Raw genomic sequence first — 144,179 nt, forward strand, 5'->3', positions numbered from 1 at the left:
CAGTAACATTGCAAGTTGCTTTGCATGTGCAAGGCTCCATGCAAGTCCTTTTTCCTAGTACCAGCCTCGCGTATCCAAAGATCTTTGTGTCTGTTTTTGTGTGTATTGAAAGTGCGAAATAACATTAAGTTTGGTAAGCGGGAAACATGATCCGGTTGCCACGCTTTGACACAGAATACTTGAATGCAAGCGTATTCGACGTCACACAAAGTATTAATATAATTTGGTCCAAGTTGAGAGAACAAGAAACTAGCTTAAAAATAGCCAAGTCACTAAAACGTGGATACTACCGCCACTGGCTTAACGAAACAGTCAAATTGAGGCAAAGTAGCCGAACCTGGCAACCCTGCTTAAGGAAACTGCTCTCACGTCTCAGATTTTCCCGCAGTGCACAAGGGCTAGGACTTTTTGTGGATGCCTGCTGTGCAGAAAAAAATGTTTCCTTAATACACCAGCTTGATTGAAAGGCTCTATATCTCCAAAAATAATAATTTCATACGGTGGTATAAAACAGGCGACAAGTTTGCACAATGGGCGCAATTATTTCCACCTTTTCGCCAATGAAAATTTTCAGACCAATATAACACGATCGTCTGATTCAACCAAACTACATTACAGCACAAAACGAAACTATACCAAAAGTGCCGGGGTGACCCTGGATATCATAGCCGTTGTTTATATGAGCTGTGTTAGAAGCACAAGCAGCGTGTTCTGGAGTTGCCAACGCAAAATTATTCGCATTACGATAAGGTTATATAACAGTCTCGGCGATTTTTTCGCTCTTTGACCAATCCTCCTTTGAAGGTATGCACATGTCGGAAAGTTGGGCGAGTTGGTTAAGGCCGTTCCATGTTCTCCCCGCCCAGCCGCAACGCATGTGCCGGCAGACTTGCCGCACCCAAGCGGGGACAAATTAGCGAATCGGCGACGCTCTTTCACCCTCCGCTTGGGTGCGGCAGGGGTCCTGGGACGTGCGTTGCGGCTGGGCGGGTAGCGTGCAGAACGGCCTTTAGGATCAATTAGGTTAAAGTAAAAAGTTTATTTAATACGTCTTGGTTTGAAAACAGCATGCCACGTTGTTTTCCGTCCTTTTGTGGTAGCCTTTTTGCGTCTTTCAAGGAGGCATACACATGTTTTAGTGACTTGAGTCATCATCGTCATGTCCCTCAAGAGACAAAAATCGTACCCACGAACAGGTGGAATTACAATTGTCTAGAGTGCCTGGCCGGCCGCTTAAGCTGCCGTTTTTAGCAAATATACAAACATCGATGCTGTATTGACACCTAGAGGCCCATGCGCTATAATTAAACTATGAACGGAAGCTTTTAAGTATAATGAGGTTGCAGGTGCAACCAAAGACAGCGTCCACAGTCACGTGCTCCGCCACTCCGGAAAAGTGCAATTTCTTTTGTACCGTCAATAATATTCATCCTTGTGGCAGTGATTAAGTGATTAAGATAATTAGTCTGTGCCATTTCTGAGTTCATACGAGGAGCTATGATCATTCAAGAGTAAAGGGTAAATAATTCTAACGACTTTTGTAGGGCAGATGTCTAGACATGTGGACGCACTTTCGGAATTCCGCACGTGAATATCCGCACATATCTTCACCAGCAAATTTTTCTTTTCACCGACTTCTCATTTTGTGTGTGAGCCACACACTGCTGGGCTTATCACCATCGTCGCGATCGCTGCTAATTTCTCGTACGAAAGAAGTGCTTGCGCTACGGACCCTCTTCACGCAACCCGTGTTCTAAGCTCGTGCTGACGACAAGCATCCATTAGCCACCCTATACATTCATCCTTCTCCGGAGTATAAGCGAATTTCGCTTGGTGACAGAAAAAAGAACAAGAAACTAACAAAGCAACATAGAAGCTGGGATTCATTTGAATAAATGCTTTATTATAATTGCATCGATAAACTCTAATAGCACATTGTTCAAAGTTCAGACAATAAGATCCACCGTCTCTTAGTCGATCACCCAGAGTGCGTATGTGCCATTCAGTCAAGGAGCATAATCATCATACTCATCATCAGCATCATATTCACCATCATTAGAACTCCTTCTTGGCCAGTCCGCCGTAGTGGAGAGGCACCAAAAATACAAAGCAAGCAAGTGAGCTCCTTAGCGAGTGGCGCCCTATCATTTTTCCCTTCAAACTACGTTTCTGCACCTACCTGCTATTCCAGGTTCGTGTTCATCGAGCACAATCATTCACTTGGGTCCCTTTTGAGGAGCAGTCTTTGAGGAGGCTAACCGAGCTAAACGCTGGAAGGCGAGGGCTTCGCTGTCGGCCCATGTTTCCAAGGGCTAGCATACAAGTGGCGCTGTCGTGTGCTTACTGCGCGCTGCGCATGTTTTTCCTTTGGCTGACCGACCGAATATTTCCATGGTGCGACCACCCGTCGCTATGCTTCGACTTCACTCGCGAACTCGCCGGCAGCGTGGACTACCGCGTGGACCCGTGCGAGAACTTCTATGACCACGTATGCGGATTCTGGAACTTCACTCATGGCGCCTCCAGAAACCAGTTCGAACTACTCTCGTCACGTACGAGGTACGTGGTGACATATTGCGTCAACAGCGTAATCACTACTGCACGTGTAATGATTGTACCATGAGATTGATGCCATAGGTCCGCTTGTGCAGCCACCAAATTTAACATTACTTCCTCATGAACATTCGCTGCCATGACGCATATACAGGCAGCAACTATACTGTGACTCATAAACTGTATCGCCAACTCACAATTTGCATATGCTTATACCGTCCATGTGGACTGCCCTATTAAGTCCACGTAGTTGGTCAGGTCAGTTTCAAGTCATAGATGAGAGCTTAGTGATGACAGAGACACAAAATCAACACTGTGACGTCCTGAATCTAGAGTTTTTCCATGTTCTATATATAGTTCCAGTTTCGTTTCATGTTTTCATCGGTAACACAAACGCACCACGCTCTCTTAACAAATTTGGCCTAAAGGCGAAGTTATCTAATAAATATAAAGCGTGATCTTTCCTCGGTTAACCGAGGGGCAAACAAGATGATGAAACCATGCTGTCGCACACTCACAGATTGGTTTGTGTTGTCTGATCACCTGCACACCATTTTCAGGTGGAGCGAGGCCTTCCAGGTTGTCACAATATTACAAAACTTAGCGATTTTCAGTTGATAATGATTCACCGCCACACAAATAGCTCATCGAAGTGATCAAGATTGGTCGAAGTGGAATGTATCAATTCATCAGGCTGCATCCAACGTTTTGAAAAGAGACTTGCTATACGCTAGAGATCTTGCTTGCGATTATCGCTGCAGGCACATGTTGCCCCTACGAACACCCATCCAAGCTGAAAATAGGCAAAACAAATCCATTTCCTACGCGTTGCAAGATATCTTCTCCACCGTGGGCAACCTTGTCAAAGTTCTCAGCCCTTGTTATTTTGCACAACCATTTTTCATCACTTCCGTGTTAGTTATTCGGTGATACTGTGATTCGGCCCAATTTGAAATTCTCAAGAAGTTAGAGAACAGCTGTGCGTCGCTCTTTGCCTTGCCCTCTTGCGCACTAAATGACCAAGTACGGACAGTGTTTACTACATCGCAGGCTGCTTTTGTTCGAGGAACTTGAGAAGAGCCCCGCCAGTTTCTCGTTCACGTCCGCCTCGCGGGTAACTGCGGCCTACCAGAGATGCTTGGCCGTCACGGGCGAGAAGCAAGACCATACGCGCACTCTGCACGAGCTGTTTGCAGAGTTCAACCTTGAGTGGCCCACTCTCAGACCTCCACACAAGGAGTTCGATTTCCTCGACTTCCTCGTCGGCCTTGGGCTTCGGTGAGAGCGAAATTCAGGCGCATAGCTCAATAGAACAAAACAGAATAATTGCAACCGGTGCACGATAGCAATCGCAGTATTACGCATAGTTCGTTGAAGTTAATTAGGCTTTATCTGTATTGTTGTTTCGGCATGTCCACTGTTGATGTCATGCTGAAGCATTCGCACAGGTCTGCAATCCCCGAGGATTATATATATATATATATATATATATATATATATATATATATATATATATATATATATATATATATATATATATATTGTTATGGCGTTTATTAGCCGGCACACAGCGAGTCTACACAATGGCGACAGTAACGGCCAAAACACGGGGTCTCCGCGCGAGCGGCGTTCTCTTTGGGCAGACCCACTAGAAAGCACGTAAGAGTTCGACCCACTTCAGTGTTCGGCGGCTTCTGTACAATTAACCCGGGGTCGAAGAGGGAGCCGCCTGGCGACCTAACAGCTTGTCACTACGAGCGGGTCATAGTAAGCCTTCAGACGCTCCACGTTGACTATGTCGCGCCCGCGGCGGCGTATGTCCGAAGATTGTTCAATTGGCTCGATAAGATAGTTGACCGGAGATGTGCGCTCGATCACACGGTAGGGACCTTCATATTTCGGGAGTAGTTTGGAAGAAAGGCCAGCTACAGAGGTTGGGATTGAGAGCCATACAAGGGAACCAGGAAGAAAGGTGGGCTCAGAAGTGGCGGAGCCATCACGAATACTCTTCTGCCGCTCTTGCTCATGCGTCGTGAAAGTCTTGGCAAGCTCGCGACACTCTTCAGCAAGCCTGGCGGTCTCGGAAATAGGTGTACACTCAGATGGATCCGGCGTGTACGGGAGTATCGTGTCGATGGTGTGTGACGGGTGCCTTCCGTACAGCAAAAAGAAAGGTGAAAAACCAGTCGTGCTCTGAGGGGCGGTGTTGTAGGCGTAAGTGACGAAGGGCAGTATGGTATCCCAATTCGTGTGGTTGGCGGCGACGTACATCGACAGCAGGTCGCCGAGGGTGCGGTTAAAGCGTTCGGTCAGACCATTCGTCTGCGGGTGGTAAGCAGTAGTTTTGCGATGGACAGAATGGCACTCAGTGAGAATGGCATCGACGACTTCTGACAAGAAGACACGGCCTCGATCGCTGAGAAGCTCCTGGGGTGGACCGTGGCGCAATATAAATCGATGTAGTAGGAAGGACGCAACATCACGCGCAGTAGCCGCAGGGAGAGCGGTGGTTTCGGCGTATCGCGTTAAATGATCTACGGCGACGATGGCCCAGCGGTTGCCAGTGGACGTCAGAGGAAGTGGTCCGTACAAATCGATACCTATGCGCCCAAACGGACGGTCAGGGCAAGGTAGCGGTTGCAGACCGGCTGGTGACATGTGTGCGGACGGTTTGCGGCGTTGGCAAGCGAGACAGGAGCGAACGAACTGCTGGACGTAGCGGTACATCCCGCGCCAGAAGTAGCGTTGTCTAATGCGATGGTAGGTTTTGAATACCCCAGAGTGCGCGCACTGTGGATCATAATGGAAGGATTCACATATCTCCGACCGCAGACTGCGGGGTATCACGAGTAGCCACTGCCGGCCATCGGCGTCGTAATTGCGTCGGTGTAGGAGGCCGTCACGAATGGCGAAATGGTGAGCTCGACGACGCAAGGCACGCGTGGATGGCGTTGCGGACGGATCAGAGAGCAAGTCGATCAGTTGGGCGATCCAATTATCCTTTCGCTGTTCGGTAGCGATGATGTCAACATCAATGGCAGAAACAACAACCGAGGATACTGAGCAGAGCACGTTAGCTTCAGGCAGAGGGGAGCGCGAGAGGGCGTCGGCGTCAGCATGCTGGCGTCCGTTGCGGTAGAGGACGCGGATGTCGTAGTCTTGTAAGCGAAGAGCCCAACGGGCGAGGCGGCCTGAGGGATCCTTCAATGATGACAGCCAGCATAGTGCATGATGGTCAGTGACGACATCGAATGGGCGACCATACAAATAAGGTCGAAACTTTGTAAGAGCCCAGACGATTGCCAGGCACTCTTTTTCCGTGACGGTGTAGTTTGTCTCGGCTCTTGTGAGCGTACGGCTTGCATATGCCACAACATAATCAGGGAACCCGGGTTTGCGCTGCGCCAGGACAGCGCCGAGGCCTACACCACTGGCGTCCGTGTGCACTTCTGTTGGGGCCGTAGGGTCATAGTTGCGGAGAATGGGAGGAGACGTCAACAAGTGGCGGAGCTTCAAGAACGCGTTGTCGCACTCTGACGACCACGAATTGAGGGGCCCGTTACTTCCGAGGAGCTTCGTCAGCGGTGATATAATCGTGGCGAAGTTTCGTATAAAGCGTCGGAAGTATGAGCACAGGCCCACGAAACTACGCAGTTCTTTGACGGACGCAGGTTTTGGGAATTCGGCCACGGCCCGAAGCTTGGCTGGGTCAGGAAGAATGCCATCCTTGGACACGACGTACCCTAGGATGGTGAGTTGGCGTGCTGCAAAGCGGCACTTCTTCAGATTTAGTTGCAAGCCGGCATTGCTCACACGTGCGAAAACTTCTTTTAGACGTTGGAGATGGGTGGAGAAATCTGGAGCGAAGACAACAACGTCATCGAGGTAACACAAGCACGTGTGCCATTTCAAGTTGCGCAGTACGGTGTCCATCATGCGCTCAAATGTCGCAGGTGCATTACACAGACCAAACGGCATGACGTTGAATTCGTACAAGCCGTCGGGTGTGATGAAGGCAGTCTTCGGTCGAGCGTCATCAGCCAGGGGTACTTGCCAGTACCCCGAGCGCAGATCGAGAGAAGAAAAAAATTGGGCTCCGTGAAGGCTGTCAATTGCGTCGTCGATGCGCGGCAGTGGGTAGACATCCTTGCGAGTGATCTTATTGAGCCGTCTGTAGTCCACACAGAACCGCACAGAACCATCTTTCTTCGCAACAAGAACAACAGGAGACGCCCATGGACTGTCCGAGGGCCGAATGACGTCGCGTCGGAGCATATCGTCAACCTGCTCGTTAATTTGCCGGCGTTCAGCAGGCGACACGCGGTATGGACGTTGCCGTAATGGTGGATGGGCACCAGTGTCAATACGATGCGTAACAGTGGACGCGCGACCGAGAGAACTTCGCCCGACATCGAAAGAAGAACGGTATTCTTGCAACAGGTCTAGAAGCTGGGAACGCTGCACTGACGTAAGGTTGTCATCAATGAATGGGCCAAATACATCAGGAGATGATGGGTCAGAAGTAGAAACAGCACTGACCACAAACTTGTGTACCACAAACTTGTTTGTGGTGTACCACAAACTTGCAACGCCCGCAAGGTAGAACACCAAGTTTGTCAACTTGCCGTCCTCGTCCCATTTGTTGGGGACGCTCACGCGCTCGTAAATGGCGAGACAGTCCTCCACGTCAGTGTCATCGGCGCCCGTGAAGATGGGTGGATCGCGGATCCTGGGGACACCGGGACATGGGGGTGGCATGGGAGGAGGCGTTTGCTGAGAGGCGTCGTGGGACATGGTAGATTGCAGCGTACGTGAGCGTAGTTCCAAGGGCATCGAAGGGGATCGTAGCACTCTCCACCAATTTGTTATGGCGTTTATTAGCCGGCACACAGCGAGTCTACACAATGGCGACAGTAACGGCCAAAACACGGGGTCTCCGCGCGAGCGGCGTTCTCTTTGGGCAGACCCACTAGAAAGCACATAAGAGTTCGACCCACTTCAGTGTTCGGCGGCTTCTGTACAATATATATATATATATATATATATATATATATATATATATATATATATATATATATATATAATGCAACAGGCATGGAACGAGGTTTAGCTAGCCATGCCAATGCGAGTATGTGCCTTGGTGTGAAAGAAGAAGAGGACGGTTGGGGTGCTCGTGCTCTAACGTTCGGTTCGGCTCGACGTCCAGTGCTGCTCCTGTGAACAGACGTTGTGGTCGTTCTGTAATCACGTGACATTTTCTGATGGAGGTGCTTATATATATATATATATATATATATATATATATATATATATATATATATATATATATATATATATATATATATATATATATATATATACTTTCCGTGTTTCGACCTAATAATAATGGGATCTAACAGAAGACAATTATGCCAAAAAATGTAATGTATAGGCGAAGTTTTTATACCCAATTGTAATGTAAACGTGAAAGAAGAAAAGTGGCTGAAAAGATAACTTGCCGTGAGCAGGAACCGAACCTGCGACCTTCGAATAACGCGTTCGATGCTCTACCACTGAGCTACCACGGCGGATATCCTCCCAGCCACTGTATTCGGTTTATTTGTGAATTTAAACGTGGGAGTGTCAGTCAGCGCCACCTGTAGCCATGACGGTGAGTGTGTCACATATCATATCAACCTCCCTAGCCACTCTTTTGAATGCGTAAGTGTTATACTCCTACAATCCACATATCATATCAACCTCCCTAGCCACTCTTTCGAATGCGTAAGTGTGATACTCCTACAATCCGACTTCCATAACACACGGGAGTGCGAACAGCGGGAGTCATTTGTTTCGTTTCCGCTTCAACAACCACAGGGCTCAGGGCACACGTAAATGGCCTCCCCAATTAGCCGTTCTCGAAACATATTGATACGTGTGTGGAACTGTCGCCCCGACACAGCTGAATTGGCACCCAAATGAAGAAGACGACAACGTGGTTGTTGTGGGTTAAACTCTCGAGCTTCTCCCGTCGGCCTGCTTGACTGTGCGCTCTCTAAGCCGTTCGCAAGACCAGCTCTCGGCGAATAAATCTTCCCCGTAACAGTATTAAGCTCCCTGGCGACTCTTTCGAACGCTGAAGTGTCATACGTCTGGGAGCGCGAACAGCGGGAGTCATACTTCACAAAGAAATTCAGATCACTAATTCACGGAATCAACGAAAACCTTGGCGACTGACGTGCCTCCGCGAAGTTTCGTGAAACACAGAGAGTGAGTTGCTCAACTAATTTATTTATACATAAGTGAGGTCGCACACATAGTTTGATTAATCTAGCGAGTGAAAATAAATGAATTAGATGCTACGTGCATCAACCGGTGCGTGTTAGTATTATTAGAATTTATTTTAAGGTAATTGTTATTCTTTTGTTTTGTTTTTGTTTGTTCAACTCTTTAAAAATATCCATTCCTTTATTTTGTGTATGATTGGTTATACACTTTTCTGCAAGAGAGGGCAGATGGGGGGGGGAGGAAAAGGGCATATTTAGCTTTGCATCGTGGCCAATGTTTTTCTAAAGCTGGAGCGGGTCGTATGTTTCTTGTGTGTGTGTGTGTGTGTGTGTGTGTGTGTGTGCGTGCGTGCGTGTGTGTGTGTGTGCGTGCGTGCGTGTGTGTGTGTGTGTGTGTGCGTGCGTGCGTGCGTGTGTGTGTGTGTGTGTGTGTGTGTGTGTGTGTGTGTGTGTGTGTGTGTGTGTGTGTGGCCCGACGCCGCTGGCCAGACGCCGAACCACGTAAACATCATCTCACTTTATCTCGATCCATGCGTGGGTGGAAGTAAGTGGCAATATGTTTCACTTTTTCTCTTTTCCTTGGTCACCTCCTCTAGCGGCGTGTCTTATCTACTCCTAGCTACAATGCATGGATTACCCACCCGCTTCCGGCGGCTCTCCGTCGCTCCTTTCTTCTTCTTCTTCTTGTCTGTCGCTTGCCTAGTTAGCCCGTTTGTTTCGTTTTAAAGACGATAGTCTTTCTTGGAGACCTTCGACGCAAACATTTTGGTCTGTCTGTCTGTACATTTGTATGTTTGTCCACTTTTAATGGCCCCGGGTACTTGAAATGGGTGATCCAATCCGCAGCGCCCATCAATGTTGCTCAAGATTTAGCGGTCATACTTGTGTAATTGTCAATAAAAAAAGCCATTTTCGCGCATGTCTGGGCACCATAACAACACGCATATATTCTGCATGTGCGCCTTTTACTAGAAAATGCATATAAAAGTAGTTTTAAGGACAGTAGCGTTTATCACGCTGTGCTGACCATGCAATGCTTGCACGAAAGGGCGAGTTGATTGATTGATTGAGTGATATGTGGGGTTTTACGTCCCAAAACCCCCATATGATTATGAAAGACGCCGTAGTGGAGGGCTCCGGAAATTTTGACCACCTGGAGTTCTTTACCGTGCACCCAAATCTGAGCACACGTGCCTAAAACATTTCCGCCTCCATCGGAAATGCAGCCGCCGCAGCCGGGATTTGATCCAGCGACCTGTGGGTCAGCAGCACCTTAGCCACTAGAACACCACGGCGAGGCTCGAAAAGGCGAGTGTCTCTGACGCTTTGCTAAGACGAGATGGTGGTGGCACCTTCCCATCGCCTTGCGTTCTACACCTTATCACCTCTGAGACGGGCGCGCACAGCCGTCTCAGAGCCACGCGCATTGTTTTTTAAGAAAACTGCCAGATGGCGCTCATGTCTCACGAGTGATTTGACTTGATGGGCTCGTTCGCCTACGCTGCACGCTCGAGGCACTCTAGCGCAGCGCCTGCAGAATACCATTCACGGAGTTTCTTTCACAGAACATCAAATTAATGTTTTGTTCACTCTCTCCACACGCAAGACTATCAACTTTCGACGACATTTACAAATTAACGTGGAGATACGGGGCCTAGTATTTTTACTGTTTCTTTCTCTTCTTTTTCTTTTCGTTTTGAAGGCCTCTAAACTGTGAGGGTGGTCCTCTGTACGGGAACTTGTATCACTTCGCTTAGATCCTCTGAAGAAGGCTGTAGACCAGCCAAAACTGTTAGGATTAAATAAATAAATTATTGTTTTGTTTCCTCTACTGCACTACTCTCGAAGTTTATAATTTTTATTACGGTAGCCAGAAGAAACTGTGATCATCTATTTTCCACACACACACACACACACACACACACACACACACACACATACACACACACATACATACATACATACATATATATATATATACATATATATATATATATATATATATATATATATATATATATATATATATATATATATATATATATATATATATATATATATATATATTGAGATCTAACAGAGAGTAATACCAAGGGAAGTATCAAGTAATTACGAAGAAAGAAAAGTAACTTGCCGTGGGCACGAACCTGCTTACCGCAAGTTATCAAGCCCTTAAGTTAAACGAGCCCTAAAGTATACACTTCTTTCCCTTATTCATCAACGAGGGTCTCATACTGGCAGACTTGGTGCCTTTGGTTGTATACGAGGGACTATTGGTCAGCTGCCAGCTCGTAATAAGTTCATGTGCTACGTGATGCCAAACAGGCTCATAAAGAGTGTGCTACACTCGCCGCCATGGCTACAGATGGCGCTGACTGACACGGCCGCGCCTAAATTCACATATAAACCCAATAAAGTGGCTGGGGGGATAGCCGCCGTGATAGCTCAGTGGTAGAGCATCGAACGCGTTATTCGAAGGTCGTAGGTTCAGTTTCTCCGCACGGCAATTTATCCTTTCACCCATTTTTCTTTCTCCGTATTTTCATTACAATTCGGTCTAATAACTTCCCCTACACTTCCTTGGCATTATTGTCTGTTAGATCTCATCATTTTTGTTTCAAGGCATAGACAAACAAGCCCTTAAGTGTACACTTCTTTCCGATATATATATATATATATATATATATATATATATATATATATATATATATATATATATATATATATATATATATATATATATATTGTAGCAAATTTATATGAAGTTATTTTTAATGAATCATTGCTTGTTTTTCAATACTTCACCGGAATTTCAGAATTACAACGTTTTCTCGGCCCATCTCTCACCAAATAAACAGCAGTTTACTATTGGATATCTCCAGAATCGACTCATGTATTCCTAAAATAAAATATGGGCCTCTGGGCACGGGCAAGAGGGAATGTGATCACTGGGCGTGGGTCCTTCTGGGCTCGGAAATGGGCTAGATTTCTTCTCAGTATGAAACTGGAATATACTGTTTATAAACTGTTGTTTCTTTCATCATGTCCTATTGAGTGGTACAGTTTACACCTTAAATACTGAAAAAAAAGCGATATAACTGTCTTTCCCCAGCAACAAATCGCTGATCGCGCATCGACTTGCTTTTGATGCCTGAAATATGCATGAAGCACGAAAATAAAGGTGTTTCAGTGCCCTGATATTTTGCATGTGATGGTGCAAAAGTTAGTAAGAAAATGTAAATACGAATGACACTGGAGCAGTCACAACTCATATTGGTAATAATAATAATAATACTAATACTAATAATAATAATAATAATAATAATAATAATAATAATAATAATAATATAGCCCAGATATGGGGTTTACGTCCTGAAACCACGATGTTATTATAAGAAAGGTCGTAGTAGAAGGCTCTGGAAATGTCTACCTGGTGTTTTTTAACGTGAACTGACAGAGTCACGTTTATAGTATCTACACAAGTTTCGGCAGACATGAATTTCACGCATTCACGTCATGGCGGATCGCTGTATCTGAAAGGCACACGGAGTCATTGCCTTGCAAGTTGTTTTTCCTGCGTCTCACCGAACTATTTTCTGAGACTGAAAGCAAATCAGTGCTGCATGGTCGTTTGTGTGCTACTTGCCGCAGGCATGTGCCTCAGACTTTTCCTTCCGAAACAAGAAGTGCTGACGGCTAACTATTGGAGGAAGCTTGAGCTTAGCTTTCAAGGGTAGAACGCGATAGCGTAATGAGCGTAATAGGGCCGCGTGCGCAACGCGCATAGCTAGCCCAGCTTTAATTTCTGCGCATGCTTCAACCATGCCGCGAGGAAACGAACAAATGGTCGCATATTATTGGTCGTTTCAAACAATCTTAAAATGTCTGCTACAAGTAGCGAGAAGTGCCCTGTACGGCATAATTTTTCTTTTGAAAATCAGGGAAGGACCCATACACGTCCGTAAGGCAACTCGCAAACTTACGCTGCTGCTCATTTTGTTGATGCTCTGGCAGCTGATGATAAAGAAATGCGTCTGAAGACTTTGTAATGAGTGGGAATTTTCAATACCCATCCTCTGCGTAGTTCACATGCTTTCAAGTCTGATGTCATTTTACGCTTTTTCCACGCTATACATGATCTGATAAGGAGACTCCTTGCACTACATGACATTCCTATCTTTTCGGAAGCAGTTTGAAGCAATGGCATAGCCTCTGGGGTAGGACCTGTTTGTAACGCAGCATGACTGATTTCAATTCTATGCAGAAACAAAAGTATTATTTTATTTATTTTATCTGCATCATTATAGATTATTCGGTCACGGACAAGATGATGATACTTCGCTCACAACCAGTGACACCGATGCCGTCACCAACACCGGTATTTCTGCAAACTGCGCTATTTATTACTATCACTTTAAAATATCATACACAATACAAAGCACCCAAGAAATTCACCCTCGGACATACAACATGTTTATAACAAAGACCTAGTTTATCAAGGTTCAGAGCAGAAACTTTCCAGCCAACACTTGTGTGTGTCAGCATTGACAACTTAAGCCTTCGGTGGCGGCCTGTCATCTAGTGAGCATTGTTGGAATCATCGGAGAGGCGACCGGAGTGAGCACCTTCAGCGGCGACCGGAGAAGTGTACACTGGTAACACTGGTGTACACGTCAGCGCCGCCGGATAGGGCGTAAGCATAAGAAACTTGCCGATAAGTCCCCTAAAAAAACTAGGACGGAGCTTCACGGGACAATCTTGTAGCCTACTTCTGAAAAAAATAAGGCAAGTAGGCCCTAGTCACGTGTTAGACAAGCGATATTATTAGTTAGCTCGCTTTGATTGCGTCTGCTGCAAGCGCTGTTGAGGACTAATCTTACCCAAGGTGCACCGCGCCCTTATCAGTATGGCATCATAGGCGGTTGGCTAGGCATCGCTAGCGGAATGCCGTGACACTTCCTCTTATAGTTTATATTTAATTCTTTTCATTCCTCTATGCGTTTAATCGCTCCTTCACACGCCGGCGATTGGTCACTCAGTACTAAATCTGGTGATGGAGAGCGCACTGGCTGGGCCATAAATATATGGGTGTGCTTAAGCGCAAGTTCCAGGGTTTATCTAGTCATCCAGTAGAAACAGTCACATAGTGAGCGGTGAAATCTCGACCTAAGTTTCTGCGGAAACGCAGGAGCAAAGGGAGGTCAGATTAGCACGCTCGAGAGAAGCTCACCGAGCACGCAAGCGTGCCAATATCGAGGCTACTACACAGTCATTGCCTGTTTGCATAGTCTTTGCCGGGCAAAGCCAAATTTTTCGCTCGTTAGAAGTAGAGTTAGCAGAATTGGACCTCAATCGTGACCTCCACCCCCCCTCATAGGGGCCCATATAACCGATTGTTTGGTATCCCTCTCGCAGATACGACATCCACCCACTGGTGAAGTTCACGATGGTACCATTCTTGCTCACCGACGAGGGCTACTCACTGATGGTGACTGACACCGATCAACAGATGTGGCGCACTACAACCACCGACATGCATCCGGACTGCCTGCGTGCCTACGGTGTCCCGCTGGACCCGAAGCCTGTGATTGAACGAATGTTACGCGTACGTAACGAACTGTCGGCGCTCGAAGTCATCGCGCGCGCTCAGCACCCGTACTCGCCACGCTACTACGAGATCAGTCAGCTTCCCGCGCTCACCCGCGGCCGTATCAACGAAAGCGCCTGGCTGGATGCCTTCAACAAATATCTCATGCCGGACATGCAGGTATACCTATGGGCTGAAGCCGCGGCAGTGTGCCTCTTGCACTGTACCATGGGAAAAGACGCACTTGCAAAAAGATGCAAAAAGAAGCGTGGGTTATTTAGGTGATCAGTGGTATAACTTTCCAGCCACATTTCTTGATCCGTGGATCACGCGGAATCATGGTTGCAGAGAAATAACGAGAACAACGGCAGCTTTACGGACCCACAGTCTGATGTTAATCAGTGCAATGATGTCAAAATACAACATATGTCAGTTTCGTCCGAGATGTTAAGCACTGATATCGGTAATGAAGCAGCTAACAGCTGTGTAAAGGTTCACAGTTCTATGGTCCTGATATCTTGCAGTAAACATTCATGTACCAATTAAATTTCAAGCATGGTTCTTGCGCGCGCAGAGGCACACACAAATGCACCATATCCGATGACCACCAAAACTGTGACTTTCACCACATTATTTGAACAGCGGAAACCGATGAGGGGGACGGACGCATCGGGCTGAGAGGCTGAGGCTCGCTTTTCTTTCTTTTTTTTGGGGGGGGGGAGGGAGCAACGGAAGCTGCATCACTAAATATGCGCGGAGATTCAGGGCAACACGACTATAGCGACTCGTTCAGCCTTTGGAACAGCCGCATGGCACATTACTTGCAAAACAAGGTGCACGCGACACACTTATTGCAATAGCAGTTAATTGTATGAAAACTCCAGAAGCAATCGTGCCGTCACCAGTGGTGTCAGCGTCCCCTTGATGTTCTTTATAAAGTGAGAAGGCGATAGCATCGCAGCGTGCGATATATATTTTAAATGTGCGGGGGCAGGTAACAATCCCGGCTCAAGCGGAAATGAAACGCACCGGCCGTTCTCTGTCGCCCGAGAGCCTGCATCGCGGAGGTGGGCGGCTATGTGACTCCAGCGGGAACTGCGTACTTGTATCAGTCTGGTGTGGTCGCGCGCACTGGCATCTTGACAGGAATCAGCACATGGTTCATACCTTTGTACGTGTTGCGTTCTTACCGCGCAGTTTGCGTTGAATTGATAGACAGCACAAAGGCCGCTTCGCTTGATGCAGTGGCCACGTTTTCTTAAAATTGTGTTTTGTTTGCTTTAAGCCAAGTCTTACACTAGAGGGATTTTCTATCCTTACTTCGTACAACACTTTATTTTGTCGCTTTTGCATTCATTGCTTCAACCTTTGCGGGGGCACTGACTTTTTATGATGAACACGCCTCTACTTGACACTCCAGCACACTCTGATTGAGATTAAAATTTTGGAGTGGCTCTGAACAAAAACATTATCGTTTCGTTTTTTTCAAAATTTCTGTACCAACTTTGCTCTTTCTTGATGGTGAGTGACAACGGATGTGCGTAGATGCGACTTTTAAGTGTCTTTCATAGTCGAGGTTGTGAAGAGGGGATGTTAATTGAGCTGCTTCTTTACCAACACGAAAACGCTAAACTGGGGACAGCTAGAGTCGGTTCACAAATAATTTCAGGAGCACATTCTCTTGCCTTTTTCTAGTTGTGCCTAAATCAGGAATATATGTTGACGGCAGGTTTTGTTGGCAACAGTTTGGCCTCTTACAGCGAGTGATTAGGTAATTTTTTTTCGTGAACTTAACCCATTCAGCTGCAATATATGTGATAACGACCACTCAACAAAAAGGCAAGATAGCTCTTTATCACCACCCTGTTTCAAACAGGATGCACTATAGAAAACAGCACTAACGAGGGTTACACATACAAAATGCCCGATAAAGTAAATAGTGGAGAAGCTCCCATCTGAAACACTGCTAACTTACAGTGCACCGGATACGTATGTGGAAGTTGTGGGTTTGGCTTTCACCTGTTGCAAGTTATTTTTCGTGCACTTAAATCTTAAGCTGTAGCCACCGCACTTAAATAAATAGGAAATGAAAATAACACTCCCATGCTTTCATTGGCTTGATGTAGCCGTGATTAATGAAGTTGAGCCTTTCAATCCATTCAACGTGCTTCGGCCGATTCGTTCGCGAGAAGCCCAGTAGTTCCCATATGCACTGTTCCCAGCGTAAGCTGCTATCGGGAGAAATGACTGTTCGCACAGAAACACTGCGAATAACTGACCCGCGGAGTCGCCAAAATATCCTGAATTTAATGCGATACGTGCCTGTGAAAGTCGCAACTGCATTTAGACGCATACACGACCTCATTCACTCGAAGATTGCTCCTAATTATGTTTTTCACTCGCCGCTGACCAAAAAACTGCACTTTTTCGCTGAGCATCTCAGGTTTTCAGCCTTTAGCATGACCGTGTTGCATCGCATATCTATTACATCCCCGAAGCAAACTGTGATTTATAGCCAAAATCGTTAAGATGCACACACTTCACTTTAGTCATCCTATACATATAGGCGTGCGTAGGGATCCCCATAAGAAGGGCGTGAGAGCTACGTTTCATCGTACTTAACTAAAACAAAATTAAAACAAAAGCCAACATGCTTCACAATGGACACAAAAAAAGGAAAATAAGCCATGGCATGCTTGACGAATTGGCTTGCCTTTAATCCGCGGATTTCTGGAAGTAAATATGAATAGTTGAACTGCATTATCGGGGGTATCAGCCCACCTTTAACGCGAAAAGCTGACTCGCCTTAACAATGCTCTGTAAACATTGATAGGACAGTTCAGGCTAAGAAAGCATATGGGGCAGATTTTGCGCCCCAACCGCCCTCAGTTGAGGGGGGGGGGAGGCACCCCCCTCTAGCCCCTTCATATGTGTACCTGGGGCCTTGCATGGAATGCGCATTTTGAGCAATAATGCATGAGTGCGCATGGTTAGCCATCACCTGGAACGAACGATGACGGATTCATGTGTGTATGTCTCGAAACTGTCAATCATAGAGTTTCATACAATATTACCTAGAGTAGAATCAGGCGCTAGTGTCTACGCGGGCTCCTTCACTGGCGCTTGTACCCGCATGGGAATGATGGGAAGTACAAGTTTCAGATCTGCTCCGGATGTATCACGTTCATGAGATTCGCGACGCTTCTTTTCCGAGTGTAAAACAAAATGATATGAAGGTATATTAAATTGAAAAACTTGCTTCCTTCTTTTGCACGCAAATTTTATTGCAAAAAAGTTTTGTGAGCATGGCGTATAAGTGAATTATGGACAAATTTAACCATCAGGGTATGCGTTGCTCTGCCATTGCGTTCCAGATTTGGCATAAAGATTTAATAAATTATTTCTTACAACACTTGAAAAGAAAAAAGGCTTTTTTTTCTCTCAAAAGTACGCATTATCTATTTATGCAAATAACAGCACAATAATAAGTGAGAAACACTTATCGTTTCGTCTTCTGCGACGCTCGGCGCGTCTGTCCCAGTGGTCTGCCCCCAATGCACCTCTGGTTTTTTTTTGTGAAGTCGAGTCAGCGAAGCTTGACGGTGCGTTTACCTAGCTTCGTCATCGTTTTGCAGTCGAGTTAAAACGAGTTTAGGCAAAACGCTCTCGTGAAAAACATGAACGCGAGGCAATACCCTGCACTGGCATGAGACTCTACATCTAGGTGCAGTGTTGAGTGGACGACGCTTCGTTTAAACTGTCAAATACGACTTGCAAAGCTCCATCGTCGCAACAAATCAGGAGATCTAGTGGTTGTGAGCCTCTTCCAGCAACAAAGGCACTGCTTCAGCCTGTTTTGCCGCACCCCGCTACCCGCACTCCGCGAAGAACGAAACTGAAACTCTCGCAAAAGGTATGTGGACAGTTCACTAGCTAACCCTATCCAATCCGAAGCCTGTACTTGCCATAATTCCCACAGGGGTACACGATCGGAGCGCCACATTCCTCTCTAGGTATTATTGTATGGAACTCTATGCTATCAACTGCCTGCAGCCGCTATCTTGCCGGTGCCGGTGTGCCCTGGTGCATCCTTGTCTCGCCTTTTTGCTAGAGTGGGGAGTTGGACGTGTTGGTACAGCCACGGCCACGTCTGTGTAGAGCACGCGAGCAGCTTATTGTTTCTCTGCTGGGTGGCACTTTGAGGCAGTTTCGAGCTTTGACGTGCGTGTCAGGATTGTGCCTCATCTATTTTTTTCAGTGCCTGGGTGAACGCTTTTTTCAGGCCGTTGAGCGCGTGCTCTACCTCCGCTTGCCACTGCTGTATGGCAGCGCTGCGTGAGTAGACTACGAGAATCTGGCGCTGAATAGCCGCGCGTATTAGGAAGCTCGCAAGCTCGTGTTTTTATGCGGGTCAATTGCCGTTCGTGCTTCTCTCAGGCTTTTCTGGGTAAGGGGGGGATGAAAAGTAGCGCGAACCTAGCGGTGCTCTGTTTTCACTTGGCTCTGGCCGTAGTGGCAACAAAAATATGTTATTCGGTCTTCGTCATATGTACAACTCTGTCTGTTTATCAATCATTCAAGCTACAATCTCTTATAAATAAATGCCAGACAGAAAAGGAAGCAGGTCCTGCGTTTCTGCATTACTTACCATGCCCACTGTACGTATTACGAAAGCAGTGTGTCAGGCCGGGCTACAGGTTCAATATTTGCGTTCGAGTTTTACAGCAATCGCATTTTGTTTTTTCTTTCAAGCTATCGCAACCTCATGATTTGCTCGCCTCAGTATATAATACTGCTGTGTACCACTTTGAATATCTGACAGAAATAAATCAGACGGTCTTTTTTATTCCTCATTAGTAATAAAACTCGCAGCTGTCCTTAGGGATTCATCTGAGATGACTGAAAGGCGAAAATCATCTTTTTCATTTTATTCCTGTTCAATGCATTGAATATTACCTACTTTCCTTCGGAACATTTCTCCGTCCAACGTAACTTTCATGCCTCAGGGATTCGAGACAAAGCTACCTTTCTGCACCTCAGCTGATTATGCACTGCCCTCGTTATCGGCCCATTTCAACCATGCCAAGATGGAATATGGCGCTGTAAAGTTATTTGACATTCCGATAGGTCAGAAAATTTCATGATCAGTGACATCCTATGAGGAAGTCTTCACGTAATAATGACTTCTTGCATCACTCGTGATGATGCCGCCGACTTGAGAAGACGCCGGACGCCGTCGGAGATAAATTTTCGCTTTTGATGAGGCATTTAAGGCTTTCGCCTTAATGCACTGTACGACTGTTGTTTCGCGAAATCGCCGCGGCCTCTAGTGTTCGGGGGAGAGTGCTTGCAGTATTCAGGCAGGATAATTGATTTAACAATACTTCATAGCACTACACTCGAATATGTAGCCATCATTTACAACCCAAATATTTTTATAGACTGTAAGAAGGGGTGGCTCAAGATTGCCCTTCACGTTTGTAAGCATGACAGTTGGTATCACTAAACGGGACTGCAATGCATCCGAGTAGTCAACAAGTGAATCTATCAGTAGCAACGCTGCCTGGCGATCACTGCCATGTGCAACGCTAACAATACGTCCCGAAGTTGAATAAGGGCCCATGGGCACTGCATGACTATCCGCGAACGACAATTATCATGTACTGTGCCATAATGAATGCATGCTTTTAAGGCTGAACAGGGTGCCCCATGCGACAAAAGCGTCGAGCCATTCGGCCTCTAATCGATACCGAAGAAGCCACAGGGAAGAAAAGAGAAACAGAGCTGAGCAGTCGGATAATAAGGCTACAACAATCCATCCAACTATACACAGACAAGCTCAAGCCACTGACAACAGGCCGCACTTTTTCATGCCGGTCACCTTGGCTCAAGTTGAGAGTCCTCATTAGACTTGACACTTTAACAGCGTCTGTTAAAAACATAGGTCATGATTGCAGGCATTGCGCCGCCGCGTATGAAGCTGGTTTTGTTGGTTGAACGACGATTTCATAGTTTAAGCTCTCGAATGGTGCAATCACTTAGCATAGTTCCCCATTTTCTGCCACTTAATTTTCTCGGTAGCCACACATGTATTACTCAAAAGCTTTGCGAAGGGAACGGATAATCACCTATATTCCTGGAAGCAGTCTAGTGGCATTTTGTCCTATTTAGCGCATGGCCACTAGGCTTTCGTGTAATGTGCTACACCACTAGACAGTAGCAAGCATCAGGGAACATTAGGCACTCAAGCTTTTACTATTACTTCCTGGCAAAGGCTTCTCTCAAAAATCGACTTTCAGTGAGTCAAGAAACTGACTCTCATTTAAGTGAACGTCAACGGTGACAAAACGATCTTCCGTGCATTCCTGGCATGAGCCATCTAGTATAGGCCTAGCAGACGACGTGCGAGAGCCTGGATCAAGTAGTCCCGAACGAAACATGCCTTTGGAATGAGCTGCGTGTCCAGAACAACAAGTGCTTCACGATTCCCGTCTACAAGTTTCCATTATATCTTTAACAATGCGAATACAGCCGAATAACGAACTTTATAGCAGCTTTGAGTGCGGACGTGGCATTTGTTTGCACGAGAGACGACGCGGCCTCATGTCTACTCCAGTGGCGGCGTCTGGCGGCGCAACGCCGCGCTAACACCAACGGCCACTTCCCAGTCAAATCCGCTCCTTCGGCCGAGCACTGAAATAGTGGAGGCGCTGGTCAGGAGCATTCACGCGCTAGTAGTACACTTCTATTACGCTCTCCTAGTGGTCAGGCTGACGACGTTAGAGCCCGAAAGTGCCTCAAGGTGTCGCCCCACAAAGCAAAAACCGGCTGCTCGCATGCTCGGCACTGACGTGACCACGGTTGTGCATAATTTGGAGATACTGCAGCGTAAGAAACAAACCTTACAAAAAAGAGAAAGAAAAACGAAAAAGACGAGCGCTGTACTTGTAACAGCGTTAATTTGGAAAATCGCACCCATTATATATTATCTGACATAGACGCAACCGACTGCACACGCCTAAATACGTCATCACTTTATCTGGACGTTGTACGAATCGCAAGCTTACACACGTTTTCTGAGATAGGAATTCAGTTGTCAGCTTCGACAATTTCTGGAGGGATGCTCGTTTAGTTTGTTCATAGACTACGGTGTTTTCCAGAAAAGCTGAGCAATTAATTCTTGACTTAGAATAAAAGGGCTAGTCAGGAAACCTTAAAAAGTTTTTCTTCCACGTTACTTCTGTTTATGCTTGCATGCTCTCTCTTTTGCATGTTTTGCATGCTCTCTTAAACTATCTGGGCGTCTTGGAATAAACATTTACGCCTATGCATGGGGTGAAAAATCAGAACAAAACGCAATGTACGACCGGTGTTATACAGATACTCCACCCGCGCGTCCTGAATACAAACCGTGTTTGTGTTACAGCCATGGTTCATCGAGTGTTTTGGATGATCGCATAATTTACTAAAACTTTGCTGTATTACTAGGAATATGAGAAGCGCTATATAGCTGGGCAACCGTAAGAGGCACGCACAACACGCAGCATTCCTTATGTCGATGGTGTGTCTCATTAGCACATCGTGATTTTGGCACATAAACTTGCTTTTTATAACGCCCGTTGACCGTTGTCCGATTAGCGCTACTCAAATTCCAAGTGTAGAAGAGCAGCCATAGCACTGATTACTGTCATGACATTTAAACTCCAGCCACGTAAAAAAATTAAAACGATATAGTGTTCAATACGGCTAAATGGAAGATGTTTCTAAAGGCGTTGGCCATGTTCGATGGGGTGGTTTCTTGCAGGTTGGCCCTGAAGATCTCCTCCTGGTCTCCAGCCAGGGCCCGTTCTATTTGCTATGGGGCGTGTTGTCACGCTATGAAAAAAGCATGGCCGACGTGCTGTTGGTCCTAGGCTGGAAGGTTGGTATGGCATGTCACTACATCCTAAAGAAAAACAGCAAATGCACATGCTTCAGTTCTCTACATCTTGTGGCATGCATATGGTTACCTGCATGTTGGCTTTAGCACAGCACTAGCTCAAAATTTATTTCAAAGAATTGAAGAACACTTTGTTAATTCCAAAGTTTGTTCGGCGAGTGGCTGTGCGCATTGAGACGCGGTCAAAATAGACCGTGGTGCATGCGTCCTTTTCTGCATGATTGGACCCACTAGGAACAGTGACGATACGCATTTGAAGCGCGAGTGCTGTGGAGTCAGACGTGACCGACGCGGCTAGGGTCCGTTGCCGCGCCCCGGTGGCCACATGGCACCATGCTGGACACGAAAGAATGGACGGCCATGAGAATAACAGATTAAAGGCTTCCACTTTGATAACACCAAACAATGACATATAATTACTGTGTTGTGTTACTCGTATACGACGCAGGTCATTCATACAATCACGGTCACCCATAGATGGCTTGGATTAGATTGACGTCACTGACACTATCATGTTGTGGCATCGCATGACACATGATGTGTTTATGACGCCGCGTGTTAGTGTTATCAATACATCACTTGCAATTTCTGTTCTTATTGGCTCACCGAGGCCAACAAAATTATGGCCACATTTCTATTGTATCACAACAGCTTAAAGGCACCCTGCAACACCTAATTGATTGATTGATATGTGGGGTTTAACGTCCCAAAACCACCATATCATTATAAGAAACCCCGTAGTAGAGGAATCCAGAAATTTTGACCATCTGGGGTTCTTTAACGTGCACCCAAATCTGAACACACGGGCCTACAACAATTCCGCCTCCATCGGAAATGCAGCCGCCGCCGCCGGGATTCGATCCCGCGACCTACGGGTCAGCAGCCGAGTACCTTAGCCACTAGACCACCACGGCGGGGCACCCTGCAACAGGTAATAAACATGGTCAGAATTGATTGATTTGTGGGGTTTAAAGTCCCAAAGCCACCATTTGATTATGAGAGACGCCGTAGTGGAGGGCTCCGGAAATTTTGACCACCTGGGGTTCTTTAACGTCCACCCGAATCTGAGTACACGGGCCTACAACATTCCCGCCTCCATCGGAAATGCAGCCGCCGCAGCCGGGAATCAAACCCGTGACCTGTGGGTCAGCAGCCGAGTACTTTAGCCACTAGACCACCGCGACGGGGCTAAACATGGTCAGAAAACGGTGCCGATTGGTAGTAGAGGGTCCCGAGAACAAGTGAGCCAAATATTTTAGTGCATTACGCGATCTGTAACTCACAGTAAACGATCAAAGTAGGCTAAAGTTGTTTTCTTTTTTCTCGACAAATTACAGAAGAAGATCAGAAATCACTCGTAGAAGGTAATTTATCGGCCATTGGCTGATTTGAACATGACGCGCTCAGTAGTTACACGGATTGCCGCGGGAAGCTGCTAGTTGCCCACGCGTGTGCCCGCGTTCGCACTGAAAAAGTCGCATATTCCAAGAAACAAAGAAAAAAAGTGCTCAAGGTCATGAGGATTGCATGACGTATTTTGTTCGCCCATTTCATCTCCTGCTTAGCTTCCAGTTTTTTCGTTGGGACGAGAGAAGAGAGAATGCAATTGCAGCGTGCTACAAATTTTTGTAACTGCGTTCGTACTGGATAGAACCTTACAATTTTTGTGGCGTTGAAGTTATGATGCAATAACCTTTCTTTAGTGAATGGATTCCTTGGTTACATCAAAAAGACTTGCAGGGCCCCTTTAAGCGCGATGTGATTATGTTGCCTGTACGTCTTCAAGGCCGCGGTGTCGGTGAAACAGCACGTTATAAAGTTACAACTATAACGTAACGTGCAAGCGATCAACAAACTGAAATCTACTTGCTTTCTGTGGAATTCCAGAGTCTAAAAAAGTTTTTCTTTATGCTTCCAAAATAACGAGGTGGATGTCACAGATGTCGTAAAAAACTGTGTGTATCTCGTGACACCTAAAGAAACGAAAACAAAAACGTGGCTGATCCCTCTTTTTAGGAATCGGTACAAGAAAGGAAAAGGTGTCTTCACCAAGGGAGTTGAGCGCTTATTGGGCATTGTTTCTCCACAATGGCGAAGGAATGAATGCTACAGCAACCAATGGCCATGTGACGCGAAGAACGGGAAGCAGCTCGAAGCTAGCAGCGTGCGCCTCAAGCAGAGAGCGTGAACGCAATGAGCATACACAGGCTGAGCGCGGACTAACGACTGTCACACCTGAACACTAAAGCATGCTGCTCGTAAAGAAAAAAAAATGCGCATGAAATGAACGCACAAGTACAATCAGCCCCAACCGTTTACAGACCACGTGAGTGCGTGGCTAGGAGCCTCTTCTGATATTTACGCCACGTCAGAGACGATCCACAGGAGCACGGTGCATGAGACGCATCTTTGCTGTAATCAATGGCCTGTATATCGAAAACTTTTAGCATCTGCGGCTCCTGTCTCAAAAGCAGTCGTTAAGCCTAACAGTTATCAGTAACAATCTTTCCTGCAAAATGATATCTACCCAATGGTACGCCGTTCGAGGCAAACCATAATATATTTGATTAGGCTATCAAAGTATAAATGTGACAGTCATACTGCAGATAAACTCTTCGTGTGAAAACTGAACTGAAAATACGCAACATGGCAGTAGAAAATTGCTGAGCCAGTGAATGTAACGATAAGACCCATTTCCGGCCCTGCACTGCTGTCGATGGTAGATGGCGTACAACTAGGGGGCATGGACAAGCAGTTTCGCACGTGCTTGCGTAGTCTGTAAACTTTTGTGCTTGACTGTACATATAGGACAAGTGCGAATAACTGTCACATGCAATTCTTCGTGTGTGAGCAGCGGGCTGCTTTCGTAAACGCTAAGTGGTATCGAGCCAAACGACTTTCGCGCTCTCTCTAACCACTCTAACTTCAAAGCAAACTTGCATTGGAAGCACAAGAGGTACAAAGCGTCCAAATTCCGAGATAAGTGCGCCCGAGAATAATGGCGAAAACGCACTGAAATCACTGAGCTGTGAAGACTGCCAACGGTACATGCTACATGTACATATATCCTTCGCCGTTAACAAGCTCGACAACGTATGCTGTGTGGCCGCCGCGCATGCGGCGTGAGGAGAGGTCTACGATTCAATGCGGCACGGCGAAAATTTTTCTCCTCTTCTTTTTGCATTCTTGAATATATATATATATATATATATATATAGATATATATATATATATATAGATATAAATATATATATATATATATATATATATATATATATATATATATATATATATATATATAGGTAGATCCCGGCATAAAACATTTTCGTGTTTAAAAGAAATTCTTGAATAAGGAAGGTCCACTTAAAAAGTTTTTTTTATCTCATTAGACATTCGCTTTTCATTGAACTTGTGGAACCTAATATTCTTTAGCGCCTGCTGAAACCACGTCCCGGAAACTTAGCGCTAGTCTCGGTTTCAAAAAACATGCACGCTCGTAGCAATTGCCGGGCATTCTGATATCCGGTTGAACGGAGTGAGGTTGATGTGAATGTTGGCATTTATTGGCTCTCACAAGTTTTTACAAATAAAAAAACTCAATACCCATGTAAAGAACTTCTATTTTGTATATATGTCTTTTCTTATTTCTTGATTTCGGGAGTTTTAAATAAGTGAAGCGCGGGAAGTGATTGACTTGCGTTCAGCGCTTGCCTGTGCTCCTTCGCACCCTTCACTCAGCGATATTAGAAGTTGGATTCCGCTCAGTTATCTCGCTCGGTTGGTGTGTCAGTTACGAAAAAGATAAAGACAGAAAACTGTGGCGGGCAGAGGACGGAAGCCGCAGCGGGGAAAAAATGTTAAGAAACTTTTATGACCCATTGCCCAACCAGCCAGCGCACCTGAAAAAAGGCATGAGCGCATTCCGCTTGCATGCGAAAAGGGAAAAGAGTGCTTCCGCAAGAACCCTCGTCCTCTCAATTTTTCGCCCATTCTCTCTTTTTCGGGACAGCACCAGTCACGTCATGAAAAAAATTTTCTGTTCATGATTGGTTTCTAGTAGGATACCCGGCAACCGCAGGTGGTAAAATCGGTGCTGCCGCTGCCGAGAGCGAATACAAGGGAGGTATAGGGAGTTTCTACACTCTGGCTATGCGTTACTCAGCTGTTCGATCACGAGTTCAGTCGTGGCCGTGGCGGCCTTAATGGGATTTAAAAATAACGAAATAAGGAAGAAAAAAAAACGTATATACAAAATACAAGTTCTTTGCAGGAATATCGAGTTTTTTTATTTGTAAAAACTTGTGGAAGCCAACAAATGCGAGCATTCACATCAACCTCACTCCTTTCAACAGAATTTTAGGATGCCCGGCAGCCGCTACTGGCGTGCATGTTTTTTGGAACCGAAAATAGCCCTTAGTTTCTTGGGCCTGGCATCCCAACGAATCAACGAATGGAGTGCTTCACTATTCTTGCTATCTCAATTGTATTATTCTTGCGATAGTAACTACATGGACACTCTCAGCTGGTTTGTTTTTGCCGTCTTCGTTGTCATCGCCGTGATGTCCCATATATATATATATATATATATATATATATATATATATATATATATATATATATATATTTATATTTTTATAGGCGACGAAGAAAAATACTTGAAAAATATACTTGGCGACACGTGGCATCAACCACTCGGCCACAGAATCACACGCCATTGAGCATACTAACGGTGAGCTATTTATATGCACAATTTGACGGTGATGGTGTACGCTGACCTAGTGGGTATATCAGTGTGTTTTTCCAATACCACCGAGATGATGCGAAGCACGCTCGGCACCCAGTTCATTGAGATGCGTTGACTCGTCAACCTGTACCTTGCCTTATACGGGAACTATTCGCCCATGCCTGTGCGTGTGCTTATCTTGTTATGCGGCAGTTTGTATGTACAGTCGACCACTAAGTTCGCGGACCACGCAAGCGCGTGCCAAACAGCCTCTCCGTGCCACCGAGTGGTGCGGCTTGTACCGTTGACCGCAGTTGTGGGCCGGAAACAGGTCGTCTTCTTGTTCGCTGGCCTTTCAGTTTTCCACTGCAGCGTGGCGCATTGTTAGTTCGCGGTTTTCACGCGAAGAGCTTATCTGCAGTATGACCACACACATTGCCGTTTTCATAGGAGGATCGAAACTACCACGGGGTGCCTCAAACGACGTTCCGTTGGCTATAGGTGTGACTTTGTGATAAAGATTGCGACTGGTAACAGTTATGCTCACAGACTGCTTTCCAGGCATAAGCTCGTAGACGCAGATGTCAATGGCGCGTCGCGTTGAAAAATATTTGTACCCAGTCGAAAAAGAGACAGGCCATCGATAGGTGACCGGTAAAATAAGCAATCACAGGGTACTGTGGGATACGACTGCTTCCGGTTCGACGCACCACGTGAGCAGCGGCATGCGCGCATTTCTGTACCGCTTCGTTCTAAAAAGCATTTCTCCGTGCCATGCCAGTGCTTTAAAAGTTGGTTTTTTGTTTCTCTTATCCGTCACTGCAACGATGACAAACTGCGAAAGCCATAAACGGTAAGGAAACTTTTTTATCACACCAAAATGACCTGCAATGCCTTTATGCTGCTCGGGGGTACTGCCAGTTTGGCTAGCAGATCAGTCGATACGCAGGACATCTTTCATTGCATGATACGTTACTGCAGATACAAAAAATCACCATTTCAAAGATCTTAGGGGATAGGGTTGACTGTATCAGTGTGCTAAGAGTTTATTTCGGAGTCGCTGCTTCGGCCGACATCGTTGGTCGATCGGCATGAAGCGCAGCGTTTACTGAGCGCGTTGAGATGTCTTTTTTTTCTAGCCTTCAGCGCGCTGTAAGATGCATTTTTAGTCGAAGCCAGATGCTTATGTCAACACTGATCTTGGTCAAGCTGCGTGGCATGGCAGCAAATAACTAATAAAGTCAGACATAGACGGCGCCGAAGAATTGAAACCCTGCGCTTGTTTAACGCACTTCTTCTTTGTGTGCTGTCGTGGCGCAGTTTTACCAAGATAAACGCTTACGATTTCATCCAGCCCTTCGCGTAAACTTACTCTTGAGTGAAGCTTTCGCGTTTTTTGTCATATATGTGGGTGCAATGGCCGGCGCTCATCTCATATGGCAGGTAAATTTTACCTGCGCGTTCCCATAATAGCTTTGCTAGGCGCGCCTGAGCGACAATTTATTTTTCGATATACTATTCGAAGCAAATTTATCCGTAATCTTTTCAATAGTGCGGAATACACGCGTACCTGTGATAAAATGGTCTTCGCACACTCTGGCTCCAACGTTCGGTACCCAAAGGCTACCTGTTGCTGTGGCCTTCTTCACAGCCACGGCCCACCTAATTTTTCTTTCTTCGTTCCATGGGAATCCATGCATGCGTTTGCTTTCTACGCTCGAGTTGGAGCAGCCAACGGATGAACAATGGTTTAGCAGGACAAAAGTAAATGGGTGACCGCGCGCGCGAATCCCGAATATACTGAGGCTTACGGCGAAGTGGTTCGCCGTCGTCTTCTCTCCTCGAAGCGGAAGCCGGCCACAGATGGTGCATTCCGCAATTCCTCGCTGTTTTACTGGACCTATTAGAGGAGGGGTTCTTTTAAGGCGATGCGGTGCTGTCGACCGCCGCTGAAGTAACGGAACTGTCGTGAAGAAGCTTTCGGCCATGCACTCGCATGGTCCGTAAACTTTTGTGGTCGACTTTAAGCCGTGTACTTTCGTCGGAAAGATTGCGTTTAGGTTACAGAGTGTACAAAGGTCATTTCTTTTGCTGCATAGGCCCCGTTTGCGAAAGAAGTGCGCTGTTCAAACACTGTGGAGTAACAACTGTGACACTTGTAGTTTGCGATCGTCCTATGTATACACTCTTGGCAAAAAGGTTGTAGTACTTGCTAACTTTAGGGTAGTTATTGTTTGTCACATATGTTACAACCCTGGTAGTAAGGGCAGTTAGTAACGGTGAAGGTGGTAACAGTTACTACCTTTGCTGTTACAACCAGCATTCAGTAAATGTTACAACCCTAGCCGTTACCACCCATGGGTAGTAACTTTTAAAGGTTTCTAGAAAAAAGTAGTGAAGAATACTACCTTGTTCATTCATTTTGTCATATTTCGTCACTGCTAATGTTGGTCAATCAATGTCTCATTACTAGACAACTTCAGGTAATGAAGCGCGGTGTGCCATGAACGCGAAGAATACATAGACCTAACGAGTTCCCTATTTTTTACAGGTACATGTAGTACGAAGTGAGCGTGGGGTATATATAGCCCGTACTTTGCAGGAGCATCTCTGGCACAGGGGATCACTTGTGTTTCAGGATTAATTATAACAAACTTGAACCTCTGTCACTATATTACACTACCTGATTATGTGTGTTTGGTGACGTAGCACAGGAGTTTTAATCAACCCTATAAATATTATATATCATATTTATACATTATAAAGAGGTCACAAAAAGGCAATATGTACAGTGGCAGGAAAAAAGTACCGAATTCATTCTCACTACATTTGATTGCTTCATACGGCTAATATATCAGCGTTTAAAAGGTAATAATCATTTTTGGGGTTAGACCCGCCAAAACAATGATAATATTTGAAGAGACGCCGCAGTGGATTATATGTGACCGCCTTCGGGACTAATTGTGACCGTCTGGTTATATCGATATGCCGGTCTTGTTAAATTGTGCTGTAATCTGCTGGCCCGCAGGCCGCGGGTTCAAATCCCGGCAGCGGCGCCTGTATTTAAGATGGAGGTGGAAATGTTGTAGGCCCGTGTGCTCAGATTTGGGTGCACGTTAAAGAACTTCAAGTGGTCGAAATTTCCTGAGCCCTCTATTACGGCGTCTCTCATATTCATATGGTGGTTTTGGGACGTTAAACCCCACATATCAACCAACCAACTTGTGCTGTATTTTACTGAGTTTGTTTTAATTGTCTATTACAACTCGTGTGTCACTTGCTCATGGTTCGTTAACTTGTACTTCTCCGTTTCGACAATATCAGAATCACGTTCACATATCTCGGTTGCGTTAATTCAAAAGAAAATGTATTTTATTGATCAATGGATATCTTCTGCTTTATTTTTCCGCTTAATGATAATACGTCAAGACGATTCCTCTCATAGAATCGCAATCACACATTATTTTGGATTAGATATTCAACAGCCGGGTAGCAAAAATGTAGTAACGGGGCAAGAAAGGTATTAACGGCTGCAAATACTATGTCTTTCATTCCACTTGCGAACTGTTTACTAAAGTAGGTGGTAAGCAGGTTAAGAAAATTTAGTAACAGCTGCAGCTGGTAACTGTTTACTAACGTAGGTAGTAAACAGGTAGAATAAGGGTAGTAATGGTCGAAAAATGGTAGTAACCACTGCAGTTACTACCTATTCGATTGCAATTGCTACCTTTTAATTACCATTTCTTCGAAAGTGTACCTGTGACTACGTTTCATATGTGTCTTGCGTTTATCAGCATGCTTGAAATTTTGATTTTGCTTACTATTGTTCACGTGACTATTCAATTTGTTGCTATTGTATTTAGTGCTTCGGCTTTGCGGTGATACTGTGACCTTTTGGCTCCGTGTTGGGTAGTTTAACTACTTGAATACTTATATTTTCAAGTTAATGTCATCGGCAGTATGTGCACAGCCCTAATATTTATATACTAATTCAAATTTTGATGCTTTTCGGCTTTATACCTCGTTGTGTATGGTGCTATAGGTATTAGTTAATTTGAGCATCAGAGAGTCTGTAGGACCCAAACGAAAAAAATGAGTAAAATGTGAAAGAAGAAACCTTTGTAGAAAACAGCCCCTGAACCACTTTATATGCGATTCAAGGTTTGCGAAATTATGCCCTAATCGAGCTTGCGTCTGCTTTCACGTGACTTCGCTGTGCGGCGCTACAAAGAGCATCCATTACCATCAGGACTTTCGTGGCGCCTATACATTACAATAGAGTACACTTGGTCAGCTACAAAGTGAGACAGCTGGAAGTGTGTCCGCCCATAAGTTTATCGCTACATTTGTTCCCTTGTCTCTTGGCCAGTGGCCTGCTTTAGGAGAGACGTGCTGTATAGCATACACTTGTAACTGGGGCTGCGTTCTTCACGATAAGCCGCTACATGAGGTGACCCCCATGGTGCTGAGTTAGCCTTGGTAGTGCAGCGTGACTGTGAGCTTAATTTTCTATAGGTTGCATTTTTGTTACTGCATGCATTGTGGGCAATATTCGCGTCGCAGAAAGTGTATCATGCGTGGTGGTCGGAACATTTATATCGCTTTCGGTTCTCAAGTCAGAGGCTGCGTTTGAGGTGACACGACTAATGTATGAAAACGACCTTCCTCTGCCAGGTCATCATGGACGAGGCGTACGCCTTCTCGGCAACGCTTTCCGAATGCTCCAAGAGGATCAGCCTCCAGGATTCGCCCGTGGTGAGCGCCGACATCTGCGTGAACTCACTGCTGCAGCTGGCCCCGGCCGCCCTGGCCCACCTACTGTTGGGTGCCATTGGACACAAGGGCATGGTGAAGCGCTCGGGCGAGATCACAGAGAACATACGCAACGCGTCGGTTCATTCCTTTGAGAATCTCGCTTGGATGGATGCCAACACTTCCAAAGCTAATGTGGTGCGTTCTGGTTTTTTTTTCGCTCTATTGCCGCTCTTTTAGAGGACCTGTTTGCTCTCTAGGTTGTCCGTATGTAGCGACTTTAGGGCTGTATGTCACACTCACAGGCAGCGGGTGCAACTTCTGTCCATTGAAACTTCGAAGATGCCGATAGAATGTGGACTATATCGGCCGACGGTAACATGCCAGTCCGTGCTGCTATCAGGAGCACGTTGACATTGTCTCAGATTTAGCGGTCAGAGCTCCGTAGTGCCAGAAATCGTGTAATTCAGGCGTTCACTCATGCAGGTTTCGGTATAACGTCGCCACTGCTTGCGACGACGCCTATTATGCAAGCAAGCAGTATTAACCTAGGCGCTCACGATGTGGGTATGCTTATAACGCATAAACGCTCCATCGTATTTCTATGTCAAGCGTGGCATGTGTTTTGACGACATCTCAGTTTTTCTCTTACAGTTGTATGCATCCGTGCTGTGTTCCGCACAGTGTCTTGGTAAAGAAATATCGCATGAAGAGCATTTTGTTCATCAGGTGATACGCTTTCACTGTTCACTGTATGAAAGAAGATGCCACAATTTACTACATTTATTTTAAAGCTGAAGCTGTACACAAGTTCGCCTGTAAAGTGTTTCATAACTGGTATTTATTACGCAGTAGAATTTACTCGCAATTATGCGGCAGGTATTTTTTGTACGTCGGCAATTCTAACAGTATCTTGTCAAAATGACGGCTTCTTTACCATCAGCCCTCCAAGATTCCTCTTGGGGCCAGTTGCATAACCAGGCGAAGGCACACTGAACCTGTGCTCCCCCCCCTCTCTGAACACTTTTTTCGGCATGGCATACAGAGCCATTTTAAAGGGGTGCCCCCCTTCAAAATTAAGAACCTCCCGCCCCTTCCTTCGAAAAACATTTTTGCCTACACGCCTCTGCTTGGGACGTAAAATGGGGGAGACGGCTCATTTTTAGAACTCACTAAAATTGGCTAACGTGACTGGACATAAAGGCGTATAAACAGTCAGCAACTAAATAAACATAGTTTATTAAGCAAAATAAATAAAAATAAATACAGGACTCATAGGATGACTTATGGACCAATATGTTACTGTTGTATTATTAAATTACATTGCACAGCATACACGTAAAAAGAAATATAATTCAAGAACGGTCGCTACCGACACAATAAAGAAGCGAATAATTTCTTAAAAAAGCAAAATCAAAGATGAGCAGTAGTTAACCCGAAAACTGCTGAACCTGAGCCGGCAATAAACCACGAAATATCGCGTGGTAATTGGGCAACGATGACCAATGCAGGTAGTCAATTCGATTATATTGTTGCGATGGGTAAGAGAGAGTCGCCTAAAGTTGCTTTAGCACGAAAGTAGCATGTTCGCTGTTGTTTGTGCAAATCTTTGACCTAAACCAGGGCACATGCTTTTTTTTTAAGTGTGGAGCACTCGAGGGGCCCGGCTTTTCGTCCAGTCTTGCATATCACGTGGCGTGATCACGCTCGCAGTAAAGTGCTCAATACAGGCCATGACAAGGTTACCAGTGCGCAAACCTTCGTTAAAACGAACAAACTATCACAAGTTGACCATTGCGACACGCTGTTTGAGCCCGAAGACACACGAAAACCACAGGTATATAAACAACTGCGCTTCTCAATGTCAACTAACTACAACCAGCTATAGCCCCTACTCTGGCCCTTCTATCTATAAACTAATGTATATACATTCAGCAGAAATACCAAAGAGTAATAGCATGTACATAAAATTCGATAATGTGCTTCGGAAACATAGTGCTGACTCCTACGGGGCGAAAAATAGGGCCCCGCTAGCTCAGTGACGAGCGAATGTCCCTGTATCGGCGCTGCACCGCTACATTGATGTAGCAATGAAGGGAAGGCTAGAGAACTAGAGTGGGCGTCTGCCTACGCCGAAGAATATAGTCCCATAATTGTGTCGGTGTATTTTATTTGGAAAATATTTCTAGGAAACCATTGCTTTATTTTCTACGGGATGCTGTTCATAAAAAGACGCAGGAAGCACAAAGGGGACATTCGTATTCTTTTACTTGATGCAGTGCAAATTCGTGTTTTCGCACGTTTGAAAATGTCACACGTTTTACGTGAACCTCACAGCCAAAATGGCGTATCCGTCTCTAGGTGGAGCGCTCGTCACTCTCCAGCTATTCCGATGACTCGCCGAAGGAGCCTCCGACAAGTTTCACTGACAAATGACTGTCTCAATAGATGTATAGTGACTTGTATACAATGTTGTTATTAGAACATGGCCGTCATTCAAAGCGCGAGCCGAAACGGAGTACTTCACGTAGGAGTACATGTACAGTAGCTCCACCCCGTAGCTTTCTCTTCGTTGCCAAGAAAAGTTGTCCGCGAGTATAGGTGACTACATATAATAAGGGAAACACCCTGATATAACTCGCTAAAGACGACGCCTATTGCAACGGCCCTAACAAGCAAGAAGTTGATCAAGCACTGCAAAAAAGTAGAGCACATGTCGGACACTGAGTATGTGAATCTGCCTAACAAGCTTCTACTCATGCTGGGAAACTCTATTTGCTTACCTGAAACATTGGCGTCATTCACGCAATGAAAAAAAGGGCAGTGGAGGCTCTATTAACGTGAATCTCTAGGTACCCGTGCGACGCACTTCCACAGGTTTCACAGCAGTGCCAGTAAATGAGCTACCATACGTTTTATTTGTCATTTTTTGTGTGCGAGCTAATCAGTATGCTGCAACGGGACCAAAAGCAGCCGCAGTCAGCAAGGTCCGAAAGAATCGGCTTAGGACACTTCGCTTTAACAATTAGCTGATTGAAAACTAGGAGAAACGAGGAGCCCCATTCCCTTCGGAGGCGGAAATTTAAGCCAACATACAATAATGCAAAGGAAAGCATGGCGCAAGTTACATTGTTACAGTTAATGAAAATGTAAAAATGCTAGATTTAAGAGAATTGAAGGTGTACGAAGCAACTTACCCCAGGGGAAATAAAAACGTAACACGTCCTTGTAGTTCAGCTAAACCTCGGTATAACGAACAATGATACAGTGATTTATCAACTATATTGAAATAAATGCAAAGTTTGGTTGCTTACGCTTCGTTTCAAGGGCATTCTTATTTTTAAAATAACGCAGAGCCCATAACACAACAGACACCCTGATATCAGCCGCAACAATATATATATATATATATATATATATGTATATATATATATATATATATATATATATATATATATATATGTATATATATATATATATATATATATATATATATACATATATATATATACATATATATATATATATATATATATATATATATATATATATATATATATATATATATATATATATATATATATATATATATATATATATATATATATCTTGTAACGGGGTTAATTTGCAACGCAGAAAGCGAAGCAGTCAGCAGCGTCCGGCCAAGCGCAGCAAGCACGAGCTTATGCTGATGGCGATGCCCCTGATGCGCCGAGAAACGCCACTGAAGCTCCTCTTCTTCACTACAATCGCCCTCCGCACAAAAAGACGCCATCCTGGCGGATTAAGGAGAAAAAACGACTAATGGGTCGTAATATGGCTTGAGACGAGAGACGTGGACAGTGTCGCGGCCGCGGTAGCGTAGGTCTGTGGATGGGATGATGGGCTCCACGATATAGTTGACGAGTTACGTTTGCTCTACAACGCGGTATGGCCCAATGTATTTGGGAAGAAGTTTTGCGGAGCGGCCAGGCGCGGTAGCAGGTGCCCGAAGCCATACTAATGAACCAGGTGGAAAGTTTGGAGCCGAACGGTCCCCGGTCTGGCGGGATTGCTGCTGCCACTGGTCCTCGGTAGAAAAAGAGCGGGCAAGCTGGCGGCATTCTTCAGCATGTCGGGCAGCTTCGGACAGAGTTGTACTTTCGGACTCATAAGGTTTATAAGGAAGGATAGTGTCTACTGTATTTGAAGGTTCTCGTCCGTACAAAAGAAAGTATGGCGAAAACCAAGTAGTAGCTTGTACGGCAGTATTATACGCGTAGGTGACAAACGGGAGAACTTGGTCCAAATTTGATTGATCAGAGGCGACGTACATCGACAGCATACTGCCAAGAGTACGGTTGAAGCGCTCCGTCATGCCATTTGTTTGAGGGTGGTACGCTGTACTTGTGCGGTGCACGATTCGGCAATCGTTGAGTAATGCCTTCAAGGCGTCAGAAAGGAAGGCACGGCCTCTGTCACTTAAGAGCTCGCGAGGGGCACCATGACGCAGAATGAAACGTTGCAACAGAAACGTTCCAACGTCACGGGCTGTGGCAGTCGGCAGCGCGGCTGTTTCGGCATAGCGTGTCAGATGGTCTATCGCAACAATAATCCAGCGATTACCAGCTAGAGTTGATGGTAGTGGTCCGTAAATGTCAATGCCGACGCGATCAAAAGGTCGACTAGGACAAGGAAGGTCCGGCCAAGCGCAGCAAGCATGAGCTTATGCTGATGGCGATGCCCCTGATGCGCCGAGAAACGCCGCTGAAGCTCCTCTTCTTCACTACAATATATATATATATATATATATATATATATATATATATATATATATATATATCGTTCGCGTGGGGCTCATAACTCAAATGACATCATAAAAACATAATAAAAAAAGCATTCGCAACCACAATTTTCAAAAATTGTTTGAAAAGTGGTGGAACTCTAGATTATTCACTGCTTGAAAGAAAAAAAGAAATAGAAGCTTGAAGAACGCGGATTGAGCTTTGATGAGTAGAACGCGATAGCGTGACCTATAGTCCCTGGCGCATCGCCTTCTCTGTTGCTAGCCCGTCTTCGGTTCTCGGTGCATGTCGCAACCATTCCACAAAGAAACGAAAGACAATGCATGTAACATTGGCCGTTTCAAACGACTGCAGAATATCTACTGCAAGTATAGTTACTAGAGTGCCCGCTGCGCCGTAATTGTTCCTTTTGCGAATCAGGGAAGGGCCCACTGCACGTCCGTATATAGGAATACGCGAACCAATAGAGCTGCTCTCTGTTGATGCTTTTGAAAGTGATGATGATTTAACATATCTGAGCGCTGTGAAATCGGTGGGCCTTTAAAACAGCCATTCGTTGCACAATTCATATTTTGTCACGTCTGGCATGGCTCATCGCTCATGTCACGCAATATTGCATGCTTTAAGGAGATGCTTTCCACTACATGACATTCACATATTTTTTTTCCGCAGCAGTTTGAAGCAGTATCATGGCTTACTTGTGGGACGCCTGCTTGCTATCCCGGCGGCTTTAGTTTGATGCCTAATTGAACCGAAAACTTTTCCTCCAACCGGAAATAACAGTGTTGCTGAATTTGCCTTACTTATTTGATTAATATTTAAATTTCTCGCTTTTATGTCACCGACAAGATGACGATCACTCGTTCACAACCAAAGACCCCGATACGGACGCTGGTGCAGGTATTTTTTCAAAACGATCTATTTAACGCTATCGCGTTAGAAAGTGCATTTCACTGGTTGCGTCCACCTATGAACTTAAGTCTTAAATGCCAGAAATAGACAAGTAAGGATTACCTCATGTATGAGAGCTTGCAAGCCTAGACTTATACGTTTTGTATCTGACATTTTTGCATGACCCAGATCGTCAATTTGTAACAGCTTATTGTTAAACTGTAACAACAAATGTTGAATATAACGAACTAATTCATGGTTGCGGTGCTATTTCGTTATACCGAGATTCCACTGTACACGACATGGCCTCGTGCTCATTTCAGCTAGGGGACCACCGTTAAGTATAATTCCGCAATTACCCTGACCGGGAAAAGGTCGAAGCGGGGTAGGAGCATAAAGGGACACTAAAGTCAACTAATAAATTGACGTTGATTGTTGAAATGGCGGCACGAAATCCTCATAGTGTTACTTTTGTGTCAAAGAGAGGCCTATTTTGAAATAAAACCATATTTTAGTGGCCCGCATTGGTTTGGTGCACTTCAAATTACCCGCCGCAAAAAGCGAGCAGATCGGACCGACTCACGTCACTGTTGCCGTGCGCAACGTTGCCCGACTTTACTGCGCTAGTAGCAGCAGACCGAAAGCAGTGGGAGCCACAGCAGCAACAACGGCCTTGATCAATTTTCCTTCATTGGCTGCGAATTTGCAGACGCTTTTGTTTCAACGGACCCTGCTAGATAGCACCACCTGTCCCGTGTAACCACGCGAAAATTGAATTTTTGAACCACTCGCGCATTTCTCCACCGTGACGTCCGGTGGTTCCTTTTCCATGAATCAAGCGGAAACGAACAAGCAGCATTTTATTGCATCTCTTGATGCACGGAAGATTCTTTATTAGTGCGTTTAGATGAATTACTAGTGATTATTCGTAGGCGGTCCGTCTGATGTCATCAGGATCATTTTTAAAATGTCCTACTGCAGCGCTTGTGTTCTTGTGCCTTTAACATAATTTCTCGGTTAGTCGGGCAATGTTGAAGATAATATTGTCATTCTAGGTGTTGTCGTACACTCAGCTTTCACCCTGACGTAAATTGTTATTGGACTGTAGTGTCCCTTTGAGGGGCCTGAACCTTAGGTGAGCTTATGTTGCCATTTGGAAGGAAGCCTCTCATGTATGGACCACCTCTGTATGGCACTTGGAGTGAGGATCTGAGAAAAACTGTTAGTTCATCGGTCATGTTTAAACAGAGTGTGACCGCATGGGCTGCCTCACGAAACAAACGCTTGAGATCAGTCATGTTTGGGTAGATCACGAACATACTTTTACAAAAAAAACTATGAAATGTAGAGCGCCACGTGTTGTCCAGGACACTATACAGAGAGAAGCTCACGGGCCACATAGGGTCCGTGGCCACGTGTTTAAGACTCTTGGTATACGGGATCGATGCTGAGTTACCGCTGCACCGCTTTTCTGCCAAATTTCTTGAACATTTATGAATGTGTGACAGATATGTAACTCTAGTGTTAATCATTGTTACCATTCACAGCCATGGCTAGGAATGCGCAAATTTGTGTCTATATGTGACGTTCAAGGCTCCATGTTCTTGCGAACGTCTACCTTGTTTGGAATTCCGCGGTAAACAGGAGGCTTCTGCACAATGTACAAACGGGTCCACTGTTAAAGGGAACAGCTGCGTGAGCAGCATGTTTAGATTTCGCTATCTTATAGAATCATATCGGCTTAGATATGCATAAGGCTACTGGTGGTTGAAAGTTCCGACTCCTCTTGACAGACTATTGACTTGCATGAAGATTGTTTCCTAATGCACTTGCTCTTAGAAAGACAGAAATATTGATGGTGTGCGTTGGACAGTTTCCTTTAACAGTGGACCATAGTGTACATGCAGAGTATAAACAAGATGCCAGAAGGAAACGCCTAAATTATTGAAAAATTAAAAATGAGAAAAAAAAGAACTAATCGCACAGGAGCGGATGAAAAGTATTGTGAACGTGGACGGAGTTCCGGCACACTTGATGGACCCGGTGGCGGTGGACAAGGTCTACGACTTTCTTCCCTCCTTCGCACCGGACGACGGGGCCTTCGGGCGGCAACTGCTCGAGGCGCGCAAACACCGCTTCGAGAAACTTCGGCGCATGATGTACCACGACCCGGAGAAAATCAAGCGGCGCAGCGAGATAGCGCTGTCCATCCTGGCTGTGAACGCCTATTACACACCCGTCTTCCACGTCATTGTCATTACCGGCGCCATAATGCAGGCAAGTCTTGCGGCTCTCAGATCTTAATGGTTAGAAACGGGCCCAAGTGGTAGTTTTGCGGATAAACAAGTCTGTGGGTTACAAGTGTATGGAATGAAACTCCTTTTAGAAGGCATTACAGCGTGTGCAATCGAATGCAACTGGAGGCCAGGGTTTAAAAAAGTGGCCAACCGCAAATGAATGGAATCAACTATACACACACCTTGCCGCCATATGTTATTCATTTTACGCGTAAACAGTTATCTTCCTCAGATCAATTATGCAATTTTTTTTGTAGACACTTTAAGTCAAACTGCGTTTCATTGCGTTACATACAGCATTCTAAAATGACCGATCAAATGCATTGCTCCAAAGTATACGCGCTTCGTGGGCACTTTGTTCCGGCGTCTAAAGAAATGCCGCTAAATACGAAATAAATTAATGGAGCTACGCTCATGCAATACCCTATTGCACCACTCTCAACCACGCTTCGAGCGAAAGAATCATCTGCTCTATACCATACGATTTGATTACGAGGCACACCGCAGTAGTCTTACGGATAATATTTAACCATCCAAGGTTCTCAAATGTGCCTAAAAAGTGGAGAACATGGGCGTCTTTTGTATTTCGCCTTCGTTGAAATGCGCTCGCTGTGTCAGAGGATTAAATACGCGCCCTAAATGTTAACAGAGCCGTATCTCCTCTGCTCAGACTCTACAGTTCTTCTGTAAAGTTCAGAGGACGTCTGCTTAATGCTAAGTATTACGTTTAAAAAGGCATGAGGATTGGGCGAGTTGATTTTTACTTCATGTTACAAGAATGTTTGAATACAGAAGACTTCGGGGTGCATCTCACAAGGCGTACGTCAGCAAGAGATTTCTACACACAAAAAATAATAATCTCCCATTTTGCAAGGGAGGGTATTATATAGGTTCTGTTCATGCTGAATAAAGTTCTTATGCAAAAGTAAAAACCGACCACGAAACATTTTCTCTTCATTTTTGTTTCGTTTTAGTTTGCAAGGTTTATTCGTTAAATGGGAATAAGGCCTTCCATAGGGGATTCACACAGATGAATTCGTGACTTAAAGGGCATGCAGCGTCCTTATTACATGTTCTCACGAATTATCTAGCTTGCTGATATACTCTATAGTACAGAAGAAAAGGGAATTACCTGCAATATTAGTTCGTGGAAGAAGATCTCTTACTGACTTTAGAAACAAAAAAATTCCGATTTCAGTCCTATATATATATATATATATATATATATATATATATATATATATGGGATATGGCACAACGGGAGCGTTGTCAACAAGGATAAATATATTTATTTCCCAACAGTTTCGGGAGGGGTCCTCCCTTCATCAGGGGATGAGTTATACTGACATGAGCTTCCAAACTTCGTTGCTGCCGCGTCCCTCTCGCCTTGAAAGATGTTTGCGAGAGTGAGAGGGAACTAAAAAAAGGAAAAAAACAAAAAAGGGGGAGAAAAAAGATGAAAAAAAGAAGGAAAAGTAAGAAAGTAAAAGAGAGGAAGAACCACTGTCAACCACTTCCTCTCTTTTACTTTCTTTCTTTTCTTTCTTTTTTTCGTTTTTTTCTCCCCCTTTTTTGTTTTTTTTCCTTTTTCTAGTTCTTTCTCATTCTCGCAAACATCTTTCAAGGCGAGAGGGACGCGGCAGCAACGAAGTTTGGAAGCTCATGTCAGTATAACACATCCCCTGATGAAGGGAGGACCCCTCCCGAAACTGTTGGGAAATAAATATATTTATCCTTGTTGACAACGCTCCCGTTGTGCCATATCCCATACCTTCACGAAGACTAACTGACTAACTGGCCCATTGAATTATTACTCCCACTATATATATATATATATATATATATATATATATATATATATATATATATATATATATATATATGAAGCTATGATGAATGGGCAACGTGGACTGGCTCATACGCCATGATGTTTATTCTACTCTGACCTCTTCCTGATCTACTTCTAACTCCTGACCATCGCTACCTTCTTACGTTACAGGATTTCCCCGGAAGAAGTCGCGTCAGACACTTAACAAACAACAAAAACGGGTGTTAAAGCGAGCGAAAAACGTCAAAATGCACCGTAGTTCCGCTTCAGAAGGGAGCTCCTTAACTAGCACAAAAAATCCAGAGCAGAGGGAAACAGTCCAGCCATATCTAATAGAATTTGGGTGGACGAGGCTGGCTGTTGCGTCCTGGATGGCATAACCACACCTTGGAGATCTGCACTGTTGATCACATCGGTTGAGTTCTTGTGAGGAACGCGTAAGGTTGGGAGTCCCTGTTGCATTTCAGGTTCGAATGTCGAAGGCGTCGAAATGTGTGTCGTGGTGGGAACAGACGGTGTGCTTCCAGTTTGCGAGTGCGATGGTCGCGGCTGATGGAATGGTGTCTTAGCCTCTGCGTTCCACAGATGATGCCTTTTCGTATCTTTCGTCGTTTTCTGTGGTTTCGGAGCTGTAATTGTAGCCGCAGTCTTGATCTCTTGTGTAAAACGCGTTTGTGGCACCGATACTTTATGCGTATATGCATCACGTCTTGAGTTTGCTTTAAGAGGCTCGCTTTGCGTCGTCGTCCTTGTTGCCGTATTTGTTGGAGTGTCTTGAACCCCGAGACTCGCTTTTGCTGGCATTGCTGTGGTTGTACTGGAACGTGCTGAGGTGGGAGTGCTTCTTGAACATCATGCCGGTTTTCTTTACAAATTGCTGTAGTGTCCAGTCCACAGCTGGTAGTCTGTGGGCTGTTGTAACGCTTTTCAGGCAGTGAAGTTAATAGGACAGATTTGACTGGGAGAACGTCAGAGGCGCCTGCGACAGCATTCATTACGTAGGCTTCTGGCACCTGGTAACCTGTAAGAGGTGCTTCCGAGCCTTCTGTGTTTGAGCTTTCAGATGGCTGTGCTCTCAATGGCAACACCACAATAGGCGTGGTTGGGTCATTCTGGATGGGAATGACTGTCTTTTTGTGCAACGAATGATGCGAGCTCTTCTGGCGCATGAAACTGAACTGTAAGTCCCGGGCTTGACTGAGTATGCTCCGAGCTTCTCTGCTCTATTCCCACCATAGTGAGCATGTCAGACATGAGTTGCGCGTTGTGAGCGACCGAAAATCCACGTAATGGAAATGCAGGAGGTTGGTCAATGCGTGAAGGTTGCTTTTGACTGGGATGGTCGAGTGAGGTTGTCTGTGGATGGTGGGTTATAAGCGAGTCTTCGTCGTAGTCGTCGCTCTATTCTTTGAACCAAACGATCATTTCTTTTTTGATAGTTTCCCATGACTCGTCGTTTTCAAATATGTGGGTGTGGTAGAATTTCAAGGCCTCACTGGAGACGTAGTCGGTAAAGTTGATGATCTTCTCCCGTTCCGACCATGATGCAGCGGTAGCTCGACAGGTCGAACCAGTCTTGTACGGGTCCATCGTCCACTGCTCTGGTTTACCTGGGGATGGGAAGTTCAGAAGATGCTTCTAACATGATGCTGGTTTTCACGCACTGCCATTTTTGCAACCCGGCGTCACGGCAATTAACGGGCGACGTACAACCCCGCTGACCGTGGGAACGGCGGGCGAATGAAAGAGAGCCGGGAAGAGCAGAATGGAGGGTTCTTCGAACGTCGCCGCTGACGTTTGATCCTTTGTACGTACGGTGGCATCTGCAGGGTCGTGGAAGGCCGCGATGTACCCCGAACAAGGTTTAGACTACGGGACGCACCGGCTGAGAGCCAAACAGTCTGACCATTCCCACGGGAAAACTTCTGGTGGCCAAGCCGTATAATAGCACCCCAACAGGTTGTCACTCTGGCTAAGTTGAGGGCCCTCTCCTAATTAAAAAGGGGTGGGGTCAGTTTATTTTTGGGGCAGAGTTTCCCAACATGAAACGCGCATGATTGGACCCATGTAGAAGTCTCTTGTCCCCAAGAAAGAGAGCGAGGGGACACGAGGGGGATTTAAGCGCAGGATTTTGCCCTGCTAGGCAGACTAGTCGCTGACCAACATGGTTTAGAAACAGATACAAGTATCTCTTCTAGAAGTTTTTAGTGTAGTTCTGTATCGGCTGGCCACTTAAACCTAGCCGTACGTCTAGTTGTGATGCGATATTAACATCTGCAACGTAGACATCGGGACTTCGCCTCGGGTTAGCTCAACCTGCCCGAAGTCACCTGCAAGCACTAGCCTCCCGGATCCACCTGCGTTGCAACACCGCCGACATCGCAGTCGTGCCAGAACTCTCTTCGACTTCTCGCAGCCGATCGTCGGAAACGCAAAGCTGCCGGTCAGCACACGTATGCCTTCACCTGTTTATATCTTCTAACTTTCTCCTCCTTAGTTCTATTGTTGTTAGTTTGTGTAGTTTGTAATAGTTCTCTCTCGTAGGTCGATTTATTGTTTTTATATGTAGTTTTTGTTGTATCAAGTGTTGATGTATTTTGTCAGTTGTATTGAAGTGTTGTTCTAGATCCCGTGTGCTGCAATATCACTAGAGTAAAGTTTGTTTTGTTTTCTCACGTCTCTGATCTGTTCACTGTCTCTTCTTGCGTACAGAACGAACTAACCTGCTGTCATTCCCGTCGCCGACTTCGCGCTGGCGACGCTAGAGTGGCAGCTTGTAACAAAACTGGCGTCCGCGACGAGGACGTTCCCTACAAGGGTACAGTGAGGGGTGAACGAGAACCGTGCGGACAGCGTGGCGATAGAGCCACACAGTTAAAGCGGTTGCATCTTGCATATGATTGCGCTGTTTATAGTGGCATTATAGTGACAGTTTGCAGTATGGAGTGTAAAGATTTTGATAAGTGGATCGCGCACGGTAAACAGTTAGGCCTCGAGGGCGCCGAACTGAGACAATGGCTTAAGGAGCAGCAGGAACAGGTGCAGGCGTTAGCCAGAGAAGAGTGGGCACTAGCACGGGAGGAAAAAGAAAAAGAAAGGGAGAGAGAGCGCGAATAAAAGGAGAGAGAGTGCAAAGAAAAGGAGAGATAACGCGAAGAAAGGGAGAAATAACGAGAAGCGGCAAGGGAAGCGGCAAGGGAAGGCGGAGAACGGGAAGTGCAGTTACTGCAATTAAAGATTCGCCTCAGTGAGAGTAGCAGTGTGAGCCGATCTAGCAGTGAGCACGGCGATGCCGGGGAGGAGGCGAGTTTGAGAATACACACAGGTAGACTGCTCGTCACCTTTGACGAAGGAAGGGACGACTTAGATGCGTCTATACGCCGGTTTGAGAGCATCGCTAAAGGGCAAAAGTGGCCTGAAAGCCAGTGGGCGACGGCGCTTTCGACATGTCTTACAGGAGAGGCGCTAAGTGTTTATGACAGGCTACCACCTTCAGATGCAGCGGACTACACCAAGGTTAAAACCGCCCTCCTGAAGGGCTTTCGCTTCACGGCGGATGGGTTCGAGACAAGTTAAATAAGGAGAGGCCAGTAAGGGGTGAAACAGCAACACAGTACGCGGCTCGCTCAAGACAATACTTCGATAGATGGGTTCAGCTGTCCAAACTTCAGACAGAATTCGAGTCCCTCCGCGCATTGTTTAATAGGGAGAGGTTTTTGCATGAATGTGGTTCGAACGTGGCAATATATTTGAAAGAAAGGACGGCGGAATCCCTGGAAGACATGCTTGAGCTGGCAGACCAGTTTTTGGAAGCTCAGGGTGGAGCAAGCCTAGCGAAAACAAAGAAAGATGGTCCCATAACGGACGAGAAGAGGGAATACGAGAAAGGAGGCAAGAGCCACGCACCACTACCACGGTGCTATATTTGCAATCGTGGGAATCACCCACAGCACTTGTGTCGCAACAGACCTGTCACTAATGTAGTCATCGTCTGCTTCAAGTGTGGGAAAAAAGGACATAGGGCAAACGACTGCCGGTCATGAGCAGATAACCCACTCCAGGCGTCCTGCCTCTACGCAGCAAGAAAAACACGTGAAAATCCCATATTCGACGGGTATACCGAGCTTAGGAATGGCGAAAAAGTCCCCGTCGTCAACGCCGTAAGGGTGACACCACCGAAAGATCTGGCTGAGAACCTACAAGTGGCCACAGGGACCCTCCGAGGCACAGACATATCAGTGTTGTGGGATACGGGGTGCAACACAGTAATCGTGCGGAAGAAGTTTGTGAAGGAAGGCGAGCTGACAGGTACAAGCAGACTCGTCTACTTGGTTGACGGAACAGCGAGGATGCTGCCCGAAGCACTGATCAGGGTTGACACCCCCCTCCTTTACTGGCAATCTGACAGCACTATGCCTGCAAGGTCCACTGTATGACCTCATTCTGGGCAATATTGATGGCGTAAGGCCACCTAGTGATCCCAGAAAGGAGACTGAAAACCTGTCTCGACAAAAGGAGTTAAGAGAACAGCCTGTAGCAGCAGCTATCACCAGTTCCCAAGCACATGCACAGCCGGAAAAATTTGCCAAGCTTCGTACACCTGGGACCACGGCGGGATTGCCGGGAGATAACTATGGCTGCGAGCAGAGGGGAGATGCGACACTCAAACAGTGTTTTGAGAAGATCGGCAGGAACCAAACATGCCGAAATGAGAAGGGAAGCGTCGAGTATAAACAAGAACAGGGACTGCTGTACCGACAGTACACAGAGGCCAACGGACGGCTTGTACGCCAATTAGTCGTTCTGCACTGCCACCGAGATGCTGTGCTCAAAACAGCCCACGATGGTATTATGGCAGGACACTTGGGCACGCAGAAAGCAAAGGACCGGATCTCGGAGGAGTTCTTTTGGCCAGGCATCACAGCTGACGTAAAAAGGTTCATCGACTCACGTGACATTTGTCAGCGCACCGTACCAAAGGGCCGTGTACCACATGTTCCACTGAGGAGGGAACCTATAATCGACATCCCGTTCAAGCGAGTGGCGATCGATATAGTGGAACCGATTCACCCGCCCTCAAAGCATGGGAACCGATACATTTTGACTTTTATGGATTATGCCACCCGGTATATCCAGACGCAGTGGCACTCCCGAGTATCGAAACTGAGCGAGTGGCTGAAGCCCTGGTCGAGATGTTCTCCCGATTTGGCGTCCCCCACGAGGTACTGAGCGACCGGGGCATGAACTTCACATCGGACCTGATAAAGGAAGTAGCGCGGCTCCTTTCCATGCGCCAGCTCCACACCACCCCATATCACTCCATGGCGAATGGCTTGGTGGGAAAATTCAACGGCACCTTAAAATTAATGTTGAAGCGCATTTGCGCATCAAAACCGAGATATTGGGACCGCTATCTGGCACCTATCATCTTTGCCTATAGGGAGGTTCCGCAGGCCAGTATGGTGTTTTCACCCTTCGAGCTTCTCTACGGCCGCCATGTGAAGGGACCCTTGGCGATACTGAAGTAGCTGTGGACGAACGCCGACTTGACTGAAGAAGCTAAGACGACGTACCAGCATGTCTTCGACCTTCGGAACCGTTTGGAGGAAACGTGCAGCCTGGCACACCAGTAGTTGGAAAAAGCCGGAGCACGGTACACGAAGCTGTACAATCGAAAGGCGAAGGAGCGGAGTTTCAACCCCGGAGACAAGGTACTGATTTTACTTCCCACCGAAACGAACAAGCTGCTGCTGCATTGGAAAGGCCCTTTTGAAGTCTGGGAAAAGAAAGGTGAAGCTGACTACGTCGTGGACACGGCTGGCGGAAGAAAAATCTTCCTCGCCAACTTGCTGAAAAGATACGAGGAGAGGGACAGCCCCTCCACCAAGGCGTGCAACGTGACATTTGGTGTTGTGGAATCGAGCGAGGACGAGAATATTCCAACACCTGACTGGCTGAAAGTAGAAGGGGAAGAAGACGTGAAGCTCTCCGACAAACTGGACGCTCAGCAGATCGGACAGCTGCAAACAATTGTCAGGGAACACGCTTGTATTTTCTCGGATGTCCCGGGCAAAACTGACTGGGTCCACTGCAACCTGGAACTCACCACGAGTAACCCCGTCCACATGAAGCAATACCCTCTTCCGTTTGCAACGCGAGAGGGTGTAGAGAAAGAGGTGCGGGAGATGCAGAAGCTCGACATCATTGAGAAATCAGAGTCACCTTATAATTCGCCAGTCATTTTGGTAAAGAAACCCGACGGTACAAATCGACTGTGTATCGATTTTCGACGCCTGAACAACGTTCTGGTGGCCGACTCCGAACCTGTGACAAGAACTGACGTGGTGTTTGCTACAGTGGGAAAGAAGAAGTATTTCTCGAAGCTCGACTTCGTGAAGGGCTATTGGCAGATCCCGCTGACCGAAGAGTCTAAAGCGAAGACGGCCTTCTCGATGACATCGGGACTATATCAGTTCCGCTTCATGCCATTCGGCATCAAGACAGCGCCTGCTGTATTTGCTAAGTTGATGCGGAAGGTTGCGGAAGGTATACCCGATGTGGACCATTACTACGATGATGTACTGGTAGCTACGGAGACATGGGAAGAGCACCTGAGGTCTCTGGGACTGCTTTTTAGCGCATACAGAGGGCCGGGCTTACAGTGCGCCCCAGAAAATGCGAACTTGGTGTGGAAGAAATCGACTTCATGGGACACCGAGTTGGCAGGGGCAGATTGCAACCACTGGGGAAAACACTCGACAAGATCGAAGCTGCACCACGTCCTTCAACCAAGCGACAAAACCCGCGCCTTCCTCGGTTTGACTGGGTACTATCAGGAATTTATCCCGAATTACGCAGAAGTCAGCGCCCTCCTTACAGATTTAACCCGGAAGGGTGAAGCTAACTCGGTGAAATGGACAGCAGCCCACGAGGAGGCTTTTCGAAGTCTTAGTATGTCTCTACGGAGCCGATACTACGGCTACCAAATTTGCACCAACCATTCGTACTTCGAACGGACGCATCGGACACAAGTCTTGAAGCAGTACTCATGCAGGCCCACGAAGGCAAGCTCCACCCCACAGCTTATGCCAGCCGAAAGCTGCTTCCACGGGAGGCTTCCTATAGTACCATCGAACGCGAATGTCTCGCGTTGGTATGGGGAATTCAGAAATTCTCCATGTACTTATATGGAGTACCTTTTTGTGTCCAGACAGACCACCAGCCTCTGAGTTATATCCAACAGGCAAAACAGCTGAACGCTCGAGTACTTCGATGGAGTTTACTACTCCGAGTACCAGTTCGCCATTACGCATATTAAGGGTAGCGAAAACGTGGGAGCCGATTACTTGAGCCGGATATAGTTCTTGAGGTCTGGGGAGCATGTTATTTTTTTATTCCTTTCGTCGTTTGTTTTCTGTTTGTATGTGCGTATTTCATTGTATAAGAAGTGTATTTTGACTTATTTTCTTTTTTCTTGGTGCATTGGTTATTTTTTATGTTGTAATGCACATAGAAGAATTTCACTACAGTGGAGGAGCGCACCTGTTCCGTTTTGTTTCGTAGTATACATTCGTGCAGTGTATTCTGTATTGATGGCTGCCGTACACGGCTATTTCTTGTTCTTGTTTGAGGGCTAATTGATATTGTTGCGTGTAACTGAAGCTGCTACTCTAGCAATTGTTTTTTCCCTTTTGTTGTTACTTTGATGCCCTCTGCCCATCTCAACCCCTCTGCCCAACTCAACCCATCTATCGAAGTAATGTCTTCAGCGAGCCGCGTACTGTGTTGCTGTTTCACCCCCTACTGGCCTCTCCTTATTAAACTTGTCTCGGAACCCATCCGCCGTGAAGCGAAAGTGCTTCAGGAGGGCGGTTTCAACCTTGGTGTAGTCCGCTGCATATGTAGGTGGTAGCCTGCTATAAACACTTACCGCCTCTCCTGTAAGACATGTCGAAAGCGCCGTCACCCATTGGCTTTCAGGCCACTTTTGCCCTCTGGCGATGCTCTCAAATTGGCGTATAAACGCGTTTAAGTCGTCCCTTCCTTCGTCAAAGGTGACGAGCAGTCTACCTGTGTGTCTTCTCAAACTCGCCTCCTCCCCGGCATCGCCGTGCTCACTGCTGGATCGGCTCACACTGCTACTCTCACTGAGGCGAATGTTTAATTGCATTAACTGGACTTCCCGTTCTCCGGCTTCCCTAGCCGCTTGCCTTGTCGCTTCTCGTTCTTTCTTCCTTTCTTCGCGTTCTCTCTCCTTTTCTTCGCGTTCTCTCGTTTTCTTCGCGTTCTCCCTCCCTTTCTTTTTCTTTTTCCTCCCGGGCCAGTGCCCGCTCTTCTCTGGCTAACGCCTGCACCTTTTCCTGCTGCTCCTTAACCCATTGTCTCAGTTCGGCGCCCTCGAGGCCTAACTGTTTACCGTGCGCGATCCACTTATCAAAATCCATACACTCCATACTGCAACTGTCACTATAATGCCACTATAAAAAACAGTGCAATCATATTCAGGATGCAACTTTTTCAACTGTGCGGCTCTATGACCACGATGTCCGCACGGTTCTCGCTCACCCCTCACTGTCTTACTCTTGTACGGAACGTTCCTGTTGCGGACGCCAGTTTTGTTACAAGCTGCCACTCTAGCGTCGCCACCGCAAAGTCGGCGACGGGAATGACAGCAGGTTAGTTCGTTCCGTTCGCAAGCAGAGACAGTGAAGAGAACAGAGACGGGAGAAAACAAAATAAGCTTTACTCTAGTGTTATTCAAGCACACGGGATCTAGTACAACACTTCAATACAACTAGCAAAATACATCAACACTTGATACAACAAAAAATACATATAAAGAAACAATAAATCAGCTTACGAGAAAGAACTATTACGAACTACACAAACTAACAACAATAAGAGTACGGAGGAGAAAGTTCGAAGATATAAACAGGTGAAGGCATACGTGTGCTGACCGGCAGCGTTGCGTCCCCGATGATCGGATGCGAGAAGTCGAAGAGAGTTCTGGCACGACTGCGATGTCGGCGGTGTTGCAACGCTGGTGGCTCCGGGAGGCTAGTGCCTGCAGGTGACTTCGGGCAGATTGAGCTAACCCGAGGCGAAGTCCCGATGTCTACGTTGCAGACGTTAATATCGCGTCCCAACTAGACGTACGGCTAGGTTTAAGTGGCCAGCCGATACAGAGCCACACTAAAAACTTCTAGAAGAGATACTTGTATCTGTTTCAACACCATGTTGGTCAGTGACTAGTCTGCATAGCAGGGCAAAATTCTGCGCCTAAATCCCCTTCGTGTCTCCTCGCTCTCTTCCTTGGGGACAAGAGACCTCTACATCGGTCCAATGATGCACGTTTCGTGGTTGGAAACTCCGCCTAAAAAATTTACTGACCCAACCCCTTTTTAATTAGGAGAGGGCCCTCAACTTAGCGAGAGTGACTACCTGTTGGGGTGTTGTCATACGACTTGGCCACCAGAGGTTTTCCCACGGTTTCCCCCGTGGAAACGGTCAGACTGTTTGGCTCTCAGCCGGTGTGTCCTGTAGTATAATCCTTGTTCGGGGTACATCGCGGCCTTCCACGACCCTGCAGACGACGCCGCAGTTACAAAAGTGTCAAACGTCGGCTTCGACGTTCGAAGAAGAGCACCCCATTCTGCACTTCTCGGCTCTCGTTCATGCGCCCGCCGTTCCAACGGTCAGTGGGGAAGTACGGCGCTTGTTAATTGCCATGACGCGGGGTCGCCAAAATTGGCCTTCCGTGACAGCGCTGTTCTGAAACAAATGACCCGAGACAACTCGACACACAGGGAGGCAGCCGAAGAAGTCCGGCGTCGGCGTCCAGTTCGGCATCTTCGAAAGTCTTCAAAGAAGGCACATTCCCGAAATGCTAGTTCCAACTCTCTAGCGGTTCCACTCAGTAGTTCCGCGAAAGGACCCAACACTTCTACGAAAAAAAGCGGAGAAGCCTCCTTCTCTGGAGGAATGGCCCACGCTCCCAACTTGCTCTTCTGCCAAGAAATCTCAGCAGGTTGTGGCCACATCAGAGCCGTCTCCAGCCATAGAATATTTGCCTAAAACAGATCGTTAAGTGATCCCGGTGTTGCGTTCTTTCGTGAATGCCATCCGAGTGATATAGTCGACATGAAGACAGAATCTGCTCGAAGCACACTTGGAGTATTGGATGCCATAAGCCCAGTGCTTGAATCTCTCAACTAGGAAGATGGCTACACACACCTCATCATTTCGTACAGAAGCCAAAGCTGCATCAACCATGCAATGGAACGCCAGAAGACTAAAATCACGCCTTCAGATTTTAGTCAGTTTGTGTATATTAACGTGTTTCCACTCATCGTCATTTGTGAACCAATTTGTCGAAACCAATAAGACATTCTAGGTACGAAGCTGTCATATTTCCAACAAACGGTGCGTGCAGCAAAATCATCGTCTTTGTTCGTCGTGAACTGACGTATGTTGTGCAGCCAATTGCGCCTAACGATCACAAGCAGTATGTTTGCATCACCGTGAAAAAGAACAAGCTCATGTTTACTCTTATAGCGTTTATATAGCGCCTTCGAATAATCTTTATCCCAGGATATTTTGAGAGTGTGTCCTGTACCATGGGCCATCATAGGTGATTTCAATGCGCACCGTCACGCATGGGGAGTTCGCGGACAAATGCAAGAGGACGAAACATCGCCTACAACTACGGCTTTACTCTCCTGAAAACATCGCCTACAACTACGGCTTTACTCTCCTGAACGATGGTAGCCCCACTTTTCTTCGAGGAGTGACGTACGACAGCTGTCTCGACCTTGCGTTTGTCTCCAACTCCCTCGCGAGATACGTCAAGTGGTTTCCAGATGTTGACAGATGAGGAAGTGATCATATTTTAATTTACCTTAACATCAAAGGCTTGCCTAGTCGTGGTCCACGGACGACAATTGAAGCAGTTCAATGGACCAACTTCAAATCTGACATGGAAGATGCTTGTAGCGATGGCCTACAATCTGGGTTAGAGCAAACAATTAGAGCACAATGCAAAACGCCTCTTGCATGGTGACAATATCTTCCGCACGAAACGACTTTGACATAGAGTTGGAGCGACTCCGAGCACTTTGAGGCCGGGAGGAGCGTCGGTATCAGCGCACAAAATCAATTCACGATGTTAGGGTAGCCAGGAAGATGCAAAAAAAGATACGGCGTCGCATAGATAGATTAGCCTCGAAACAATGGACAATGGTTTGCCAGTCACTAGACCCTCGAAAGCCACTCTCACACATTTGGAAAGCGGGGCAAGGTCTGCGTCACCCTGCGAAACAGCGTGTTCCATTCAATGTGCACGCGCTCATTCAAGGGTGGCAAGACATCAAAGTCGCAGAAGATTTCTGTGCGCAGATCGCCAACCAAGCCACCCGTCCATATTTTCAAGTGAAAGGTGACGTACCCCGTTCCAGTGACAACCACGTATGGACCCCCCTTTTACAACGGAGGAGCTCGAGGGGGCACTAGCTCTCTGTAGGTGTTTATTTCTCTGGGTCCAGATGGTATTTCGTACCGAGCCTTGTTCAACCTTGGGGAAGGTGCAAGGAGAGAACTGTTGAGCCTTTACAATATCTTGTGGCAAGATGGCAATGTTCTTGACGACTGTAAAGTAAGCCACTTGGTGCCCATCTTGAAGCCGGGTGAATCCCCACTCGAACTCGCGTCTAACCGCCCAATAGCATTGGCCAGCTGCGTAGGAAAGATAATGGAAAGGATGATACTAGGCCTCTTGGATTAGTATCTTAAATACTACAAAATTTATCTAAACTCTATGGCCGGTTTTCGACGCGACCACTCTTCGATTGACAATGTCGTTGATCTAGTTTCGTACGTTCAGCACGAAAGCTCCCGTAAACGACATCTACAGCTTTGTTTCTAGATGTGAAAACTGCGTATGATAATGTACTACATGAAGCCATTTTGGGTGCTCTTGAGGTGGTTGGCCGTGGTGGTCGAGTCTTTCGGTGGATTTTGAGTTACCTAGCTGGAAGGTCATTCTTTGTGTTAACAGAAGATGGCTCAACTACGTGACGCTATACTTCCAGGGGTGTTCCTCAAAGTGCAGTTCTTAGCTGCACGCTATTCAATCTTGCACTAATTGACCTTGCTGAATACGTGCCAAGTACCATTAAGATCTCACTATACGCAGACGACATCTGTGTCTTGACTTCAGCAGTCCATGTCCTCAGATACGTTCCCGGCTTCGAAGAGCAGCAACTATGTTTGCCAACTACTTGTTAAAACAAGGTCTCAGCATATTGTCACGTAAGAGTGAGGGTAGCCCGAAGACAGGAGACCGGGAGGTTAGTAGAATTAGAAGGAGATTCGTTTATTTGGCGGACTTGCGCCCACTAAAGGAAAACAGACACACCGGCTTAGCGGGTGGCGAACAGCGCGATCGACCGCCGTCAGGGAACAGAATGTCCCACTGGAACGCAAGGCGCGTTCGCCATCCGAGATACAGTCGCCGTAGCGTCTCGCGCTATCTCGTTATCAACGAATGGTCGACGTGCGGGCCATGATCTTCGCAGATGAATCGCGGTGCATCCTGGACCACGATAAGGCCGCGTGCCGACGGTATCGGCATGCGCAACACTATCCGCAATACGCCTCGCGGCATTGCTCCCCTCCCTAACGTAAGCATCGACCCGATGCTTTGTTTAAAATAAAATCAAAACAAAAGGACAGCCTGTGCGAAATAAATGCCAAATAAGCCCGAATCACGCACACATAAATAAAACAAGAGAGGCAAACAGGGAGCCTCCTTTAGCGCGCATGATAGGGCTTCAAACAGGCGACGTGTACCACTTCTTCTCGTGCGCGGCGTCGTTGGGATGAGCTAGCCCCATCAGGGACCACTTCATAGTCCACTTCACCCACTTGACGGATGACTTTGTATGGGCCGAAATAACGGCGCATGAGTTTTTCGCTTAATCCTCGGCGGCGGACGGGCGTCCAAACCCAGACTTTGTAACCTGGCCTGTATGTTAAATCGCGTCTCCGCAGGTTGTAGCGCCTTGCGTCATTTCGCTGTTGGTCTTTTATGCGCAGACGAGCAAGCTGCCGGGCTTCTTCTGCGCGCTAAAGGTAGGCGGCCACGTCTAGGTTGTTTTCATCGGTGGCATTAGGCAGCATGACGTCCAGGGTAGTAACAGCATCCCTCCAATGGACGAGATTAAATGGTGTCATTTTAGTGGTCTCCTGCACCACGGTGTTGTAGGCGAAGACCACGTAAGGCAGAATTAAGTCCCAGGTCTTGTGTTCTGTGTCCACGTACATAGCGAGCATATCGGCAATGGTCTTGTTCAAGCGTTCCGTGAGACCATTTGTCTGCGGATGGTACGCAGTTGTTCTTCGGTGATCTGTATTCCTGTAATGTAAGATTGCCTGAGTAAGATCAGCCGTAAACGCCGTTCCCCTGTCTGTTATTAGTACCTCAGGTGCGCCATGACGGAGGAGAATTGATTCGACAAAAAATTTGGCAACGTCTATGGCTGTGCTTTTCGGGAGGGCCTTAGCTTCAGCGTATCGGGTAAGGTAATCAGTGGCCACTATGATCCACTTGTTACCGGATGTTGACGTGGGGAAAGGTCCAAGCAGGTCCATACCAATCTGTTGGAATGGTCTCGACGGTTGTTCAATTGGGTTGAGAAATCCAGCTGGTTTTGTTGGAGGTCTCTTCCGGCGCTGACATTCACGGCAACTCTTGACGTACCGCGCAACATCTGAGGAGAGGCGGGGCCAGTAGTATCGTTGTTAAGTTCTGTGGAGTGTGCGTGTAAAACCGAGGTGGCCTGCAGTGGGTTCGTCATGTAACGCTTGTAAAATTTCTTCTCTGAGGCTGCTTGGGACGACAAGAAGGTAAGCTGCCTTATTCGGTGCGAAGTTCTTTTTAACTACCACCCCGTTTTGCACACAGAAGGAGGATATCCCACGCTTGAACAGTGCAGGCGGTATGGAGGCCTTTCCTTCGATGTAGTTGATCAACTGTTGTAGGATCGGGTCTGAGCGCTACTGTAATGCAAAGGTGCTGCTGCTGATAGGCCCAAGAAAGGCGTCGTCGTTTTCATGACTTGGTGGGGCGCCGACAAGGGCTCTTGAGAGACAGTCTGCATCGGAGTGCTTACAACCAGATGTGTAGACTACCTTCACGTCAAACTCCTGAAGCCGTAGGCTCCATCGAGCGAGGCGGCCAGAAGGGTCTTTCAAACTGGCCAACCAGCACAACGCATGATGGTCCGTTACGACCTTCAAGGGTCTGCCATACAAGTATGGGCGGAATTTCGAGGTGGCCCATACTATCGCAAGACACTCCTTCTCAGACGTGGAATAGTTCACTTCCGCTTTCGACAGTGAGCGGCTTGCATACGCGAGGACGCGCTCGCAGCCCTTGTGCTTCTGAACGAGAACGGCACCTAAGCTGATGCTGCTGGCGTTTGTATGTATCTCAGTTTCGGCATTTTCATCATAGTGACCCAGCACAGGCGGCGACTGTAAACGTTGTTGAAGTTCTTTGAATGCCTCAAGTTGCTCAGCTTTCCATTCGAAAGGGGTGTCCGACTTGGTGAGCTGCGTCAAAGGGTCAGCAATGTGTGAGAAGTTCTTGACAAAGCGCCGGTAATAGGCGCACAGTCCTAAGAATAGGCGCACTGCTCTCTTATCTTGCGGCTGAGGAAACTGTGCGATAGCGGCTGTCTTCTCGGGATCTGGTCTTAATCCATCTTTACTTATGTAATGGCCAAGGAACTGTAGTTCTTCATAGGCAAAATGGCATTTCTCTTGCTTCAGTGTCAGCCCTGATGACTTAATTGCGTCCAGTACCGTCGGGAGCCTTTTCAAGTGGTCGCTAAAGTTGGAGGCGAAGACGACCACATCGTTCAGGTATACGAGACATATTTGCCACTTGAGACCTGCCAGCACTGTGTCCATTAGACGCTGGAAGGTTGCTGGAGCGGAACGAAGTCCAAATGGCATCACTTTGAACTCATACAATCCATCCAGCGTGATGAAGGCGGTCTTTTCTCGGTCTCTTTCATCAACCTGAATTTGCCAATACCCTGTCTTCAGATCAATAGACGAGAAGTACCTTGCATCACTAAGACGATCTAGGGTATCGTCGATCCTTGGTAAAGGGTACACGTCCTTCTTGATTACACTATTCAACCGTCGGTAATCGACACAAACCCGAAGACTTCCGTCTTTCTTTTTGACAAGGACGACTGGTGCCGCCCATGGGCTTTTCAATGGCTGAATTACATCGTCGTGTAACATTTCCTCAACTTGCGCTCGGATGGCCGGACGTTCACGTGCCGACACACGATAAGGGATTTGATGGAGAGGGCGGATGTCTTCTTGTGTTACGATTCGATGCTTTGCCAGAGAAGTGTGTCGGACCTGTGGAGAAGTGGCGAAACAGTCGTCATAACGTCGAAGGAGGTTCTGGAGCAGTTGCTGCTTGCATTGAGGCAAGTAAGGGTTAATGCCGAATGACAGCTGCGAGTTGTGGATCTGTGGGGTGATGGTCGCTGGATTCGAAAGGGCGAGGGTGTCACTGACTTCCGCGATTTCATCGAGAAAGGCAATGGTCGTGCCTTTGGCCAGGTGACGGTGTTCTTGGCTGAAATTTGTTAGCAGCACTGGGCTCTGTCCATTCCGGAAGTCCGCAATGCCTCTTGCGATTGCGATATCACGGCCAAGCAAAAGCTGTATGTTACCTTCGACGACGCCAAGAGCATTTTCGGCAGTACCAGTGGTTACGGGGATTAGGGTCATTGATCGGGGTGGGACGCTCACGTCATTCTCGAGCACACGGAGGGCTGCGCGATTATGTGGTGCCGAGTATGAATTTATGGCTTCATCCGAGGAAAGTTTGATGGATCTGGACGCCAGGTCAATAACCGCGTGTTGTTGAGTCAAGAAGTCCATGTCGAGAATGACGTCACGGGAGCACTGTGGGAGCACCAAGAAAGTGGCAAGGTATGTGTGACCATCGAATGTCACCCTTGCAGTACATCGCCCCGATGGGGTGAGGAGGTGGCCTCCCGCTGTGCGGATCTGCGGGCCGTCCCAAGCCGTCTTAACCTTCTTCAGTTGTGCTGTCAATGGCCCGCTGATGACCGAGTAGTCAGCTCCTGTGTCAATCAAGGCAGTTACCGGGTGGCCGTCGATAGATACTTCAAAATCGGTGGCACGTGGGCTGGAGTTGCGCGTTGGTTTTGGGTTCGGGTCACGGCTTCGTCTTGTTGCTTCGTTTTGCTTCGTCTCGTGGCTTGGGTTGTTGTGCGTTGTCGTCGTCGTAGATGATGTGCTGTCGTCGTATATGGTCGTCGGTGGAGGGTCTTCGGCTTTTCCTCTTGAAGCAACCTCACCTCCAAAGGTTGCTGGATTTAGTTTCCCCTACGGGGGGTTGGGGACCTTCTTCGTTCGTTGTTGCTGCGGTTCGGTGACGTGAAGCGTGGGGATGGCGGTGATGGAGAACGGCTGGACAAGTACTCTGTATGGCGCAAGTAGTCTTCAATTGCCGGAGGTCGTTGTCCAGGGCGTGGCCGTGGTGCCTGAGATAAGAAGCCATGCAGTCCCATCCGCCTGTAGGGGCAGTGTCGAAAAATGTGGCCGGCCTCACCGCAGTGAAAGCATAGGGGACGGTCGTCGGGAGTTCTCCAGGTGTCGCATTTTCTTTGGCTCGGGCGTCTCTCGTATGTAGGGTGGGCGGGTAAGGGCGGACGGCTACTTGGGGCTGCAGCGTACCATCGAGGACTGGGCTCGTTTCGTCGGGGTGGCCTAGTGTTCACTGCAGCGGCGTAAGTCATTGCTTCGGCCTCTGTTCGAGTCGTCGCTGATGAAGAGCCAAGCGCCTGCTGGATTTCATCACGCACTATGTCCAAGAGAGATGCTCCATGGGGGGGCTGAGGAGTAGGAGGTAGCAATCGGCATAGTTCTTCTTTAACCACTTCTCGAATAGCTTCCCGCGGATCGTTGGTGGTTAGCCCACCTCGAATCGGTTCCGAGTAGAGCGAGCTGAGCTGAAACGGGCAGTTGTATTGCCGAGTCCGGGCGTCCAGGGTCCTTTCTATGGTGTGCGCTTTTTTTGAGTAAATTCGGCGACTGTTTTAGGAGGGTTCCTTATGAGACCGGCGAAAAGTGACTCCTTCATCCCTCGCATTAGGTATCCGACCTTTTTGTCTTCGGTCATGTCTTGGTCCGCTCGCCTAAAAAGACGTTTCATTTCTTCGACGTACACATTTAGGGTCTCATTGGGCTGTTGGGTCCTCGATTCTAGCAGCAGCTGGGCCCTTTCTTTTTGCATGATGCTGGTGAAGGTCCTGAGCAACTCATTCTTCAGAAATTCCCAGGTGGTCAGAGTGGTCTCTTGGTTTTCATACCACGTTTTGGCGGGGCCGTCCAGGGAAAAGTAAACGTATCGCAGCCTCATTTCTTCATCCCACCTGTTTATGGTAGCCACGCGCTCGAATTGGTCGAGCCATTCTTCTGGGTCTTCAGCGGCATAACCATGGAAAGTTGGGGGCAGCCGCGGCTGCTGCAGCATGACAGAGGTAGGTGATTTCGGGGTGCTCATGGTGGCTGTGGAAGCGTCCTTTTGTGGTCGCGTGGGGTCCGGTAGCGGTCCCAGCTCAGGTGGCAGGTTTCGGAGGCGGCGACTGCTTCGAGTATCTGTGTCTTCAGCGTCCTCGTTCTCTGCAGTGGCTGTTTTAAGGTGGTTTTTGTGCATACCCCGCACCTCCACCAGATGTCACGTAAGAGTGAGGGTAGCCCGAAGACAGGAGACCGGGAGGTTAGTAGAAATAGAAGGAGATCCGTTTATTTGGCGGACTTGCGCCCACTAAAGGAAAACAGACACACCGGCTTAGTGGGGGGCGAACAGCGCGTTCGACGGCCGTCGGGGAACAGAATGTCCCACTGGAACGCAAGGCGCGTTCACCATCTGAGATACAGTCGCAGTAGCGTTTGGCGCTATCTCGTTATCAACGAATGGTCGACGTGCGGGCCATGATCTTCGCAGATGAATCGCGGTGCATCCTGGACCACGATAAGGCCGCGTGCTGGCGGTATCGACATGCGCAACACTATCCGCAATACGCCTCGCGGCAATATCACCAGAAAAATGCCCGCTGGTGGCCTTTACTCGCAAATCAATGACACCTTATGTCGTTTCAATCTGCGGGCAACCCATTTCTTAGGCCAGAACGCACCGGTTTCTGGACATCAATATTGATAGAGACCTCTGTTGGAGTCCACATGTGGCCTATATGAAGAAGCACTGGACCACTATTTCACAATTGTTCAAGTTCCTGGCAGGGAAGACGGGGGATGTCGATAGACGCAATGATGGAACCCTACAGAGCCCCGTTTCTCAGTTTCCTGGGATACAGCTTGCCCGTGATTAACAATACCTGCAAGACCAATGTTCGTGTTCTACACGCACTACAAGCCCAAGTACTGAGAGTGTGCCTTGGTCTGCCCAGATGTACGTCAACAGAGGCAACAATTGCAACTGCTGGCGACTCAATACAAACTCACATTGCTGTAGATGTCCTGAGAATGCACATCCGACACTTTGCACGTGCTCCCTCTTATCACCTTGCACTGTTGCCTACAGAGAGGCGCCAAGCATCGTTCGCTAAAATGATTGTGAAGTACAACGACAACCTTCCCTTGGGCTTCACTCCTGCATCTAAATCATTCATACCCCCTTGGGGTCTTATTCGACCCACAGTGCATCTTAGTGTACCGGGGATCCAGAGAAAATCTGAGCTTTCATCTCCTGTGCTGAAACAACTGTCCCTTCTTCTTTTACACGAGAAATATTCAGACAGTGTACATATATATACCGATGGCTTCACGAACCACCTGTGTTCGTCAGGTGCAGTAGTTCTTCCAGCAAGAAGTGTTACTATCAGCTTTAGGACTGACAACTCCATGGCATCTACAGCAGCGAAACTAGCTGCTTTGTGTGTTGCACTTTGTGTGGTTAATTGGGAACCACCACAACAATGTTCGATTTTCAGCGACTCAAGGGCTGCCCTACAACGGTGCTCTCAGCACTCCGTCGCGGGCCATACTAACACCTTGTTTTAGAAATTCGCTGCCTTAACCACACTTCACCAGAGAAAGGACATGATGTGACATTTCAGTGGCTGCCAAGTCACTGCGGTGTCATAGAGAAAGAACATGCCGATACTGCCGCGAGGGCAGCTCTTGAAGTAACACGAGATGAAGCCATGCCACTTTCGCGCACCGATGCTGCCAGTAATCTTCGGCGACTTGCGCGTGAAATCACATTTTAACAATGGTGCCCGCCAAGCAATGAGACGAATCGTCAACACCACTTGTCCTCTTTGATGACTCTCTGCATGCCCACTGGGCTCGACCGAAGAGAAGCCACCCTTCTTCATGGCGTATGGCTAGGGGTGGCATTTACAGAATCTTATTAATTTGTTATAGGAATCGCTGACAACGCTCTCTGCGATGCCGGTAGTTGCGAAGAGACGCTACACCACGTCTTCTGCGACTGTTTATTGTATGGCATCCAGATACAGTCACTGGCGTCCGTTCTTGTGCGCTTCGACAACAGCCAATTGTCTGTGGACACTCTTCTTTAAAGCCCGACAGAAGAGATTGCAACAGAAGGCGACAAAGGCACTGTTGAAATTCCTATGCGATACAGACTTGAACAACCGGCTGTAACAGCAATGTCACACAGCACGAAAGACAAGACTGGACTATGACTGAGTGTGTGCGCGTGTGTTGCCTAACGTGCTGTGTTTATCTCTCTATCTCTCTGCCCACTATCCTCTCTATCTTTCATCTCCCCCAACGCCCTCCCATGCACAGGGTAGCAAACCGGCTGCCTATAAACTGGTTAACATCCCTGCCTTTCCTTTCCTCCTATGTTCCTTCCTTTTGTTCTGCATCACAACTGCATGTCGTTTGCAAGCGTTTGCACCATAACGCAATCGACCACCTTGCTGACCTCTAATGCTATCATGCGAGGCTGCTATTTTTGCTCCCCGTCTAAGCAGACCCAAGCACGTCTTCAGACCGTCTCTCGCAGGCCTCCGCGCTTCATAAACGTAGCGTTTTAGCAGTCAATAAATACACTGACTGAACGTGTTTTTTCAATGCGAATATTTTTTTTCAGAAAACTGCACGCAATTCGAGCGTTTCTATCTATCTATCTATCTATCTATCTATCTATCTATCTATCTATCTATCTATCTATCTATCTATCTATCTATCTATCTATCTATCTATCTATCTATCTATCTATCCGCCTATGTCGGGGTCCTCTCCTGATTGCCTCCTTAAATGGGTGTAGACCAAAATTAGTAGGGGAGGGTAAGACAGGTAGCAGAATATTATTGCCTGGTCACGACACGAATAACGTGCAAATACGGTCATCTTCGTCGTCAAGCTGTTTCCTCCAGATACGTGTGGCACATACTCGTATACTGTGGGCCAGCGGATATGCGCTTCGGGTGACTGATAATTTATATTTTCCCATAAATGGTGAGATCAGACATTGATAATGTAATTACGAGAGCGTCAAGAAAAACTGACATTGGCAGTGTTGACCCGACGAAAGCCAAGAATAGATACTGCTACGGTATAAGCCGGGCTGTGGTATGTGCCGATGAGGAAGAAGAGAAATATGAGATTGTCTGGTGTGGCCTGAGGACTGGTGGAAGGTCTGCAGTGGCGGGGTTCTGGTTTTTTTCTTAGCCGTGAGACAGGGGTTTCTTGTGTTCGGCCGTTGTACCCATGTTGTTATTCTTAGTCTTGACTTTCTCCAACGGTGTGGCTCTTTCGTTGACTGTGGAACTGGTGAACCTTCTGTCAGCGGTGACATTGTTCCTTCTATCGTCGATGAACCGCAACAGGCCGCGAAGGATGCTCTGATTATTTCCGATGAATCTACAGTGCCACCATGGTCAATTAGGTCAGTTGCGGTATTCGCGCCATTATCTGCCAAATCTTTTGACGCCGTTGTTGAATCCGCCATCGTTCACTGTGCTAAGGAAGGCATACTCATTCCTCATTGTCTGGTATCGGTTGATGAAGGAGCAACCTTTCTGTGGGCACCGATCTGTTCGCCATTGCCGGTTGTGCTCCCTCGAGGAATGAAGCTCGGTGTCTTCAATATTTCCACTGAAGAACCTATTGCAGTGATTAACAACGATGAAACTGGAAAAAATTACAGTCTCGCGAGCGCAGTAGCTCTTACGAGTAACAGATCGTAAGCATGATCAGCGCCACTTTGAGCTCACACGAGGAGCAGGCGTTACGCTACCTGTTGAGACGACATGCTTTTGTGCTTGACGTCTGCCAAGAAGAGAAGCCACTACCTTTGCCATGTTCTCGCGCTCAGCATAGGTTGACACCAGCACTGCCAACCAATCCGACAGAAACCTTACCGAGTGTCGTCATCAGAACGCGAAGTTATTGACGACCAGGTGCAGGAAATGCTGAAAGAGGGTATTATCGAAGAGTCGCGTAGCGCGTGGGCAGCACTCGTCATCTTGGTTAAAAAGAAAGATGGTTCCTGGTGGTTTTGCGTTTAATACATAAAACTCAACGCCCTTACCAAAAAGGATGTATATCCGCTGCCTCGAATGGACGACGTAATTGACTGCCTACACTCGGTTTCGTATTTTTCTTCAGAATGCCTACATTCAGGATATTGGCCGATACTTCTGCACCCATCAGACAAGGAGAAGACCGCATACGTGACGCCTTATGAACTGTACCAATTCAACGTGATGCTGTTTAGACTTTGCAACGCCCCCGCCACCTTTGAAAGATTTATGTACTCTGTCCTGCATGGTCTTAAGTGGGAAGTGTGCTTATGCTACCTCGACGATGTCGTAACTTTTGGGCGTACTTTCGAAGAGCATAACGTTCGTTTGAGCCTTGTTTAAGACTCTGTAGGACAGGCTGGCTTGATTTCAAACTCTAAGAAGTGTCGGTTTGGTGAAAGACAAGCACTAGTTCTCGGTCACTTAGTTGACAAAGATGGTGTCAGGCCAGATCCCCGTAAAATCGAAGCACGAAGTAGTCAGCACATTCAAACCATCCCAGACCCTAAAAGAACCTCGCAGCTTCTTGGGCTTATGCTTTTACATTCGTCACTTTGCGCCAAGATTCTTTGACGTTGTACACACATTGACGAGCTTGTTGCGAAAAAACAGCCCATTTGAATGAACACCTGAATGTGATGCCACATTTTCTGAACTGAAGCTTCTACTGACATCCGAACCTATTCTACGTCATTTCGAACCGTCTGTTCCTAGCCTCCAACTGAAGTGCACAGTGACGCAAGTGCAATTGGCATCGCAGGTGTGCTTGTTCAGCGCCATATGCAGAGCATGACGTTGCTTATACAAGTTGATCTCTAAGCAAGGGTAAAATAATTGTATGGAGACAGAGCAAGAATGTTTAGCGGCTGTATTCGCCATTCAGAAGTTTTGTTGTTACCTCTACAGCCATTCCTTCACGATTGTGACAGACCACCATTCATTATGTTGGCTTGTTACCCTCCGAGACCCTTCTGGCCACCTTGCACGATGGGCTAATGCCTCCGAGAATTTCACTTCAGTATTTCGTATAGAAGTGGATGACGTCATTCGGACGCTGATCACTTTTATCGCCTCCCAATGACCACGACGGAAGACAGTGCAGATATCTTAGACATCCCTTCTGCTGCAGTCTCTCACACGTTTCCTGATGCTGTTACGCCTGGGAGTCCACACTGAATGTCAATGCCTCTGCAAAGGCAATCTGTGTCAAGGCCAGCGCTCGAGCCCGCCTGACGCAATGAACTGAATGACGTCATCAAGCAGCGGCACCGGTCTGTCACGCAACGCACAGCTAGCTCCCTCAGCCCACGAGCCCGTTGAAGCAATTGGCGCCTTCCAGTCTGGCGAGTGTTACGCAATGCGTGACGGCTCACTCGTCCTTGGGTGCAACCACGCGCAGCGGCTCCGGATTTGATGAGCATGACGAGACCCAGCGGCGGGCCCCATTGGAGGATTCTGATATCACGGGCAGTGGTGCTTCTGGTTGGACGTTTGGTGACTCAAAGGGTCCACCCGGTTGGTTGCGAAACTTTATTGTGGTCCTGCAAGGCGCGCTTCAGCGCGCAGCGGGCGACTCCCACGTCGGGACCGTTAGGCCAAGCCTATCGGCTGCTCTGCGGGCCTGCTGGACGGCCCCAAGTTGGTTGGCCAGGAGCCCCTTTCGCAGTCGGCGCGCCTGGTGTCCTTGGTCACGGCGAGTTTTGTGGCGCCCTTCGTAACCTCGTCGGCGGTGCACTTCGTAACAGAGAGAGAGATGCCGACGGATGCGTGCGGGAGAAGACATCTCGGCTCTTCGAGTCCTTAAGCTGTTAGTCTCAGTGCCGAATTCATAACACCTCTATTTCTATGCTGTACCTAAACCTTGCCTTAACTCACGGTCGTCTCATCCGCTCGTCTATCAGCTATGCGCTGAAGCAGTCGCGAGCTGAGTAACACACGCTACCAAACGGCTGGTGACCTTGGCGGCGGAGTTCGGAGCAGTGGCGCCTTCGGAACAATGTTGGCGTCTCGCCTACGTAACAATGCCAAGATCTTTAAGCGGAGACAACTCAACGATTTATCTTTAGACTCTTTGTTCGCTGAAGCCTGCAGTCTCAAAGGCAGTGGTCACTTTCGCCCTACACACTAATTAAACTAATTACACAGCAACCGGCGCACGTTATACTGGTCGTACCTGAAAGTCCTCGACGTGACGTTCTCCGTACTATGCACGGTGGTCCAACTTCAGGACACCTTGGGTTCATTCGCACCTTACATCGAGCATAGCAGCGTTTTTACTGGCCTCGAATGCGAGATTTTACGAAGAAATACGTCTTGAGCTGCGAGCAGTGCCAGCGTAACAAACGACCGACCAGTGGCCCGCACGGCCTTCGTCACTACGTAAAGCCGCCTACTACGCCTTTTGAGTAGGTTGGCACTGACCTATTGGGCCCGTTTCTGCGATCTTCGAACAACAACCGCTGGATTATAGTGTGCGTCGACCGCCTTACCAGATACGCTGAAAACGCTGCGATACCGTCTTCCAGAGCTGTGGGCGTCACTGCCTTTTTGTTACGCTCTGTAGTTCTTCGCCATGTTCCACCGCGAGTAATCACCACCTCGCACGGGGCGTCTGCGCAACTAGGCGTTTGGTGCGTAGCGACACCATGGATTCGAGCTAACGGGTGAGTTTCGAGTTCCTCCCACGCTTAGCCATGCGTGGCTTTGCCGTGGCTTTGCCGGGGGGGGGGGTTGAGCCGACGCCACGTGTTTGGACCTTTAAGGCCCCCCGGCAGGGGCAACACACCCCTTTGGCCCCGGCTTCACGTAGACGGCACCCCTCGACTGACCCACCCAGGGGAAATTGGCAGTCGCTTTTAGCTATCTCTCTCTATATATATATCTTCGTCTTTCTCACTTTTTTATCTTTCCTGTCTACTTCTCCCTTTTGTTTACTTCCAATTTTCTCGGCGGCAAGGGTTAACCCTGAGCAAATAGTGTACCTTGGCCTAGGCGCTTTGGGTTATAGCAGTGTTGTATGGCTGACGTCTGCAAGCTTTCAGCATTCTATTCTCGGCCATTTCGCTCTGGAATTCACTTACCTCTGATATTAAATCTTATAAATCACTTTGCGTTTTTAAATCCAAACTAAAGACTTTCTTGTTAGGCCCTTCTGTTTGATTGAATTGTAACTGTATTATCATGTCTTTTTTTGTTGTAGTATTCATATCCACTTTTTTTTAGATTGACAATGTATTCCTTGTTTTTTAGTGTTCCTGCTTATTATTCTAATGGTTTTTTTGTTTTCTTTTGTTTTTTCATCTTTCTCTTTTTTATGCTGTGTTTATGCTGTGTTTCTTTGCTGACAATGTATTTCAGTGTTGCTTGATGATTACCTTTTTTTTTCGTGGGAGGTCCCGCCTGCGGTTCTTACCATGGGACCGCCCAGTGAATCTGTACCCATGCACCTTTCCATGTTCAGACTTGATGAATAAAGTATTGATATTGATATTGATATTGATATCCGCAAACTTCCAGTGTCCTCTAGTTGGGCTCCGTGGTAGGTGGCCGCCAACGCTGCTGAACAACATACAATCAGCATGCATAAAGTATTTACTTTGCTTAGTGATCGTGCCTCCTCAAGGTGGGTATGCACCAAAGACATCAATTTTTTCAGCCGGCCAAGACAAAGCTTTCCTCACTTCTTCGTTATACACTGCGAGAAAACTAACAAGCAAGCCAGAACTGTATCCCCCTTCGTAGTGGCTAGCTGCTTAACCGAAACTCTCGGTGCCGGCTACAAGGTTACCAAAATGGCCAGCGGAGACCTACTCCTTGAGATACGAGAGAAAGACCAATTTGAAAAGCTGAACTCTCTCACAACTTTTGGCGACACACCAATCAGTGTTACACCGCACAGGTCTATGAACTCGGCTCGCGGGGTAGTATTTGACGTAGATTTGCTTGACCTGACCGAAGCTGAACTTCTGGAAGGATGGAAGAGCCAGAACGTGACCAACGTACAGCATAATAAAATAAGAAGACAAAAAAAGGAAACACAAACCAAACACTTAATACTGACCTTTGCTTCGAGTGATTTGCCGGAAACCATTCAAACCGGGTATACAAATACTTCCGTGAGGCCATATATTCCTTAACCCCCGCCGTTGCTTCCAATGTCTGAGATATGGCCGTGGCTCGCAAAGCTGTCGTGGCCGAAAAAACTTGTGCTCTGTGTGGAGTCGTGGGCCACGCGTCCGACAACTGCGAAGCGCCTGCACATTGTGTGAACTGTGGTGGGAATCATGCCGCATACTCACGCTCCAGTTTTTTTTTTTGAAAAAAGAAAAAGAGATCATCACATTAAAGATAAAAGAAAACATCACATTTAAAGAAGCAAGAACAAAAGTCTCGCCTTTTTATGGCCCCACATGTGCTGATGCGGCGCGTCAGGGGGCAGCGTCGCACCAGCCATCGCCACTGCTTTGGCCTGCGAAGAGCGAGTCATTGACTGTGGCGCCTTCCCTTAAGGCGGCAGTAGTTGAGTCTACTCCGCCTACTATTGAACAGAGACCAGAGACTCCAGGGTCCTCGGGTCTCAAGGCCTCACCTCCTCAAGCGAGGCCCAAACTTCGAACAATCAGCTCGCATGTGCGGGCATCCAGTGCCTCCGAGGAGGCAATGGATACGGTGGCACCCCTGGTGCCGAAAGAGTGGCGCGGCTCTTTCGAGCACGTCAAGAGAACTAAAAAGCTCATAACAGGGCCTGATGACATTGTTACTTGAGCCCGAACTTTCAGTTTAAACAAGTCATTCCTTAACGTACACACAGCGCTACTTCCATTATGGAAACACAAATTATACATTCTAACGTCAGACGACTGCTTAAAAACCTAGACGACGTCCAAGAGCTCTTACGAAAACACTCACCAAAGTGCTGTTTGTACAGGAAACACACATAAAATCCTCCAATACAAATTTTCTACGTGCTTACGTCATATTCCGAAAGGACCGAGATGATGCTCTAGCGTCATCCGGTGGCGTGGTCATTATGGTTAATCAAGGAGTAGCGTGTACACATTTACCACTCCAGACATTCCTTGAGGCGGTGGCTGTCCGAGCAGTACTTCCAAACAAACTCGTCACCGTCTGCGTCTGCTCTGTGTACATACCTTCGCACCACCGTCTTGAAAGACGTGACAACGAGTCTTTAATAGACGAACTTCCAGAGCCTTATCTGCTCCTTGGGGACCTAAATGCACCTAGCGGTCAGTGAGGTCATTTTCACTGTGATGCACGAGGTCATCTCATTGAACAGTTTCTCTTCTCTTTAGTTGCCTATCTGTTGAATAGGAAAGAGCCAACATACTATAACGTCACCAACAAAACTTACTCGTCTATAGACCTCAGCATGATATCTCCTTCACTTCTACCTCTACTGAAATAGAAAACCATGAATAACATATAGAAGTGACAATTTTCCTGTAGTGTTGGGTTCACCAACAATATATGAATGTCCTCCGCATGTTCCTAAGTGGCTAATAAACAAAGCAGACTGGGGACAGTTTCACAACACTACTCGTTTAAATTGGACTAACATATGTAGGTTAAACATAGATGAAGCTGTGCAGTACTTCACAACTTTTCTTACTGACGCAGCAGCCAAGTACATACCGCAAACATCTGGAATACCTGGCAAGTGACGTGTCTCATGGTGGAACACTCAGTGTCGGAATGTGCGGAAGGAGCAGAACAGGCCATGGAGGTTGCTTCGGAACTGACCGAAAGCCGACAATCTTGACAGCTTTAAAAAAATTATGTCTCAAGACAGGAGAACGCGTAGGCAGGCCAGAAGAGAAAGCTGGCAGAAGTTCTTATCAGAGATGAATTCTTATACACAGGAGGCTAAAGTCTGGAACATGGTTGCTAGAATAGCAGGAAGACAAGTACACTCACTCCTACTCGTAAACACACATGGTCACAGCTTCGAAGATCAGGCGAACTTCCTGGGCGCACACTTTGAACAAGTGTCCAGCTCTTCACACTATACTGATGCTTTCGAAAAATACAAAACAAGAATAGAAAAGCGGAAAATACAACACAAATCTACAAAATACGAGGCATACAACCAAGCAAGTTGGCAGGTGATTTACAACCCTTCGCATACCACCTTAAGGCATCAAGTTTGTCAGAAGGAGATCCTCCCTATGAATGAAAGAATGTGTAAATATAAGGGCTCGTTTTCTTTCTTAAACACATAACTAGCAGAGAATAATGCCAAAGATATGAAACGTTATTAGAAGTAGTTGTAATGTAAATGTGAAGAAAAGTTGAAGAAAAGATTACTTGCCCAAGTAGGGCCCAAACATGTGGCCTTCGAATAACGCGTTCGATGTTGTATCACAATTATGGTGGTGGGGATCTCCCCGTACACTTTGTAAGGTATGCGTGTGCATGTAAACGTGGGAACGTCAGTGAGCGCCACCTTTTGCCATTATGGCGAGTGGGAAACACTCCTTTTCTGCCTGTTTGGCGTCACGTGCCTGTTAGCGGCCACCGCAGCTTAGTGGTAGTGCATCGCATGAGTTATTCGAAGGTCGCAGGTTCGGTCCGTTCGTCAGGTTTTCTTTCTTCACATTTACATTACATGTACTTCTAATGACGTCCCCTATACTCTTCCTGGCATTATTGTCTGTTAGTTCTCGTTAACAATATATCGTAAATAGATGTTTGATGAGTGTTTATTGACCTTTTTAATAATAATAATAATAATAATAATAATAATAATAATAATAATAATAATAATAATAATAATATTAACAATAATAATGTATTATTATTATTATTATTATTATTATTATTATTATTATTATTATTATTATTATTATTATTATTATTATTATTATTATTATTATTATTATTATTATTATTATTATTATTATTATGTTTACTGACACGCTTCGCCGGCTATGTTCATCAGTTGGACAAACCGCTGGACTATATTTAGCTCCTTTTCTTGTATACCATGAGAAAACAATAAAATTGTACCAACCGAATTTTCCGGAAATCTGTTTTCGCATATTTCAGGGAGCTTTTTTCATTTCTGAATAAAACAACACTATTATTTGAATTCAATATGATTTTAACACGGCAGTGTTTTTTGCCGGGGTTCACCACGGTTCCGCTGGCGAAGTTCCGTCACGGATATCACGTTGTGGGATATATACTAACAGATTGCAATGAAAAAAAAAAACGAGAAGGAAAGGTTTTGTTGTGGGGCCTTGAACCGCCAACCTCACGTTTCACAGAGCGCGGCGCTAATCACTAATCCTCGGAGCGTACGTTGACAAGATTGCTAACGGCAAGCCATTTATGCTGTATACACCATACATTGTTTGGCAGTCCTATAGCTCTGTAACTTCAGCGCATTTTCATTATCAGTAGCGAGTGCGACGTGCTCACGTTGGACGCGCTCTCAAGTTTGTTGCCTCTCGCGTTTCGTTAGGATCCGCCTAAACGGAGTGTCGTCTCTCCTGCGCGCGCGCTTATCCTACTCGTGACTCAGGAAAACACAAATGTCACCTCACTTGCTGCCACGGCCGCGTTTGAAAAAGGAGCACGCTTCTCACACATGAAGAAGTAAAAATTGTGACAGTTGTTCGCACTTGTCCTTTGTGTACTTGTAAGTTTGTTTCATAGGCCTTTCTTTCTGTTTAAACAGCGTGCTTTAAGTGTCGAGCAGTGACTTCACCGCATGGTGATATAATAAGAAACGACAATGCATTGAAAGGCGAGGCAGAGGAGAAAGAATAACTTCCATTTTCAGAAATTAGAGTGGGAATGGGGAAGCCGGGTAGGACGGAGGCTTGATTGCAGCCCCCCTCCCCTCGGGGGAGAGGGGCCACAATTGGCACAACGTAGGCAAGTGTGACCCCCTAGCGTCAAAAAAGACAACTATCATGAGTATAACCATCATTGGTTTCATTTGGTAGAAATTTTTGTTGCTGTCAGTTTAGTCGTCATCGGCCATAATGATACAAAGTCGTGTCGACTATACTCGTCAACGGAAAGGAAAGGGTTAGCTTTGCATAGCTGATGTGGGACGTTAGCACCGCAAAGGAGCGCTCGCAGACACAAGAGAAAACTAAGGGAAATACGACGATTTATTCAGCCATTTTTTTTCTCGTGGTGGGTACAGTGTTTCAGAGCTTTGCCATGCGCTCACGCCTTGCAGACATGGGCGTCGGCGAAAGGGGTACGTGCTTGGCCTCCTCAAGCAACGTCAGCATTTGCCCTCACCCAAGCGACAACCAGTGCTCTCCCTCTACCCTAGCCATGATGCAATGCCTGTTTACATTTCTCGAGACAAAATCCAGCCGACATTCATGTAGCTCATGTACTTGTTCGCATTGTTGGTTGTGTTTGCATAGTTGTTGACATTGCCTTTCCCGAGATAACTCGGGACGCTTTACGGACGACGCAGTCTCCATTCGCCGTGGACACAGAAGAAATGGCCATCAATTACGGCAGCCTGGGACGCATCATCGGCCACGAGCTGTCTCACGCGTTCCAGATGAGCACCTCATCCCTGGACAATCACGTGCAGCCGCTCACGCTGTACAGCCCGGCTTCGCGCAAGGAGTTCCTCGCCCGCCTCAACTGTCTCGCCAAACAGGTGGGAGTGAACCACCACTGCTTCTAAATCTTTTCAAGTTTTTTGGATTCCCTACAAACGAGTATTGTGATGTGATGTATATCTCGGGTGTACGAACTAAAATAATAATAGGTAATAATTGTAGCGGTTTAACATCCCTAAACCTAGGAACAAATAGCCATATAGTCTGTTCCGCACATAGAAGTCAGCGCTGAGGAGGTGATGCATGATGGTCGGCTCGTCCAATGTAGAACTGCACCTGTCCTATAGCCGCGTTTCGTCGGTGTAAGTGCTCGTTCAAGCAGAGCAAGGACACACGCGGCCAGCGTCGCGACACTTCTAATGAAATACAAAGAACGCAAGACAACGAAAAGTTAACAAATGTGCATAAAGTAACACATTCACAACCATGCAACGAAGTTGTTAACCTATAAGCAAGAAAAACTTATCATTATCTAATGAGCATACTGCCAAAAAGAAACACATTCAGGGTACGACACAAGACTGCATGAACTACCATCTGGTGCCAACACGAGGAAGAAGTTTTGCTCGCCTTCACAGCGTTGACTGCTATGTGTGTGACAAAGTTAATATTATATGCCGATTTTAATGCTAAAACTGATTGACCTGAAGTTTTGTTTTTCGGTGTTTTTTTTTCTTTTGGGGCATATTTATTGCACACACTTGCGCATACACTACAATCAGTTTAAAACTTTAGTACAAGTCTACATAATAATGATAATCAACCAATCAATAAATCATTTTTCACGTGCCCAGGAACAACCATGAGGTTTTTTCGCAGGCGCACACTAGAATAAAACAAAAAAAATTAAACAATACAATACAGAAAGTCTTCAGTAAAAGCAATCAAATAAAGAGAGCGAAAACGCACTGACAAAAAGAAATCAACGCAAAGTGGGAAGAATAAAAAGACAGGAGACTCATAAACTGTGAGTAAAAATAATGTGAAATATACACAACTATGCGCAAGGCTTCCTCAAAAGACAGAGAAGGGATGTATCTGTACATAGTGGAAAGCCATGTTATGGCAGTGCAAAGCTCATGTAAAAACAATGACTGTGGACTATAACAAACATGAAGATGACTAAAGTTAATATCATAGAGACAATTTATTCTATGAATGGTATACAGTGTTAGAAGAAGCTGATAGGTACATAAAATGGTCGATTCTCACTGGTTAAATTACGCAGATTTTTTAAATTAAAACAACTGAGTAGAAAATGGCAGGAGATCTTACCGCGAACTAGCTTATAACGAAGTAACAGGTCAGCAAAATTTTGTCGGCAATAAAGTGATGGCAATCATAGTTATATAGCCGTATAAGAACGAGATCCAGAGTCATTTCTAGTGAAACGATGGTTGTAGATGCTGACGAATTTTTCTGGACTCGCTAAATGGTGTCGCTGCTGGGTTTAGTCATCCCGTTCCAGATCACAGATGCATGCTCAAGTTGAGAAATGCATATTGCGGCGTGCAATTTGTGGAAGCCTGCAGAAAAATTGAAGTATCAAGAGATTCTGCAAACACAGCCAAAATAACGAAGGCCTCACATGGCAGCACGTTTAGTGTGACCCCCCAAAAATTAGAATGCTATTAAAAAACACCAAAATTACTAATGTTATAAGCCTTACATAACGAAACAATATTGACAGAGTATGGAAATGACATGATGGGTGTTTTGCGATATAGAGTTATAAGCTTGGTCTTTAAGGTATTGAGAGAAAGGTTATTGGTTTTACACCATTCGGAGAAAGAACGGAAATCTAAGTGCAGCAAGTGACAGGGGTTCACTCAATAAATTTTCTTCAATATTTTGATGTCGTGGCATACAAGAGAAAAAAAGAATAATGAATTGCAAAAGAAACATTGTTAACGTAAATTAAAAATAACAGGGGTCCTGATTCCGACCCTTGAGGGACCCCACAAGTCACTTTGTACAGAGAAGACATTTGATTATTTACGGCAACATAAGATGATTTATTAAGCAGAGAGCTATGCACGAGAATCACTAGACGAGTACACATCAAAGCATGCAAGTTCAACCAGAAACAGTGAGTGAATAATTACGTCAGCAAGGTCACAGTATACCTGGTCTCCCTGAGAAAAGCCACTATGAAAATAAAATTGAGCAATTTTTAACGACAGGAAGAGTAAACTGAATACATATGAGACATTCTTGCACGTTTTTCGCATCCCCTTTGCATTATTGTTACAACGCGCATACGTTATATGAAGGCTAGTTTTATATTATTACTTCATATGAATAAGGTCAATATACAGAAGGATGGATTGCTATGCTATTAAAAAACACTATTATCGGGTACTAATTTATGTGTCTGTGGCATTTCCTACTCAAAGGCACATTCACACAAGCCTGCACAAATAGTCGTTCACTTCGGACTGACTTCACATAAGCGGTCACAGAGAAAATTGCCTTCTGCGCTTTGGCCATTTGGGAGCATCTTCTCCGGACCTTTTACGTTCTACCTGACTGCACCGCTTCTTTATTTATGCAATGTTACTTGTTTATGGGTGTTAAGTTGTTATTACTGATTTAAAAGCATACTGCAACAAAATTTTGCCTCGGAAAAATTCACTCGGAATGCGTTGATATTGTGTAAGTGATGGTAATCACAGTGAAAAATGTTGCAGTCACGAACCTCATTTATAACCGGTGCTCTGGCGGTCATCTAGAAAATGAAGTGGACCCCTAGCGGTGAGCCCGGCCAAATTCACCTAGAACAGGTTAAGGCCTGCGCACTCCCTCCGTGACGTCACGTGCGTTGCCTGAGTGGGCCACACCTCGCGAAAAAGTTTGCTAGCCATCCAGGCTCTAGTCACTTCTAGGCGCTAGACGCGTGTGGGGTTGCCTCCCACAAGTCGCAGTTCTACTTATCAATACGTACTTTTCGCTCAAATGTTCTGATGAAACCTCGAGGGCAAGGTATGTCAAACTAAGACATGCTAAAAGCTTTGATTATTGTGCCCGAAGGCCTTGTGTTAGAAGCGTATCAGAATATGGTATGGCGTCTTTTGATTTCCTTGATTACCTAAAAGAAAATAAACTGTGAATAAATATGTTTCATGCAGAATACCTTATTTATTCACTCTGAGACATTTTTCCACGCCGTCAAAGGTTGTGTACCACATGGATGTGTACCACATTTTTTTGCGCAGAAAGCAACAAATTTATCATGAACGCGCGTGCTGTTTTTGCTGCTTCAGAGGAGTTTGATGCCGCTCGTGTAATGACCTACCCCTATACTCAAAATATTGATTCATGTGGATTTCATCTAACATCAGAGCTGCGATGCGTTCATGTGGCTTTAACAGGCTCACCTTTTTTGAAATGTGCTGCTAGAAGCCTTCATTACTTTCTTCGTTTGCAGGACTTACACTGTATTTGCTGCACAGCCTTGATGTCGTGGAAGGATGAGGTAACATTGATTTACCAGTGTTGCGAACAAACTGGTATGCACGAGAAGATATCACGTGAAAAATTCTTGCTAGAAAAAAGATTAGAAAAATATCTCCCAACTCCTCGTTTTTTGATTACAAGGCGAAACTGTTCCTTCAAAAACTAGAGCGCTTCTAATTTCTCTTCAGACAGCAGGTCACCATTAGACAGGTCCTCAATATCAGAAAAAAAACATAATGTGGACGGAGGCTTTTAATTTTACTTCTTTCTCAGCGACATCTGGAGCAATGAAATGCTCCCCACTTTCAAGAATAGTCTACAAGCTCCACATGACACCCTGTTTTTCTGGAATGAGAACATTAGCAATATACAGCTTGATTTATTTCCAGTAGGCAGAAATGTGCAATGCATCCAAAACAACCACACAACGTTCAACCTCGGGAGGCAGTGTGTTGCTCCGAATATGCAGAAACTTAACAGCAGCCTCCATGCTGTTCTTTATCTAATAGTCGGACTACTCAAATTCTGAGAGTCGTGACACGAGCTGCTCAAAAGGTGCGAACTTATTTTTTTTACGTTCCTGCTCTTTGTGCGACGAAAGCGACATCTTAATAACCTTTTGTAGCTGAGCTGCCTCACGGCGCATCCATTTTTCAATGCTTATCGTGAACTGGAGCACAGTCGATCAGATAGTTATGCATGCGAGGCTGTTCGGACACATCGTCGGCACTGCAGCTTCGGTTAGTCAAGTAAGGCTCATGGGAACTTCTATAGTCTTTCCGTTGCTATCCGTGTGAGTGGTGGTAGTCCTCAAATACCCTGCTTTGAAATGAAGCTCAAAGACCTGCGATATGCCAAGAAGAAATTATGTTTGAAAACATTTTAGCAACATTTTAGATATTTTTCTTCAGCCTGTATTATATTCTAAGCGTTATAAGGAAGGATAGAGATCTACATTGACGCTACTCCATAAATCACTGCCCTAACACTGGTCTGCGCCACAGAATTCTCCTTATGTGAAGGTTTACTGGTACAAATTTCATTGCGACAGCAATTATATGGACACTCTCAGTTTGATTTCGCCGCCGGCATCAGCGTCGACGTCGGCGTCGATGTCACGCATCGTATATGTATACGTATCTATATATATGAAAACGCAAGAAAAAAAAAACATCCCACAAAAAAAAAGACTCCGGTGCACAGAATTGAACGTGGGACCTCCGCGTTGTGTATGCGAGGCGTTAACCACTGAGCCACCGAGAGGTCCCTTCTTCAACGTACAAACGACAAGCTATTCTCATCTACCACTTACCGCTGTTGGTGGGCATCTTGAGGGAGGGGGGGGGGAACTATCGTGTTTTAGCATTATCAGGAAGATGGCGCAGTGAGCGCACGGTGGCTCTCATCCCGCATAGAGATAAAGGGGCTGTACGCTTAATAGCACGCCCTTTTCTTTCAGTGCGGAGAATCGCACGTCTTGGCTAGCCTTTGGGTTTCGTCGGAACAATTCTGTTGTAGTTACCGAATGCACAAAGGTCTCTCCAATCGTTGCATAGCCTCTGTTTGCGAAAAGGGTGCGCTTTTCAGGCACAGCTAAGTAACAACTGAGATGGTTAATCTCGTATATCTGCACCCGTGAGTACGTTTTGTGCGTCAATTGTGCGTGAGAAACGCAGGGCAGGTTTCGATCTGCTTGCCATTCTGCACACGACCTTCAAATTTGTTGCTATTGCATTCGTTGCGTCGCCTTTGCGGAAAAGCTATGACTATTTTTTACATTCATGCCTTCAGATCACGGAGAGTGTCGATATCGACGTCTTCCCGAACACCGCGTTTCCATTTTATCCTGCAGTCGTCATAAAAGAAAGAGAATAAGTGGGTCCTCGGTCCACCATCACAATTTTCACAATAGTTTGGCACTCAGCAGCGGCCCATCATTCCTGGTAATTTCATGTCACCAAACTTCTCTCCAAATAACACTGACGAGATCAAGACTTTCACAAATCTACGAAGCGCGTCCGGTCACCAAATTTCCTAATTCTTTTGCAGCGTAGCAACGCTTTGCCAGGCCCAAACAACTTCTAACATGACCGTACAATTCCCAACCGGCTGTCAGCATGCCCACCAGTTCGTTGAGCTACGTGTGGTGACGTCAGACAAGGAACGGAGAGAGTGAAGAGGCCTTGAAAAATTCGAAGAGATGCTGACCGGACCAAATCGGGCCCAAAGTGAAATGACGTAAGCCACTGCTCACCATCGCTCTTGTGCAGATCTCCCTGTAGGCGCATCCCTTTCTTTTCTGTGAGACACCCGTATTGACGACTTATTCGGAAGAGATAATAACTCCTTTGCAGGACGAAACACCGCGTCGTAGGCTGCTGGAACACTTATGCTAGGGACGGGACCACCTTTCACGCTTTTGCGAAAAACGTTAAGTTCCAATAGCTGCGGGTTATTGCGGTGAGGCGAAAGGAAGGGGGGGTACACCAAAGAACGTGGTAGTTTACACGGCGCATACACGGTGCACTTCACAGATGACGACTTTCTGCAAAGGCGGGCGCACGGGGGCAGAGGGGGAGAGTTCAGAGGTGGCACTAGATCAGCCCACGGCTGGTCTGGAGGAGTGTGCTTGTTTCCTTCTTTTACGGCCTGAGCCGCCGCCATGAGTGCAGTGGAGCTGCTTCTACACAGTGATGACGGCGCTCTCCACGTGAGGACGTCGCGAGCCAACTTTTCATAACTTTAACTCTTCAAAGTGCGTTTCGCCACATATATTTTATATTAGAAAGCAGCTGCTTCCGTACACTTTATCGTGCTTTATATTTCTTCCACTTGTAGGGAGCGGTGAGAGTAGTATAGGACCATGTGGGACAGCCTGGCTTTCTCGGCACTCATGCACTCGTCAGTGAAGACTCACAGGCAATGCCATCAGAATCCTTATTTTTTAAAGGCTCGAAGAGCTTACATTCGATGAACTCAAAAATGTTTGAGGTTTGTGTGGTTAGATTTACTATTCAGGTGCCCGTTAAAGAACCCCAGGTGGCTGAAATTTCTGGAGCGCCCACAGGTGTCCACCATAATCGTATTGTCCATTGTCGACATCACGGTATGCCACAGACAGAGCAGTGAACGGAGATGGCACGTTGGCATGAAGAAACATGCGCGAAAAACTTACATATTTAAGTGGCACCATGACAAAATCTTGACAGATTGCCAGCGTCTTACGCAGTAATTCAAAACCTTTTTGGTTGACAGTGGTACAAACGGCATGCTGATGCGTATGTAACCGAGTGCGTTCTTTTGCCTAGTTTCTACAATGAGACGTGTCACTCACTCCTGTGGCTGCTCATATGTTCGTTTTGTCTGTGTGGCTCATACTTAATGAGGGGTTTTGCCCTGTAATATTTTCTGTAGTGTATCGTTCACGGAAGCTACACTTCCAAGTATTCCAAGTTGTCATTCCACTTCTCGCAGTTCCAAACATCTCAAAAAACTAGATTTTTTTATAACTTTGTCTATGCTTTCCCGAGCAGCAAAAGCGGGTGCGTCAATGGTTTATATTTCCTCTTTGTCTCCGCCGTGCATTATTAAATATTGAGATAGTTCTCATGCGTTTTCCTGTGCATCTTTTTTTTCTGTACTTTAGTGACTGCCTTGAGACTATGGGTACCTCCTACTTCATACTATTTTTAGCTAGTTTTTGAATTTTCAACGAATATTATTATTATAATATTATTATAATAATATTATTATTATTAATATTCCTGATATTTTGAGTGCGAAAAACAGTGGTCGACCCATGATGCACTGACTTTCCACTTTCTGATGCTTTTATTTCAACATTAAAGCACGAACTAAAAAAGTTCTTTGAACACAAAAAGTGCTAATTAATTATTTCGAGATGCTGTGAAGGCGGGCATACGTGTTTGAAATTGAAGGTGGGCATATTTGAAGGCGGGCATACGTGTTTGTTTCTAAATCATTTTTCTACCAAAAAGTAAGTTAGTCATATTTTTTTTTTGGCCGATCGGTGATCATGCAGTCAAGCCTGCTAAGTGAAACACACAATCGCACATGCGCACGCCGAGGACTTTATGTACGACCGGTGCCTCTTCAGCCAAATAATGTTAAACTGAAAGAAATGTCGAATTCTTACGCAGTGCCTTCAATAATCAGCCACTGCAAACCTAACAACGTGAAGTCCCAACCTGCATTTGGAGAAGCGCCGGTGTCAAGAGATATTCGTATGGGACAGCTTTAGTGCAGCGCAAAATGCTTGAGTTAGCGTGACGCTATAATATTACATGAAGCTATTCAAATCATATTTAGAATAACCTAAATCCGGTAAAATAACGCTCCGCGAAGCGCTGAACTAGATGCGTCATATACGCGCGAGTAATGAAAGCTCCAAAAGCGGCTTGCTTCCAGTTGCGAGTAGTAAAAGCAGCAACGTTTGACAGAAATGCTGCCGTGCTCATTAAAAAATTGAAGCACGTATACGTACTTTAAGGAAAATAATTGTGCTATGCTAGGTTTAATGTTTCAGGTGCAGTCAGACTGTAGTGTTCACAGAAATGCAGGCACGTTTTATAAGCATCGGAGTGTGCCAAACCGAACATCGATATTGAAAACAAAGCTGTCTTACCGTCCTGGCATAGTCTGTCAACGAAGCGAAAATGGGCAACGTCTAAACCAGCTGCATAATTTATAGTGAGCCAGCAAGTTTTTGAAGACAGCAGGACGAAACGATAGTTGCGAAGCGGGCAGTAGTTGCTTAGAGAGAAACGTTTTATGGGCATGCATTCGAGTTTCCTTCACGGTGACGTTTACATACTGCGAGGTCCATCAAAAACCAATGCTCATGATTTTATTGTGGCGAGACTATTTGTGGCAGCGTGGTAAACAGATGAAGCGACGGGGGGGGGGGGGGGGGGGGCTACTTTTCACACGCAGATGGTCATCAGTCAGTTTATTACAAGCAATGTGAAGGAAAACATGTACCTCCACTGAAAACGTTGTTTGAAACTTTGTAATATGGCGCACTGTAGCGTTCTCTTTAACAGCAGTACGCTATCAAGTTTTGCTTTGCTTAAAGCTTAGAAAAAACACCACCAAAACATCGTAGATGCGTCAAGAGGTATTCAAGGATTACTGCATTTCAATGTCACCGTCCAGTAAGTATAGCACAAGGCGGTTCAGGAGGGCTAGGAAGAGAGCTGGGAGGAGGTCGCTGACGAACCAAATTCTGGACACTTGAAACGAATTAAATGTGGATAATGTGCCTGTGGTAGTGCATTTCGACCGTCGATTTAGCATCCAGGAAATGAAGTTACTACAGCAGGGAGTAAATGTCAACGCTGAATATTGCTGGAGGTGCTCAAGAGATTGGAAACGAGCCACGTGCTTTTGGCTTGACATCAACACAGTCAATCTCCACTATAACAATGCCCCCAGCCATATCTCCTTCATTGGTACGGAGTTCCGGACCCAGAGCGACTCCCTGGTAGTCCTCTTCCCCTCACTCCTGACTTGGCTCTATGCGTTATTTTTCTTTTTCTCCTAATAAAGAGAACGGCTGAAGCAAAGCATTTGGGCATCGGGAAAAACACCAAAAAGCATGTTACAATGTTCCTGAGAGACACTCTTATTGAGAACTTTCATGGTACCTTCCAGGAATGGCAGATACATCTCTCCAAGTCTATTCGTGCAAGGAGAAAGAATCTTCAAGAACTTCAACTATTTGTGCAGGTCCCATACATAACTCTGTTTTTTCCTCTAAAACTCGCATCACTAGTAGAATGAAATATAAAGTTTGGTTGTTTTGATACCAACTAAAAAGAAAACTCTGTGGTGTGGTCCCAAAAAGAATGCTTCGGAACACAGGGCAGACAATCTACCTGCATCAGCCAGGCTGTGGCCTACGTCACTTCTGGGGCCGAATTCACAAAGCTTTCTCTTTGGCTACGCATTTTCTTAGCCAAAAGTTCTCTTATCTGGAGGGATTACTATAGCACGGGAATGAATTTAACTTATTCGGCACTTAAGAGGGCAAGGAGGACACACGATAGCCGATGAAACGACGAAGAAAGAAAGAAGTGCGTGCCGATAATGTCAAGGTAGCACGCAAAGCGTCTAGCATCGAGAGTATACGATGATAGCCAATGATTTGCTGCATCTAAGTTTCAGTTCCGCGAGCGTCTGCTACAGCGCTTACGGGATGCCGCGTACGTTGTAATAGACGTTTTGGTGGGCTGTGCAAAGCCAAGCACTCGCCTTTAATCAACGACTGTAGCTAAAAAAAAAATAATTGCTCGATGGCCTTAAGCCACCAAGCAATCCATGCACTATCTCGCCAAGTACAAGTAAACAGCACTCCAGGTGCACCACATAAATGAAACCACACATAAATCGATGCATGCAATGTTTAAAAATGTGCCTAGAATGTCTTCCCCTATTTAACGCGACCAGTTACCTTACATTTCATTAAAGCTGCGCTGCAACTTAACTAATTTGGTGCAATCTTGCACGTTATAGTGGTGAACGTAAGGTTGTTTTGTACCTATAGTCAAAGGTTAATTTTCTGGCCCAGCAGACGTCAGGGAAAGTCTCCGCAAAGCAGGGTCAGATGCTCAGAGAGCATAAAAAAGTGGAGTACGCGTTATATGGGAGTGACAGCCACTCAGAAAGCGAGATGAAGTGTGACTGTCCTTAGGTGTGAGAATCAATGCTAATTAACAGAGTTGAGTTAATGAGCCAAAACATTCCTAAATAACGATAATGGAAGCAAACTGAGCATTCATCTAGTGAAAGTGACACTAGTGACAGTGAACTCATAATAGTTGATTAGCGTTGTCACAGGTCGATATATATTTTTATTTTCTTATCTATATTTGGCAAACTATGAGAAGGTAGCGTACGTTAGAGCCGGCTATCCCAACGTCATGACAGTAATGTACAAGAATAAATAGCGCACGGTTATACAGTCACACGTAGCGGTTTATATCTTCTAGTAACCTTGGATAAACGCATTCTAACTATGTTTTCTATTTTTGACAAAGTTTCACGGGACGTTTTTGCATTTGGCTTCATTCGAAGGAATGACGATATATCAGCAATAAGGCAAACACAAGCACTGCTGCAGTGGACGAGCGGTTACAGCGCTCAACTACAATCTAGGAGGTACTTGGTTCGATTCGCAGAATCACTGAGCACTTTTTTATTTTTCAAGAGGTTGCCCGGCCTGACATTATGCGTGGTGGCGGGTACTAGTTTTTTGAGAAGTAGGCTTTCGCACTTGCTTCTTTCACTCCCCTTTTGACCCAAAAGCGCTGTACTGTGCTCCTTCAAAAATTAAACAATTCAGGGTTCATAATTTTTTCCTCCATCTTCTCTTATCGCAAAAGTGTCCAGTGCTGAAATACCAATATCATACCTGGTATATTACTTTTCACGTGTTTGGATATTCGACCAGCAATCAATCTTCACGGTGTTTTGAAGAAAATCTACACGTGCAGTGAGCTAACTGCTTGCAGCCAAGTTGGCTGCCTTTGTAGGGACACGCTTTCGTGGTAATTTCGTGGGCATCATCACATGCAGCAAGACCGAAGAGCACGGACAGTAAGAGCTGACGCAAACAGAGTGATTAGTTTGTGTCTTCTCTCCCGCTATTTGTCATGCTGCACGCTTCAGTGTAATGTCACTGTCAATGGTTAAAATGAACTATAGCAGTTCATCGAGTTCTGCTGAGAGGGTCCCCTATTGTCGAGAATGGAACAGAACAATGGCAATTTGATTTGTGTGATAAAGAGATACCCTGCTTTTGGTTACTGGAATAAATTTCTGAACTGAAGTTTATTTTTTATTAACAACAGTTCCAATGCAGATGAAAGGTGCATGGACAAAATTCGTGAATTCAGCTTGACTAGGTTTGTGACCTTAATTGTAATTGCGAACCGGTATCACAGTATGCATAAATATCACACACATATACAACCACGGGTGATAGCTTGCTTATTCTGATTAAAATTGAAAGGTTGAAATCGACATATTCAACCAACGCAATGTGTAGGAGATATGCCATGTAGAGTAGCTATGCTCGAAACTAATCTTCGCAGGTTCGTTCCATTTTACCCCATTTCTTGCCCATGACTGTTGGTTGGTAAATGAAACTTCTTCGAACACACATATTCTGTGTAAGGTTACATTTATTTTTATGCAGTACAAAACAAATTGAAATGTATAATGGCTCAAAACAGAAATAACTAGAAACAAATTCAGCCAAATCATTACCAAACTTACTCACCAAAGATAAACGGATTCTCATTTAAAAGATACATACATACATACATACATACATACATACATGCATGCATGCATGCATGCATGCATACATACATACACACACACACACACACACACACACACACACACACACACACACACATACACACACACACATACATACATACATACATACATACATACATACATACATACATACATACTTACATACATACATACATACATACATACATACATACATACATACATATACGCACACACACATATACATATGTACACCCATACATACATACATACATACATACACACACTCAGGTGTAAATATTAAAATGAATGGCTATAAAACAACAATTCTAATACACTCATTTTGAATATACTACAGAAAGTAACTTACGAGAGAAATCCACCGGCACTGTTATGTTTGAACACGGTGTTTCTCGAACCATCTCGCAAAAGCTTGATGCATAGTTTTCCGCTGCTGCCCAGTGACAAGCAGTTTTTTTTAAAAACACAAGAATAAAGCCCTTGACAATATCTTGCTAAAGAAAAGGGCTGTGCATCAATATTTTGTACATGTCTGCAATATCACTCTGTTTATTTACATAGCTTGGCTCATTCACAACCCACTAACAAAGCATGTTATGACACTTGGACTGAAAGTTGGCACAGCGCGAGTAAATTCTAGACAATATGTGAATAAGGCAATTATAAGCTACTAAGCTCCTTGGTGCAAACAGTGTTTATATTGACAGCTATAAGTGCCATTTCGTTTCCCCAAAACACTTCTCAAATGTAGAATCAACTTTATTTAGCTAAATGTTTCTACTCTGGCGCGTCGTGGTGGCTCAACGGTGGAAGTGACTCTTTCGGCCAAGAAAACAAAGACCAATTATTTTTCCAGTTTGTGAATTCACCCCATAATAACATTGAGGCAGCTGGTAGGAGTGCTTTTGGAGAGAGGAAACCACCACATTCCCACCAGTTGTGGCCTTGGGTAGCTACTTCACATGGACAAAAATGATGAAAAACACTCCTCAAGAAGACTTCAAAGTTTGGGCATCACAGTTCCCATACGGCTGTCTATTAGTCTGCTTGAAAAATATTGAGTTTACTGGTGGGCAAAGACTGTACACTATGTGAGGTGATGCTCCAGTGCACTGCATGTATGTCTTGCTGCTGGCCTCAACTGCGATGTTGCTCAGCACATATGTGTAAAATAACAACTAATACTATGCCACTCCAAAGTAATTATGTGTCATTTGCATGAAACAGGGACCACAATAAAAGAACATAACAACATTTGCCTTCACAAAGTTCAATAAATGTAAATAAATTTCTATAGAACTTTCACAGTTCATCTGTGGATAGTAATATTGGTTGTAGACACATTCTTACTTCCACTAACAAACCATTTTAAGATGCCAAATTCAATATTAGAGTATACCAGCACTTTTGTAGGGCTAAAAAATTGTACAGGCACCTAGAAAAACACAAGTGAATGCATGCTATAGCTACATATAAAAATAAATACTTTTATTTCTAGTCTGAGTAGAGCTGCGCATAGATGATAAGTCACTTGCATTACATTATGAACAAACCTATCCGAGCATAGTATACATTTAAAAAGTTACACTTACACAGTAGATAAGTAGACTGTTGAAGAACGAATAGGCAGTGGGATAATACCCAAGCACTAAAGTCTACTGTTAAGATATACTAGGAGTAGTGATGATCCTCTTCCTTCCAAATAAAAGAATTCAAATAGATTCACTTCCCAGAGCTTTTACACTCATGGCATCATTGGTGCTATACAAATGAGTGTACACTGAAGGATTAAATCGACTAAGTACATGATTACTGCATCCTTGGCTTTACTTCTTGTACTACAAAGAATGCAAACACAGTTACCATTGGCGACCATAGATGCTGTGATTTCTGGCATGTAAATGTAGAGGCACGCAGGCACTTAACACACATGTTAAAAACTTCAGCTCAAAAATATTTGCCCACTAACACTACAGCAGCCTTTAAATTAGTGTCATAGTTTGGTATCTTCCAAGGAAAATTTAAATAATTTCGAATGCAAGCAAATGAACTGCTGAATAATGCACTGCTAAGAAGTTAAGCAGCAGCTGCTCCTGACATCACAATGTGCCCTTTCTGCTGTTGTAAACTTTGAGCAGGATAACAGTCACTGGCAGTCCCTTTATACTTGTTGGTCTTCTGTGCTCTGTTCTTGATACACTGTTCATGACCGTGGAGCACCGAACCCCTTGTTACTGCTGGAACTTAGAAAAATACAGATCATTGTTACAACCATGCTACATGCAAGAGTGTATAGTTGTCAATTATGTGCTCATATTTACAGATACTGTATTTTCGGAAGCCAATGACAAGCTTTAACACACACACACACACACACAAACAGTGAAGACTGAAAATATATTTAATATGATACAAGAGCAAAACTACAATGTTATAGATAAAGACATGAAACTTCTGACAGGCATAAAAAGCCAATAGAGTTTCTTCTATTTCGACTTTACACTAGGTGCGAGAAGTAGACCACAAATAAGTTCACTAATAAACAAAAGTTAGACTGCATTACAACACAACAGCCAATGTTCATAATTTTAAGGCTGTCTAACATAACCAGCTCACCATACCGCATATAGGAGCAAATGGGCAGTCTAGAAGACACAAAGAACTTGTGGATTATGAGTGTGCTCGTTGCTGACATCTATTATTCTAAATGAAGAAAACCTTTCAAAATTGCACTTCATCAGGGGAAATAATCATACGCAACAAACACAACGGGCTCCTACAGGTGCCACCAACACTCACCATTATTGTTGATACCAGTGTGTTGCCGGATGGATATGCTGCGTCCTGCACAGAACACCAAAGGAGCGCTCCATGACTTGGATTGCGTGTGTGCTAGCTGCATCGCTCTGCTGCTGAAACAGGCTAGCCACAGACAAAGAAATGAGAAGCCATGGCTTTGAAACACACTGAACGTCACCTTTAGAGATCAACAATGCATACTTAGGTCAGGTACAATTTGTAGAAAAATATATATCACTATGCAATCGTGGTGAACATGTTCGGCTGAAACACAAGCAACAGCACTGAGAGAGAAAAAGCTACATTAGGTAAAAGATGCAGTTACTGGCCCTATGTCATCTGAGGCTTCTTCAATAGGTCTTTCTCCTTGCAAGTTGTGAACAGCCAGGCAATTTTCACCCACTTGCTATTTCCTTCCAGAGCACTTGATCCACAGAGGGAGTCACAAGCTCGATAGCTCAATAAGGAATCAAAGTATTTGTGCTCGTTTCAAAGCACAAGCTTTTGAGTCTCAGATTATTGGAGTTTCATTCATAAGCTGCAGGCTTTCAGCTTTCAACATTCTCAATTATCTTGCAATTTAGTTCTATAAATGTTGAATAAGAATTATGTGTAAGAATATTACAGGTATCCACTGAAAGCAACCATGCTTGGGTTTTCAATTTGTGCACAGTAAGTGGTGTTCACGTAATCGTATGTATTAAAGAAAAACTAACCTTGCAGCCAGCCGTTAGGCAGTTTTGTGCCCTCGAAGCTCGCAAGCAGATTGCAGTCCTTCTAGATGAGGCTGCCATGCATGCTTCCACGCCACATCCGCTGAAGGATAACAGTCCCAGCAGTGACATAGGCTTGCACAGTTAGGGAGAACGTGTCCTTCCTATTTTTGTACAGGTGCTCCAAGTAATGATGAGGATTGATGTGCCAGAATGTGCAACCGATGCATCACAGGACCTTAACAAACCAATCTCTGCGATCTGTGAAGAGCCAAAAACGAGATATTAAATTAAAAACAATCATTAAAAGCACTCACTTCTAATAATTATTTGAGGAAGCTATCACTTCGTTAAAGTGACCAAAATCTGCTATATTCACTTTGAAATAAACTGAAGCCTCATGTAAAATTTATGTACCGCAATATATAAGTCCTACTGAAGTATAGTACTACCACAGTGGTAATCGTCTATAGAACTAATTTTCCAAAATAACAAATTTTTTAAGTGCAACCTGGCTCCTGAAAAATAAATCCACATTAAGTTTCCAACTATCAAACGTGGCCAATCGACAGGCCCAACCTCATAATCAAACAAGAGCTCACTTGTATCAAATCACAAAAAACTTTTTATGTATTTTCTCTATAATATATGTATGTATATAACAGTAGTAGTAAATTTTTCATGCTTCAACTTACCATAGAGAAACATTACATCTGATGGGCTTAAAAACTTGCACACGTTAAAGAACTGCGTGAATTATAGTACCGGTGAAATTCAGTTCTGAAAGGTGAACTCACCGATGGCAGCATTTAGTAGCCGTCGGTGTCATAAGGAACCAAGTACGGCCAACAGGCAAAGGGCATCTGGAGACTGGAAGCTGCCGATGACAGCAATGAAGGGCTGGCCAGGCGTGCACGTCCATTGATAAAGTGTAAGAACTGGCCATGACCGGCTGTTGTCAAGACTCTAGTGCCGTGCAAAATGATGGCCAGATGAACTCGGAAACCTGTAGTTAGGCGATATTGGCCTACAACTTCATCCAAAGCAAGGCACCGGTGAAATCTTTGCTTTTTTTTGGGGGGGGGGGGGCTGGAGGGAAGCTTGACGTTCACGGGCTCTCGCTGCCACATAGAACTCTCAATTTGTTACCGAAGAACAGTCTAGGCGCGCTTCCAAAGTAACACGATCCACAACAGAATGTAGCATCTCGCAGTTTTGGTTGATCACATCACAGCGCTAGGACTATGGTTATCACAAAAAGGAGAAGTGACGACTTAACAAACTAAAGCGCCAAGCTGCCCCACCACGACTTCGCAGGGCAAAACAGTTATCAACGCTGTCTTTCAATTTTCGGTCACACGAGCACAGCTTGTTCACAAGTCTTGGAACGTCAACACAGCACCACTGTTCACAACGAACATCATTTCACTCCAGAACAGTACATTGCTCTCAAGTAAATAGAAGCGTACGGGCTAACTAGTGGCGAAGCAAGAACCGAGCGCGTAGTTCATACGTTTCCGTACGTACTTGGGGTCACTCAAGTAACGTGTCAAAACGCTGTCAATCCAAAATGTCGCACAGAACCAAACTGAGAGACTGGAAAGTCAAGCGAACGAACTGTTATCGGCGCACAAACACACATTGCAGGCTTCTCGAGTGCTAGTTGCCGTCGATACATCGACGCCAATCCCCGCTTGATAACCACACCGACGCACAGGCTTCGCTGCGCTTCACCGTACACCATTGCACTGCCACAGCTTTCCGCACTGCTTACACGCACCAAAAGAGCTGCTGTAATCACAACACATCCGGTCAAACGCTGAAGTAACTCGTGCGAGAAGCGTTTGCTGAAAGTCGCACCGACCGATATGCTGCTTACGACGCCATGTTGTTTTCGACAACTGCGCAGCACATAAGATGATAAGAGAGCTCTTAGAAAGTACTTGCACTATTTTCACGGCGTGACAAAATTTTCTCTTATGTGCGAGGGGGGTGATATGACGAACAGGACAGGCGTGCCAGATGAAAGAAGTGTTTTGGCAACGTCACGGAGTGAGCTGATGTAGAGGGTATTGCTTCACAACCAATCACAAGCTGTGCTTGTCGGCCAAGCCGTCGTCTGCTCGCGTTTGTCGTCTGCTTCGATCAGAGCATGCGACAGGGAATTCGCCTTCGCAACGCTATTATTCTCAGGTCAAGTGGTCGCTACGTCGCACAAAATACATGTCAGTGGCTCGCTCTACCTTTGAATCATGTTCGTGCGCCAAGTCAAATGGCTGGTAATTGACGCAGGGATGAATTCAGCAAAGGTTTGCTCCAGAATCGTGAGGGTTTGCATATTTTCGGTGTCATACAAAGTTACTAGGGTCATTTCATTCCGATTGCTTGCCATAATATCACGGTCCATATCGGTGTCTGAACAGTGAAGGTGAACATGCATGATTTGTTTGTAGTTCCATGCGTAATCACGCGCACCCCTAATACGCTTTGGTTTACAAAGTACGCTTTGTTCCAGATCGTCCCAAAGTGTATCGACAGCTGTATTTCAGAGATCGCAACCATTGGACAGTTAGAGCCAATAGAAGTACACTAGAGCACAAACTTTAGGAACCACTCACTGAAAACTTCCTCTCATTTTTATTTCCAATAGCGTGCAAAGAATGTGCTCCCATTAACCTCTTTGGTGGTAATTTCCACCAATGAGGCAAGGATCTCGAGTTGCACTTTTAATTGGATGAGATGGGCCGCAACACAACAACGTAACAAATAAGGTTGATCCTATGTCATGTCGCGTTCGAATGCACCGACCATTCACGTATCACATTGGTTTTCATCCAACCACAAATCTTTACATGCGTAGTTTTATGCCAGTGACGCCCAATAGAATTCTTCAATTACTGCGACTTCAAACTCATTGGACGGTGGTGGTTGTCAACACCATCCACTGCGTACAAGGGAAACAACACGCGAAGCTCAAAGCACCGAAAGAAATAAAAACGCACCAGCAGTCATCAGGCAGCCCTTAATGGGCGTGAATTAACTCAAAACCAGCCAGGGCACCAAAGTATACCGCTGCGGCAGCAGGTTCTAAGTAGCCACATTGTTCCTAAGAGTGGTCCGGACCACTCTTGGGATTTTCTCTCAGCCATGCTGTTTTTACGCACAATTTCGCTTCGTGAATCCACTTACGAGCACTTTTCGGTGACGTAAGCAAATATAGCAACTGCATCACCATCGCTGACATGTTCCCGGGCAGTCACAGCGCGCTTTATTTGCAGCGGCCGATGTGACAACTATGGCCTCTTACGACGTTTTTTCGTTTCGTGAATCGACTTACGCAACCAAAGTTCTCTTGCGCAAAAATGTTTTCGTAAGTGAGTTTTGTGAATCCTGGCCCTGGTCTGCTGTGATGGCGTTGTTTTTTCTAGTTTGAGTATAATAAATTGCCTTTTTGGCATGTTTTTTCCTTAGGTAACCAGTTGGGCATTTCGAAGGTGAAATCTTGCAGCTTGGGGCGTTATCTCTGCCTATAAATTGGCATTTTGAGGTGTAAAAAACATTGGTACAGTTTAACAAATAACGTTTCGTTAAGACGCCCTGTACATGTGGTTTTTGTGGCAGGTCAATGATGGTTCAGGCAGTCAAACCTTGGGCAACAATTCCATTTCGGAGGCATTCGCCGACAACGCCGGTCTCGAGAAGTCTTACCTGGCCTTCAAGGGGCTGACACAATCCGATCCACTGATCTACAGCAAGCCGATCAACCCCCTGGGTTACACGGCGCAGCAGATGTTCTTCGTCAGCAGCTGCTTCGTGTTCTGTGCCTTTCAGGGCTACGCGTTTGAGCGGAACAGCGTGTACCCGCCGCCGTTCCTGCGCTGCAATACACCCGCGATGAACAGCCGCGATTTCGGGTCCGCCTTCAACTGCGCCCAGGGCGCGCCCATGAACCCGCTCGTCAGATGCAACTTCCACTGATTTTGACGTTTATTCAGCGTACTGCTTAATAAAGCTGATTTCAGTGGCGGATTGAGTATGTACGCACGTTCTGTCATGGCAAGTCCACTTCATCGTATACTCTTAGGACACAAGGGCTCTTAAGTAAATGCTTGATGTCGCATCCTCACGAAGGTCGCTGGGTGCTTCAAGATTTCAGTATCAGTTTAATACGTCAGAGTGACCAGATTTTTCTAACGTTTCTTTAGTGCTGTGTATCATCTGGTTATTCGCCATATACACTCTTGACCCACCACGATATTCAATGGTTATGGTGCTCAAATCCCGGCCGCGACGGCCGCACTCTGATATAAAACAATGCTTTAAGGCACGTGCGCTTACATTTAGGGGCACTTTAAAAAAAGCCCAAGTGATTTTAAATTGTCGGAGCTCTTTAATTCTGCTTATCTCATAATCGCATCGTAGCTTTAGAACGTACCCCCCCCCCCCGTCATTTTTATGTACTCTTATGCGATTACTTTTCCAACTTGCTTACGTGCTGTGAAGCGCCTAGTTGACGTGCCCGTGAGGTTATTGCGTAGGCGTTGCTATGACGAGCAACTGTGTGAAACCTAGAAACCTCAGCTACATTTCGATACGTACAAAGTTCAAGGGCACTCATGTATACAACGCATAGAGCGTATTCGTTAAATAATCACCGAACATCATAACCACAGGTGGTTTAAACTACGACGTAAGGCTTTAATGATATAGGTTTGGTACGTAAACCTTCATATGAGGATGTTCAAAGTTATACATTAGCGCAGTTAAAAACGCCAGGCCTGCGCTGAAAGTGCAGCACAGTCACAGTGAAAGCTGGAAGAGCAGCATTTGTATATAACCTGTTTTTAACTATCTAGGGCCAAGTAATAAAGTATAGGCTTGCAGGGTACCCACTCTATTATAAATGATAATTTTCGTCAAGTTTGGAACCACTCTTCAGCCATTATTCTTAATTCTACGCATATGTTAGACATTACGTGCACTTTCTTCATGTGATGGCTGATGAGTGAATTATGGCTGAGCACTTTCTAAAAGGTTGGAAACATTAAATGACCCCCTAGTTACGCAATTCGTATTGTGTGATGACATGGTTGCACAATTCGCACGGTGTGACACCCGGTTGTTATTTTACTATTTTACTACCAACATGGTTCTTTCCTGACATAATGCCTGTTAGATTTTTTTATGGAGGAGTTTCAACCCACTGTATGATGTGTAAGTAAAAGTGAGAAAAAGAACCGTCGTGGCTATTTGGTAGAATAGCAGGGTACCATGAAGAGGACCCAGGTTCGAGCCTCGTTCTATCCTTAACATTTCGTTTTTTTTTCTTATGTCGTGCAATACGGTTACGAACATCAGTGGTGGGGGTGGACTACTACGGAACTAAAGATGACATTTGTTGAGATCTCATGACAGTTTTCACTGTAAAAGGTGCAATAAACTCTGTTCACGCATGTAGATGTATCGTCTTTCGCCGTGAAGCATAAGAAACTCCTCAGACTCTATGAAAATGAGCCCAAAAATTCATTTACCTATAGCTTATCTAGACGGCAGACACCATCGCATTAAACTTTTATTGTTTGTCGATGTTTTAAGCATAGATAGTCGAATACAGCTTAGGAAATCCGCAGAGGCTCCTCCCAGATGACTGAAGCTTGGAAACCGATCGCTTCCACTACGAAAAAGTAGTGCCACTCATGCACATGTCAATGTACTACGATGGCGGGGTCACCGACCGTACGGCTCATGACATCATTCGGAAGTGCTCACCCATTGGTGCAGGCATGAAGGAAGGAAAGCTAAGGAGAGGCCCTCGCGATGGGATCAGCAAAGCGAAAAGTGGCGGAAGTCACGTGGTTCTCTAGGGGGGTTATGGGTATTGTTGGGCACGTCGGCGTCTCGTGTCATCTGGATCACCACTCGTATGACCACGTTCTTGATAGCCGGCTGTAGTTCTGAATGTGCATTTTTATTTCAGCTGTTGCTCTTCAAAGATGATGCAATGTGTCAGAAGCCTACAATGAGCGTTGGTAATGACGGCTTCGAGTTTAGTTTGTATCGCTTGAAGTCAGAAGTGGTCCTTTCCGAAGCTCGCGACCACTTCTCTGAAAATGGTTGGCGCCGCAGATTCGTTGTTATCCTTCGGTACTGTGCTGTTGCGTGCTTCAGCGAAGGCAGCCTGGAATTCCTAGACGAGAACGGAAGCGTCTATGGCTCTTAATGCGAGAGGCGGCGGTGAGCCGTTATCGTGTATATGACGGTCACAACTATCGGAAAGCAGTACGTGGCCCACTGTTCTCACCGATGCTTGCCGAGTCAAGAATTTGACGTACCGGACACAGTAAGGTGATTTGTTTGAATTATTAGGGAGTTTTGGAATACCGTTTGCAAGCGCTGCGGGTATAGCAGGCGCCATGCTAGTTTTAGAATAGCGTTTGCGCTGCTGCGAACCACAACGCACGATCGCAGCGACACCGTAGCCTCGAAACCAGCGCTTGCGGGCCACATCCGGGCCGCCACCACCACCAGTAGACTCGAAACCAGCGCTTGCGGGCTACATGCGGGCCACCATCACCATACGCAATTTCGGATTTTTTCCGTGCGGTCCGCGAACGCGAACGCCGACTCGGGCTACGATGCGTGCGCAGTGGCAGCGACCGCACCGCAAGGGCTCGCGGTGCGCTGTTCTAAAACTCCCCTATTGCTTCTTGTTTACGTTTTGCACATGGTAACCTCATCAATGGCCAAGTTTTCTTTCGATGTGTTAGCAATCGGCCGACTCACGCTACTGCCAACGATACTCGTGCGTACGTATCGTGACACACATGGCGAAGAACGATTCGGAAGTGCTTCATCTGGCTAAATAGCAAGACGAATGAAATAACACTTGACTGTTACATTATGTTCCGTACCCAGAACTTACCGTATCTGCAGAAGGAAACCACCCATCGTGGAAATTATCCGACTCGATTCGCGCTGTTCCTCTCTTACAATCAGTGGATTAAGCACGAAGTACATAGCTGCAACTGCATTGTAGATTCACAATATGAACCATTATGAGGCTACGAATGGCATAGAGGTACTACGGTAGCGAGTATCGCTGCACGTTTGCTCATAATAAGCACAAAAGTTTCGCTTTTCCATCTCATCTTCGGGAAGAAATGCCGTGGCCTTTTAAAGTTGTATCCGACTATAGTCACCAGGTAAGTTTTCTGATTACAGAAATTTCACGGTACTTTCATCCTAGCTCTCTCCCGAAACCTTTTAATGTTTTAGCATTAGAATTTGCATGCTCGAACGCATATATGCGAAATGCTTTCGCTGAGGCGTCGTTTGTTGCCACTGAATTACCTTTTCTCTCTAGTGGCAGGTCCATAACCACAGACACATACGTATCCATCCTCGGTTTCCTTGTCTTTTTCCTTTTTATCGAGCATCTAAAGATTCTAATGTCCTTCCTCTTCGAGTAGCTCTCATCACCTATTGACCAAATTAGCCCGATATGTAACAACCAGTTTCATGTTTTAATTTTAGTAACATCTTTTTTGTGTATCATGTGCGCTGCACTTAACGAGTGTAATATCCATGTCAGTGTCTTTAAGGAAAAAGTGACGGGATGTGACATGATGATGCGATAATCTCAATGTTCTCTTTCAGGCCCAACTAAATTCTGTTCCCTATCAAAACTGGTTAATACTATTTGGGATGCGCACGATTTGCCCCGCCGCGGTGGTCTAGTGGCTAAGGTACTCGGCTGCTGACCCGCAGGTCGCGGGTTCAAATCCCGGCTGAGGCGGCTGCATTTCCGATGGAGGTGGAAATGTCGTAGGCCCATGTGCTCAGATTTGGGTGCACGTTAAAGAACCCCAGGTGGTCAAAATTTTCGGAGCCCTCCACTACGGCGTCTCTCATAATCATATGGTGGTTTGGGACGTTAAACCCCACAAATCAATCAATCAATCAATCAATCAGGGATGCGCGCGATCATGGTAGTCTAAAAACCGAAAAACTATGTTTTCACGCTTCCTAATAAATAACTGAATAACTAACAATTGAGTTATAGTACTCATTACTATTCTTAGATACCTGTAATATAAATGGCTAGGTCATCACCTAGAAAGTTTTTTCGATGATATAAAACAATGCATAAAAGCCAAAACTCAAAATTTGTGTAGAAAACTAAAAAATATTACCGTCTAAGCACTCCGTAGAGATTTCTAACCACGAAGCTGAAACATGTGGCTTCATGTGGTTTAACGTCGTAGCCGAAGCCAAAGTGCGACTTGAGAAACTCCCGCCGAAAGCGGGCGCCGGCCCCAGCAAACGCGTTCCTGCCATTACCCTGATGACGCTTTTCTGCTTGCAACGCCGGTTCCTCGGCTCGCCGTTCTCGCTTGCATGCGGCTTGGAAGGCTGCCGGATCCACTATGCACAGTTACGGCATGAAGTTTGCCACCCGGGCCTGTTTCTTTTTTTTTTTTGCCCGCATTGCTGTATCAGCCCCACTAACCTATTATTCTCTCATGGATCAACTGTGAGCGCCGTTCTCGGAAAGTCATGAGATGAGCGGGTCTTCGTACGATCCGTGCTCTCATGTGGAATTTGTAACTCCAAACTGCTGCGCGTGGGCTCGGCGGCACGGCTGCGAATGGATGAATGACGTCACTAACAGCGCTTCCAATGACGCGTGCACTTAGGTACGATATAGAGAACTATGTAACTGGCGGTGCAGTTAGTGGATACCGTTATCGCTTCTCGTGGCAAACATTTTTTTTTTCGTTTCGCCTAGCTACATAAAGCTTTCGCTGTAAAAAATATAATGGAATATTTAAAAAAAACGCTTGCACTAAGCCTTTAAAGGCTGGGCCACAGCAGAGTAGGTGGGCACCTTGCTCGTCATGACTTTGCCGGCATTTAGATCCCTTTAGCCCTTGCTACAATACATGGCTATGCCTGCTTTCCTAATAACCAATTTTTAGTCAGCTGTGAAACCCGTATGGCCCGTATGCGCCACAGCAATTAGGCGAATCCCCCTACTCGCCACATTAGTTCACTAGAGATTCACAGGGGAACGCAAGGCCGGTGAAAACCAATCAGGGGCCGCACCTTGCAGATTCTCTTGTTGACCATCTGCAATGAGTATACTTTGGCGGTGACTAAGTGCGGGCTGATTCATGGCGATGGTCGTTTTCTAAAACACAGCTGACTTCGACCATAAAATCTTTGGTATAATGTCCCACCTCCTCATGGTAAGAGAAGAATCTGCCTGAACGATGTATGTGCCAGTGATTACAGGCAAAAATAAACAAACAAATCCATTCTTCAAATTATCACCGAAATGTTTAAGGCTCCCTGCGACATCTTTTTGGCATGGTCAGAAATTCTGCGTAATTGTATAGTCGAACCTCCCGAGAACACGCCTGCCCAACTTTATAGTGGAGCACGCGGCCTAGAATTTACAATCAATTTTCCAAGTCACCTGGAAATCGCTCCCCCTTCTCTGTACGTATGATGTCATGCACCCAAATTATCGCGTTATATATATTCTAATTCATGACCATTGCCCACTTGAGCATCCTGGGTTGAACAGTTTTCGAGGCCGTCGCTGGAGGCCACCGCGTGCCTGTGCGTGTGATCGTGATCCTGCTGAAAGGAAGCCGTGCGTACAAAAAAAAATTAAAATGCTCAAGGTCATGACGCGTGCGTCGCGTAACTTCTCTTCCTCCACTGCCATCACTCCCTGCTTAGCTTCCAGCGCGGTGCTCGGGAAGAGAGGACAAAGAAAGCCATTCCAGCGTGCGACAAATCTCTAACTTCTTTCGCACTTAAAAGATTCAAGAAAATTTGCGGAGGTCCATTCGCGAGACAATGAAGTCTTTCATCAAAGTGATTCGATGATTGCTCGGAAATCAGTCGCTGCAGGCACCCTTTAAAGGGACAAATACATATTCATCCACCAAAGTGGGGTTATCAGGCAAAAATGGATGTAGAGGGTCTATTGTGCCTGTACCTCTCTGAAAAGTGAACTGTAAAACTAATAATACTTCACTTCGAAATGCCAGAAGTCGCCAGCTATAAACCGTGCCCACCACCGGTGACCGCCATTTTTTCTTGGAGTGTGTGACGTCATGTGCTTCATGGAGCCAAGCCGTTGTCTTCAACGTTTCAGCCGTTGCAAATCGTTTAGTTTTCAATGCAGAGGTCATGAAAACTAAAAGAGCTCCACTGTACGCGCAGCTCACCAAAAGAAAAACAAAAAACATCGTGACCGGAATACAGACGCTCGCAAAGCAAGTGGCTTGTTACGTCACGACTCGCGAATGCGCCAGTTTTGTCAGAATCGGCCACTCGCATGTTTATAAAAATGCTTGTTCTAAATTAAAATCTCGGCCAAATGCCCTGAAATGTCGCCAGTTTTTCTGCAAACACCGGAGACGTTAACCTCCATAACACAGATTATGAGCGATAACTGGGTGCAATATGGCCGCTTTAAGATAATATATGTTAAAAATAGGCTTGTGCCAAATAGTGGGTGCCGTAGAGCAGCAATGTGCCGTAGTGTTGAAGAAAGAAACAAAAAAAAGCAAAGAATTGCGAGAACAGCACGAGCTATTTTATAGTTTATTGTTTATACGTCACGATACTTTCTTGAATCTGTCAGGTTAGTAGCATATGTAGAGCACTTGCGAAATGTACACAGTACCAGAAGGAGGCTCAATGGGTGCAGCGGATCCCACGCAACGTGGGAATTGATGACATGCAAAGCATAAGGAGGGCAGGTCACTGGGGTGTTTTTTTTAATTAAGCAAAAAGTAACAGGATGAAGCTAAAGATAGGTACAATTTTACGCACAGACATATGTTAAACCGTCGCATATGGTTTATGTAACCAGTTGCTCACACCTGCGTAATCATGCCAACAAAAACATGAGTACTCCAAACACCAGAAGTGGTAAGTTGATATATAGCGTTTGTGCTTGCGAGGATGGTAGCGCTGGCTTGTGCTACGCATAGAACAACTTCAGTGGATGCCACGTAAATATACAACTGACGTTAACCCGACGTGACGCCTGTGTCGTAGGAGTAAATATGTAATCTTTATAAAATTAGATAGCAAGAACGCTATTGAAAAAACGTCCACCATAGAAATGGTGGATTCCACCATCCACCATTTTTTGTATTAGGGTGCCAGAAATGTTGGTGGCACATAGTATATGATGGAGTACCGGCAACAGTGGAGCGCGAAACGGCGTAAAAACCACCATGACGAGCTGCCACTAAAAAAATAAAAAGAGTAATTGTATAAAAAAACGATGATGCAGAAAACTTAACGTAAAAAAATGAGACCACGAGGATACGAACGAGCAAGTTTCAGATTTCTAACTGAACATGATAAGCTCTCCGCTTTACCGACTTGTAGGTACAGTACTTTTTAACCACGAGTGAAATTGCGAACTGACCATTAAACTTCAGTTTTGTTTGTTGCTTACTCCAGATAGACGGGATCTGCACCTGCTACTAAAACTGGCATGTTCATTAAACACAAACAACTGCTGCCTAGAACGGTTTCCACTGCGATAATGGCAACAGCGCTATGTTTTTCTTACAAATCACAACCACGAGAAAAAACAGCAACAACAAAGTGGACTGATGAGCAGGTACCGTTTACCGGCGGTTACTGCCAAGTTTCTTATCTGTTTCTCGCTCGTAATAAAGGGGGACAGCTGCTCAAGCTTTACGACGCCTCTAGGCTCAATTAATAGATACGACCACACAAATGATTGAGAATCGCGATGTTTTTCGCGCAACGTACAGTGCAGTCATGCCAGCGCGCTGCTGTGGCTCTGTCGTTAGCAACAACTACATAACAACTACTTACCACTGTACACTATCAAAAATGCTTTATGTGGGTTAATTGATGCCACGGCTGTGCTTTATTGTGGTTCTTACTCGTCGAAATTGTGTATTCCGAAACCCAGAAACGCCGATAACGCTTGTACGTGCTCGGTCGGTAGGCGGAAGGCCTTTGGTGGAAATCATTGTGGTAGAACAGAAGGGTGAAAGTCAAATTCGCTGGGGCTTGTCACGACATATGTCGAAGGTATACAAGTTTATGCATTTTAGCGTTGGACGCACTTCCTTAACTTAAAAGTAGGGCACAAGTAACTGCGTCTGCTACAATTGCCAGAGTAGTGTTTCTAGCGTGGTGTTATCAAGTGACCACTGTATTCTGGCCTGCCGTTGAAAGGAGTCATTGCGAACTGGAGCTCATTTGTTTCTCGACAACTGCGTGGCGATGTAACACATTTACTGTTACTGTTCACAGCGACACCTCAAGTCTTCTAAAAATCACAACAAAGCACGACATCGCGCATGTCAAACTGATGTACACATGCACGAAATCTAAAAATTCACGGCCAAATTCTACGCTCCACAAAAATGAGAGCATTGTTGACGCCACAGGAAAACAAAAACGGGCTAGAAAGCGTAATGAGCGGCGTTGGTTTCTTTAGACCGTAAGCATATTTTTCTGCGCATTCCAGAGTGAAACGCTACGATTAATTACGTAATTTCACATACTGCCATCTGCTTTTTCTTTATGCCACCATCATCCACCAAGCTTCCATCATGACACCGTCAGCCAGCTTGTTAACCAAGCCATCCACCAAACACGTTTTGAATCGCCACCATCAGCCGGCGTTTTCCACTGTCACCACCATTGGCTTGCTACCTCCACCACCGTACGTCTGCGACCATTTTTTCCACTCTCGCAATGCTCAGTCATTATTACCACTACAGCTTTAACCATATCCACTATTATATCCACCATATCCACCAACGATACCAGCATCCACCTACTCAGCATTTTCAATAGGGAACTGCAAACACAATTGACGTTTCACCAACATTACGTACGCCTCTATTTCACAAGGTGGTTTCGAGACCTCGCGCCGCTTTGAGGTAGAATGCTTGATTGCCCCGCAAAACTCCTGGGTTATATTTCTGCTAAGACCCTGATCTTTGTTCTTTGCATTCACCGTGTCAACGCGGCAGATGACAGCTTTTCTTAACGCGCTCCCTCATTCAAATTACCAATGTGCATTTTCTTCGTTCCAAAGTAGATCAAAAGTGCCAATTAATCGTGGCGCATACCCGCATACCACGGCCCGTCGTATGCGGACATGTGCCACGCGTGTCTGGAAGAGACGGGTGGACGACGTACGCGATGGGATTTCGACTTTATTCATCTCATGACCAGCCAGATATATTCGTCAAACCCTCTTACTCTCCCATACTAGATTCGATGGGATACTGCACGGAAACTAGATAAACTATCGAAAACTTTGAAATTCTACTCGGAAGACGCCACTGTTAATGGAGTTCATCAACAGTTTATTAACAGTAATACGGTGAATAAACATAGTTTATTCTCATTATTTTTGAACAGTTGGCTGTATTTTTGGTGGGTTGTCATTGCGCGGTGGCTGCACGCGAGCGGGAACCGTGACGTCACACTCTCCCAGGCACATAGGGGTGCAAGTCCTCCTGTCCCTCTCTTCCTTTTCTCCACCTCACTTTGATTTGTCCCCCCCCCCCCCCGTTTTCACAAAAGCCATCCCACTTTATCCCAGCTTTGTACGCTGCCGTAGTTGTTTGGGAACCGTAGTGGGAGCTGAGCGGGTTGAGAGACGCGGTTGTTGAGATGCCCGTTTCCGGCTAGCGTAACTTCACCTCCTCTAGTTCACGGTGTGGCCGCTGAACGTTGTGGTTTGTGAGAAACTCGTTAAATTGATCATTTTCCTCCAGTGTCTACCTGAAATGGAGGTTGTGTGTATTGAACTCAACGCCAAATTTTTCAGTTTGGCTAAAAATCTTGACGGTAAGTAGAAATACAATAACTCTTTTTAATTACTGTCATGATTTATGTCTTTGGTCGAGTTAACATGTCTGGCGATGCGGAAAGATCTATTATGATGGCAGAAAGGAAATATTGCATTTTTGTTATTCATGAGGACTTGCTAAATATTTCTTGAAAGACCTTGGAACTGCACCGTGAGCACATCTAAACTGTTGTTTGCACAAGAAACTACTACATTCATTGCATATTTGAATGATTCACTTTGGCAGTACAACTGTGTCGAGCTGGCAAGGCAACATAGAAGAAGAAGACATAATCATGGCAAGAAAAAAATGACATTCTTCTGCTTGAAAGGCTCTATACGAGTGACGGACTTCAGTTGCCTTTTAGGAATGCTGTTTTTTTTTATCCTCATTCATTGATGCTGGAGTTAGATATATCTGACCAAATATTGAACTCATTATTTTTTCCTCAGTTTTCGCGTTCGTATCAGTAGTTCCCGTCTCTGCTTCTGCTCCCCACCACCCCTAAATAAAAAACAATAACACGGGAGAGAAGTGGGTGGGAATCTTTTACCGATCACATCAAGCGTCACACAGTGGCTATTTTTTTTTTGTCATGGTATAGGTCAGCAAAGCCTTTTACGTCGTGAACGCTGTAACTTGGCACTATATCTGAAGCACCACAATTTAATGCATGGGCAGTGATTACTGATAAAAGGCTTTTGAACGACCATATCGAGAAGTAAAACTTGATTAGTGCTTAAGCGTGCGCAGTGTTAACCTTCAAAAGCGGAGGGAAGGGGCAAGGTTGGTCGCAGCGCTCTCCCTCCCTCTAATGTCATTGTATTAGGCAGCCTTTGCACGCTCGCCCCTCTTAGGTGCCTAAAGGGGCGACCGCCCCCACGGTCCCCACATGCGCACGCCTGTGGCCAAAAGTGACTGACAGTTTATATCTACCCAGGAACAGCGAGAACAAGACATTGACAATTTGAAGGCGGAATCACTAAAAAAAAAAAAAATCAACATTGAGAGAGTTGAACCAACTAATATAAAGAATGAAAGTTAGGATCCGAGCAGAAATTGAATCCAAGCATTTTGAATGGCAGTCCGATATTCTGCCAAATAGCCACGCCATGTCTTCAAACTGCTTTGCGAAAAGACTCTGTACAAGAGCAATATCAGTGCAACGTCATTTGAAGTTATGCTCGTTATCTAATCTTATAACAAGGTTTTAAGTAAACATTGCGCATTTACTCCTATGGTGCAGGCGTCATGTCAGATTAACATCAGTTGTGATTCCAATGCTTACTCCGTCTTTATAGTAGTCCGTACAGAAGTCCGTATTTTCATTCCTATCATTGAGCAAGCTATGTTCAATTGTTTCTCTGTATACACCAGAGGAATAGGCTAACGAAGGTCACGCATGATATTTCCATCATTGCACCACAAAGTGGTCTTCGTTTCAATAAAACGGACTTCTGTGCTCTAACGTGAGTCCTGGCGTGACGTCAAACCATGTGTGGCCCTCTTTCGTTATCACACCTATTCAAATCAATCACCGGCGATTGATGTTTAGGATCGTCAATTTTGGCATGTTAAATTTATTTCTCGTGCACCCGGCACTTTCTAGTAGTCAGTTCAGCCACTCAACTTTGAGAATCAATATGAATTTGCCCGTTTTGGCAAAGTAGTGATTTTCGACAGAGCCTTGCCTCAACGGATCTGCATGTGTTGTTAAGAAAATACGCTTGGCTGGCGAACTTGGCAGAAATCCGTGCTCCCCGTAGTTATGCTACAGTAACATCAAAGTTTTGTTACAGAAAAACTTTTGCAAGTCAAATATCAAATTAAGGTGTCAGCTTCTCAATCAGTCAGGGCTGAGCAGTAATGATTGCCAGAAATGTATACCAGCTACTGAATAGAAAGTTGTTGCTAGGAGCGAAGAAAAATTTATTCCACAAAATATATTTACGAAAGTCCGCTGCATGTAAAACGTGTGGAGGTGGCCTTCGCAACAAGTTTGCAGCAGCTTTGGTTTTTTTTGTATTGTTATATCAGGCACAGGGCCGCATCAAGTGTCACTAGTCGCTGGTGTCACTAGTCGCTCCTGTATCGTCGTCGTCACGCGCGCATGGGTGCGCACCTGCGCTGAAAAAGAACACGTCCCGTTCAAAACTGCTTTTTAAACCATACTTGAATTGAGTGAGGATGAGCTTACAGTTCGAGGATGACAGCACCTCAGCTTCAAGTTTTATGGCAACTATATTTTGCGTCAGCATGAGACATCCACTGCCAATCGAGAGTTTGTTTTGTTTAGCGCCACAACTTGTCTCCTTCGCCGCAAGTGTGTAGCTGCTGACCTTTGCGCACAATCTTATAGCTACTCCAATTACGTGCGAGTTTCTCACGTCACTGGGCGCGGTGTTTTGGCGCCGGCTGCAGAGCTTCTCCTCCTGACAAGAAGGCCACCGGAGCACATCTTGGTCCTGACTACGGAGCAGCAAGAAACGTTTCTAACTGCGCGCGATATTGTTCTTTTTTTAGTACGATGCTCAAGAATGCACAGAAATATGCTTGGATGCGTGTATTAGAACACCAACCTATGAGGAGTCGGCTGGCTCATGCAAAGAGCTGACGCTATACAACATAGTGAAGTTCATTTGACATCTGATATATGGAGAGATTATTCACATCACGGGCATCCATCTATGTTAGAACACCGGCAGGCTCTCAACTTCAAAACAATTGCTTACAAAAGTATACGAGTTCACTTGTGTCTCACGAAAAACCAAGCAATGCTTCACCGCATGGCACAAGCAATGAAACAGCACCTCGGTTGCAATTTTCTTTGTCTATTTGAATACAAACATTTTCTACTTACCCATGACCAGGCCATAACCCATGACCAGGCCCATGGTCATGGGTCATGGGTCAAAGGAAATACCCATGACCAGGCCATGGCATACATGACCTGGTCATGGACGTTATTGTTTTAATGTATATACTAGAACTGGCATGGCGGAATATGAGCATGTGGCTAACGTAAATTACTTGTCATAACACGAAAATCATGCCATGTGTGCCATGACACACGACACAGTCATAGTGTTCTATTGGTTGTTTTATTAACTTTGTGTATGCAAAAGTTGACAGGGTATGATAACAGTAAGATGAAAAAAATGATTGGTCAGAACACCACAATTATGTCAGGCACGTGATGTACGCCGCCACATATATGTGCCGGTCATAGAGCTTTAATGACGGTTTTATTAACTTTTTGAGTACTACGATTCGCACGGCATAACAAAAGATTATGAGTAACATAAATAGCGGATCATAACACGAAAACCTTGTCATGTATGTCTGGTAAGCAATGACATACATCACCCATTCATGCAATTCTAACAACCACTTTATTAATTTAGTGTCTACCAAAATTGACACGACAAGATAAGAGGGCTTAACTACCATAACTAACTGTTCCTAACATCGAAAGCATGTCATCCTTGTCATGTGTACCATGATACATTCACCAAGTCATGGCGCTTCAATGGTGGATTTTTAGGGGCGAAGCTCCTTATGCCGTGAGTTGTGCGTCCTCGATCTATGAAGTTGTAGTAGTAGTAGTAGTAACAGTAGTAGTACTACTACTACTACTACTACTAGTAGTAGTAGTAGTAGTAGTAGTAGTAGTAGGTCGCCACCTCTCGTTAGTCCTTGAAATGTCTGCTGATTGGCAGTACTTGTATATGATGAAAAGATGTGGGATGGTCGAACGGACTATCGCAAAGACGGATGGACCGACGTAGGAACGCACGGTTGGACAGGCGAACGCAAGGATGGAAGCGCGGACGGACAGTCGGGCGCTTAGCCCCACTCTTCATCATTCAGTCCGTGGATATGCTGTGATTTTTTTATCTTGTTGATCACCACTATTGACATGGCACAGTGATGGTGCGACTCCCATAAATGACTAGTGATAATACATAAATCAGATTAGCGTATCCTACATAGGAATAGGATATTCTGGCTTAATCCAGATGGGCTTAACGTGATCATGCTCCGGTATCCTACTGGTTAGACAATCTTTCGTTGCGGATGCAATTACTCGTAATTAACTGAATATGAATTAGCTTAATATGGCTTAATTCACATTGCCTTATTAAGGTGAAATTCTGTCATCCAACTCACTATGAAATGTCAACTTACTCAAAATTGCATGGTTCAAGATTCAGATTACCCTAATTAGGCTTAATCGAAGTTAATTGTACCGGCCTAATGTGACCATAGGAAGCACCTGAAATGGCTATACATTCTCAATTCACTCAATATTGACTCGATTAGGATTAGGTTAACCCAGATTGATTTAGTCATGCTTAATCCAAAAAAAAACATAGCCTAGTGAGGTCTAATCGACCTCATGGCCCTGTCATCTCTTCAAATACTGTATTGGTATGATCAGCTAATCTCCGCTAAACTTCCCTAATCGCATTTTTAATGCATAATAGTATACATGGGTATCGACTAGCGTTAAATTGGCTTGTCCAAACTCAATGAGGCTGCGCTATACTGGCTTAAGTACGCTTCCTCTGAGCATATCCTAGTTTAATACAGCGGCATAATTTAAATTAATGAGCATTAATTTGTATCAATTGCTATTGATTGCTATGATTATGCTTATTTATCATGAGCTACGATAAACGTCTCTTGGCCAAGCTCATCCAAGTTTATCGGCAAAGCAGCCGAAGCATCTGTTCACTCCGCATGGCTTAACACAAAGCTTAACTTCCTTTTTGAAAAATCACCTTCATGAGGTGATCATGCGATGCCGCTATTGCTTGACAAGCAAGAAACAGCGTGCTTACTGCCAGTGATAAAAAAAATGGCAGCATATCCACGGAGTGAAAGATGGATAGTGGGGTAAAGCATCCGTCCGTCCATTCGTTCTTGCTTCCGTTCATCCATGCGTGCGTCTGTGTGCCCGCCCATGCGTCTATCCGCCTGTCCGTGCGTGCGTCTGTTCGTGCGTCCGCACGTTCATCCGTGCGTCCATCCCTGCGTTCATCCATGCATCCGCCCCTGCATTCGTCCATGCGTCCATCTGTCCATGCAGCCATCCATGCGTCCGTCCATGCATCTGTCTGTGGCTCAGTTCGTCCGTCTATTCAACACTTCAAGTAACACCATCTCGCATCTTTTCATCATATATTCCGCATATAAAAAGAAGCACCGCCATCCAGCGGACATTACAAGGACTAAACGAGAGGAGGCACACGCACACTTTTTTACGGCTTGCGCTTCGTGTCGGCTTCCCACCTTTAATCACCTCGAGTTCATGGTATATACTAGTTCACTGTATTCATGGCAGTGCGGCCCAATGCTCGCTAAACCTTTCTAAAACCTAGGATGTTACGCCCAGTGAATATAACGTAGCAACCCTTTCTTGTCTTCTGTGCGTTGTTGAACATTAAAAATTTGTAGCGTGCGCGTTAACTAAAAGCCGAATTCTCCTGTCTGTCATTGCCCCTTAGCAGCCATTGCCATGTACATTGAGTACAATCTTTTATTGTTCAACAACGCACAGAAGAAATCTGTCACTGGCACCACCTTCGAGGTTAAAATGGTATGCTTGTTACACACTACTACAACAGCTACGAGGGACAAACGGGTGCCGCTATAAGGAGCTTCGCCCCTAAAATTGCACGACCACATGCTGGACAAGTCAGCAACGAACCTCGCGTATCTTGGTGCTGTCGGTCGGGTGCCAGCGGTAGCGTTTCACCTGCGCTTCCCTTTTTTTTGTTCGCTCGCTGTTTCGAGAAAAGCAAAACATCCGCTAGCTTTTCGCATGTGAACTAGTACACAGTGGCACACAGTAGCCTCTTATAGCGGCCAAAAAACGGATCGCTATACGTCAACAACGATGTGTCTACAGCACCATTTTCGAGCTAGCCTCTGCGCGCCGCCAGGTACTTTTGATCCAATATGGCCGCCAGGCAGCGTGGGGTATTTCAAAAGGTGTTTTAGAGTCTTCCACCCTGGAAGCGGAGGCACGCACACATCGAGGCACTCTAGCTCGGCGCCTTCGCTGCGCTCGTTTCTTTACCACCATTGACCCCGCACGCGCTGCGCTTAGCCCTCTAGACACGATTGTCCGTCGTTCAACATGAGCAAGAGGGCCGTTCATATATCTTACCCCGAAAGTTTTTAGTGGTGAAGCTCCTCTTAGTCTAATCTCGTCCTGCGTGTGGCGTAACCAAGAGAAGAGGAGACGAGAAAAAAAGGAAGTATCTCTGGAACAGTATACTAGACGGCACTGTCTCATAGAAGTACACACAAACTGCAGTTCAGTGAGGATATTCCAGATGGCGCTGTACCGCTACTTTACGATTGGCTGCTGCGCAGGTTGTGCCTGGGTGCGCGAGGAACGAGTGCCTCCCTCAGTCTCCTGGATTGTCGCCGCATGTGGCTGATCGTTCGTGGGGCATGGGGAAGCAGAGCGGCGGGCGTGTTGAAGACGCTTGCGCTCAGCTTGCGCTTGCACTCGGCTTGCGCTCGGGGTGTTGCCGCGCGCCGAGTGCATTCTCGAATGTGATCAGACACATGTACGCATGCATGGACAGGTGGACACAAGGATGGATGGACGCACGCACGATATGACAGAGAGGCGGACGGATGGATAGAAGGGCAGACAGACAAACAGACGCACAGATATATGGACGGACGAATGGATGGACGTATGGACGAACGGATGCACGAACGGACGCACGAACAGATGCATGGACGAGCGCACGGGCGAACACGTGGATAGACGCATGGATGGATGAACAGAAGCATGAATGGTCATACAGACGCTTTGCCCCACTCATCATCATTCACTCCGTTGATATGATCTATCTATCTATCTATCTATCTATCTATCTATCTATCTATCTATCTATCTATCTATCTATCTATCTATCTATCTATCTATCTATCAAGGCACCTATGACTTCTAGCTCTCCTGACCGTTTCGAGTCTTTCGGTGGATTTCGAGTTACCTGGCTGCAAGATCATTCTTTGTTATAACAGAAGATGGCCCAACTACGCGACACTATACTTCCAAGGGTGTTCCTCAAGGCGGAGATATTAGCCCAACGCTATTCAATCTTGCACTGATTTGCCTTGCTGAATACTTGCCAAGTACCATTAAAATTTCAATATACGCAGACGACATCTGTGTCTGGACTTCGGCAGTCACACGTCCTCTGATACGTTCGCGACTTCAAAGAGCAGCAACTATGATTGTCAACTACTTGTTAAAACAAGGTCTCAGCATATCACCAAAAAAATTCGCGCTGGTAGCCTTCACTCGCAAAGCAGTGACCCCTTCTGTCATCTGAATCTGCGGGCGACCGATTTCTTACGCCAGAACACACCGGTTTCTGGGCATCATTATTGACAGGCATCTATGTTGGAGTCCGCATGTGGCCTAAATGAAGAAGCGCCTGAGCGCTATTTTCCAAATGTTCACGTTTCTGGTAGAAAAGACGTGGGGGATGTAAGTAGACGCAATGATGGAGCTCTACAGAGCCCTAACTCTCGGTTTACTGAGATATAGCTTGCCCGTGCTTAGCAATACCTTCAAGACCAATGTTCGTGTTTTACTGGCAGTACAAGCCCAAGCACTGAGAGTGTGCCGTGGTCTGCCCAGATGTACATCAACAGAGGCAACAATTGCAAATGCTGGTGACTATCCGATACAAACTCACATTGTAGTAGAAGTCCTGAGAACGCACATCATACACTTTGCACGTGCTCCCTGTAATCACCTTGCACTGTTGCTTTCAGAGAGGCGCCAAACATCGTTCGCTAAAATGATTGTGAAGTACAACGAGAAACTTTCCTCGGGCTTCACTCCTGCATCTAAACCATCGATACACCCTTGGTGTCTCATTCGACCCACAGTGTACCAGGGATCCGGAGGAAACCTGAACTTTTATCACCTGTGCTGAAACAACTGTCTCTTCTTATTTTGCACGAGAAATATTCAGACAGCGTACATATATATACCGATGGCTCTACGAACCGCCAGTGTTGGTCAGGTGCAGTAGTTGTCCCAGCAAGAGGTGTTACCATCAGCTTTAGGTTTGACCACTCCACGGCATCTACAGTAGCGGAACTAGCTCTTCGCACGCTGCACTTTGTGTGGTCAATCGGGAACCACGACAACAATGGTCGATTTTCAGCGACACAAGGGCTTCCCTACAATCAGTGCTCTCAGCACTCCGTCGCGGGCCATACGAACCGCTTGTTTTCGAAATTCAATGCTTTCTCCACATTTCACACGAGAAAGGGCATCATGTGACATTTCAGTGGCTGCCAAGGCACTGTGGCGTCATAGGGAACAAACATGCCGATACTTCCGCGCGGGCAGCTCTTGAAGGAACACGAGAAAAAGCCATACCACTTCGCGGACCGATGCAGCCAGTAATCTTCGACGACTTGCGCGTGAAGTCACGCTTTCACTATGGTTCCCACCAAGCAATGAGACGAATCGTCAACACCACCTGTCCTCTTTGATGACTTTACGCGTGCCCGCTGGGTTCTACCGAAGAGAAGCCACCCTCTTAATCGCTTATGGCTTGGAGTGGCATTTACAAAATCTTATTTCTTTGTCACAGGAATAGCCGACAACGTTCTCTGCGATGCCTGTCATTGCGAAGAGACGCTGCACCACATCCTGTGTCACTGGCCGTTGTAAGATATCCAGGTACAGTCACTGACATCCGTTCTTGTGTGCATCGACAACAGCCAAATGTCTGTGGACACTATTCTGTCAAGCGCCCGAGAGAAGACATTGGAACAGAAGGCGACAAAAGCTCTGTTGAATTTCCTACGCGACACGGACTTGAACAAGCGGCTGTAACAGCAATGTCACACACCACGAAAGACAAGACTGGACAATGACTGAGTGCGCGCGGCATGGATGTACTGTGTTTATCTCTCTTCCCTCTCTGCTCTCTATCTTTCATGTCCCCTATTCCCATTCCATGCGCAGGGTAGCAAACCGGCGGCCTATAGGCTTGTTAACCTCACTGCCGTTCTTTTCCTCCTATTTTCCTTCCTTCGTTTTCCTGACCGTTTGGATATTGGGATCTAAACCTAAATTGGTATGGCATAACATGACTGTATGACGAACATTAGTGACTAGTCATAACATGAAAATTGTCACGTGTGTCATGATTGTCATGATTTACCTGTCATGGTCTTGCGGCTTCTGCAGTGGTTTTGTTCACATGACATATTGCGAAACGGATGTGGTATGACATGACTGCATGGCGAACATAAGGGACAGGCCGTCACGTGGAAATCATGACAGGCCTTCACGTGGAAATCATGACATGCATGTAATGTAAGAACATGACTACATGCCACGCTCATGATGCGCTCACAGCCGTTTCGCTAGCTTCACATATACCAAACTTCGTATTCAGTAACATTGATGCATGCCGAATGTATATAACTGGTGCAAACATCATAACCATGACTTGCCTGTCATGTAGGAACATGATTAAATGACATGCTCATGATACGCTCACGGTCGTTTCGCTAGCTTCAGATATACCAAATTCTGTATCACGGGACGTGAGTAGACAATGAAGTTTAATGACACGTGTAAACGTGATTATCATGAGATGCATGTCACGTCAAACATGACTACTTGCTACACTCATAGCGCTCTGATACGGCCGTTTCGCTAGCTTCACGTATACCGAGTATGGCAAACTATGGCTTGCATGGATGACGAAGGTATGACTGGTGCAAACATGATTTTCATGACTTGCGTGCCATGCAAAACATGACTACATGCTACGCTCATTATGCGCTCACGGCTGTTCTACTAGCTTCACATGTACCAAATTTGGTATTACGTGATATGAATGGGTGGAAAAGGTAAATAACTTGTGCAAACATGATAATTATGACATACGTGTCATGTAAGAACATGACTACATGCCACGCTCATGATGCACTCGCGGTCATTTCGCTAGCTTCACATATAAGAAGTTTGCTATTACGTGACGTGAATGCATGACAAAGGTGTGTTATGGGTGCAAACATGATAATCATAACAATTGTGTCATGCAAGAACATGACTACATTCCAGGCTCATGATGTGCTCATGGCCGTTTCGTTGTCTTCACATGTGCCAAATTTGGTATTGTCTGTGTGAAGTATGACGAACACAAATACCAGGCACAAACATGATAATCATGACATGGAAGTCATGTACAGCATAATTTATGTGCGTCTGGTAGTGTTGTGCTGATTTTAATGTGACAATTCAACCTTCCTTATTCGTGCTTCGCATATCATCAATTCCCACTGTACGTCGGATCTGTAGAATATCACAGTGAGCCTTATTAGGAATATATATATATATATATATATATATATATATATATATATATATATATATATATATATATATATATATATATATATATATATATGTATATATATACTAACACCCCCACGTTGTTTAAATTCACACATATACCCAATAAAGTGGCTGGGGGGATAGCTCAGTGGTAGAGCATCGAACGCGTTATTCGAATGTCGCAGGTTCGGTTCCTGCCTACGGCATGTTATCTTCTTTCCACCCAGTTTCTTCACATTCACGTTACGATTCGGTCTAATGACTTATATACTTTCCTCGGCATTATTGTCTGTTAGATCTCGATTAAATTGCTTAAAACTACAGATAAACGAGCCCTTAAGTAAACACACTATATATATATATATATATATATATATATATATATATATATATATATATATATATATATATATATATATATATATATATATATGTATAGAGAGAGAGAGAGAGATAATATTGGGAGGTGCGAGGGGGATGGAGTTAGTGCGAGTGCTTAGTTTATGGTTTTCATAAAATACATTTCATGAAAAGGGAGGATATCAAAAAAGTGTTCATTTTTTCATAAATAAACTTATTTTTGTTTAGAACCGGGTCTTGCGCAAAGCACGGTGCGCATAAGCAGGCATTTTCCCGGGGCATTTTTACGCCTGCTTTAACATTATCCTTTCCCCGTCATGCAAGCGGGTAACGCACTCATGAAGGGACCCGAGGCGACACCGAAGTGTGGTATTTCGAGTAAAAATATGCGTCGTTCGAGTGCTCCGAAACGTCAGCGGCTAATATGTGTTCGCGCATGCTTTATGTCTGCCTTTGTGTTTTTTTCTGTTTACGTTTCTTGCCCCATCACGGTGGTCTAGTGGCTGAAGTATCCGTCTGCTGACCCGCAGATCGCGGTGCCTAATCCCCGCGGCGGCTGCTGAGCTTTCGATGGGGGCGAAAGTGCTGTAGGCTTTTGCGCTCAGATTTGGGTGCAAGGTAAAAAACCATAAGTGATCAAAATTTTCAAAACCTTCGACTACGGCATCTCTCTTAATCATACAGTGGTTTTGGGACGTTAAAGCCTACATATCAATCAAATCAGTGCCTTTATGTTTTGTTTTAACATTACTAGAGGCCAAAAAGTTACTAAACAAAATATAGCTGCCTAGACTTTAACCCAAGCTGAAAGCTTTGGTGTGAAATTCAAGAGACACTACCTTCAGTTTTCGCAGAAAATAATTATTTATTGCGTATTTGACACACTGCTGCGTTATGTATCCCTAAAGTTTGATGGCGGTGTTTAAGTGTAGCAAGTGTTGGTGTTTAACGTCTCAAACCACGATGCGACTATGAAGGGCGCCTTAGTGGTGAACTTCTAAAAGTACGACCCTATGTAGTTTTATAGACCCTATCTCTGTTTACAAACACAAGTGCTGGATGGCTTCTGGTCCTATGTGGTGGCGTAGTCTTGTAGTAATTTATTTATTTATTTATTTATTTGTGAAATACTGCAGGCCAAAAAGGCCCAAGCAGGAGGGGCACAAACACAAACACAATATCAGTACATGAGTGACACAGCTTCACTAAAATACATCTGTGTAAGAGGAGAGCGAGTAGAAGAGAAACATCAAAACAAAGAAAGGACGCGATCAGTACATGAGTAACACAGCTTGACTAAAATACATCTGTGTAGGAGAAGAGCGAGTAGAAGAGAAACATCAAAAAAAAAATCAAGCGATATTGGGAGGGGGGGGGGGTCAAGATTCACAGAATTAAACATTGGGTTCATCAAGATCGAAGGTTTGGAGGAAATCAGAAGGCAAGTTATTCCATTCTGTTACAGTTCTCGGAAAAAAGGAAAACTTAAATAAATCTGTCCGCGCAAAATACGGAGTTAAAGATCGGACATGAGAATGACGAGCTTGCCTGGTCGAAACTGGGGTAACGTAATGTGATGGGTCTAGCCCAAGTTTATTGTTAATTAGTGAGTCCAAGAATTTTAGACGGAGAAGCTGGCGCCGCGATTGTAGCGTCTGGAATTCGTTATCTCGCATTAGTTCAGTAACTGATGTACCACGACCATACTTTGAGTAAATAAAATGCACTGCTCGTCTTTGAATCTTTTCGAGGGAATATATGTTAGACTTAGTTCGGATCCAATACAATACAAGCGTATTCAAGCTTTGGACGTATTAAAGTGTTATAAGCTAATATCTTCACTTGCGACGGGGCGTCTCTGAGTTTGTGCCTTAAAAGACACAGTTTACGGAAAGCCGATGACGAAACATCGGCAATGTGTGCATTCCAGGACAACTTATTCGTTATCGTTATACCTAGGTATTTGTATTGACTGACTTCTTTTAAGGGTTGGCTTTTGGAGGAATAGGAAAACTGAAGGGGATTTTTCTTGTTAGAAATTCGAAGGCAAACAGATTTATCAAAATTGAGCACCATGCCCCATTTGTTACACCACGAAAGAATATTGTTAAGGGCAGTGTCGAGAGCAACCTGGTCATCTGGCGAGTGTACCTCTGTGAAAATAATGCAGTCGTCTGCAAAAAGTCTTATTTTAACCGGATCAGTAATAGCATTAACAATATCATTGCAATAAATTATAAACAGCAGCGGACCTAGAACACTACCCTGCGGTACGCCGGAATCTACTGGGAGATAAGTGGTTATATCAGAAGAAAAGAAAAGAAAGGTGCCGACCCGTAACTGTCTCTCCTTACGAGGACACCTCAACAGGTCAGCAGAGGAATGGGATATGGGGAATAAAAGATATAGGGAAAAGGAAGGAGGGATAAAAAGAATAGAAGGAAAATAGACGGAGAAGAAGCCAGCCAACGAGAGAGAAAAAGAAGGAGATAGGAAAGTGGGGATCCGGTCGAAGCAGTCCAAGGGCGGGGTGCCACAATGCGAGAGCTGCACGGCTTCAGGAGACCGCGGAGGGCGAACCAGTCGGCGGGAGCTACGCTGAAGTCGGAGATCGCGAGGGCACAACCGTCCAGCTTGAAATCCTGCGAGCGAATACAGCAAGCCCTGCACAAGGCAGAGGAAACGTTTAGCCATGTTTCCACGGATTTCGCCGTGCCCACTACATGCCGTGCCCACTAATAGTGACAAACAGAAGCCCTAACGAATAGCCTGTTCCTTTTCAAAAGTTTCCTCCCTTTGTCTGGTAATCATTTCAATTACACTTTCTTTTAAGTTATATACGATATTACAGGAGTTAGTCTATCTTTGAGCGCCTTCCTTTTACCTGAAAGAGCAAAAAAGTCTTTCCTTACTCTAGCACAACTTAAAGCACAAGATTCCTGGTTCGGCGTTAGAGAATAATAAATGAAATTACTGGTAGTTCATTGGATAGCAACACGTGCTGCTGCTATTATTATGTTAAAACCAATCGAAAACGCGATAATGTGCACCTATATCTAAGTACGCTGCCCTGAACGTGTTAATATAGCCTCTATTGAAAAGGCGGGCGCCGTGGCCGGGATTCGATTCCGCGACATGCGGGCAAGCAGCCCAGCAATAACAAGTTTACCGAAAACGCGAAGAACGCACACCTAAATCTGAGTACACTGTCCTCAATGTTCTTTAGCCTCCATTGAAAGGGGTGCCACCACGACCGGGATTCGATTCCGCGACATGCAGGCAAGCAGTCTAGCTATGAAGCGTGGAAGCTTGGGCAAGTTGGTAGGACATAATTGAATTCAGGAACAGCGCAACCTACAAGTAGTTACTTCGTAACTACGGAAGCGAAAAAACAAGGACAGAAAAGAGCGCTGACTTTCAACAAAAACCTTTTTTTTTTTGTTGAAAGTCAGCGCTCTTTTCTGTCTTTGTTTTTTTGCTTCCGTAGTTACGAAGTAACTACTTGTAGGTTGCGCTATTCCTGAATTCAAATCAGTCTAGCAATAGCGAGTTTAAATATAATCTTTTTTTGCGACCTATACTTGCTCTCAAGGCAAGTATATGCTTCAGTTTTTGCGTGTGTGTATTAAATGTGCGCTGTTAGGCCGCTGTTGTGTATGAAACAAAAAAGTAGTTTTGGAATGTGTTGTTCTGTATCCAGTGGTTGTAACTGGCGGATACATGCAAACACATGCCGCATATAATCGTGGCACTATATTAAAACAAGGCGCGTAATTCTTATCAACCTTGCACACTGTCCAGCAGATCGCTTTTAGTCCGCCAACAGGACATATTTCATTGAAGCGCCCATAGCGAGTATACTGTTTCCCAACTATTTTGTTTGTTTTTTGCAAGAAAAAGGCATTAGCATGATTCAGTTCATTTGCACATTGTGCAAGCATGAGCGCGTCGCCTTCTTTTGGACTTTGGTGACCGAGGTCGAAACAGCCAAGTTCTATTTTTCTACCGCGAAAGCTGTTACGAGAACAGAACACAGGTCACGTGTGACACCGTAGTTGTCCACCGCAGCTGCCGGTGTCCGTAACCGATATCGCAAGAAATAAAATAAAAACTCAGTAAATAGATAAAACACCCGAGGCCACAATGGATTCGAACACGGGTCCGCTGCGGGCCATTTCGGTATATTCTACCACTGAGCTCTGCCGCCACTTGGAATTCATATAAAAATGATTTTAGGCAGGCTTGATGTGGGGAAATAAATCCCGCTAATATGAGATTGAGTTGATTGATATGTGGGGTTTAACGTTCCGAAACCACCATATGATTATGAGAGACGCCGTAGTGGAAGGCTCCGGAAATTTCGACCACCTGGGGTTCTTTAACGTACACCCAAATCTGAGAACACGGGCCTACAGCATTTCCGCCTCCATCGTAAATGCAGCCGCCGCAGCCGGGATTCAATCCCGCGACCTTCGGGTAAGCAGCCGAGTACTTTAGCCACTAGACCACCGCGGCGGGGCGTGCTAATATTAGTATTAAAGCGTTTGAGAACATCAAAAGGAACAATAAGGCGTCAAACAATGCGAATCGCGTAAAGAGTGGGTCGTCCAACGATCCAACCCATAACAAAACCTTGTTCTTGTTCACCCATTCTGTGTGGCGCATACCATCTTGATACGCCAGTCTTGATAAGCAAGCTTTGGCTGCACCGCCATCGCTGTTTTCGCTTGGGCAAGATCATTTCAGTGTGACGAAGCAGGCAGATTTTTTTTTATCGAGCGAAACAGTTCAAGTGACTTCATCCTTATAGAATGTTTTTTCTTTGTTTAGACTGAAGCCTCAGATGTCTCATCAAACGCCTAAATTGGCTGAGGGTGTCGCGTCTTCAGCGCCCCTGATGTATAAAATCAAACGAGGAGGTTACCGTATGAGCTCTTGACGTCACACACCACAGAAATTTGTGGCGTCGCATGACGTCATAGGATGACATCGTCGCTTGCTGGAATGTGGGTCAATCGGAGAGGCAGTGTGAAACCAGTTCAGGTGCAAGCCTCTTATTCTGGAGGCAGTGAAAAAAGAAAACACGTTAGGAACACAAAACCTTCTCGATTTCTTTAAAAGAATAGGGGGGGGGTGCGTTGAAAAAGCTTCGGGAAGTAGAAAAGATGGGGGAAGGTCAACTCATCAGCTTATGCGAAAAACAAGATGACGTGTGTGCTTTTATTTAAACTTCAGCACTTTTCCGATGTCGTTTTCAAGCTTGCAGAGCATTTTCATGTCCTCCTCGGAAATTTTAACTTTTTGCTGCTTGGCATCAAGGATGTCTGCCAGCTCTAGCACCTCTTCAAGGACCGCATCGAGTCTTTGCTCCATGGCTTGTCTGTCAACTGCATGAAAGTAAAATGCGCAAGCAGTCATTCTAGGTTCCGCTTCACTTTGCGTACAGTAACAGTAATGTAGTGTGCTAAAATTACTCACACGACAGCATCTCACTTTGAAACATGGAGTTGTACAACTCGAGGACTTTTGACTGTGAATCCTTGTCAGCAGCGCATCTCGTTCTGCCTTTTTGTATCTCCAGCGTGCCTATCAGTTTGCTAACGTCCACTTCTGTTTCATTAATACTGGCTGCAAAAAAGATAAAAAACGTAACGCTTTAGAAGCTACACAAAATTTTGGGTGAACAAAAAGCTGTAAGATAACGAGCGCCCGTTGATAGAACTGCTTGTGCGTACTAGCACAGTCACTAAAAACTGCTGAGGTACTATGGTACGAATCATTGACAACGTGTCTAAACGTAATTTCATTCTTGTTGGGGAATTAAAGCATCTTTTCTGGTTGTTCAACTTGAACAAAAAAAGTTATTTCGCGTATTCGGTCGTCATAAATGCGGACAACTTTTCAGGGCAATAAGGCGAAGGTCACAGAACGAAATCCCTCGTTTTCTACCACCGAAAAATCAGTTTCACAACTGTGCCCTTTAAACGCGAGACATGGAAACTGCTCTTTGTATCACACCAACGAGATGTTTATTTCACTTCATATGCTATCGCCTTGTGTTATTATACGCGTGAAAAAAAGACCTGCCTTTTGCACGTACCTCCAACGCAATAAGAGGTGCTCTGTATGCAACGATGATTACGCGAAGCCACCACTTTCCATACCGGTACGAGACGTGCACCAAACCAGACTACTTCATTTGTGTCGGATTTCTTTTCACGTTTTTTTCACGTCGTTGCCAAAAAGAAAAAAAGTTGTCCGCTTCTACGAGCGAGTATAGCTCACGTCTAGCGTGGAAAGTTGGTCTAGCCTACACAGTTTACATATTTCATGTGAAACGAACGGGTGTTCGTCACGCATGCCAGCTTCCCGGATCCGAAATGCTATTTTGTACTCACTCATTAAGGGAGCCATGACGTTCTTGATCTTACCGATTATGGTTTACTAGCGGAGTTCTGGCTTCCAGCAACGCTGAACGAACGGCAGCAGCACTACCGGAGACTACACAAACGCTACATTCCAGGAGGCGTTGACTGAACAACCACTGGTTCGGGTCGGAACTGGAACACGCGAGTTGCCCTCTGGCTACCAGAGTAAGAACTAAAGTGTGCTATATAATGGGAGAGTGCTCAGAATTGCCGTTAGGCTCCAGCACCAATGTACTGTTGGAAGTGAACCTCAAACACGGTCAATCCACTTGTGGCGCTGCGATCGGTAGTTTGCAATATATCGCCATTTTAGGAGTCAAGCGCAGCTTCACCGAAGTGGTGCAGAAGTAGAATGCTCACTTCCCACTCGAAAGACCCAGGTTCGTATCGCAGCTGCAATGTAGACTTTTTTTTTAATTTTTTGTCATAAATTGTTATAGCTGTATTACTTCTTTTGGTTTCTTAAAAGTGGCTTCAGGGGGTAAATATTGCTACAAAAGTAACTTGAAATGTGAAGTAAAACGAGAAAAAAGGGACAGTGAGCGTGCTTTTTTCCAGCGACCCCGCATGGCATTCAAAGAAAAAGTAAATTTGTCGTAGTCGCAAAGATCTCGGAGCCGTAATTTGTGTTTTCATAGAATGCCGTGCAGTGGCACTAGAAATAGTTATGCTCACTGTTAATTTCTCCTATTTTGCTTCACATTTTATGTTACTGTACGTAGCAATACGTAACAAATGAAGCTAGTTTTAGGAAAGAAATAAAAACATGATGTTAAAAAACGTTATTTATTATTTATTTATTTATTTATTTATTTATTGTACCATCAGGGCCTGAAAGAATTACAGAGGGGAATGATAATACATAAAGATACAGAAAAAAACAACAAAACATGAAGGAAAAAATACAGAGTGGATGGTAAAAACTCCATCAAGACAAATAAAGAAAAGTAGCTGCAGCGAGAATACAAAAAATAACTTTGATAAAAAATTATGCAAACAGTGACAAACATAACTATATTCACAAATTAGCAACTGTTTTACGGAACAAATTAACATCAGTTATGTGAGTCATGCGTAGGAGAAGGCCATTCCAACTGACACAAGTTCCGGGTATGAATGAGAGAGAGATAGACTTTAATAATTTCCGGCAGATTGCTGGGATGGGCTCCCACCTAGGGGCCAACGGAGAGACCGTGTCTCCCGGCAGCTTCCTTGGCCTGCAGGATCGCCCAAAGTTGTTTGTCTAGGCCCGAACTGAGCAGCACAGTCCGCCAACGCGCCCGAAGGTCTTCATTGGAGGCCGCGACCCCAGAATTTCTGACTAATGCTGGACATTCCCATAGGATATGGTCGAGAGTGGCTCTGATGGTACAGTACTGGCATAGAGTCATGAAAACTATTAGAATGACATGATGAAATGAAAATTTATTACAGTGATTAATGCGAGCTGATATATATGAGAGTTTTGTGAGTGAAGTGTTTTTCAGGTAGTTATAGTAAAATTTATGAAAAGAACATAATGATCTTACACACCTGCGATGAAAGAGAGAAGGGAGGTATAAACTTGATTTCATAGCAGTTACACTACTTGTTCGGTGATAGACAGTATGAAACGACAGGGACGGTTTTGCACAGCTTCCAAATAAGAAATGAGTGAATCAATGCCAGTGCTCAAGACATATCTAGAATGTTCTAATTTCGAGTGAGTCAGTGTTTTATAAAGCAGTAATTTCATTGAACTGGGTGAATTAGAACAGTTTCTGTGAAGATACCCAAGCATGCGGTCGGCGTTATTTTTGATATGTATAATATGAGTTTTCCAGGACAGGTTAGAAGAAATGTGAACGCCGAGGTATATGGAAGAGAACACTGCTTCAAGAGCAACATTGTTAATGTGGTAGGTAGGAGGTTCGTTCGAATTCTAAGAAATACGCATGTACTTGCTCTTATTAGTGTTAATTTTCATAGTCGAAGAATGAAACCAATCTAAAACCTCGTTAATGACTGATTGAAGGTAAGAAACGTCGTTAATGTCATTAATTTTACGGCAAATAGCATAATCTGTAGCAAAGAAATTTATTGAAGAAGAAATATTAGTCGGCAAGTCATTTATAGAGATGAGAAAAAGGAATGGCCTGAGAGCGGACCCCTGAGGCTCGTCAGAACGGACAGGTAAGGGATGTGAATCGAAATTATCGACTGTTACAAATTGGGAATGGTTTGAAAAAAAAAAAGCAAAGCAACCACGCAAGTACACTAGGGTTGTGTCAAGATTACATAACTCAAGAAATAGCAGCCCATGCAAGATTTTGTCGAACGTTTTTGAAAAAATCTAAATATATGCAGTTTGCCTGAGATCCGTGATCTAGGATGCAGTGAAGGTCAATTATGAAACATATTAGCTGGGTTTCACATGAAAATGACTTACGTATTCCGTGCTGGGCTGTGCTGAAAAACAAGTTGCATTCTAAAAAGAGACAGGACGAGAGTATATGACGTGCTCCATAATTTCACACGGTATACTGGTGAGGAAAATGGAACGAAAGTTGTCAGGGCAATGTTTACTTCTGGACTTTTGCAGAAGAATCACCCTCCAAATTTTCCAATCACTTGGAAGAAACTCTTTCAAGAGATTGTTCAAACATTTTAGTAAGAATTATGAAACAATACAAGTTGGTGTTAATCAAATATTTGGAGTTAACGTTGTCAATGCCACAGGAAGAGGAAATTTGAAGATTTCGTATAATGCTCTGAATGCCTGGTGCCTCAAAACAACAGAGTCGATGAGAGGAGCATCAAAAACAGGGTAGTCGCAATTATCACATGAACATCATTAAAAAGCCGCTGCGCAAAGACATTGTTTAGAACAGAAGCACGTTCGTCCGATGGAAATGAAACTCCATCAGACGATGTAAGTAGCAATGCGGTGGTGTCCTTCTTCTTAATTACGTTTCAGAACTGTTTAGGATTGTTAATCAGCATAGCAGGCAAAGTGTGGTTTTGGAAGGCATAATTGGCGTTTTTAAACGCATCCTTGTACTCAGCAGCAGCGAGAAAGTAGGAATCTCAGCGCACCTTAGAACCTAACTTTTTTGCAGAGCGATACAAACGTTTCTACACTCTTTTCGAAAATTTATTGAACCAAGGTGATTCACTGTCACACCTCGAAGACTTAAGTGGCACAAAAGCATTAGTAGGACGTTCAACAGTGCTTTTAAACAATTCCCAATTAGTTTCGACAGAACGCAGTGAAAACTCCGGCAGGCATTCATCCACAAAAGTTGACGGTCAATGGTGTTGAAGTTTGCCCGTTTGTAGTCTCTAATGTACTTTACCTGATTAGTGTGCTTGTATAAAGGGACCTCAACATCAAAATGAAGCAAGGAATGATCATTGAGGCCACGTAAATGCAAGACTGAAGAAATAAGATGCGGTAAGTTTGTTAGAAGAAAATCCAAAATACTGTGGTTGAAGTAGTTCAAGTAGGTTTCGTGACAAGCTGTGACAGGTTGGAATCCAAGCAGGCTATTAAACTTACTAAAATCAGTCGAGAAAGAGCTAAGATAAGGCGTTGCACTGTTCCAGACAATAGTGAGGTAGTTGAAGTCCCCAACTAAAAGAATATGAAGGTTGGGAAATCGTACAGCGATCATTTTAGGCGCGTGATGCAATTATTTGATTGATATGTGGGGTCTAACGTCCCAAAACCACCATATGATTATGAGAGACGCTGTAGTGGAGGGCTCCGGAGATTTCGACCACCTAGGGTTCTTTAACGTGCACCCAAAATTAGCACGTGGGTCTACAACATTTCCACCTCCATCAAAAATGCAGCCGCCACAGCTGGGATTCAATCCAGCGACCTGCGGGTCAGCAGCCGAGTACCTTAGCCACTAGACCACCATGGCGGGGCGCGCGTCATGCAATTCGTCAGCGCAAGTTGAACCCGAAGATGGCGGGTGGTAACATATGCCCAAAATAAACTTCTTGAAACTTACACAAAGTTCAACAAAGAATAATTCCGGGTTACTTGGTAAATTTTTGGGCGATGCAACAAAACTATCCGAAACAGCTATTAAAACACCACTACCACACCTTTGGCCTCTATCCAAGCGAAATACGTTAAACCTTTTTCTGCAGTTAAACAGTTCCGCATTCATTACCCTGGAAGAAAGCCATGTTTCAGTTAGTAAAACAACATCGGAATAACAAGAATCGATGGCAGCATCAAGTTCATCTCGCTTTGTTAATATACTTCTTATATTGGTAAAAAGAAAAGAAACAGTTTGCTTTAGCAGGCACCAAACTACTGCCCCTCGCGCATCCCTATGACGTAGGACGCGGTAGAGCGTTGATATCGTGGGTTAACTGCCGATTGTGAACCAGCACGTGAGCGGAGTGAGCAGCCAGCACAGTATGTGACAAGTCACAGATATTCGGGTGAACGTTATCATCAAGTGCTGCCTGTAGCAGAGAACAATTATCCATGAAAACGTGGTCATGAGCAGCACTGTAGCTGTAGATAATGGATTTGTGTGGTTTAACGTCCCAAAACCACCGTATGATTATGAAAGACAGCTTAGTGGAGGGCTCCGGAAATTTCGACCCCCTGGGGTTCCTTAACATGCACCCAAATCTGAGCACACGGGTCTACACTATTTCCGCCTCCATCGGAAATGCAGCCGCCGCAGCCGGAATTCAATCCCGCGACCTGCGGGTCAGCAGCCGAGTACCTTAGCCACTAGACCACCACAGCGGGGCCGTTTTTGAACTTTAAATGCCAAGATCTATTACATTAAATATATCTATTGCCGGTTCTTCATCTTACGTCTTTGAGCGCTATTTCCCTTCGAAGTGCATACGACGTAGCCAATGTGCCCATCGTGTCGCAATGTTCTCCCAGTGACTTTCACCCGAAGGATGATTTTCTGCATTCACGTGCAGTCACCCCTCCACAATGCAGGAAGAGTGCCTCCTAGCCATAAAAACTTTTCAAAAAGCACTGCCTTAACGCCACGCCAGTGGGCAAGTTCTGTTAATTTTGTACACTAAGAAAAGAGAAGTGGCAGAGGCGAAAAGCAGGACAGTGTAGCGGGGAGAGAGACAGATAAAACATTTATTTCTAAAAGCTTGTGAGGGAAAGTGGGAGGGCACCTTTGTCTAGGAACCCTCTGTACTGGACCACCCACGGGGCTCGGACGGCAAGTTGACGCTGGTCGACCAAGTCCGGCTGAGAGATCGCAGCCTTCGACGCCTCACTTAGCAGGTTTGGGTCCGCATCTTCTGCTGCTGCTTGTAGCCTTAGGACGCTTACTTTTCAGGGCAGTAGGAGATGCACCAAAGTGGCAAATTATGACTTGTTTTGGTATTCTAGCTGTATTCGAAAGCTGCTCGTCTGCAAAGTTCATTCGCTCACACATCTGCAGTGAAACTCTTGTGAAATGCCAATGCGATTCCAAAAATATCAGTCGCTTTCTCGCTAGAGTGTTTCACACCCGCAAACACTGGCCAACGGGCTTGTTTAGCGCTCTGAGCTTGCTGAGTGCTTGTTCACCCTAACTTATTCCAGTAAAGAAATCGCAATGCGGGATAATCGCGCCTTGAATTAAGCTGTATGGCGTACAAAAAAATTAATTAGGTTGTACGGCGTACAGAGGGAAAAAGACAAACGACCAAAAGGAAAGGTACACTGCAAACCATTTCCCATTTTAAAGGTGTATTTTTGATAAATCACCCATCTCACACCTATTTTTTCTGCCAAAATTATTCGAAAGGGTGTAATCTACTTCAACTCACCCTTTGTAAACCAATTTGTGATTTTTGGTTGTACTAGAGGCGTATGTTCACAAATTATACCCAAATGTGTTTCCTTGGATGTTACACCTATCACACATGTTTATATTTTAAAGCATCAATACACATCAAATTTGCCATGCAATCAATATGCAATCAACTTGCATGGCAAATTTTTGATGAAAATCGATGTTCCAGCATTTGTGTTCATTTCACATTTCAATCGCTAACAAATATCGCGCTATATACAACATTTATTATACCACCTCCTATTTACATAAATCAGAAGATTCCTATGATGTTCAACGACTTAATTCATGGGTTGACTTTGTGTGATCCTTACTTAAATATTGCTGCCGGTAGTGTCCATTCATCACTAATTTTCACTGAGACATCGGTAAAAGAGATATAGGTTGCGCCTAAACATAACATCAAACGATTACACACTGTTTTCGACATCGTTCGAGTTTTCTTATTGGAAATCACACCAAGATTTTCTTAGCAGAGCACCTGTTTCATTTACAATAGGATCCACATATTTCTTCACAGTGAAGTATTTCACATCAATCCACATGTCGCTGCTTTATTCAGTGAATGATATTTAGGTCTATAATCAGCTCAAACTGAATTTATGCAGCATGCGTATTGCCATGGAACTGGACATTTTTATATATAACTGCCTGAGCTCACTCTGCTGCTGCTGCTGTGCATGCATGCCGTGCCACAGCACATGTTTGTTTGACGCACATCCGCTAAGCACGGGTGAACTCGTCCTATGGGACGCACCACTCTGTGGGCACTTACTGCTTTTTTTCTGATAGAAATGTTTGATTGATTGATTTATTGATTAATTGATATGTGTGGTTTAACGTCCCAAAACCACCACATGATTATGAGAGACGGCGTAGTGGAGGGCTCCGGAAATTTCGATCACCTGGGTTTCTTTAACGTGCACCTAAATATGAGCACTTGGGCCTTCACCATTTCCGCCTCCATCGGAATCGCAGCCGCCGCAGCCGGGATTCGATCCCACAACCTGCGGGTCCGCATCTGAGTACCTTAGCCACTAGACCACCATGGCGGGCCTGATAGGAATGCTTGCGGGTCGAACAATATACGCGTGAACGATCGCAGTCGACACTAGCGCACTGCACTCGTGCCAAAAGGAGGGAGAGCAGTTGACTAATTGCGGCATTGTAATTGACAGCCATTACTATGGCGTCACAATGCACTGATATATCGCACATTCATATGCTCGCACGAAATTTAACACATGAAATAAAAGCAAGCTTCTTTCATACTTTGTCGGTAAAAAAGCATACTTTCAAGGTTCTTATCAGCGATTGCTGAATTGAAAATAAGCTGATAGCACAGCATTGTTGTTGCTAGGATTTATGCATGCAGGGGGATAGAATGAGAAATGAAAGGATCTGAACTATCTGTATGTACATTTTGCCGATGATTGCATACGTGCGGATCCAGATCAGGAGCTTTTTTTTTCGAAATGTGCCAAATCCTGACCCAATGTAGCTGTCACAGTGCTCTATTGGCTCATACATTCTCTCAACTTTCTTTTAAAACAGTAATACTAAAACATTATTTATGATTAGTAATGTAATGTTACTGCTGTAGAAGAAAGTTGATAGCATGTATGTATGTGCCAACGCAACGTTATTTGAGCTTGTTTGGTTCTAGATTTGGCCCCTTGTGAAAAAAAAAAAGCTCCTCAAATGAACGTAAAAAGGAGGCAGAGGTGTGTCGAATACGGAATACCCCCCCCCCCTTCCTCACTACCCTTCTCTTACTACCTAATTATATCTATGATGCCCATGTAGCAAACTTTAACTCCGAGTTGCCGAAACAATGGCGCAATGACGCTTCACTCGGAAAAGGAAAATGTGCATCTCGAAGGCTGCGCATTTGCCGCCTGCACACATCAGCGGCAAAAAAAAACAGGGCTCTAAAGCTGCGTCAGCAAATAAATATGTGGTCTAACTTAAAATATTACACTATATACTGGTTGCTTGACAGTTTAGAATCGGTATAAACAAACAGTGCTGCAATAAAGTTCAGTTTCAGTATTGACGTATCGGGGCAATTGCGCATCGCCGTCGTCAACAGGCAGACTTTCAATTAGGTGGTGCCTTGTGTGCGTGTTTGCTGCAGGCTGATGGCGGTAGATTGTTTTACCATTCACTTACTTTATCCTAGATGTGTACTTCTACGGCTTGCATGGCGTAGCTCGTGCGAACAAAAGATATAGTTCTTGTCACTGCAATATCCGAATCCGTGGCGCGTCGGCAAGTACGGAAATAAAGTATCTTGATGCCCGCTCCTTCCTCAGAGTGAAGACATCTGCGGCGGCCGCCATCACTCCCGCTGCATACAGGTTTTGCTCTGGCGTGTACTTGCCCCTAGCTCAATGCGAATGGTAGTAGCCCTGAGGAACTCACCATCCAGGCAAAACATGCCAAACAAAGCCGACACGTGAGCATTACAGCTTGGCCAAGGCGCTGCAGGCACTGCAATGGCAGACAGAGCCGTACAAAAGGTGGCAGCACCCTGAGCGGTGGCGCGCGCATCAAGGCACCCTATACGGAAGAACGACTTCGGTGCAGTGTAGTGCATCTTCTCTGTTAACGACTTTCGTTGAAACTTTTGCACGCCGTAAGTTGAGTGTTTCCGATGAAGCATTCAACGCAGTGTATGCCGGGAGCTACATGGAGAACGCTTTTGGATTTGGTGCTATTGCTGAAAAGGTAAGCTTTCGTGCTTGCGAGCAACGAAGTGCATAAGGGCGTGCCTACCAACTCCCGATTTTCCCGCGATGCTCCTGAATGCCGCCGAACTCTGGCAGTACGGGCGTGGCGATGAGTAACCCGAAACGTCGCCCTTGCTACCCAAGAGAAATAACTATAACAAATGAGAGCGTTTCCGCGCCGTCGCGCACTCCATGAAAGCGTTTCGTGGCTTTCTTTTCTCGCAATCGTTTAACCACAACACTGCTGTTATCTCGAAGGGCGCCCAGAAGCGTGCGCTACGGCCCATTTTGTGAACATCGTGGCAACCTCGCTCGAGGACCGCGATGACGCCGTTGACATTTCACCAAGCTACCATCCAAGCATCCGAACAAATCTTCGATAAATGGATCAACGTTTCGCTGTTCACATGGGTGAAGTTTCGTATTTGCACGAAGCGACCATCTGTCGGCATGGGCAGTTGTGACCTTCGCCCGCTGTGGGCTTATCAGCGGCAATGTCTCTACACTCGCAGCGTTTGTGAACCCGTTGTGGCACACGTATTAAAAAAAAACGGAATGTACCGCGTGCAGATATACTGTACGTGCGCGGCAGTGGGTGAAAGTAGGGGGTTGGGTTGAGCGAGAGCGAGCCGAGGTGGTAGAAAGAGATGGCATAATCATAAAAACAAAAAAGATCAACGGGGAAGGAGGCGCCAGTTGTCGGTTAGCGGGACTACAGTGGACAGATGTAGGAATGCGTTTATTACGCTGGAGAAAACAAAATGCAGATTTTGACGACTGAAATTAGGGGTGCGTTAATAATACGAGTAAATACGCTTTTTAAAGCAACAATTCAAAAACATTTAAAAATCGTATCGGTGCTCCTTTGATGCCTGTGCTTTGAAGCGCCGTGACATGCGTTTTGTTAGAAATCATGCATCTAACCAAAGAGAATACATGTACCTTATTTGGTCAGCAAATTGTGCATTATTTTTGCGTTGTTAGGACAACTTATATCTATACTTGTATATCGTAAATAATCAGGCTATAGAAATACTGATCTGCTTCGGGAAGGGCTTGAACAGCCACACTTAGTTGCACACATCATCGTTTTGCATTTCCGCACCGTTGTACTGCGCCGCATAGAATTTTACAGTAGAATAGAATATGTCAGCATATTTTGGTGCATGGTTTCGGCGCTGTGGTTACATGAAAGTTTAGCCAAACTGTACCAACACACACCCATAAAAAACCTTCAGTTACACTGATACAGCACAGGTGATAAGAAAGTATGCATAGCTAGCCGCTACAGGACACGCTCACGAAAAAAAATTGAGGATGACGACACAGGTAACTGTGGATGAAAGAAGGCAGACCTAACAGCACTTGTCTCTTTCACGCGTTTTGTCTGTGCATGTTTCATCCTTATAAATGTAAATAAACTGATTAACTAATAAGTCATCTATGCGTTTATTCTTGTTAGCGTCTTCTGCAATAAATTGTGCAACTTTTTGCAATACATATTTAATATCTAGCAGTTCACAGCTTATTGAACATCTGTTTAACTTACTTGTGATACATTATTTGTTGCATGGCTATTTTCATCAATTAAAAGAAAATTTTACCTGCAAAAGGACTGCTTATGCATGCACTTGAAGAAGAATAAGATTAGCATGTTTTATTGATTTTTGATAGTAGTCAGCGTCAGTAGTCAACTTCTGAAAGACAGATTATATACAGTGTACCAAATTTATGTACCTGGAGCAGAAATTTACAAGGGAGCTTCCACAAATACACTGTGCTGTGTTTCCAGCAGTAACCGTATAAGCGCTGTTAATCCCCTCTCATTTTGGCTTGCTCGATGTTTTATGCTAGGTTCACACAGTAGATTCAACATCTGTGATGTTTACTTGTCTACAAAAGGATCCTTCAAGGCAAATTATTAGTAATGTCAATGTCTTGTTTGAATTGGTTTATATTTTCGTATGAACCTGTTGCAGTGGCCCATTGTTTAGGGTATTCTAGCTAAGCAAAAAATCTTTGTGTGGAGGCTGAAATTGCTGTAAAGGCTGAAATTTGAGCGCCTGGTATATTTCAATGAACCATGGAGTAGACTCAGTCATGGCACTTGCATTCACGCGCTACTATGCACAGATGTATGTAAACATAAAAGTGAATAGTGGTAAAGCTGAAGTGGGGAAGCTAGAGTTTCTATTATAGGATGCATCATAATATTGTTCCGAATATTTTTAAATGCTTACTTTATTGTTGCGCATGTCTTACATGCATAATGTTTAAAGTACAGCACACCGCGTACGGTCCACAGTAGACTGGGTGCTGCCAATGACATGTACGCTTCATCACAACCTGAAAGCCGCTGTTCCTTGCTCAGGACCTCACTCAAAAGGTTGCAGCAGTGGTGGATGCTACTCTTAGGGTGCACCAAATCTCTTGTACATTTTTGGAACATTACACTGATGCGAAAGCTTTCATTTCAAGCTATGTGACCTACCTACTTACTTTTTTTAAAATGAGATTCACTTTATCAAAATATTCACCGCAGTACGTGTAAAAAACTGTGTACAGATGCATAATGTTAACAGAATTGTATGATAAAGTGGAGATGGCCTAGATGTCTCCAACTCAAAAGGTTGATTCACTAATAGCGTGTCGTGAATTCAGCAGAAACTCGTCAGTTTATTAAGCCCTCTATTTACCATAAAACCTATTGAAAGTACCTCCTCTCGGGTACTGTATAACCCTGCTTTTTTCACAGTCCTAGGCCGCCTGCACGTGCTGTAGTTGTTAACATGTGAAGCAATGGCATTCATATCTAGTATAACTTGCTGTTGTTATAGTTGGTGCATGTCTGAAATAACTATTAGTCAATTTGTCGTCAAAATTACGACCATACAAACGAATAAAACACATAAACAGGACGTGTGCTCATTTGCAACTCTTTATTCCTTGAGAAAACAGGCTGATATAAACCAAGTTCTCGTAAACGCATGTGCAACGTTTTCAGGCCGTCGCTTATCCAATCACGCTATAAGACACAGGGTCATTATGCCAAACATCCCAGCAATTTTGGCAACCATCTCAGATGTATTTGTAAAAATTGTAAAAAAAAATGTAAAACAGTGAACTGCTAGATTATTTCGAGAAGAAAAAATTCGTTGGTCACGCGGCTGCCTTGTGAACTTCCGGAAATGTCGTTTGAGTGTTGTTTGTGGAAAATTTTATTTTAAAAGTACCGCTCCTTCATCTTGGCTGAACAGCGCACATGGGACGAGGGTGGAAGAAAAAAAACACAGACAAGCGCTGACTCGCAACTAACATTTGTTCGGCAAAGAAATAGATGATATACAGGTAACGTGCTCCTTAACAGAAAATGCATAAAACACTAAACAGCAAAAACAGCCTAACACACCGCAAGGAAGAGAAAAATATTATATTTTTGGTATCATCTTTTGCATTGGCTAGACAGATAGTTGAATTCTGCGTCACTGAGTGCAATTGACGGCACGCCGACACACTTATAATTCTTTCTTCAGATGTGGAAGGCTTCAATCACTTCTCTTGCTAGTTGATTTCTATGACGTGACAGTATCATCTGTTTCTTTCCCAAATAATTGTTAGTTGCGAGTCAGCGCTTGTCTGAGTTTTTTCTCCCGTCCTCATCCCGTGTGCGCTGTTCAGCCAAGATGAACCCATACCAACTCGCTCAAGCTTCCATTATTATACCGCTTCTTCCTTCTATACCGCATTTGTTGTACGTGTTAAGTAAATGTGCTTGTGTGAGGTGTTTGAAGCTCGGTAATATTAGTGCAATTTTTCTGGCACATTTTCCTCCAAGAATGTAGCCAAAGTGTGCTATGTTTGCATTTCTTCTATTGTAATACTGCACTTTGTATGAATATTTGAGTAGTGATTACTAACTTCGCTGAAGGTATATTTTAAGAAACATTATTTTTGAACCTTTTAAGCTGGTAAATTTTACGAGAACAAAAATCACAAATTCCGCAAAATTGTCATTTTTGTCCATATTGAAAGGCAACTTTCACCATGTGATGGTCCAAATAAACATCACCTCTATACGTCAGTCGAAACCAAATGGACAATTCTTTTCATGTGACAAACCTTATCGTTACATATTTTGTTTCAAGAAAGAAAATAATTTTAGAAATTTCTAATTGGTGCCTGTGTTCCCATTTCGTCATAGGACCACTGCCTGTCTGAAATTCCCCTTGCCATGAATGGGAAATTTCAGAAATATTTTTCTTCCTTAAAACGAAAAATGTAATAATAGGATTTGCCGTATGAAAATAACTTTTTATTTGCTCACGAGTTAGGTATAAAGGTGATTTTTAATTGGACCACCACTTAGAGCAAATTGCGTCTCACCTGTCTATGTGTTGCTTCTGTCTATGTTTCTTCTGTTTCATTTTCGTGTTCTTCTGACTGTTTCTTCTGTGTAGACCTATCCTGTCTATGTGTTTTCTTCGTTTATGTGGTGGTGGTTTTAGTGCGAAATTGACTATTCGATTCAGAAATTCATATCTATTCACAGCAAATGTTTATTGTCTGTAGAGCAGAATTACATCTTACTTTCGTATTCATACTTGCGTGTCAGGAGTGCAACAGCTGAGCCAATTGTGTTAACTGAATACAATTTCTTATTTTTGCACAAAGCTAGTCTAAAGTACCCAACGAGCCTCATCTCCTTATTATTATAATTTATATAAAAAATATAAAATCCAATTATCACCGTACGTTTGTGCATCATAATCCAACCTATTACAGAGGCCCAAACCATAACCAGAAATTCTACTTCAATATACCCTAACTTCTCGACAAAAGAAAAAAAAAAGTAGAGTGGCTTAAAAAAATTAACTCTGGACCTCCTTCTAAGATATGCATAACGCTTTTTAAGCCACTTTTGGCACAGTACAGGTTTGCTCAGCAGAAAAGCGCTCTATAATTTAGAAGTGGCTACTAGTACTTGCTGTCACAGGACAGCAAACATTTTTTCCCTTAATTACAAATGCATGCAGATGCCTTACAGTAACAAGTACTAGTATGAGGGCTGCCGTCAGGAAATTAGTTGCAGTCTTTTAAAGTGATATATGAAGTTTCTGTGGCCTTAAAAAACTACAAACATAATTGTATGCCACCTTTTTTTTCTTTTCGCCACTTCATTCAGCTCCTTCTTTACAGATCTCCCGAATTTCAGGGTTGCCTATCAGTTTGACAAGCTCGGCAAACGCTAATGTGAGCTTCAACCTTGTTTGTGCTGTGGGACAGCTTAAGAGACTTTTTTTTTTTCAAATAGCCGCGCTCTTGTGTATTTTGAATGAATTAGCTGGCTGATGTTTAATTTTCACATATATTTTTCTGTTCTGAAATTCAGTCTGATTTGTTATACTACTACAAGTTTGAAATTTCAGGCTGAAACCTGTTCTAAAACATTGCTCCAGATCATAACTTGGCGGCTCCATCCCTGCTAGTTATAACTGGTTTGCGCCTTGTCTGTGTATAGAACAGTTTTTATTTTTTCGGGCCATAAGTTTGCAGCACTCGCTTTACCTACAGTAACTGGTTATTTTTTCACCCTGCTTTCGCGTGTTCATTTGATGTTGTTTGATACTGCATTGTTTCACGGCGACATGTTATTATTTGATGTGCTCAATATTTTACATTTTTACATCAAGTATTTTGCATGGTTATGATGTGATGATACTGTCAAGCCATTGTAATTGTGCTTGTTGTTTTCACTCCGGTATTATTGTTTCTCCAGTATTCTGCATGTCTGAACACACAAGAGATATCGTGAAATGAAAATGCATTTTCAAGACTGTCTGGTTGTTTTATTCATTAGAATATTCCTAGGCTTGCATGTTATGCATCAGGCATGCCATGACACATGCAAACTGTGCCGTTTATTGTGAAAATAGCTGTGTCTTCTCATATGATATTTCAGTATACTAAAGAAATAGGACATCCTTCATTGTACTAGTGTTCTTGCTGTTTGTATGCTTCGCTGCACTGTACTTGCGCATTGCAATGAAACATATTAAAACCCGTTCTTCATTTTAAAGTGTAAATACAGGCTCTTCTGCTGTACTTTGACACATATGCCTTAGTCGTTAGTGCTCCATGTCATGCCATTCACGTCTGGTTTCCTGTATTCTTCGATAGAAAATGGGATTCCGCTCTGCAGCTTCTAAAATGCCTTTGAATAGGCTCTGAATAGGCTTTGAATTTCTCTGAAGCCTGTATGAGTTCTGTGTTGAATAAAGTAAAGCTTTATTTTATCTTACACTATTGGATAACTGTTTGAATGCTGTGTTATATATGACAACTTATTTTGAGTGATGCCTTCGTATTCAGCTACGATTACATTTTATATGTAAGACCCATATATGCTGTGCTTCATATGTACTATAAAAACAGTGCTAAGGCCAGGATTTTTCCACTGTGGCAGGAGCCACTATGAAAAGACGTCTGCCCATGGAATGTCAAGCTATATAGGGTAAGCTTTCTAGTGCCTCCACGGGAGCCTACTGGAAGGGGGTCACGCTCGAACAATGATCATTTCGCATGGGTGTTGGGGTGTATTTTTTCATGAACACTCACATGTTTTTCGACATTTGTATGTGTTACACCCCCTCAACACTTTTGTCAATTGGGTGTAATATCCCTATTACACCCCCCCCCTTTTTGGCCCTTTGGACGTATTTTTGCTCTTACACCCTCAAAAACTGTTCATGCCCTAGGATTGAAGTTCGACAATACACCCAATATATAGGTGTAGTCGTGCTTGTTACACCCATTTAGTAGGGTGTAGGGGTGTGAGTTTTGTACAGCATATTGCACCTATATGAGCGCAATTCGGTTTACAGTTTAGGGACATGTGCTGATGAAAAACAAAAAAGCTATTATACAACTGTTCATTTAAAAAATACGCTTGCTCATTTATTTACTGTATTATTTTCGCACCGATTTGAGCGAGCACCTTTTTTCCGTCACCACATTATCAAATATATTAAACTCGATGCTGAAAAAATAGCAGTTTTTGCAATAGTTCCTGTTGAAAATACAGAAAGTTAGTAAATTCGAACAACTTTTTGCTCTATCAGCAGAAAAATATTTAAATCAGTAGGTATACTGATAAATCAGCAGCCTTGGCAACACTGAGTTACAATAAAAAAGAAAAACCCAAGATCTATAGTAGTGATTTGAACACGGGCCTTTCGATTGGGAATCGAGCATTCCAACTCTGCACTACTTTGGTAGATCCGCGCGCGGCTCTTAAACGACGACATATTGCAGACTATACCGATCACAGCGCCATAACCAGATTGACCCTGTTTGGGCTTCACTTTAAAAAGCTCGTTCTGGGCACTCCCCTGTTCTAGTACACTCTAGTGAGAACACGGTGGTGGCACCACCTACGTAAGAATTTGGTGCTCGGAGGTGACCAAAAAAAGCCTAAAGTGATTAAAACGGTGTAAATACATTTCTATGTTATTGCATAATCAATGACATATAAATGCATCTATATGTTATTGCATCTCTCCCAGCCTCATGCACACGCATAAGCCAGAGTCGGCGTCTGAGAGCTTCTATATCTTATACCAAATTGCTTCAAAATTTAAGCATGCAAACCATACCCATAATTGAGATGGCAAAATAGAATGATAACAATTAATCGAGGAGGATATCTACAGTCCGCTTAACGTGGCGGAACAGAACGGCGAATGAAAAGATGTCAGTACTGATGAGAGTACAAATGTGAACTAAGTATGTTTGACTCGAGATAAGAGGACCCCTGAAAGCGACAGTTATATGCGTGATATTTTTATAGTAATTTGAAGTTTGTGCTTTGTAATCCCAAAATTGAATCGTGAATGCTCTAACGCACTATATAATTAATGCAATTGTCTTTACTCAGATTGGTTTTTCACCAGTTCGAAACGCTCCGCCTGAATACCTAAAGAAACTCGCGCCTCAAAGCGGGGCAGCGCCTGAGACTATGCGCGCTCAAGCTTAGGTGACGCTGCTTTCGAAAAGGAGGACGCCCAGGCGGAAAAGCATGAGACGGTTTGAGTGGTCTGAACGTGTCACCCTCAGAAAAAAAAAACAGAACCACCTTGAGAGCAGATAACAAAAAATAAGAGGGTGGACCACAATATTCTTCGCTGGGGCTTGGTCGGGGTAATGTAGAGCCCTGCAAATGCTCTCTGACGCCATAAATATTTGCTTGAACTTTGCAACGTCACGGGGGGGCACCTATCTACGTCAAACCTAAGGAATTGTCGATTGGTCCTGAATACTCGAATTAGCAGGCACCCTTACTTTAAAACCAAACTAAACTATCTTAAAAGCAACGCTTGTCTATAATAATCGATCAGACGTGGTCCCGCATGCAGGATTATCAAACAACAGAAGCACTCAACGTTCCATCCAGCCAGGGCATGCATTCAAGCTGGCGAACAGCTCGAGCCGACCAGATGGAGGTGTCCGAGAAGGTTTCGTGCCGACGCTGTATAGACAAGAGTATCTGAACACTCTTGAGATGCCAGGAAGATTGAATCTTCATTGACATCGAACGCACGCCTCTTATCGCGTGCTAGAAACGCAAAATTGACGCGCCCGGCATTTCACTTTAACAGAACACTAAAGTTTCAAATTTGGTATCAGGGGTCCTTTAGGGGAAAGTGTAAGAGTTGGGCGGTTTACATAACACACAAAGCAGGCGTAGGCAACCAGTTGGCCACTAAATGAACATAAAGGATATTCTTGGTAACTTTTAATGGGAAACTGATCTTGTTAGTACGGGCTGAGAGTTCACTATAGGATGTATGCTCTCTCAGTTCTTTAACAATATCAAGCAAGCGCTGAGATTACGCTGACCGCTGGATACGACAACTTTCAGTATTCTTGTTAAAGGAGCCCTGACATCGAATTTCAAAATCATGGTGTGCCCTTTCTGTGATTGCTCGGTGTGTGCAGGTCGTCTTGGCGAAATTTGAATCGAATCCGTCGTGTGGAAATTATTTCATTTCGACGGCAAAGAGCATACTAGACTTTAATAAAGATAGAGTGCCCTGCGACATCGACACTAGTGCTACGTGTTCAGTGTGATACATTCGACATATACCATCCTGAGTGACGATGCACTAGTAGTGATGACTTCTACGATCCGAGTGTTCTCGTCGTGGCACCAACTGGTACCGAAGCCTGGATACGCACTTGCTCGACACGCCTGATCTTCGTCGCACCGCTTTCAATCATTTCGTGAACATGCCAGGATGACACCATCTTTAAAAAAAACGGCCAAAGAAAAGAGCTTAATTGAACGTCTGCTTATCGGTCAGCATGTTGGAGAACCATTGTTTGCTGCAGTCGTCTCGTTCGAAGCGCGGAAAAAATGCAATGAGGGTGTCTCGTCCAACACGTATATTTTACTCGCCAACACGACCACAAGCTATCAATGTGGAACAGCGTATAGACAAATACCATCGCTGGCAAGTAACACGCAGTATCGTTGAATTCTAGTGCTATGTACCACTATAACCGCGAGAGTCTCGATAGGTGGAGCCATCTGGAGGCGCAAAAAAAAAAACTTGGCCAGCAGGGAACGTATTCTATTGCTCCGCTGATGCTCATTTCCGATGGCGATATTCCATTGACCCTTTTGCGTATACCTGAATGCCGTGCCTGCCAAAACACACCAATATAGCTAACCAAGACACACGAGGGAATATGGCATCCTCAGCACCTCCTCAGTGCTGCTTGGAACGGCGTCCAATTTGAAATCACTGTTCTGTAAAGGATCGATCGAAGCGAAAATAATTCGCGACGTCGTGAATCGCAAAGATTCCAAGCTCCAGATATCGCATTCAACCCGAGTCCACACTTCTTATAGCGACGATGGCAATGCGGGCGATAAGGCATGGCTGAATGTTTCTGCCTAGCAGACGAAATGTTTGCGGGGCAGATGAGTCTGACGTCACTGGAGTTTGTGAAGAACTGGTCAGCTGTGGTGCGATCTGGAGGTGACCACGAGGTCACGCCATTCGTGGGGCTCCCCGCGCTAAAAATGGCGGGATCGCCGGGTGTTTCGAATCGTGCTAAATAACAGTGATATAAATATATGAAAGCGATAGTTATTAATCCCCAAGTTGCATTCTAGGTCGCGAATCGCTGCTAAGGGGTCTATAGCTACTCGCTGATGAAAAAATTTTGGAATGACTAATTTTGATGTCAGTGCTACTTTAAGTATATATATAACGATATCATCTTACGATGTGCAAGCGCATGAAACACCCTTAACGGCGACACCAACTGATACGCCGTTTTCTTCGATAGATAATTAGATAATCTGGAAGTAGACAGCGCCGTCTAACGCAGCACGTCGAAAAAAGTGATCACTATTGTGCGAATGCGTGCTATGCGCTGCCAAGTGCAAGTGTCCACGACTGCCCTACAGGCAAGTTCCCTTTCTGTTGAGTTATCTGCACTTTCTTTATCTGTTGATTTGTTACAGCGAAAGCTGTTATGAGATCATCACTCGGGTCACGCGCTGCCGTAGTTGTCCGCTGCCACCACCGCCGCCGCCGCCGGTGCACGTAACCACAACGCACAAATTTAGAAAACAACCTAGCACCAATGACCCCGCGCGGCTTGAACCCGGGTCCGCTGCATGACATCCCAGTATTCTACCTCTGAGCCAAACCGGTGCTTGGAACTTGATGGCAACCTAGCCTTAGGTAGGCTTGATGGAAAAGCAATCGTTTTAATACGACTTATGAAGAGTTTTAAAACAGTGAAAGAACAACCAGTCGGTTGTGGCGGCTGCATTTCCGATGGAGGTGGAGATGTTATAGGCCCGTGTGCTCAGATTTGGGTGCACGTTAAAGAACCCCAGGTGGTCGAAATTTCCGGAGCCCTCCACTACGGCGTCTCTCATAATCATATGGTGGTTTTGGGACGTTAAACCCCATATATCTATCAAAGAACAACCAGTCGTTGCACAATGCGAATAGCGGAACGAGTGGGTCGTCAAATGCTCTAACCTATTACAAAATCTTGTTTTTGTTCAGCTATTACTAGCTCGCTAGATTTTGTGTTGACCGGTTGTGCCCCCATCTCCGACAGCGCCGCTCTGGCCCACTGGCTCGCCATACGCCATCTCCTGACGCCGACAAGAGCTCTCGCTGAGTGGTGCCCCGTCCACGGTCTTCTGCGACCATGTCCATCTTCTTATCTTCTCCTTAATTCCGGATGTCGCTGTCCCTGCGCCTCACTCTCTGCTTGCCCCCCTCTCTATCTCTCTACATTTTAATGCCATCCTTTTAAGCCCTCCTTAGCCCCATTCCTCTGAGCTACTGTTGAGGTGTCTTCCCCCTGAGAGACAGCTACTGGGCTCCCGTTTATCTTCTCTTCATTTAAGAATCACTTAGAAAAAAGCTGTTAACAGCTGTACATACCCACTTCAGGCACAATTCCTAATCGTCATTAGCCACTGCATGAACAATTGGCACAAAATTTTTTGCAAGTGTTCAGCCGATATACCACGCTTTTCAGAAGAATAAAAAAAAGTAGCATAGCGATTGCCAGCCTACTGCACAAAAAATGTTATTATCAATGCCGTAGTGGGTATCGAGCCAGTGTGCTTGCAGCACTTATCGAATGAGTGTTTAGAAAAGGCTCTGAAACACCGCTGTTCTAGCTCTCGCTGTGACTGTGCGGCGCCTTCCACGCATACCTGGCGCTTTTTTTATTCATTTGTGAGCGCCAAACAGATAATTGCTTCAAGCCACGCATGAAGAGCCTCTAGATGTCGAATGACACCCACGGTTACGTAGGCACTCATTGATTTTTTTCGTCATTTGCCTGCTTTATGTAATTAATTCATTATGCTCATTTTCGTAAAACTTGATCATATCAATGTATTAGCGCGCCCAATTGAATTTTCAAAATCTTATGATTTGCTTCTTGTATTGCATGCCTGTCACTGACGCTGCGAATAAGTATTGACGAAGGTGCGCTTTTGACTTGCAAACAACGTTTTATTCTCCTGTTTATTCAAACGAAAGAGTTCTGTGTTCCTTACGAGAACTCAATATGATCAAACATTTCTTACATATGGGACAACCTGTGAGAGACGGCGCGGCAGGGAGCCATAGAGTACTGGAAGAATGTCACGGTCAGCTGTCAGAGCCTCCCATTGTTCTTCGACGGCACACCACAATGCGCCAGAACTTGGTAAGAGGAGCCACTTCTTTAACAGCATTGATTTCATGATACGCCAAAGGTTTTCGAATATAATAATACATGTCTGCTACTAATGGCGGTCAATCTAGTGTCTTAAGGCCAAGTTCTTCCAGGTGCGTTCGCACGGCACGCGACGTATTGATGAGCGATATGTTCTATCGAAGCCTGTAGAAGCCGGCTGGAAAAGGACCATCCAGGACTAAGTGAAGGAGATATCGATTGATTATGTCTTTGTAACTTTCACTGCACATTCGGCCTTAAATCGTTCGTAAAAGCTAAGACCATCCTTGGTTACCACACCCTAAACATTCAGGTTCTGGCACCCACTGACATTCACAATTGCTGAGCGTGTAAAGGGGGTCCCACCAGGAAAGTTTCAGAGCAATTACTTCGATAAATGATGGTAGTGTTTCTCAGTATCTGTGTCTGTCTATCTCATTTAAAGCGGGCGTTTTCAGGAAGCCTTATTTAGCACCGGAACGCGTGTAGTAGCGATTATACTTAGACGAATGCAACAAGAATGGTGCAACTTGGTGCGCGAAAAGATATGTTACGAGTCCTCCAAGTTCAAAACTCGAGCAGACGACGACGAGAAACATTCCCTTTCAGATTACACTTGGTGCTGATATCAAACACCACTCCCAATCACAGCACGAGTCTCATGAAGACATACCAGAGCTTTCGCCTCATGGTGGCCTTAACAGAGTACATCGCTACCACTAATTTTGACGGCGTCGTTAGCATGGCCCCCACAAACCACGTGCGTCGAGTAGCAGACTGCCTCACTCACAAAGTGTAAGATAAATACATACAATTCAGGCGGGAACGCATCTCAGCCTGCATGCAAGGCGCGTTCTACGTTAACACCGATATTCACCGCATGCCACATTTTTGGCTCACAAAAACGTGACATGCGTTTCCACCTTCAGTTGCTGGTGTACCACAGCCGCGTTCGCCGATCAAGTGTCATGTTCGTTGTTGTGAGAACACCTCATTTAGAAACAGAGATAATTTCTTTCTGATAAAGTATAGAAAGGGTTTTTACTTTCTTTTGCATTCACTCGTATGGCCTTCCGAACACTATTCTAATATTGCACGTATTTATCACGTCAAGCCAATAAAAAACGAATGACCTTTGGCGTCACGTCACAGGACATGACCTCACTTCCCATAACTGAAATAGCCGATGTGTGTCGCCGTAGACTAAAATAAAGATGGTCTTCTCTGTGATTTAACTTATAACAGCTTCGATATCGTCGTGGCCACCTGCGCAAAGATATCAGTGAAGATAACAGCACCAAAAACACATGAAAAAGACATGTTGAAATATAACCTCCTTTATTCTAAAGGTGCACAATATTTTATAAAACTACTGAATTCTTCGCCAATCCCCCAAAGTGGGTATGCGCCATGGGCAATACGTGAACAAGAACAATAAGAATCGCTAAAGCGAACTCTTTTGGGCTCTTCCTAGTAAATTCCAGCGCAACGTTTGCGTCAGCCAGCGGTGGCGACGAAAGTTACGATTCCAGGTTAACCGCTTTATGTTGATGCGAAAAGCGAGCCTTCCGTACTCAAACTCGCCTCGCGTCACCTCGGCGCATGCGCTACAATATCAATGCTACTGAACAGCTGACCTCCCAATCACATTAAGCAGTAACGCATTTGCCTGCGTTTTTTATTTGTTATGAAAATGAACAGATATCGTTATCGTTTTATTTTCTTTCTCTAAGGCACATCAGGCAATAATTAAACAAAAGTGGAATGCAAAAATAATTTTATTTTAAATAGATTAGTCGATCCACAAAATGCTTCTAACCGGATGAAAATAGGGGTAAATTTTTCTCATTTGGGCTTCGCTACAGATTGTCCAGTTTTAACCCGTGCTTCGCTTCTCGTCGGCGTGATCTAGTTTCTCTTCGAGCTCTTCGTGCCCTTATGTTTTCTCGCACGCCCACCATGTCTCGTTAAAGAGCCGTGGCTGGAAGCCTTCCTCACCTTGACACGCCTTCTTCCACGGCCCGAGGACGCGCGACTGTGGGCGCGGCGACGGCTTCTGCCTCCCTTTGAGTGCGTGCTTGTTGTATCCAGAGAGGAGCTAGACCAGGCACGGTGGCGGCTCTCTCGGCGCTTCTTCATTCTCCCGCGGCTTTCTGTCGACCGAGTTGCCGAGCTTGCAAGGCTACGATGCTTACGCGCCCGTCTTTCACGGCGACGGCGGGACGAGCTCCATGATCTGCCATGGCTTACATTCCTCCTGGCACGGCGAAGCTTCGGAGCCTCGCTAGCCGTATCGGTAGCGCTGCTTCCAGGGGAGCGCTCCTCGAGCGCTTCCTACGGCTCACTCTCGGGGTGTTGGTCAGGACGGTCTTCCCGGTTGACGGCTTTTCGCCAGTGGGCTCCGATGCATCCGCTTTTTTCCGCAATTTCCGCGCCGCCGTGGTCGCGACAGGATCTGGCACTTGCGGCTGCACAGCCACGATCTTGGGTGGTCGACCGCGTGGCCGTTTGACAGCCGGGACCTGGTGTGAAGGTCCTGCGCCGTTGTCCACCGCAGCAGAAGTAGCACCCGCAGCCTGGCGCTTCACTTGCCGCCCCACCTTCTGAGGTGCCTCATCGGCCTCCACTTCTTCTTGGGCATGGCTGCGTACTCCGGGTTCCGTCCTGCCGTCAGCCGTCGACCCCGTGCCACCCGCTGTCGTCTTCAGCGTTGGCACTCGCCGGTGATGGGGGACCCCAGGAGATGGCTTCGGGGACAGCACGTGAGATCCCGGGCTGTGCAGCCAGCTGGAACGGGCGCTGCCACCGAATGAGGCCACGTGCGGTTCTCACGCACGGCCTGTGCCCACTTCTTCGTCGACTAGATGGGATCCTAAGTCAGTTTAATCGACAGCGAAATGAGCAATACGAATAAAAGCATCGCAACGTTTACTAATAAATGTGCGTGTTATTTCAATAATCGATGGCAATAGTGTAGTATCGTGCGTCGGACGTGACGCATGGAGAACACGAGGCTCGGCACCCGAAGTGCGGGCCGGGAAGGATGAAGAAAGTGGCACAGCCAAGACCCACACGGAAACTCTAAGCACACAAGAATGGCTAATATATACAATAGACCTCTCCCTGTTTGTAAACAGTGTGACGTCACGAAGTGCGTCGGCATCGACATCGCGCAGAGCCCGTTTCGGTAGCTTCGTGCTGGTTCGCAAAAAGCTGCCATTTTGGGCAAGGCATCTGTAGGGAAACGCGATGGAGCTTTCCGAGTGCGTGCAGTCTCTCCCTGAAAATGCGCGCCAGCGATACGTTAAGAAGCTACGTGTGAACGGTGAACAGTGCACTAATCCCTACACCATTTGGGCGTGGATAAATAATCCGAAGCGATAGCCCAACGTTTGGTTTAGCGACATTATGTATATCTCGTCAACACACGTGGGTCGTAAAGTGCGGAGAACATGAAATGTTACAGATCTCTAAAGGCTTACGGTCTTGCTATGGCAGGGCGTGTGCGGGAAGTGTTCATCTCCGGCTTGGCTAGCAGCATGGACTGCTGCTTCCTCAAAGCAAATGTGACGCCGTCGCAGAGAACTACAGCCAAGCTCTACGAGGCCTGGGTTCTCGTTCATGGAGACGGCAGCGTCAGATCGGCGAACTGCACTTGCATGGATGGGTAAGTTATCGTAGCCTCCACTTGTATTGTTTTTGTTATTTACGTTCAGGCATAAGGGTATTTTCCTACCACCTTGTGAAGCTTGTGCATGCAGGCGTGCAAACCAGTCTTTTCAATGTAAGTGTACAGCGTGTGCCTCGCTGCCGCAACTCACGCCATCGAATACTAAATTTTTCATAGTCGTCACAGCACCACTCGGCCATTTTAGACTTACGAAGAACGATTGCCGTGTTCCTTGCAACGTGATCGCTAACAACGGTGTCGGGTTTCTTGAAGCTTCGTATGTTTCCCGGAATGTATACACAGTGAAACGCGAATTTGTGACGTTCACTTTGCTGTATGCAAATACGTGTGCGCACTCTCCGTTGCGTGCAGGTTGCTTATACGAAGCTACGTTTGTTTCTTTGTCTTTGTTTCCGTTCTGAAAAAAAAACTGCACGGCCTTTTATGGAAACCTTGCTATGAAACTGATACCATATCAATGATCTGAGCTTCAGTACCTTAAAGAAAGTAGGGCCCTTGCCGTTTTTTCTTTGAAACTTGCTGGCAGTACTGTTGAAAGTTCATTTTCAACAAATGATAGTTTTGGTAAGACTTGCATCATAAAACTTACGTGTGGAGCTGTTGGTTTCGTCTGGGTTTGCGAGGTCCACAACATGCCATCTTTGCGAATGGGACAACTGACTTCGAGATAGCGTGAGCAAAAATTTTTGTGAATTTGTTAATTCGAAAACTGCAGTTTGTGCATACAGTTCTCACGCTAATTTAAACTAACACTATATACCCGAGGCAACTATAAATTCCTTTCAGGCGATTCTGAATGTGCTTAACAGCAAATTCAATTTTTAACAATGTACAGCATTTTTAGCGTAAGTGACAATAGGAATGTCGGAAGACTGAAAACACTGGGTGAAGTTACACGTTTATGTTACACCGTTTACTACATAATTCGCATCACACAAATAAAGTTAAACTCAATGTAGTCAATATGACTTTGCTGAAGAAAAGGGAGGGCAACAGAGACAAAGCCACTTTCAACTAAATTTATTGTCCTACTGAATTTGTTTTTATATTGATGCCCTATAAATAGCACACGTGTGTACATTGAATAAAATATCATAAATAAAGGCTCGTGAGATGTAATAAGAATATGTCATAATATATATATATATATATACATTTATATATATATATATATATATGTGTGTGTGTGTGTGTGTGTGTGTGTGTGTGTGTGTGTGTGTGTGTGTGTGTGTGTGTGTGTGTGTGTGTGTGTGTGTGCGTGCGTGCGTGCGTGCGTGCGTGCGTGCGTGCGTGTGTGTGTGTGTGTGTGTGTGTGTGTGTGTGTGTGTGTGTGTGTGTGTGTGTGTGTGTGTGTGTGTGTGTGTGTGTGTGTGTGTGTGTGTGTGTGTGTGTGTGTGTGTGTGTGTGTGTGTGTGTGTG

General features: G+C 45.2%; 2 protein-coding genes and 1 long non-coding RNA gene across 4 annotated transcripts; 1 reads left to right on the top strand and 2 right to left on the bottom strand.

The window, feature by feature from the left end:
* Positions 1 to 27,813: 27,813 nt before the first annotated feature.
* LOC119185476 (neprilysin-1) lies at positions 27,814 to 91,213 on the top strand. Of its 2 annotated transcripts, XM_075881614.1 has the most exons (4): positions 27,814 to 27,921; positions 31,743 to 32,018; positions 71,717 to 71,908; positions 90,806 to 91,213. In XM_075881614.1, exons 2-4 carry the CDS (start codon positions 31,749 to 31,751, stop codon positions 91,160 to 91,162), a joined length of 819 nt encoding a protein of 272 aa, XP_075737729.1. In that variant the 5' UTR covers positions 27,814 to 27,921; positions 31,743 to 31,748; the 3' UTR covers positions 91,163 to 91,213. The 2 variants fall into 2 exon arrangements, with proteins under 2 accessions (XP_075737729.1, XP_075737728.1); XM_075881613.1 differs by lacking the exon at positions 27,814 to 27,921 and having other exon boundaries at positions 31,690 to 32,018.
* Positions 83,513 to 88,786, bottom strand: LOC142776385 (uncharacterized). The gene is made up of 4 exons (XR_012887499.1): positions 87,982 to 88,786; positions 87,188 to 87,445; positions 86,472 to 86,594; positions 83,513 to 85,915 (listed from the first exon to the last, which is right to left on the bottom strand). It is a non-coding gene; the product is annotated as an uncharacterized LOC142776385 (long non-coding RNA).
* A 25,802-nt stretch (positions 91,214 to 117,015) lies between the features above and the next one.
* LOC119185477 (uncharacterized) lies at positions 117,016 to 118,459 on the bottom strand. Its single transcript, XM_037434476.2, has 3 exons — positions 118,225 to 118,459; positions 117,305 to 117,454; positions 117,016 to 117,213 (listed from the first exon to the last, which is right to left on the bottom strand). Exons 1-3 carry the CDS (start codon positions 118,238 to 118,240, stop codon positions 117,047 to 117,049), a joined length of 333 nt encoding a protein of 110 aa, XP_037290373.2. The 5' UTR covers positions 118,241 to 118,459; the 3' UTR covers positions 117,016 to 117,046.
* Between the last annotated feature and the right edge of the window lie 25,720 nt (positions 118,460 to 144,179).

Source organism: Rhipicephalus microplus, chromosome X (assembly GCF_043290135.1).
Source record: "Rhipicephalus microplus isolate Deutch F79 chromosome X, USDA_Rmic, whole genome shotgun sequence".
Classification (NCBI taxonomy): domain Eukaryota; kingdom Metazoa; phylum Arthropoda; class Arachnida; order Ixodida; family Ixodidae; genus Rhipicephalus; species Rhipicephalus microplus.

Coding starts and splice junctions, on each gene's coding strand:
- LOC119185476 (XM_075881613.1), top strand. CDS start 31,719: ATGAAAACGACCTTCCTCTGCCAGGTCATCATGGACGAGGCGTACGCC. Junction 32,019..71,716: donor ACACTTCCAAAGCTAATGTG/GTGCGTTCTGGT, acceptor CGGACGACGCAG/TCTCCATTCGCCGTGGACAC. Junction 71,909..90,805: donor TCAACTGTCTCGCCAAACAG/GTGGGAGTGAAC, acceptor TTTTTGTGGCAG/GTCAATGATGGTTCAGGCAG.
- LOC119185477 (XM_037434476.2), bottom strand. Junction 117,214..117,304: donor TCAAAGTGAGATGCTGTCGT/GTGAGTAATTTT, acceptor ACTTTCATGCAG/TTGACAGACAAGCCATGGAG.